General features: G+C 42.6%; 2 protein-coding genes across 4 annotated transcripts in view; one reads left to right on the forward strand and one right to left on the reverse strand.

The window, feature by feature from the left end:
• Positions 1-13,225: 13,225 nt before the first annotated feature.
• Positions 13,226-96,804, forward strand: LOC143275247 (trafficking protein particle complex subunit 14-like). The gene is made up of 10 exons (XM_076579221.1): positions 13,226-13,630; positions 25,836-26,067; positions 31,730-31,816; positions 38,825-38,939; positions 48,039-48,180; positions 61,564-61,634; positions 69,074-69,151; positions 71,961-72,061; positions 85,608-85,677; positions 96,671-96,804. Exons 1-10 carry the CDS (start codon positions 13,226-13,228, stop codon positions 96,681-96,683), a joined length of 1,314 nt encoding a protein of 437 aa, XP_076435336.1. The 3' UTR covers positions 96,684-96,804.
• A 39,454-nt stretch (positions 96,805-136,258) lies between these two features.
• LOC143275205 (run domain Beclin-1-interacting and cysteine-rich domain-containing protein-like) overlaps positions 136,259-144,179 on the reverse strand; it is a 152,198-nt gene continuing 144,277 nt past the window's right edge. For 2 of the 3 annotated variants that reach the window (XM_076579178.1, XM_076579179.1), the window contains exon 23: positions 136,259-139,343. In XM_076579178.1, coding sequence (XP_076435293.1) covers positions 139,235-139,343 — 109 coding nt within the window. In that variant the 3' untranslated portion in view covers positions 136,259-139,234. Of the gene's footprint in view, positions 139,344-141,071; positions 141,103-144,179 lie in introns of all 3 variants that reach the window. The other variant, XM_076579181.1, reaches the window with a different exon arrangement.

A 144,179-nucleotide genomic window follows, 5' to 3' on the forward strand; every position in this document is an offset into this window, starting at 1 on the left:
CTGACCCAGGCTGCCAAGTTCAAGAGGGTGCAAGGCCACCCCATGAAGTACAGACAGTCCCAGCCAACAAAAGGACGGCTGAAGAGAGGGAGCTTCGTACACCAGAACAGGATCCCAGAACGGCAACATCAAAATATCCTTGACCAGGCCCCCGAAGTGATACCCCGGTCTCTTGCCGTACCTGCCTGGAGCGAAGGAACCCCTCCCCTCATCCAGTGCAGCATCCCTGGTGTTGGCCCAAAGATTCCCAAAGCGGCCCTGAAAGAAAGTTTCTCACCCGTGAACACCTCCACACCCAGTTTCCCAAGAGTTCTGGACTCATGTCTACACCGACGGCTCTGCGGCAGAAGCCATTCGGAACGGAGGGGCAGGAGTCTATGTTCAGTATCCAGGAGGCAGAGAAGAAAAGATCTGCCTCGCTACCGGCCTGTACTCCACCAATTACAGAGCCGAAGCACTGAGAAGCCTTGAAAACAGCAGCAGCCCACATCGAGGTCAGCCCCTACGCCAGCCACAACGTTGTCTTCCTGGCCGACGCCCTGTCCATCTTGCAGGCCCTTTGGTCCAACAGACATCAAGAATTCAACGATCTGTCCTCCTCTCTCGCCTCCTTCTGCACAAGTCACACAGTCACCCTGCAGTGGATTCCCTCCCACTGCAACGGCAACCAGACTGCTGACTCCCTGGCAAAGGAAGGCACTACGAAAGAGCAGACGGACAGGTCTACCAGCTACTCTGAATCCAGGACCATCATTAAGGCCAAGCTGCAGAACAAGTGGAAGCAGCAGCATCCACGCCACAACAGAGCAGACCCGTACTACCTGCTGACTCGTCAACTGCAAGACCTGAAAGAAACAAAAGAATGGGAGGAAAACCCCCAAAACCTCAATCATCTATTCAACACAGCCATTTCACCCACTCTAGGAAGACGTTGTCGGGAATGGCCAGAGGGCAAAACTGATGCAGAAGTGAAGCTACTCGTAGAAGAAAACAGTAAAGAAGAGGACATCATCATATACACAGATGGCTCAGTCACCAAAGGCCAACCCGGTTGCGGATTCACTGCGAAACAAAATGGAAAAACAATTAGGGAAGAGAATGCTGCCTTCAAAGTCACAACCTCCAGCCTAACGATGGAAGTTGAAGCTGTGACACATGCCCTCCAGTGGCTATCATCTACCCATATGCCCGGAAACCAACATGCCATGATTCTAACGGACTCAATGAACCTCATACAGAAAATTCAGTGAAAATGGAATGGGAAGCCCAGAGTGGCATGAGGCAATGCGCAACTTTCAGATTAAAATACTTACATGGTCATACTGCCCGGGACATGCAGGTGTTAAGGGAAATGAGCGAGCTGACAGACTTGCTGGTTACGCAACACCAACGAGCGGCCTACATCTAGGAAAATCGGAAATCCTCAGAAAAGTCAAAGTATACCAAAAAGAACAGGTACAAGGCCATCACACCATCGATCGCCTCAAAGAAATAAAGGTAGAGAGAGGGAGCGGCTGTAAGTCTAGCATGAAAGGTAGAGCACGATGCTTTGCAAATCAAACGTATATCGGCATCATTTCCAAACCAACATTGCGCAATTTTCTTCAAAACGGAACAGAGTCTCTGTGGGCTTTTCCAAATACAGTAGAGTGAGCAACACACTAGACGCCACATTCTTGGCATCAGATATTTTTCCAACGCCTCTTGCGGCCAATCACTGACAGCCTCTGTGCGTGTGTGTATGTGTGTGAATGTGTGTGTCTGTGTGTTTGTGTGCGTGTGTGCGTGCGCGAGGGTGTAAGTGTATGCATGTGTCATGAGAGCTCTGTGCACGTACGTGCGTGCGTGCGTGCGTGCGTGCGTGCGTGTGTGTGTGTGTGTGTGTGTGTGTGTGTGTGTGTGCATGTACCTCTAGAGGGGGGGCTTGTCACGTTCTTCCGGGTGTGGTTCGTCCTCTTTTGGTCCCCACCGGCACCCAGCTCTCATTTATGGGTCCTAGAAGCTGCTAGCATGCGGCAGCGCCCAACCCCCGGGCAACGGCTTTGACAGGCTGGCTAAACTACGTGAGGGTAGCCGACGGGTCTCAAACCCTCGGTGAGTTAGGGCTTGTCTACCCAAGCATGTGAAGACTGGATCCGGCGGACTCTGCAGAAGAAACCTTCATAGTTCAACGGAGAGGAAGGCGGTTGCAGCAGAGCACTGTGGAGTGCTGAGGGCAGGATGAGGCACATAGGACATCCTGGTCATCCACTGCATCCGTTTCCATCTCCAGTCGTCTTGACCTCGTCTTGCCACTGGATACAGACGGTCTCGGACAAGAGAGTGAGGTCGACGGTGCGCAACTCCTCCTCACTATAAACAAAGTCATCGCGCAAGTCATCAGTCATCCCTGCGTCAGAACCTTCCAGGCGCGGATTGGCCTGACCAGTCATCTGCGCACCCACAGAGCCCAACCCACCCACCCCCCAGGATGACTAGATGGTCCTCGTCGATCCCGACAGACGAACCACACACACCATGCATGTCTACACTGTGGGAGCAACGGAATATTGGAACGTGCGGGTGTGCATATATATTTGTACATATGTGTGTGGTGGTGGGGATATGGGCGTATGTGTGTGTGCTTGTACAAGTAAGTGTGTGTGTGTGTGTGTGTGTGTGTGTGTGTGTGTGTGTGTGTGTGTGTGTGTGTGTGTGCTGTGGAAGCTGCGATACGTAGCCTAGAAATGAGTGTTTGGAGGAGGGGAGCTTCAGGGTAATGTGTGTGTGTGTGTGTGTGTGTGTGTGTGTGTGTGTGTGTGTGTGTGTGTGTTGGGGCTCATGTACGTTTATGTGTATTTAATTGTGCTTTCATATCTGTGAAACTGCATGTTTGTTGCATACATGTTATGTATGTGTGTGTGTGAATGTGTGTCTGCATGTTTTACATTTATTTGCCTATTTGTCATCATTGGTGCCCCCCCCCCCCCTTTTTTTTGGCGCATAGAGTTGACTTCATCAAGATTTTGCCCCTTATAAATATTATTATTAGTAGTAGTAGTATTTTTATGTATTTATCTATTATATTTATTTATTTATTTTATTTATTTTTTTATTTTATTTTACTTTATTTTTTATGTTTAAAAAATTTTTTTTCTCAAGGCCTGACTAAGCGCGTTGGGTTACGCTGCTGATCAGGCATCTGCTTGGCAGATGTGGTGTAGCGAATATGGATTTGACCGAACGCAGTGACGCCTCCTTGAGCTACTGATACTAATCGTCGAGAGCAGGTAGCCATTTTCAGGCTCAGGACAGGCCACAACCGCCTGGAACACCACCTATACACGAAACTCCGTATCGGCGACACAGAGCAGTGCCCCTGCAGAACAGGCAGCTAGATAACAGAACATTTGCTGCAGTCCTGCCCGCTCTACCAAGCGCTCCGAGAGAAAACATGGCCCGACACAATCCCAGCGGCCCGGAAGCTCTACGGAGGACTGGAGGACCTGCGACGTACTGCCGCCTTCGTCGAGGAGACGGGGGAATCCATATGATAAATGACGAACGAGACAACAACAGTTTAGGTATTTTTGGTTCCGTGTTACGTATGTCATAAGGTTTTAGGTAATCATTCATAAAATTATACAAAATTTTGCGCAGACTTTTTTTTATTTTATTGCATGGGCTAGGGATTGCATGACAGATTCATTAATAGCATAATTATAAATCCAGTAATTGAAACATCTATGTTGGGAAAGTTAGTTTGGGTAATTTGGATTCAATGTTACACATGTTACAACAAAGTTGTATATAATCATTATTAAAATATGTCATTAAAAAATTATCATCAATATAATAATAATAATTATTATTATTATTATGATTATTATTATTTACATCCCACGCTAAATTGACGTCTACTGCACCAGGGTTAATGAATCTCATTTGCAAATACCGGTTCATTTCCAACCAAAAATATGCATTTTATAGCGTTCTTTTCACATCCAAGACATGATGTTGGTCTATTTTGCATCACCTGCCTTCCATACTTTCCGAATTAATTCTTTGGACAGTGCTCCTCTTTTCACATCCAAGACATGATGTTGGTCTATTTTGCATCATCTGCCTTCCATACTTTCCGAATTAATTCTTTGGACAGTGCTCCAACAATGTTCATTCAAGTAAACCTGGTCAAGACATATCCAGATATTTATATTCTACACGTTGATAGGCAGAGCATGAAGTCTTTCCAAGTTGTGCATTGTGTAAAATGTCAATAAAATTGTACTTCAGAACTAAATGATCTTGTGCTGAAAATGGAAACTGGAAAACATTCAGAAAAGCACATTTGCGTCTTCTACCAATTTGGTATGAAATACATAAAATTGAAAATGTTTGTTTCCTTTTGACCCCAAAGAGCTCTTTTATCAGCTTTCTGTACAGTATCAATTGTCTGCCGCAGTGTCCTGCCCACAGATCGGCATCAGCGCGGCAGCAGTCAGTCGCCTGTACTGTACCGCGCTGACACTTTCCTCTGGCGACTCATTTTCCGCGCTTGAGTAACCGTCACATGCTCTTGCATTGCGACTCTTCGTAAGGCGCTCTCACACGGGCAGAAGCAATAAAACCACACGGATCTTGACATTAAAAATCAAAATCTAATTATGTTCCCGCCCCACTACAGTGGTAAACCTTATATCAGTGTGATCAGTATGATTTATTTTATTTTATCGTAAAAAGAACAGCTTTGTTGCTCACATTTGAACCTAACGCAAATCAGTTTTAATCTAAACACACACACACACACACACACACACACACACACACACACACACACACAGAGAGAGAGAGAGAGAGAGAGAGAGAGAGAGTTCAAATTTCACACAGAGAAAACTCAATACTGTACTACAATCAATAACCAGATTGTAAGACCATAGCAGACGACCCAAAAAACACAAAACTGAAAGTAATTTATTTTTGTAGCAATTTATACACGAAGAGAACCTTTGTTACATGCACCAGAACTGTCAAACTACGAAACTGTTTTATAAAAAGGATGAATAAGTTCAGAAGAAGCGAGCCTACCTTTTAAGAATATATATATATATATATATATATATATATATATATATATATATATATATATATATATATAAAATGGAAAGAGTCTTGTCATACATGGGTTTGGTGCAGAACTGTATCATTTTGGGGGAAGAAAGTGGTCCATTTTGTGCTTTAAATCAATCAATGATAGATGGAGAACTTTTGGCCCCTCAGAGAGAGGAAATTATAACTTGTATCCCCAAAACAGACAAATCGAAAGAATACATAACGAACTGGAGACCTTTCTCACTGTTTAATGTTTTATATTAAGTTTGATCAGCATACATAGCTAATCAGTAGAATTTTCTAAAGGGGTTCTTCCAAACTTACTGGGTGAAGATCAGACTGTTTGGGGGGGATAATATAAGACTAATTTACGACTAACTCACTTAGAATCACGACTTTTACCTGGACTCTTACTACGCTAGGACTTTGAAAAGGCTTCAAGTTTACCAGGTATTTATTGTTTAAAATTTTGAGAGCACATAGTTTTGATGATATTAGATATGTAGACAGATGCAAACCAAACATTTTATAAAAACATTAAATCGACTGTAATAGCCAACGGTCAAACTACCGATTGGTTTCTTTTAGAAAGGGGTTGTAGACAGGGTGATCCACCTTCTCCATAATTGTTTGTTATATAATAATAATAATAATAATAATAATAACTGGACATTTATCAGCGCTTTCTTCATTACACAAAGCACTTTACAATCCACACACACACATAATCAAATGGAAAAGGTACATATAATGTATGGCGAAACCGGCTGGTACCCATTGCATAATAAATGAATTGCTAAATACATAAAATATTGGCTCAAACTAACAAGACTGCCAACATCACTATTGTGTGGTGGTGTGTCCATCGAGATCGATGATGACCATCGTTGTCATCCAACTGGGGGATGGGGGGAGGGTGGTGGTGGGGTGGGGGGGAGGATGCTCATGAATCTATCTGTGAATGCGCAGATGGCTGAATAGTCCAATCTGCGCACGAAATGTTCGCTGACAGTTGGGGCAGACAAAGACAGGCATATCATTGTCAGGGAGCTTGTTTGCCCGTGACTTTCTGGCCTGCCTCTTCTGAACAGCTGCAGCAGTCCTGTTGGCCTCACACAACTTGGCGCCTTTGTGCACAGCAGCGCGCCATTTGTCCCGGTCCACTGCAGATTCCTCCCAGGAGTCAGGGTTGATATCAAACGCTTTAAGAGAGACTTTCAGAGTATCTCTGAAGCGCTTCTTCTGACCTCCGTGTGATCTCTTCCCTTGTTGCAGCTCGCCATAGAAGAGCCTTTTGGGCAGCCGATGGTCTGGCATGCGCGCCACGTGTCCAGCACAGCGAAGCTGGGACTGCATCAGGATGGTGAAGATGCTGGGAAGGGTGGCTTTTGCGAGCACCTCTGTGTCTGGGGTCCTGTCTTGCCACTTGATGTTCAGTAGCTTCCCGAGGCATGTTGTGTGGAAGTGGTTCAGCTTCTTGGCATGTCGTTGGTACACTGTCCAAGTTTCGCAGGCATACAGTAGTGTGGAGAGAACTACTGCTCTGTAGACCTTTAGCTTGGTCTCAAGACTAATGCCTCTTCTGTTCCAGACATTTGCACTCAGTCTGCCAAAAGTTGCGCTTGCTCTTGCAATCCTGACGTTCACTTCATCATCGATGGTCGCATTTCGTGACAGTGTGCTGCCAAGGTATGTGAACCGCTCTCTCTGACCGTTGACTGTGATGTTGGGCTCAACGTAGGGTTTCCCTGGGGCTGGCTGATGGAGAACTTCAGTTTTCCTCGTGCTGATGGTAAGGCCGAAGTTCCTGCTGGCAGTGGCAAACTTGTCGACGCTGAGTTGCATGTCAGCTTCAGATTCAGCGTTGAGGGCACAATCATCAGCAAACAAAAAGTCTCTGATGATGTCTGTCATAACCTTCGTTTTTGCTTGAAGCCTTCTGAGGTTAAACAACTTGCCATCAGTTCGGTACTTTAGGCCGATTCCAACATTGCCATCTCTGAAGGCATCAGTAAGCATTGCAGAGAACATGAGGCTGAACAGCGTTGGAGCCAGGACGCAGCCTTGCTTGACACCATTTGTGACAGCAAAAGGAGCAGATGTTTCGCCATTGTCCTGGACTCGAGCCTGCATGCCTTCATGGAATTGGCTGACCAAGGAAATAAATTTCCGAGGGCATCCGTACTTGGCCATGATCTTCCACAGGCCCTCTCTACTTACGGTGTCGAAGGCCTTAGTGAGGTCGACATAGGTGGAGAACAGATCAGCATTTTGCTCCTGACATTTCTCTTGCAGCTGCCTTGCAGCAAACACCATGTCGGTGGTTCCGCGCTCTTTCCGGAATCCACACTGGCTCTCAGGCAAATGACCTTGGTCAAGGTGTGCTGTGAGGCGGTTTAGTAGGATCCTGGCAAGTATCTTGCCTGCGATGGAGAGCAAGGAAATGCCCCGATGGTTATCACAGGCTTGCCGGTTCCCCTTTCGCTTATACAAGTGAATGATAGATGCATCTTTGAAATCCTGGGGGATCGTCTCTTCTTTCCACATGAGTGAGTACAGCTGATGGAGCTTCTCAGTCAGCACAGTGCCTCCATCCTTGTAGACCTCTGCTGGTATGGAGTCTGAGCCAGGTGCTTTGCCACTGGATAGCAGACGGATTGCTTTCTGGGTCTCAAGAAGTGTTGGCAGATCGTCCAGTGCTTCATTGATGGGGACTTGTGGGAGACGGTCTATGGCTTCATCATTTATGAAGGAAGGGCGATTTAAGACACTGCTGAAGTGCTCCGCCCAGCGTTCGAGAATTTTCTCCTTCTCGGTGATCAAGGTATTCCCATCTGCACTGAGGAGGGGGGACGATCCTGAGGATGTGGGGCCGTAGACTTCTTTTAAGGCACCATAGAACCTCTTCATATCGTGCCTGTCAGCATATCCCTGGATCTCATCAGCTTTGTCACTCAGCCACTTATTCTGTATCTGGCGTAACTTTTGCTGAACAGTCCTGCGGATGGCATCATACGCATCCTTTTTTGATGTGGACTTTGGGTTGCTCAGGTAGGCTTGATGCAGACGGCGTTTCTCATCCAGAAGCTGCTTGATTTCATCACAGTTTTCATCAAACCAGTCTTTGTGTTTTCTGGTCATGGGTCCCAGGGTCTCTGAAGCTGTACTATAGATCAGCTCACGCAGGGTCCTCCAGTCAGACTCCACATTCTGGTTGTCCAGAGAGGCGGATTCCAGACGATCTTCCAGCAGCTCCACAAAGGATTGTTTGATGGTGATGTTATTCAGCTTAGCGATGTTGAGCCGTTTTGGAGCCTTCTGGCCTTGGGGGCGTCTCTTGGGCTGGATTCGAATATTCAGCTTCGAGACTACAAGGCGATGGTCTGTCCAACACTCGGCGCCGCACATGGTCTTTGTTACACGTACATCTTGCCTATCCCTTTTCCTGACGATGACGTAATCGATGAGATGCCAATGCTTTGAGCGTGGGTGCATCCATGACGTCCTGTTACGGGTAGGGAGGCAGAAAACTGTGTTGGTTATCAGCAGTTCGTGCTCTGCACAAGTCTGAAGCAGAAGCAATCCATTTGGGTTGCAGTGGCCCACACCGTGCTTTCCAATCACTCCATCCCAGGAGATGTAGTCAGAGCCAACTCTAGCATTGAAGTCCCCAAGGATGATGAGCTTGTCTGCTTTAGGGATAGCAGCAATGACAGAGTGAAGGTCCTCGTAGAACTTCGCCTTCACTTCATCCGGGTTGGTCATGGTTGGGGCGTAGGCACTGACAATGGTGAGGTGCTTCTGGCCAGATGCCAGTGGGAGTTTCATGGTCATAAGCCTATCGTTGATTCCCTTTGGGATTCCAGCTAGCTTGCTGACAAGTGCTGTTTTTACTGCAAAACCAACGCCAGCCTCACGTCGCTCTTCGCTTCCTCGTCCACTCCAGAAGAAGGTGTAACCAGATCCCCGTTCACAGAGCTCGCCTTCGCCTGCAAGCCGAGTCTCACTCAAGGCTGCGATGTCAATGTTGTATCTGGCGAGTTCGGATGCAACTAGTGCCGTTCTCCTTTGGGGTCTGTCCGCGTTATCTCTGTCCAGGAGAGTCCTTATGTTCCAAGCACCAATGGTGAGAGGAACGATCCTTGTTTTTTTCTTTTCTTTCTTTTTGTTTCGACCGCTGATGTAGGGTCCCCGCCAGCCGCGGTATGCTGGCCAGGGTGATATGGAGCAGGCAATTTTTAGGGCACCTTTTCTAGCCCCTTCCTCATGCCAGGGAGGTGAGCAGTGCATTCCTAAAGAGGGCTGCTCAGACGCTCAGACGGCAGCCGAGCTCCATCGCTGCTCCTGTCGACGAAGAACGACCCTATGGCCTGAGCCGCCTGCGTGCAGGTCTGTGGCTGCGACTGCCAGTGTACCCACACCTGTCGTTTCGTCGCTCGCCTGTCGCCACAGGACTTGAGGGTGCCTTTTGGATGACTGATGACTTGCGCGATGAGTTTGTTTAAAGTGAAGAGGAGTTGCGCAACGTCGACCTCACTCTCTCGTCCGGGTCCACCAATTTCCAGTGGCAAGACTAAGTCGAGACGACTGGAGGATGAGCACGGATGCAGTGGATGACCAAGATATCCTTTTGGTGTCTCATCTTGCTCTCTGCACTCCACAGTGCGTTGCTGTAACCGCCTTCCTCTCCGTTGAACCGATAGGTTTCTTCCGCAGATTCTGCCGGATCCAGACTTCACATGCATGGGTAGACACACCCCGGGGGCCAACTGCGTGTGGCATGCACACAGCACAGTGGAGCTAGATGGCCGGCGGCGGCTCTCCTGAGCCGACGCCCTTTTATGGATCTCCATAAGGGTGTCTAGCCACCCGCCTCACCAGTCCCGGAAGGGAGCAGTGGGAGTGCCGGTTTAGTCGCCGGCAACCCGACCCTGAACAGGTTGTACTGGATTACAGGTTACCAGTAGCAGATCTAATGACCTGACCTGACCATTGTGTATGCTTATACGAGATGCTGCTACTGCAAGAAGAGAAGGGCAAACAGAACTGGGTATTCCACATCAAGAAAACACTAACGGAACATGGATTCGGTCTTGTTTGGATGTGTCTAGGAGTAGGGCACGAGAGCGGCTTTGTATCGGAATTTAAAGATAGACTTCTAACATGTTACAAACAAAACTGGCACTCAGAAATAGAAAACAATGATAGATATAAATGGTTCTATTCATTTAAATCAATATTTCAAACAGTGAAGCATATTAAGATCGTAACAAATAAATGGCATAACAACTGCTTTGCGAGGCTCAGATTACACTTGGACTGCATGCCAACAGAAAATGGTTCGATTCAGACGTAGCAACATCTCCTTGCCCAATGTGTGGCGAAAGCCCATGCAGAAGATGAAAATCATTTCATATTTTACTGCAAAAGATAACGATGAATTGTGAAAAATTCTTACCCTTTCAATACAGCTCCAGCACAGAGAAAAGATTTGTTCAGCATATTGATGGCAGAAAATGAAAATATGATGCTTTCATTTGCAAAATATGTATACAAGGCAGTAAATATACGGAAAACGTCCATCATCAGTTCAAATACTCATTAATCAATAAACAAAAAATTAGTATGGGTTCTATGAGGAAAAAAAGCATAGATAAAAAGGAAATGTTACATTTGGATGGTCAATCTCGACAATGTAATTAGGCATATATGATGTGTTCGTATTGATATGATGCGTTTTGAATGTTCAGGCATAAAAATTAAGTCATGATTTATATGTACTTTAATATGTGTTCGTATTGATATGATGTGTGTTGATGTTACATGCGTAACATTAATTATATGATTTATATGTACTTTGTTGACTCACTTGTGTAAACAAAGTGAGTCTATGTTTTAACCCGGTGTTCGGTTGTCTGTGTGCGCGCGCGCGCGCGCGCGCGTGTGTGTGTGTGTGTGTGTGTGTGTCTGTCTGTGTGTCCGTGGTAAACTTTAACATTGACATTTTCTCTGCAAATACTTTGTCAGGTGACACCAAATTAGGCATAAAATAGGAAAAATTCAGTTCTTTCCAGTTATCTTGTTTAAAACAATATTGCACCTGTGGGATGGGCACAAAAAAATTAAAAAAGAAGCCAAATTATATGCAAACTGCATTTAGTGTTATATTTATATATTTTTTTATTCTCTAAACGTGGCACTTTGATCTGATATTCTGACACAACAACAAGAGCAGTCATTATTATCATTTTTTGTTCAAACAGGAACTTCTTTTGCTAAGCATGGAAGTTTTATTTATTTTGCAAACGTTTTGGTGCAGATAGTAAAAAAGGGAAATTAATCTGTAATTAATGCTAGGGGACTTAATTTGCTTTAAACTGATCTTTCTCATCTTAAACATTACATTTTAAAATTATACTCAATACATAAAAGCTTGTGTGTTTTGCTCTCAGTGTACAGGGCTTTCACTATGTTCATTTGCCCAAGTGGTCTTTTTCGGAAAATACTAAAATCAATACGACGAGTGGACTTTACAGATCTGTTGGCTGAGCCCTTAAGGTCATGGGCAAAAATCAATTGCGTACACATATTTATACACATTCAAAGCGCGTGCTCATATTCTTCGCGAACGCGAACGACGCCATTATGTTTCAAGTTGTTGACCTGCCCGTTCAATCCTATATTCAATCGACAATACACGATAACATGTGATGGAAAGTTGGAGAAGGAGACCGTTAAATATTTATTCAGAGAAAGATTTGTGAACGTCTCATCACTTACTGGATTATGCCCCAAACTGCCATAAAAAATCCAGAATCAGTCGGAATTCACAGTTAAAAATTGTAAACCATGCGAGTTAATACCCTTGAATTGATCACGATGAAACAAAAAAATTTCCAGTCTTGACTTTTCTCAAAATGAAGTCCTTTTCACTTCTTACGACTGACGTTTAGAAGTACTTGTACTTGGCTCTACATGTTATTAGTTTAACAAAATACTAAATTTTCATATCAGCTTTAAAACTATAAAACTAGAATGAACATAAAAGAGAAATTGAATCGACCGTGTCGTACTACATTCCCGGCGGGTGTAACTAAACTTGTACATCTATCTAGATCTAGAGAAAACGGCTAAATGTTGCAGGTTGTGATTGTGGTGATCGCCACGTCTCCTTTACCGCGGACTTAAAAAGAATTTTCAATTGCCCTTAAAGATTTTTTGAATGCCCAAGATACACCAGAATAATATGATTTAAACATCGTTCTCACTGCGAATATCGCCCTTTAAAAAAGTATGTTCAAATATTAAATTTTCAGAGAAGCCACGATAGTGTAATGGGTAAAACAGTTTCTTCTCACCCGAACACGCGGGGGTTAGAATCTGGTTAGGACTTCTTTTTTCTTTTTTTTTCTTACCCGAAGCTTTATAATAACAAATACAGAACACATTTTAACGATTAAATTTAAAAAAAAAAAAGTGTATCACAAGTGAGTCTTGAAGGCCTTGCCTCTCGTTATTTTTTTGTTCGGATTAAGTGCATAATATTATCGCAAGTGAGTCTTGAAGGCCTTGCCTCTGCATGTTGTTTTATTATTATTATTGTTGTTATTATTAACATTATTGTTATTATTTTGATTGTCGTTATTATCATCATCATCATCATCATCATCATCATTATTATTATTATTATTATTATTATTATTATTTGCAGAGGTCATGTGTGTGTTCCTCTTTTTTCCGTTTTTCCCCAAAGCATATGTTGTAGTATAGCGTATATGGACGAGCCCACACTGTGACACACTTTGACACCTTTTTGAAACTGAAATTATTTCACAATAGCCCTACACCGCCGGGTAGGGTTTTTTCCCCCCAGTTACCAGACTTTCTCCAGCTGTCAGTTTGTAAAACTGACTCAACAGTCAATTCAAGTTTATTTTATTGATGTAACAGCTTTTGAAAAATACATATCTCGTCTGAGAGGCTAGTTCGTTATCAGTTTGATTGTCAGCGCAAAACAAACAAACAAAACCATGGGCAAATCTGGATAGGGGGTGCTCAAAATACTGTGTGACCGAAGTAACTTGAATGCTGGGGGCGATCGGTGGAGGGAGGGGAGAAAAAGAGAGAAGAAACGATGATGGCTGCCGACTCCAGCAGTGATCTGACAAATGTAGCCGTCCAGTTCCACAACTGTAACCTACAGCACGACAAGAGAAATCCCACGGACTGTAGTGTTTATCTCGGAGAAATTCTGAGATACGAAATTGTGATAACAAAACCCAAAGAAGCCGACTTCAAAGGCTGGAAGCGACGAGTAGCGCAGTTGTCTGCCCATGCTTGTGTCTCTCCGATCGAAAGCAAAAGTGGAGCCAACAACATCGGTGATAAACAGGTCGCTGTTGAAAACGAAGGGAGCCCTAAAGGCAAGGATCATGAGAAGAGTAGGCCGGAGACCGAATCTGTCGTTTGTGCAGTTATTGCGACATACATTGACACACTGGAAAAGAAACCACATGTGGAGTCAGGTTCATTCAAAGGCACGGTGAGTGTTTACATTCAACACTTGTCGCGTTGATTTCGATTGTCTGGAAATGTGCATTAATCATGCATCTGAGATTTTGTACACACCAGACACTCAGAGAATTTTGCAGTTATCAGCACATGTACATAAAAATATAAACGCAGCCATGCAGGCATTACACAGAATATTTTTTGGGTGAAACTAATCTATACACTGTCGTTAACCTCTTCAGTGCCAAGCAGTATTTTGACTTGTGCTTCATATTTGCCAGACGGTTTAGGGTTGCGGAGGGTAATCATTAACAAAAAATTCTAGCACATAAACTACTGCAATAAACTTATAAAGTAAGCATAACCCATACTTGTCTGAAAGGAAAATGAACAGGTTATCAAATTCTGATCATTTAGCACAATGATTGTGTATACACACACATGTATATATATATATATATATATATATATATATGTATATATATATATATATATCTACACACACACACACACACACACACACACACACCTCTCTCTCTCTCTCTCTTTCTCTCTCTCTCTCTCTCTCTCTCTCTCTATATATATATATATATACATCATTCAGGTGCAGCTCCTGCCTGTGCTATGCCCACTCACATCATGCTCACTTTCAGACAGTATCAAAGAGGTTAACAACCCATTTGGCCCACATTGCAAGGGGGGAATGGGGGTGGGGGTGGGGGGCGCTGGAGGGGTGACAGGGAGGGGCAGATAGCTGTTTGATCAGTGCGAGCGTGATTTTCTATTGTCTGGAGAAGGGCGGAACCAATAATGCACATTGCAAAAATGTCTTTGTGTTCTTACAGAGAAAAACATAACTCACACACACACAGACACACACACACACACACACGCACACACGATTCAAGATATAATTTCCTTTCACACCTTTTGAGGTATGGAGGATTAGAAACTAAAGAAAATTGCTAACATCAACAGTTTCAGTTTCAGTTTCAGTAGCTCAAGGAGGCATCACTGCTGTATGATTGGTGAGTGTGAGGTACAGACAAGAGAAACCAGCCAGACTGAATCATAACAGAGACCTGGATAGAGCGTTAGGCTGTGAGTTTTTATTCCTAAAAAACCTCTTTCTTCCTTCTCTCCGTTAGGAGTAGTGTCCCTTGAATTCGTCTGCTAGATAATACCACAACTCCCCCTTTTTTGAGTGGGTGGAAAGTTCTTTGATCAATGTAATAGAATTTGTTTTGATGTTAACAGTTTGTATTTCTTGTTAATAGTCCATCTACATCTCCCTTTTTTTCTTTTTTTTCTTTTTTTTTCACAAAATAACTTTCCCTTATGAATTCAACACAAAGGCTTTTGTCTCTTTTAAAAGACCTTATTTTTAACTGCTTTATAATAAGAAAAGACCATTGCTCAATTTTGTTTTCCATGCCTTTCTTAAAGGACTTTGAACACTAAATTCACTGCGCATAGGCAATAGTGAAAAAAGAAAAACATGTAAGATTACACTGCAGACAGACAGACATTAACATAGACCAGAAACAAATTCTGCACGCAGGCAGATATTACATAAACAAATAATCCTGCACACAAATGTTCTGCTTTTTCTGTTACTTAAACACAAACATATGAATGCATTTGCAAAGGAATTGCTCATTCCCTGTCAAATGTTTGATGTTTTCACAGACTGAGCCTTTCTGGCTTTTTAACAGCCCTGCCGCTCTTGGTGTGATGAACAACAGGTGATGTGATGGGTGCAGGCTGTTGTATCTTGGGTGGAAATTTCTTCACCGGAGTGGCTGTCTTTATTGATGTTGGACCATCCGTCATCTGCTGATGTGGCGGTGGTGGTTCTGGTGCCACTTCTGCTGGTGGTGGAGGTGAGTCCACTGGGATCAAGTGTTGCTGGTTGCGACGTACTTCTGCCTGGCTGGTGTTGACCACATATGATCTGTGTAGATCTTTGATGTACACTTTCTGCGAAGCTGTGAGTGGAGTTGCCTGTTTGGTGTTGTGACATTTGTCATAGTTCTGTTTTTGTTTCTCCTTCTGCAACGCTTCTCTCGCTTTCAGGTTTGGGATGTTTGGTGTTTTGGGGGTGAGGGAGGAAGGGAGTGTGGGGATGTTTGTCTGCAACTTTCTGCCCATCAGGAGCTCAGCTGGGGAGTACCCATTTTGGAGTGGAGATGCCCTGTACTGGAGTAGTGCAAGGTAGGGATCCTTGGCTTTTTTCAGCATGTTCTTGATGGTTTGTACAGCTCTTTCTGCTGCACCGTTGCTCTGGCTGTGTTTTGGAGAACTGGTTGTGTGGATGAAGCCATACTCTTCTGCAAACTGCTGGAATTCTTTCGACGCAAACTGCGGTCCGTTGTCGGATACTATGATGTCAGGTATCCCATGAACGGCGAGTATGCTTTTTAGCTTTCTGATGGTGTGGGCGCTGGTAAGCTTCTCGAGACGTCGGAATTCTGCCCAGCGTGAGAAATAGTCAGCCACTACCAGGTAGGTACTTCCTTTCAGCTCGAACAAATCCATCCCCAGTTTGGACCATTGGCGGTCCGGAAAAGATGATGGTAGAAGAGGTTCTCTTCTTTCCGGGCGGTGAATGGCGCATGTGCTGCATTTGTTGACCATCTCTTCTATCTGGCAAGATAGAGAAGGCCACCAAACTGATGACATAGCAAGTGTGCGCGTCTTGGTGATGCCTAAGTGTCCACGGTGGAGTTTTTCCAGTGTGTCAAGTCTCAGACTTCTGGGCATCGCGATGCGTGTGTCATAGAGCAGCAAGTCATCTACAACTGTGAAGTGCTGCTTGTTTTGCCAGTATGGTTTCAGTACTTGGTTTTCTGGCATGTAGTCTGGCCACCCACGTTCACAGTAAGTGCGAATCTGAGAAAGTTCTTCATCAGCTTTCTGTGCTGACGCTATTTCTTGCAGTCTTTTGGTGGATACAGGGTGTGACTTTGTACACTGATCTGTGAAATTTGTCACATGAGAAATCAAGCTGATGTCGTCTTTGTTGGGTTTCGCTGCTGGTGCACGGGAAAGTGCGTCTGCTGAAACTTGGTGCTTGCCTGACACGTGCGTAACTTTCACGTTGTACTGCATAAGCCTCATGCGGAAGCGTTGGGTGCGGGGTGGCATCTTGTGAAGTTCTTTTGAGTCTAGGAGGGGCACTAGAGGTTTGTGATCTGTCTCTAGTGTCACGTGAAGACCCAGTATGTAATCCTGTAATCTTTCGCTGGCCCATGTTGCTGCAAGCGCTTCCTTTTCAATGGTGGCATATCTCTGCTCGGTGTCTGAGAGAGATCTGGAGATGTAGCAAACGGGTCTACGGGTGCCGTCGTCCTGCTTCTGGAACATGACCGCGCCAATGCCTGAATTTGACGCGTCGGCTGCGATGACTGTCTTGCGCTGTGTAGAATAGTGCGCAAGAACTGGAGGTGAGGTCAGGAGTTTCTTGATCTGTATGAATGCCGCTTCTTGTGTTTGGCTCCAGCTCCACTGGGTATCTTTTCGTAGCAAGGCTCGAAGAGGTGCAGTGATGCTGCCAAGTTCAGGCGTGAATTTTGCGAGTTGGTTCAGCATTCCCATCAGCCTCTGAAGTTCAGTGACATTCTGTGGTTGTGGGAACTCACATATGGCTTTCACCTTCTCAGGGTCTGCGTGAATGCCATTGGCGTCAATGATGTGACCAAGGAAGCGAACCGATGACCTGGAGAACTCGCATTTCTCGTTCAGCGTCAGGCCAGCCTCTTGCAGTTGTTGAAGAACAGCTCTCAACCGGTGATCATGTGTCACCTGGTCGGTAGCGTGAACCAACACATCGTCCATGTGACAGATCACTCCTTCCAGTCCTGTGAGGATTTCTGACATTGTACGTTGGAATACCTCACTTGCAGAACTAATGCCCATGGGGAGCCTGTTGAAGGCAAAACGCCCTTCACTGGTGACGAATCGTAGTGAGTTTCTTGGATTCCTCCGAGAGCTCCACTTGCCAAAATCCACTGCAGGCATCAAGCTTGCTGAACACTCTTGATCCAGCAAGTTTGGCGAGGTTTTCGTCTACCGAGGCCATAGGGTGAACTTCTCTCTTCACCGCTTTGTTGAGGTTGGTGTAGTCGATGCAGATGCGGACGGAGCCATCTGGCTTTGGTACAACTACACCGGTGCACCAGTTGGTAGGTTCTGTGACAGGAGAGATGACCCCTTCTTGCAGCATGCGGTCAATTTCTTCTTTGACCTTTGATTTCAGAGCGTGTGGGACCTTGCGTGGTGCGTAGATGCAGGTAGGTCGAATGTCTGGATCGACTGTGATGGAGTATGGAGCCGTTTTCAAGTGACCTAGGCCCTTGAACAGTGCTGGAAACTCTTTTTGTGGATCAAGATGGTCGGGCGGTGTACTAACGTAGTACACGAGTGGGACCAACCCCAGTTTTTCGCATGCTGACCTGCCCAGTAGTGATGTAGTTTGCCCTTTGATGACGTACATCTCTTCTGTGATATGACTGTCTCTGTACTGAAGACTTGCTGTCATGGTACCTAAAACAGTCAGTTTCTTTCCCCCTGGCCCACGAAGAACTTTGTTTGTCTGTTTGAGCTGCTGTCGCGATGTCAGTCCCTCGGCCAGTACAGACACTGCTGCGCCTGTGTCTAGTTTGAATTTCTGCAAATGGCCATCTACTGAAATGTCTGCTGTCCAGGCCTCATCTTCAACACTGAAAATGTGTTCTAGAAAATTGTCATCAGAGTCTGAGTCTGCTGAGACTTCCTGTACTCTTGTGTGCTGACAACCACGGCAAACTGCTTTGTAGTGACCCTTCTTCCCACATTTTCTGCATTCAGCTGGACAGCTGTTTCTGTTATGTGGCTCTTTCCCACAGGCTGGTGTTCTCTTGACCCACTCCCGGGAGGGTCACTACCTTGTCGTGGTCGGGAGGCTTAGTGGCCAGCGATCGAGCGAGCTATGTCGGCGGGGGCATCAGTGCTTCTTGGGGTTTGCTGCTCTGGTCCCAGGTCTTAATTGACAGCCTACGTAGCCATCGTAGCTGTTCGGGCTGAATAAGTGGTGGTTTTTGTACCGATGCCCCTGATAGGGCTTCCCATGCCGAACAGGTCGTGAGTGAGGCCCAAACTAAACGTGACCCACTGTCCCTTTCGCTATTCTCTGTTCTTCTTTTTACCGCCACTTTTCTGTCCTCAGCTCCCCATCAAGCCTTCTTTTCCACATTCTTTTTTCTCTGCGGCCTTCTTCAGGCCCGCCGTGTTTGCCGTGCGGCGCGACCTGTGATGGAGGGGAATGAGATCCTGGGTATTGAGAGAGCACGGTGCTCTCAATACATCCCTTTGGCTCGGACCTCTCCTAAGACAGGCGGCACACATTGGCCTGTGCGTGTCAATCGGCTACCCCCTCGTGGGGCTGGGTCAAGACTGGCAGTTTGGAGGCTAACGAGGTTAAACCCCCGTAGTGCTCATTTCTCTGTCCCCGGGAGCTGGGCATGATCAGGGGGGAACACGTTGGAGCTAGACTGTTGGTCGTATATCCCTCCCGAAACCTGGAAGGGGTCAAGCTGGTGTTCCCTTGACCCTGGCCCCTAAGTTGGACCCCATGGTGGGTGGGTAAGGGAGCGATGAATTTACATTTTTTTCAACATGAATCCTAAACAAACACTCCCCCCTAAACTCGGAAAAAGGAGGAGACTGGGAACAGACGACTCAGACTCAGATTCGGAGGTTGTTCAGACCTCTGGATTTTGGCCGTCGTGGCTTGTGATGGAGGGCGCTGATGACGACAAGCCGTTGTCGGCTCTCAGCCCCTTCGCTATCCAGAAGGGCTTTCAGTGTCTGGCAGGATCGCTGAAGTCCATCAAGAGGCTGAGGAGCGAAGCATTTTTAGTGCAGACAGAGTCAAAAAGGCAGACACAGTTTCTTCTCAAGGCGACCACTTTTGTGGATAGGGCGGTGAAGGTTTCCCCTCACAAAGGTCTCAACTGCTCAAAGGGGGTTATCAGATGCCCGGAGTTGAAAGGTGTGTCTGAGGCTGAAATTAAGAGCGAGCTGTCCTCTCAGGGAGTGACCGACGTGTACAGGGTGACGGTGAGGAAGGGGTCGGACAGAGTCCCGACCAACACTTTCTTCCTCACCTTCTGCTGCCCGAATGTCCCCAAGGACATTCGAGTCGGATACCTGATGGTTAGTGTAAGCCTGTACGTGCCGTCCCCTCTAAGATGTTTCAAATGCCAGAAATTTGGACACGTGAGAGACCGATGCAAGGAGAAAGAGGCGTGTGGCACCTGTTCGAAGGCGGCGCACCAGGGCGATTGCATCAGTCCAGCCCGTTGCGCGAACTGCGGAGGTGGCCACCCGTCCTCATCGAAAGACTGCCCCGCCTGGAAAAAAGAAAAACAAATCCAGAAGGTCAAGACAGAAAAGAAGATATCCTTCTTTGAGGCAAGGAAACAGGTGGAGGCCGCGTCGCCTAAGGTGTCTTACGCCTCTGTCGTCAGACCCAAGACGGTGGACGTCGCGGTTCAGACGACGTCTACAGGGACGCAGACGGACGACTTACCCACCTCGTCAGAACCGTTGGCCTTGGGTGGAGACGCCGTGTCCACCCCTTCCCATCCTGTGCGGCAGTCCTCCGGGGCTGCTGGGTGGGAGAGAAAAGCCTCGGGCGGAGGCACGTTGTCCGCCTCCCGCCCCACCCCACCCCCCGGCACCCCTCGTCCCGCCTCTCGTCTGCCTGGCTCTCGGGCTGGCGGAAGTGAACCGAAACCCCCCGTACCTCCAAAACTCAAGGAGGGGAGGGTTGCGGCCTCGGCGGGATCGGGAAGGGCCGAGGTGATGGATATTCCGACGTGGTCGGAATCAGAAAAATTAATTTCTAAAAATAAGTACTCCATCCTGGCCGACCTTGAGCCACCGCAAGCAGAGGAGCAGGGGGTAGCGATGGAATAGGCTGCTGCTTTATTTTTTTTTAAACCTTTCTTATGGCAGTGATCCATTGGAACATCCGGGGGTTCTACGCCAATTTCCAGGAACTCCAGCTACTTTGTTGTGCTTTGAAACCTTCAGTGCTGGCGCTGCAGGAGACTCTGCAAAGAGATGGCAAGGTTTTATCTCTCTCTGGTTTTAACTCTGTTTTTAAACCTGCTCAACCGAAGCAAGAGGGATTGACGGGAGGTGTCGCTCTTTTTATTCGCAAGTACCTTTTATACAGTACAGTTCTTTTAAGCACCCCTTTACAGGCGGTGGCTGTCAGAGTCACACTTGAGAAAACCATCACTGTCTGCTCTCTCTGCCTTCCTCCTTCCGTCCGTGTTCTGAGGCAGGACCTCATGAACCTGGTTGACCAGCTCCCACATCCGTTTTTACTGTTGGGCGACTTCAGTGGACACTCCCCGCTCTGGGGAAGTGAGATGACATCAGCCCGAGGTCTTCTCTTGGAAAACCTTCTTTCCGACATGGACTTGTGCTGTCTCAACGACAAGTCTCCCACTTACCTTCATCTGCCCTCTGGAAAGCTCTCGTGTTTAGATCTGTCGGTCTGCGATCCATCGTTGGTCCTGGACTACGAGTGGAAAGTGCACGACGATCTGCACGGGAGTGACCACTTTCCTGTTGTCCTCCACCCCACAGATGGAGAAGGTGACTCCCTGCCTGACCGCCTGAACTATGACAAAGCAGACTGGAGTTTTTTTACCATGAAGATAAGAGCGGAGCTGCAGGAAGAAACAGTATTGAAAAGCAAGGACCCTGCTGACACTCTGACTCGGATCGTTTTAGATTGTGCCAAAGCAGCAGTCCCATCGTCAACCTCAAAGCCTCAGGTGCCAAGAACGCCCTGGTTCAACGCGGAATGTCGGGAGGCCCGCAAGTCTTGGAAGAGAGCGCAGCGACGCGTCTTTCGGAGACCGGAGACCGATAGCGTTCGAACCCATCAACAGCTGAGGGCGAAAGCCAGGTATGTTTTTAAAAAGAGCCAGAGGAAGTCATGGAGAGATTTTTGCTCTTCCTTAACCTCCAACACACCCAAGAAGAAAGTGTGGAGGGTTTTAAAAAGAATTAAGGGCAAAAACGTATGCCCAACCTTTCATCATCTTAAACTTTCAGACGCTCTGGTCACAGAGAAGAAAGCAGTTGCCAATTTGCTTGCCTCCACAATTGAACAGAACTCGAGATCAGCTAACAAATCTCCTCGGTTTCTTAAAACCAAAAACCTGTCAGAAAAAACACCATGTAACTTCTTTTCCGACAACACAGAGAATTACAACCTTCCTTTCACAATGAATGAACTTAAATCTGCCCTTCAGACCTGTACGGATTCCTGTCCAGGAATGGACGAGGTCCATTATAAACTCTTAAAGCATCTTCCCCAAACCTGTCTGGACACCCTGCTTAAAGTTTATAACCACATCTGGGTCACAGGCTTTTTCCACCCTCCTGGCGGAAAGCCCTCATAATCCTGCTGCCGAAACCGGGAAAAGACCCCTCGAACCCCTCCAACTACCACCCAATAGCACTGACCAGCTGTATCTGCAAACTGATGGAGAAGATGGTCAACGGTAGACTGATGTGGAAACTAGAGACCGACGGCCTTCTGGCGAAAGAACAGTGCGGTTTCCGCAAGCATCGCTCTACCGTTGACCATCTGGTTCGTCTGGAAACCACTGTAAGAAATGCCTTTGTAAACAAACAACATGTGGTGGCCATATTTTTTGACTTGGAGAAAGCTTACGATACCACATGGAAATTTGGGATTCTCTCGGACTTGCACAAGCTTGGCTTCCGAGGACACCTGCCTCAGTTCATCCACAATTTTCTACAAGACAGACAATTCCAGGTGAGAGTCGGCACCACCCTGTCCGACATTCACGAGCAGGAGCTGGGTGTCCCGCAAGGGAGCATTCTGTCGCCGGCTCTCTTCAGCATCAAAATAAATGACATCATTCAATCCGTTCAGAAGGGATTGGACAGCTCGCTGTTCGTGGACGATTTTGCCTTATGTGCAACTGGCAGCACTTATGCCAGCATCCAGCGACGGCTTCAGCTCTGCATCAACAAAATCCAGTGCTGGGCAGAGGAGAATGGCTTCACATTTTCGTCCTCCAAAATTGAATGCATCCATTTTCATAACTTTCGCCAGTTCTATCCGGACCCTGAAATCCGTCTGGGAAAATCCACCATCCTGGCGGTCAAGGAAGCCAAATTTTTAGGGGTCATCTTTGATCAGAAGCTGAACTTCCTCAGCCATATTAAACAGCTGAAAGTATCTTGCCAAAAAGCCCTGAACATCATCCGAGTTGTGGCACACACGAACTGGGGTGCTGATAAGAGAACTCTCTTGCACCTCTACAGAGCCCTGGTCCGGTCCAAACTGGATTATGGAAGTGTAGTATATGGCTCGGCCAGACCATCCTATCTGAAACTGTTGGACCCTGTACACCACCAAGGGCTCCGTCTCAGCTTAGGTGCTTTCCGCACCACACCTGTGCACAGCCTGTACGCAGAGGCGGGGGAACCGCCTCTCTCCAACCGCAGACTGAAGCTGACCCTAAACTATTATTTGAAATTGTTTTCTGAACCTACAAACCCTGCTTACGACGCTGTATTCAACAACCCTTTCGGTAAGAAATTTACAGACAACCCAAACTGCATACTTCCTCTCGGACTCCGCATTCAGCCGCACTTAGAAAATGCCCTGACAGCCCTCCGTGGACCTTTACAACACCTGAGGTCCGATTCGATCTGGCCTCATACCGTAAAGACTCCACCAGTTCTCTGGCCTACAGAACCTACTTTTCGGAACTCTGCCACAAATTCCCCACTTTTCAAAGCATCTTCACTGACGGTTCCAAGTCAGAGGACGGAGTCGCTGCATCTGCGTTCTGTCCTGCCTTACCTGACCGGCCCTCAACGGAACACATCCTGTCTGACAGCTCGGTGTACACTGCGGAACTGACCGCACTGGTTCTGGCGGTAAAAATGGTTCTCTCTTCGAAACAAAAGAGATTCATGATCTTTTCCGACTCCTTGTCAGCCCTGGAGGCGATCGCCTGCAGGAATGTCACTCATCCCAAACTGCTGGAATTTTATGAAGATTTTACTCTCGCAACGAAGAAAGGATATGAGGTTGTGTTGGCCTGGGTTCCCGGACATGTTGGCATTCGTGGTAACGAAAGGGCGGACCTGCTGGCCAGGAACGCTGTAAAGAAAGAATTATCCAGATACTTGGTACCATACACAGACATGAAGTGGAAGGTGAACACTTACGTTAAGGATCTTTGGCAAGAGGAGTGGAACACTCAGACAGACAACAAGCTCTTCCAGATCCGTCCAGACCTAAAAGAGACCCTCCCTTCGGGGGTGAAGAACAGAAAGGAGGAGTCTGTGCTGTGCAGACTGCGTAAGGGGCACACTTTTTTTAACTCATTCTTACTTGTTGAAGGGGGAAGAGGCCCCTCGATGCATTCCCTGTGATGAGCCTCTCACCGTGAAACACGTGCTCCTTGACTGTTGGGATCTGCATGATGTTAGACGCAGACATTACACGGCGGTTTCTTTGAAGACTTTGTGTCGTGATGTCCCTCCGTGGGCGCTGATGGACTTCTTATAAGAAGTGAACATTTTTAACCAGATTTGAAGGTTTTAAACTATGGAATTTTTTTTTTAACTTTGGAGTGGAAAGTTTGAAGTGGTGACTTGTTTTAATTGGTTGTTTTTTTATCCTTGTAGTAGTTATTGACGCGGCGATAGCCTTGAGATGGCCTTAGTGGTCGGCGAGGCTCTAAGCACCATAATTTCATTTCATTTCATTTCTTTCCCACAGTAGTAACACTGTTTCTCTGATTTGTCCTTTTTACCATCTCTTGGTCTTTTGTTTTTGAAATCAGTTTTCTTCTGTCTTTGATGTCTGACACTGTCTACTGATGCTGAGGTTTCACCGCGTAGAATGGGTTGGCTTTCTTTTCTTGCCTCCGCCTGCCTATCAATCTGTACAGCTTCAGTAAGTGTGAGTTTTGGCTTGGACTGTAGGTCGTTGATAGGGAATCATCCCTGACTCCTACCACGATTCTATCTCTTATTAATTCTTCCTTGAGTGTACCGAAGGAACATTCCTCAGCTAGCTTAAACAAATCTTGTATGAAAGAGTCAATTGTCTCAGAGTCCTTTTGTGTTCGCATATTGAACTTTGCCCTCTCGACAATGACGTTTTTTCTAGTGTCAAAATAGTCATTGAAAGCTTTGAGAATGGCGTCATATGTGAGTGTGTTGTCGTCCTCTGATATGGAAAGTGTTGCTAGAATGTCATCAGCAATATCGCCCGTTGTGTAGAGAAACACGCTCACCTGCTCCTTTTCAGGTTTAGACTTGAGACCTGAGCCAACACGAAACCGTTCGAAACGTTGTCGCCATGTCGGCCATGCTGCTGGTGACCCGTTGAAAGTCTTTGGCGTTGGTAGGTTGACGGGCCGTGATGCCATCGAACCTTGCGCTGCCGCCGCTTGGTTGTCTGCGTTCTCTGCCATCATGTCGTAGCCGCTGCCACCATGTATGATTGGCGAGTGTGAGGTACAGACAAGAGAAACCAGCCAGACTGAATCATAACAGAGACCTGGATAGAGCGTTAGGCCGTGAGTTTTTATTCCCGAAAAACCTCTTTCTTCCTTCTCTACGTTAGGAGTAGTGTCCCTTGAATTCGTCTGCTAGATAATACCACAACTGTGTTCGGGCAAATCCATATACGCTACACCACATCTGCCAAGCAGATGCCTGACCAGCAGCGTAGCCCAACGCGCTTAGTCAGGCCTTGAGAAAAAAAAAGGTGAATAAATAATAGATAAGCTTACATAAATAAATAAATAATAATTATAATATAAAAAAGGTAGTAGTAATAATAATTTTAAAAAAAAGATATATATATATATATATATAAATAAGACAACAGTGATGATAAATAAGCAAATAAATGTAAAACATGAAGACACACATTCACACATACACCCACACATGCATAACAGATATGCACCAAACATGCAGTTTCACAGATATGAAAGCACAGCAACAACAATCAACAAATGTTATTGCTGTTAAGCTGTCCAGCCCATAAAGCAGTGCATCATGACAAATAATACTATTAATAACAGGTGTGACGTGATGTCACACACACACGCACACTCATTATGATTCATGTATTAAAAAAAAAAAAATCTTTCACACTGTCATGTTTCAAGAGTGAAAAGCACTTCAAAGATGGCAACACCTGCATCATTCCCATGTTGACGTGCGTGTGGAACACCCCGGGCCAGTGCCAGCGTGCCCAGCTGACAGTGTCATTGTGGCTGTCTGCATCTCCGCAGAACATCAACCCTGACCTGGAGGCCAAACGAGATTTCCACCTGACCTCTGGCACGTCTCTGACCACCAGTGCCACAGCAAGCAGAAAGTGTGTGCAGCAGATGTCAGGTAGTGGTCACAGTTCTTGAGATTTTTAGAATTATATTGATGAAGGTATAATCTGGGACACATGCAATTGGACGAAACTACTAGTCCCCATCATGCACTAGTTTTATTCAGGACTGAACTACAACTTTCCATTGAAATGCATATCGCCTGTTTTCCAGTAAACACACAGGAAATCTTTCCTGTGTTAAAGGGTAGAAGAAGGGGGTAGGGTAGAAGACAGGTGCACATGCCACTCTCTCCTCGTACCAGCAGCAGGGTCTTTTAGTAAGATGAATTGAGGTGTTTATTTCCCTAACTTTAAGTTTAACACAGCACTTAGCAGCACATCCTAACTTAACAGTTAGCAGCACACCTGGAACACACACAATACCAAAACGCAGGTCAAAACAATACCAAAACATATGCTAGACATTATTGCCATTAATTAAAGACTGATATAAAAGGAACGTTGTCTGAACAAATTAAACAACACTGCTGATAACCTTTCTCCATTCCTTCACTCAATGCCTAGTTGTACACTCTCTTCTCAAAGACATCTATGCAAAGATGGAAAAGAAGCTCCATTTAGCTTTCCACCAACAATCAGTTACATAAGATAATGTGCACAAAATATATGACTGACAAATACAAACTCCCAGTGAGTCGACTCCTGTAAAACCACCATACAGTAATAGCTGTTTCCATTAAGACTGAACAAATCTCCACTTTGTCTCTACAAAGTATCCCACTGGAACAATTATTTACTGGAAATCATATAATTACCACATTAATTGTCTCTGGTAAATATTTAGCAACCTGTGTGTACCAACGTAGGACTGCCTCTCAGTGGTCTCAAATCTTATGAAACACATACGGCTATGTGTTATCCCACTGGCCTTTAGCACATGACTACAGCACATGGTAATCATAACTACCAACAAGTCAAACATGTTCCTCATGTTGCTGTATCACCCATGTGCACACACACACACACATGGAATATCCTCAACACACAGTTGACCAGTAGATTTGTTCACCTTGAAGAAAACCATCACCACCTAACATACAGAATAGGTAGATCAAACCTCAAAATAACTCCGAGTAGCTAACCAAAACACGCTGAATCTTGTGCAGAGACAAATCCAAGTGCTTTCACACCAGTCAGTCACACACATGCATAACTCTAGACTGAAAAAACTAAAAAACAACAACAAACGGGCATGGAAGGGAAGGGAGGCTGTCTTGGGAAGAGTGGGTTTTAAGGCCAGACTTGAAAGAGCTGAGTGCGGAGACCTGATGAAGCGAAGGGGGGAGGTCATTCCAAATGCAAGGTCCAGAGACAGAGAAAGAGCGTTGGCTGACAGTGGAGTGTTTGAATCTGGGTATGCATAGGCAGAATGGATCAGAAGCCGATCATAGAGAGCGAGATGGGGTGTAGATGTGAAGGCAGCCACAGAGATAGGAAGGGGCAGATTTGTAAATACATTTATAACAAAGAGTGCAGATCTTGTACTTTATTCTAGGTGAGGGAGGGAGCCAATGGAGATGTTGTAAAAGAGGAGTGATGTGCTCAGATCTTTTCTTTCTGAGGACAAGTCAGGCAGCAGAGTTTTGTATGCGCTGGAGGGACTGGAGGGATGAAGCAGGCAAACCAGACAATAGAGAGTTGCTGTAGTCGAGACAAGAGAGAATGAGAGAAACAACAAGTCTAAATGTTGCATCGGTGGACAGATATTTCCGAATGGAACTGATGCGCCATATTTGACAGTAGCAGGACTGACACTGAGGTCTGGCTGATCAATTTTTGCATGGACAGTGTGTTATCAAGTACAATGCTGAGGTTCCTGACTGAGCTGGAAAGAGGGATGGATACTGTCAAGTTTGATTGTGTCAATTGTGATGGAAATGAGTTTTTGTTTAGTTCCTATGATCATTGCCTCAGTTTTGTCTGCATTCAGTTGTAACTTATTTAGAGTCATCTGGTTTTGAATGTCCAGGAAGCGGTCAGATGTTTCTTGTAAGAGCGCGGACAAATTTTCAGGGGTATCACTTTTCTTAAGTTGAGCGTCATTGGCATAAGAATGATGACTGACATTGTGGCAGTTGATAATTTCAGCGAGAGGAGCGGTGCACAGTGTGAAAAGCATAGATCTCTGTGGGACTCCGTGTTCGATTTTAACGGGTTCATAATAATAATAATGAAATTTATATAGCGCTGAATCTTGTGCATAGATAAATACAAATCAGACTGGTAATTACCAATGATGACAGACTGGAATCAGTCGGCAAGATATGATTTGAACCACCTGAGAGCAGTGCTGTTGATTCCAAATGTATAATGAAGACGGGAAAGAGGGATTGAATGGTCTGACAAGTTGAGAAGAGTGAGAAGGGAAATTTTTCCTGAGTCGGTTACTAACAGTAAATTATTCAGGATGTTGACGATAGTGGTTTCGATGCTGTGGTCAGCACAATAGGCAAACTGAAAAGGGTGGAGGAGATTGTGTTGAAACAAAGATGGTTGTTGAGTTGTTTCAAGACAGCTTTTTCAAGAAGTTTGGACAGGAAAGGAAGGTTAAAAACTAGTCGATAGTTTTTCAAGATGTTTGAGTTGAGGTAGGGTTTCTTCAGAAGAGCCAGACAAATGCAGTTTTGAAAGTGGGTGGAAAAGTTCCAGTAAGAAGAGCTCAATTGACAGTATTGGTGATTGCAGGGAGAAGCTGTGAGACACACTGAAAAAAGACAGAAGCTGGTGTGGGATCAAGCTCACATGATTTAATTGTCATTTCTTTCAGGATTTCATGGACTTCTGTTTCACTCAAGGGATTGAAGGAATGGAGAGGTGTGTCATTGAACTGGGGATCAGAAATAGGTAGGAAAGGTGTTTGATCCAAGCTGGTACAAATATTTTGGACTTTATTGAAAAAGAAAAAGGAGAAGACATTGGGGAGTTCAGATAAAGTGTAGGCAAAAGGAAGAGGTGTCCTTTTTTGCAGTGCCAAGAATATCTGACATGATGGAATAAAGACATTTGGTGGATGTGGCATCAAGAACTTGGGAAGAAAAGAAGCTTGTCTTCGCTGATGAGATCATATATTTGACTTTGTTTATTTGTTTTCAGAAGATTTGTTTGTGGACTTTGAGTTTTGTTGATGCCCTTTGCCATTTCAATTGGCGACACCTGTGTTTTGCAATGTGAATATCTTGTGTGTGCCATGGGGTGGAAGGCCTATCAGGCTGCATGCGGGTAGTGGGGAGTGCATGTTCATCCAGCAGTTTAGAGAGGACAGTGTTGTAATGTGTTGAGATGTTGGTACGGGAAGAAAATTTGGAAAGGCGTTCAGCAGCTTGAGAAGAAAATGTGTTAATGTTGATAGATTTCAGATTGCGACAAGTAACAGAATGTTTGGTTCTTGTTGGTTTTGAAGTGTTAAGCGAGAAAATAACAGCAGAAGTTATAAGAAAGTTCGTCAGTTACAGTCACTGATGCTATGATGGCATCAGAGTCACGTGTGATGAGCCAGTCCAAGGTATTGCCAGATCTGTGTGTTGGTCCTTTGAGAAGCTGAGAGAGAGAATGATTGGACAGAGACTGATATGGGCATATGACATCAGAAAAAGTTTGGTTATCGAAATGAAAGTTGAAATCTCCAAGGATGATGAGTTTGCCAGAATGAAGGTTGTAGTAATCAAGTAGTGTTTGGAACTCTTCATGAAACAGAGAAGACGTTGGATTGTTCTTACAACCAGGAAGAGGACGATAGAGACAACAGAATATGATTGATTGACCGGGTACACTCAGAGTGACTTCGAGCATTTCAAAAGAAACATGTGGAAAGGCGTGGTTGTGTGAGGATGAAAGGGAAGATTCCAAGATGTCTCTGTATTTGTATTTGTATTTGTATTTCTTTTTATCACAACAGATTTCTCTGTGTGAAATTCGGGCTGCTCTCCACAGGGAGAACGCGTCGCTATACTACAGCGCCACCTGTTTTTTTGTATTTTTTCCTGCATGCATTTTTAAAAAAATTTGTTTTTCCTATCGAAGTGGATTTTTCTAAATAATTTTGCCAGGAACAACCCTTTTGTTGCCGTGGGTTCTTTTACGTGCGCTAAGTGTATGCTGCACACGGGACCTCGGTTTATCGTCTCATCCAAAAGGGGGAAGGAAAGGGGCAGGGGAATGTATGGGGAGAGAAATAAAACATTTGTGGCCTGACGTAGAAGATGAATGGTTTTGGTCCAGGAGATATCACTTTTAATCAGTATTTCACGATAACTTGCTCCCTCTGCACTCGCCAAGAGAAGGGGGGAAGGGAGAGAGGGTATGGGGAGGGGTGTAGATGGAGATAGATGCCATGGAAGAGGGAGGGAGGAGAGGGGGGAGGTAGGAAGGAGGGATCCATCAGTAAGCAGTGTGTGCTGGGAAAATCCCACGCTTCCGCCACAGGCGCCTAAGACACGATAACACCTGTAAAACTGCTATAAATACAACGATCATTCATTACCATTCCATGAAAATGAGTATTCTATGCAGCTTACTTTCCACACTATCATGTTGCTGTAAATCTCTTCTTTTGCATGACAGCAAACATTCACTTCATAAATTGAACAGAAACCACAAAACATTATCTATTTTATTTATTCCTGAGTTGATTAAAGGAGACTTCACAAATAAACAAGTCTCTTTCTGCATATTGGAAACTGCTCACCTGGGACAGAAACAGCTGGTTTACAACCAAGACATAACTCCTTCAGTCTCAGTCATAAATGAGTTGATGCATATAATCACAGGTATTTGGCTGTCTGACTCTGGCTACTGATTACTGTTTGAATGCTCTGCCATGTTGCAGTGTGATTTCCTCATGAATTCTGCTAAGAATAGTGTTTTAAATCTGTATATATGTAATATAGATTAGACGTAAATGTATGTGCATCCTAATGTAGGTAATCAACTATTTATTTTTGACATTTGATATAGATTAGATGTAACTGTATGTGCACCCTCATCAGTAATCTAGGTAATGAACTATTGTATCTTGGATATTTTTGGTCTTTTGGATTCAATTATAAACTGAGGTCCCATGTACAGCATGCTTTTAGTGCACTTAAAAGAAATGGCAAAACAAGAGTTGTCCCTGACAAAATTCTGCAGAAACATTCACTTTGAATATAAAACATACACTTGCAGACAGTAAAAAACAACATTGAAGGATGGCGCCGGATTATGGCACAGAGAAGAATCTACTGTGGCTGAACAACAATGCAATACAATAGAACAGAATACAATACAATGCTGTATGATATGATGCAGTACAATACAATAAGTACAATGCAATGCAGTACTGTATCAGTCTTTGCACTGAGAAAATCGTCCTGTTTTATTTTCACCCGTGTCCATGGGATGTTTTAGTCGTGTATCATTTTGTCAGGAACAAAATCAATCGCACACAAAAAAGATGTTATTTATTATTGTTACCATATTTGTATTACTATTTCTATTCTTTTGTTTTTCTAATTGATTATCATTCTTTTGATGATGGTGATGATGAGGTAATCAACTCTGACAAGCTGGTAATTAACATTGAGATGGGCACCAGATTGTGATGAAAGTGATAATGGTTGAGGTTGTTATATCATTTCCTTTTTATAAATTACGATTTCATTTTTCAATTAATTTCAGTAACCAAGACAGTGCATGTCCAAGACCCTCCTCATCTTAAAGTACGTTTTGTATCTTGTGGTCAGCAGCATCTGCTTTCAGTGCAAGGTAAGTGCACACAAGCCACCCAGTCTGAAGTAAATTTGGGATGATCTTTAGCTGTTCATTCTGAAGATTACTAGCTATCAGTCTACAAGCAGTCTACATCTTGGAAAATCTGAGATCCCAAGAAAAATAAAAGAGTACCTGAAAAAAACAGGTACAAGGCAATCACACCATTGATAGCCTCAAAGAAAGAAGAGAGAGAGAGTGGCCAAAAGTCTAACATAAAAGGAAGAGCACAATCCTTTGCTCATCAAACGAATATTGGCATCATTCCCAAACTAGCAATGCACAGATTCCTGCAAAATGGAACAGGGTCTCTCTTGGCAGTCCCAAATACATTAGACTGAGCAACACGTCAGATGTCATGCTCATTGCATCAGAGATCTTTTCCCACCCCTCTTGCAGCAAATCAGTTGCAGTATGTGTGTGAGGCATGTATGTGTCATCAGAGCTCTATGTGTGTGTGTTAGGTATTGAGGGAGCTGCAGAATATAGGAATGTGTGTGTGTGTGTGTGTGTGTGTGTGAGCTGCAATATGTAGGAATGTGCATGTGCATGCACGGTGTGTGTGTGTGTGTGTGTGTGTGTGTGTGTGTGTGTATTGTGAGAGCTGCAAAATATAGGTAAATGCAGGTGCAAGTGTGTGTGAATGTTTATCTCTGTGTGTTTGTGTGTTGTGTGTATGTGTTGTGGGAGCTGCACTATGTAAAAGTGTGTGTGTGTGTGTGATGTAAGAGATAGCGAATGTAGGTATATGTGTGTGTGTGTATGTGTGTGTGTGTGTGTGTGTAACTGTAAGAGTACATGTGTTGTACTTTTATGTGTAGTGTTGGGCCTGCATACATTTGTATGTGGCTTTTGTGTACTGCAAATTATTGCATATCTGTTGTGCCTCTGTGTGTGTGTGTTTGTGTGTGTGTGTTTGTGCGTGTGTGGGTGTGCACGATAGGGATTCACTGACCATGGCCCATTTTTTACTCACTTGTATAAGCAATGTAAGTTTGTGTAATAACCCAGTGTTTGGTTGTTTGTGTGAGTGTTTGTGTGTGTGTATGTGTATGTCTGTGTGTCCATGGTAAACTCTAACATTGCCATTTTCTCTGGGAAATACTTTGTCAGTTGATACCAAACTTGGCACAAACATAGCAAATGACCAGTTTTTTCCATACATTCTAATCATGATGATATTGCACCTCTGGGAAGGGCACAAAATATATTTAAATATTTTCACACAAAAATTACTGTTACATTTTTTTTTTTTTTTTTTTTCGCAAAACTTAGCATTTTTCTGCGACATACTGACACACTGAGCAGTAGCAGTTAATTACAATTCTTATTGTTGAAAATGGAACTTCTTTTGCTCAGTATGAAAGTTACATTAACACACACACCTCTCAATGTGCCTGTTAATGGGACATTATAGGCAGAAAACCAATTATTAGTAAGGGAGATAATTTTCTATTAACAGATCTCGCTCATCTAAAACAGTACAGAATTAAAACATGACTCTGGGCATACAGAGGCTTTTGTGTTTTGTGTAGATATGGATGGTCACTAGCTACCCACTCCGAAGTAGATATGGATGGTCACTAGCTACCCGTTCTGAAGTAGATATGGATGGTCACTAGCTACCTGTTCTGAAGTAGATATGGATGGTCACTAGCTACCTGTTCTGAAGTAGATATGGATGGTCACTAGCTACCCGTTTTGAAGTAGATATGGATGGTCACTAGCTACCTGTTCTGAAGTAGATATGGATGGTCACTAGCTACCCGTTCTGAAGTAGATATGGATGGTCACTAGCTACCTACTCTGAAGTAGATATGGATGGTCACTAGCTACCCACTCTGAAGTAGATATGGATGGTCACTAGCTACCCACTCTGAAGTAGATATGGATGGTCACTCGCTATTCGTTCTGAAGTAGATATGGATGGTCACTAGCTACCCACTCTGAAGTAGATATGGATGGCCACTAGCTACCCGTTCTGAAGTAGATATGGATGGTCACTTGCTATCCGATCTGAAGTAGATATGGATGGTCACTTGCTATCCGATCTGAAGTAGATATGGATGGTCACTAGCTACCCACTCTGAAGTAGATATGGATGGTCACTAGCTACCCACTCTGAAGTAGATATGGATGGTCACTAGCTACCCGTTCTGAAGTAGATATGGATGGTCACTTGCTATCCGATCTGAAGTAGATATGGATGGTCACTAGCTACCTACTCTGAAGTAGATATGGATGGTCACTTGCTACCCGCTCTGAAGTAGATATGGATGGTCACTTGCTACCCGCTCTGAAGTAGATATGGATGGTCACTAGCGCCCATTCTGAAGTAGATATGGATGGTCACTAGCTACCTGTTCTGAAGTAGATATGGATGGTCACTCACTATCTGTTCTGAAGTAGATATTGATGGTCACTTGCTGCCCACTCTGAAGTAGATATGGATGGTCACTAGCTACCCACTCTGAAGTAGATATGGATGGTCACTAGCTACCTACTCTGAAGTAGATATGGATGGTCACTAGCTACCCACTCTGAAGTAGATATGGATGGTCACTAGCTACCCACTCTGAAGTAGATATGGATGGTCACTAGCGCCCATTCTGAAGTAGATATGGATGGTCACTAGCGCCCATTCTGAAGTAGATATGGATGGTCAGTAGCTACCCACTCTGAAGTAGATATGGATGGTCACTAACTACCCACTCTGAAGTAGATATGGATGGTCACTAGCTACCTGTTCTGAAGTAGATATGGATGGTCACTTGCTACCCACTCTGAAGTAGATATGGATGGTCACTAGCTACCCACTCTGAAGTAGATATGGATGGTCACTAGTTACCCGTTCTGAAGTAGATATAGATGGTCACTAGCTACCCACTCTGAAGTAGACATTGATGGTCACTTGCTACCCGTTCTGAAGTAGATATGGATGGTCAGTAGCTACCTGTTCTGAAGTAGATTTGGATGGTCACTAGCTACCCACTCTGAAGTAGATATGGATGGTCACTAGCTACCCGTTCTGAAGTAGATATGGATGGTCACTAGCTACCCACTCTGAAGTAGATATGGATGGTCACTAGCTACCTGAAGTAGATATGGATGGTCACTAGCTACCCACTCTGACGTAGATATGGATGGTCACTAGCTACCCACTCTGAAGTAGATATGGATGGTCACTAGCTACCCGTTCTGAAGTAGATATGGATGGTCACTAGCTACCCACTCTGAAGTAGATATGGATGGTCACTAGCTACCCACTCTGAAGTAGATATGGATGGTCACTAGCTACCCGTTCTGAAGTAGATATGGATGGTCACTAGCTACCCACTCTGAAGTAGATATGGATGGTCACTAGCTACCCGTTCTGAAGTAGATATGGATGGTCACTAGCTACCCACTCTGAAGTAGATATGGATGGTCACTAGCTACCCACTCTGAAGTAGATATGGATGGTCACTAGCTACCCGTTCTGAAGTAGATGTGGATGGTCACTAGCTACCCACTCTGAAGTAGATATAGACGGTCACTAGCTACCCCCTCTGAAGTAGATATGGATGGTCACTTTCTGCCCACTCTGAAGTAGATATAGATGGTCACTAGCTACCCTTTCTGAAGTAGATATGGATGGTCACTAGCTACCCACTCTGAAGTAGATTTAGATGGCCACTAGCTACCTGTTCTGAAGTAGATATGGATGGTCACTCGCTATTCGTTCTGAAGTAGATATGGATGGTCACTCGCTATTCGTTCTGAAGTAGATATGGATGGTCACTAGCTACCCACTCTGAAGTAGATATGGATGGTCACTAGCTACCCGTTCTGAAGTAAATGGTGGTCACAAGTTATCTGTAAATTTTCCTTTGGAATCTTTTTTTGCCTTTGTGTTTTTTTGTGTTCTTCATTGTTAATACTGTGCTTTGGAGGCGATGAATTTAAAATTAGAATGGTTGGTACCTCCAGCATGGCCCAGCTCAGGAGTCTCAAAAGAGTTCAGTTGTGTGGTTAGCTACCCACTCTGAAGTAGACATGGATGGTCACTTGCTACCCGCTCTGAAGTAGACATGGATGGTCACTTGTACCCGTTCTGAAGTAGATATGGATGGTCACTAGCTACCCGTTTTGAAGTAGATATGGATGGTCACTAGCGCCCATTCTGAAGTAGATATGGATGGTCACTCACTACCTGTTCTGAAGTAGATATGGATGGTCACTAGCTACCCACTCTGAAGTAGATATGGATGATCACTTGCTACCCACTATGAAGTAGATATGGATGGTCACTAGCTACCTGTTCTGAAGTAGATATGGATGGTCACTAGCTACCCGTTCTGAAGTAGATATGGATGGTCACTAGCTACCCGTTCTGAAGTAGATATGGATGGTCACTAGCTACCTACTCTGAAGTAGATATGGGTGGTCACTAGCTACCCACGCTGAAGTAGACATGGATGGTCACTAGCTACCTGAAGTAGATATGGATGGTCACTAGCTACCTGTTCTGAAGTAGATATGGATGGTCACTAGCTACCCACGCTGAAGTAGACATGGATGGTCACTAGCTACCAGAAGTAGATATGGATGGTCACTAGCTACCCACTCTGAAGTAGACATGGATTGTCACTCTGAACCCACTCTGAAGTAGATATGGATGGTCACTAGCTACCCACTCTGAAGTAGATATGGATGGTCACTAGCTACCCACTCTGAAGTAGATATGGATGGTCACTAGCTACCTGTTCTGAAGTAGATATGGATGGTCACTAGCTACCCGTTCTGAAGTAGATATGGATGGTCACTAGCTACCCGTTCTGAAGTAGATATGGATGGTCACTAGCTACCCCCTCTGAAGTAGATGTGGATGGTCACTAGCTACCCACTCTGAAGTAGATATAGATGGTCACTAGCTACCCCCTCTGAAGTAGATATGGATGGTCACTAGCTACCTGTTCTGAAGTAGATATGGATGGTCACTCGCTATTCGTTCTGAAGTAGATATGGATGGTCACTCGCTATTCGTTCTGAAGTAGATATGGATGGTCACTAGCTACCCACTCTGAAGTAGATATGGATGGTCACTAGCTACCCGTTCTGAAGTAAATGGTGGTCACAAGTTATCTGTAAATTTTCCTTTGGAATCTTTTTTTGCCTTTGTGTTTTTGTGTGTTCTTCATTGTTAATACTGTGCTTTGGAGGCGATGAATTTAAAATTAGAATGGTTGGTACCTCCAGCATGGCCCAGCTCAGGAGTCTCAAAAGAGTTCAGTTGTGTGGTTAGCTACCCACTCTGAAGTAGACATGGATGGTCACTTGCTACCCGCTCTGAAGTAGACATGGATGGTCACTTGTACCCGTTCTGAAGTAGATATGGATGGTCACTAGCTACCCGTTTTGAAGTAGATATGGATGGTCACTAGCGCCCATTCTGAAGTAGATATGGATGGTCACTCACTACCTGTTCTGAAGTAGATATGGATGGTCACTAGCTACCCACTCTGAAGTAGATATGGATGGTCACTTGCTACCCACTATGAAGTAGATATGGATGGTCACTAGCTACCCGTTCTGAAGTAGATATGGATGGTCACTAGCTACCTACTCTGAAGTAGATATGGGTGGTCACTAGCTACCCACGCTGAAGTAGACATGGATGGTCACTAGCTACCTGAGGTAGATATGGATGGTCACTAGCTACCCACTCTGAAGTAGATATGGATGGTCACTAGCTACCCACGCTGAAGTAGACATGGATGGTCACTAGCTACCAGAAGTAGATATGGATGGTCACTAGCTACCCACTCTGAAGTAGACGTGGATGGTCACTCACTACCTGTTCTGAAGTAGATATGGATGGTCACTAGCTACCCACTCTGAAGTAGATATGGATGGTCACTAGCTACCCACTCTGAAGTAGATATGGATGGTCACTAGCTACCCACTCTGAAGTAGATATGGATGGTCACTAGCTACCCGTTCTGAAGTAGATATGGATGGTCACTAGCTACCCGTTCTGAAGTAGATATGGATGGTCACTAGCTGCCCGTTCTGAAGTAGATATGGATGGTCACTAGCTACCCACTCTGAAGTAGATATGGATGGTCACTAGCTACCCACTCTGAAGTAGATATGGATGGTCACTAGCTACCCACTCTGAAGTAGATATGGATGGTCACTAGCTACCTGTTCTGAAGTAGATATGGATGGTCACTAGCTACCCGTTCTGAAGTAGATATGGATGGTCACTAGCTACCCGTTCTGAAGTAGATATGGATGGTCACTAGCTACCCGTTCTGAAGTAGATATGGATGGTCACTAGCTACCCACTCTGAAGTAGATATGGATGGTCACTAGCTACCCACTCTGAAGTAGATATGGATGGTCACTAGCTACCTGTTCTGAAGTAGATATGGATGGTCACTCGCTATTCGTTCTGAAGTAGATATGGATGGTCACTCGCTATTTGTTCTGAAGTAGATATGGATGGTCACTAGCTACCCACTCTGAAGTAGATATGGATGGTCACTAGCTACCCGTTCTGAAGTAAATGGTGGTCACAAGTTATCTGTAAATTTTCCTTTGGAATCTTTTTTTGCCTTTGTGTTTTTTTATGTTCTTCATTGTTAATACTATGCTTTGGAGGTGATGAATTTAAAATTAGAATGGTTGGTACCTCCAGCATGGCCCAGCTCAGGAGTCTCAAAAGAGTTCAGTTGTGTGGTTATCTCATGTGCTGTGAAGAAGATGGCACATATCAGTTTATGAAGTTTGGTTTATCTAAAGGTTTGGGATGTTTGCCTGTGTGTGCATGTGCTTGCTTTCAGTGTGTGTGTTTGCGTTTGCGTGTGCTGTGCGTGTATGTGTGTGTGTATGTGCGTGTGTGCGCGCGCGCCTGTGTGTGTTTGTTTGTGCGTGTGTGTGTTTGTGTGTGTGTGTATTTACTTGCTCATGTGTATTTGTGTTGAATTCCCTCACAGTCAAACTGGATGTTGTTTTTCTTAGTGAAGAACGCCTCCTGCCAGACGATCACTGTCAAGAATCTGACGATTGTTCCCAGTTCCTCACCCTCTTGCGACCACCGCGAGTTCTTCAGGGACAGTCTGCCTTTTAGGGACAGGTTACAAGTTTTGTTTCTTTATATGATATATAAATGCCCAGTGGCCAGGTGACGTCCATGTAAGCAAGTTTTGTTCACTTTGTTAAAAGTGCATCAAGGGTTGGCCTCCCAGAATCTTTTGTGCTCTTTGGCTCCGAAGCTATGTTTTCTTGAAGTTTCAGGGTGTGAAGAATCACCAAATTAGGGTAATGTGCATTCATTAATCAGCGGATGATCCACTGTGCCAGTACTAATCCATTTGATAAAACTTGCATTGGATGTCTACATTCTAATGTCATTTTCTCATGCAGTGAGGGTTGAAGCCTTGATAACTTCGATCTGTCGCAAAATATATTTCTCTTAGGTCGACGTTAAATTCTGAGCTGAACAATTTCATTTGCTAATCATCACATGCATTAATCATCACATGCATTAATCAGTATCACATATTCTCTTCCACCTGGCATTCTTGACCACTATGGCTTCAGTTGCTCTGAATCAGTCTTGTGAGTCAACCTTCTTCTACATTGTCCTTGCCATCGAATGGCTGTTCGACACACACTCTCTTGTGAAGCCAGCTACAAATACTAGTGTGATATAAAATCTCTCTCTCTCTCTCCCTCTCTCTCTCTCTCTCTCTCTCCTGTTGTGAACCCAGAATTCTTGGAGTTACCAGTCCAGTTTATGGTGGTGGTGGTTACACACGATCACCGAGATACAGAGAGAGAGAGTGAGAGAGAGAGATGTGTATATGGACAATTGAAAGAATATTTAGAACATGATATATTTACATAGTAGAAGACGTCATGTAAGGTCAGAAAGATAACGTAAAAAATAACATTACATCACCTATTATGAGCGTAGTCTGTGATAAAGCTGCTGGGTAGCAGCGAAAATTCAGATTTGATTTGATTTTTTGTTTAACAAAATAGGTGTTGGTTTTTAACTTTGTTTTATTGATTATATATATATATATATATATATATTGGTGTCATACACTGTACCATGTCAAACTGATGCAAACTAGGCCTATTGGTTTGCTCTGCTTGGCCAAATTTCGCGCGGCTAACAGTGAAAAGACGCCCCTCTTTGCCTGGTCCGCTCTTAGCCAATCAAACGCCTCTAAAAGCTATAAGCGCTGAATCATTCCTTTGGCCAAGGCTCTCTACGCCATCTTGTCAGGTTTTCGCTCTGTCTTGTCTTACGCTTTTTTTGGCTATTAAGCGTGTTCATTTGGCCTTATTTTGTTGTATGCGGCTTGTCTGTATATTTTTCTTACATTCTGTGTACTCGTTTCGACTCGGCCCCCTCGATTCGTTTGTATTTTTCTACCTCTGAGTCGATCCTGTCTTTCCTTTCTCTGTTGGGGATCGAATTTTCACTGGGTGCCTACGCGCGGTACCATGCCTCATATGCCATCCTATGAAGGCAGGGATCATGATGCTGGGAGGGATACTCGGCAAGAGACTCTCCCAGGCCCGGAGCTCATGATTCCTCCCGATAGGGACCGCGGCGATGCGTCTGATCGCGGAGGGGATGCTCATTCCAGTAAAACGGTCATGAAAGGGACCGGGGGGAAAGGGATACGAGCGTCGCCTCCCGAGGTGTCCCAGCGCGAGGCAGGTGGAGGGGGGAGTAGCACGTCCTCTCTTGGTGGTGGGGACTCGCGGCTGGGTGCGAACTCCCAAGGGGAGGCCGCCCCCCGCCGTTACCCGGGTCCCCACACAGAGACGGCCCTCAGGGGCCCCAGTGCTGTTCCCCCTCCTCCCTTCTCGGTCGACCCCCCTCCCCCACCTCCTTCTGGGGGAGAAAAACATTTGGTTCCGGGGGGGGACCTCTACTTTGCCCACCCCGGGCCAAGCCACCCCAGTCTCCCCACGGAAGGGGATTCGGGGCGCATGGCAACCTGCTCTGCAGGTCTTCCCGCTATCCGGCTTGGCCAGGTTTTTCCCTTCAGCGAGGTCAAGGCGCCAGTGACCCTTGGGGTTGGGTCACAGGATGGCTGGTGCCCACGGGTGGTATCCCCCATTCTACCCGTACTGGGGCGCACCTGTGGTGCATGCTGGGTTGCCGGGAGGACCAGGGACCAACCCCTTGTCCGCTCCCCACCGGACCCAACCCAGCACAGATCACAGGGTGACTCACACAGCCCCGACAAGAGGGATTGACTTCTCGTCGGGCAGGTCGAGCTCCTCGACCAATATTACCACTACAGCCTCAAATTGGTCCTCTGTCAACACACAGGTGACCTCCACGGTCACAACGGCTTCCTTTTCAGGAACGACGGCAGCTGAGGGGCCCCGCTCAGCCCGTGGGAGCCTGCCGTTCCCACCTACCCAGCCCTCGGTCCTACAAGGAGATGAGTGGGTGTTTGTCCCCTCACAGCACTCGTGGGTCCTTCTGGCGTCCAGGGACGCCCTCTCTGAGAATGTGTGGCACCCACCATCCCAAGCATGGTTGGACCTATGGTCCACACGCTCCCCACCCGCTTCAGGTGTCAAGGACATAACAGCGGCGGCCAGGGTCCCTGCTCGGGATCGTCCCAGCTCATCCCGCTGGGCTGACCACAGCCCACAGGACGCCCCCGTGGGTACATCCACTAGGGATGGCACCCAGCAGGGGATGGACTGTGAACAAGAGTGGGAGCCCCTGTCTTCGGATGAGGACGAACAAGCGGATGAGCACTCTTCGCCCCCATCCCAGGGGGACAGATTGAGCCCACGCCTACCTAGGGACCAGCCTGAACCAAACTCGGACTTTGCCAAGCTCGAACTGACCCTCCCCAATAGGGTCACGCATGCCGAATCAGTCCCTCAGGCAACTTTGTCACCCTTAACCCTCCTTCGGCCATGTGACTCTAACTCCAGAACCACAAGGCGACTCAGAGTGCCAGAAATGGCTCAGGAATGGCTTAATAAGCCAGCCCGCACTGTCAGGGGTGCTGCTTCCATCCCTCCTCCAGGCAGGGAGTCCCTCTCTGCCCCGGGCGCTTTTTCCCAAGGCAAGTTCCTTAAAGATTCCTCCAAGGGAGGAGTGTGGTCCTGGTACACACAGGACCACCCTGCCTACAGGGAAGCAGAGCCCTCCGCGCAGGACAGGATGTTGGTCTCACAGCACACCACCTTCCCCACCTCAGCTACTCTTTCCTTTAAAACATTAGCAGAGTGGGACAAACTGGCCCGCCGCTGCCTCCTCGAGGTTTCCACGGCTTATACCTTCTTTGACGCGTTCCTCCACAGGGCCAATGAGCTGTGGGAACAGTGTCCGGTTAATCAGGACACGGAGTCTCCTTCCTCTGTCCCGCCTGGCCTCTTCTCAGACCCGAGGTTAAACACTTTTGGCAATCGGGTAGCGTCTGGTTTCATGGCAGCTGCAGACACAGCTACCAGCCTTCACTTCAATACTGTGCTAGCGTGGCGTGATGCCGTTCTCCGCCTCTCTAACATTCCAGTAGAGGAGAGGGCTGCCCTCCCAGCACAGCAGCACTCCCTCTTCGGCCAGTATGCGCCGCATTTTGTCAGCCACAGTGCAGAGACAAACAGGGAGGTGGCCTCATATTTAGCCCACTCCTCCCAGGGGCGCCAGGGTTCCATGCCATTGAAGAGACCCGCCACCAGGGCCCCTCCATATACCACGCCTCCTAAGTCAAAGCGGCGTGCGCAGAATCAGCGGCAGAGGAACAAACCACCTCATGTCCGTCCAAGCCGACCGGCCATGCCCAAGGCCAGAAGGCAGCACCCCCAATGACTGGGCCCCGATTCAGCACCGCCAGTCGTTCAGCCCCTCCAAGTAGGAAACTTGTCCCAGCATGCACATCAGTGGCGTGCTCTGGGACTCAACGACTGGATTGTATCGGTGCTAGAGTTGGGGTACATGCTGCCTTGGGCGGGGGACCGCCCCCCTCTAAGATCCACTCCTCCTCCTTATGTGCCCAGGTCGATGGAGCAGGAGAGGAGATTGGGCTACCTCCATCGATCTGAAAGATGCTTATTTTCATATCCTCATCCACCCGGCATCCCGTCGGTACCTGAGGTTCGTGTGGAGGGACAAGGTGTTCCAGTTCTCGGCCCTCCCATTTGGTCTGTCCCTTGCCCCTTTCCTGTTTACCAAGGTGGTGCGGGAATTGGTGTCCATCGTCCGGTCGGAATCCATTCGTCTCTGTGTGTACCTGGACGACTGGCTTATTCTGGCCCAGTCACAGGCCCTGTGCCAGAGTCATACAGCCAGACTTCTAGACCTTTGCTCCCAACTGGGCTTCATCACGAACCAGGAGAAATGCGATCTGTCCCCGAGTCAGTCCTTCGACTTCTTAGGGATGAGATTCGACACGCGGTCTATGATAGTCTCTCTGACGCCAGATCGGTGGGACCGTCTGGCAGGCCTCCTCAGCCACTTGCGCCGTTCCTCCCAAGCAACAGCGCGGACACTTTCTTCCCTCCTGGGCATGATGGAGTCCATGGCACCTCTCATTCCCCTGGGCAGGGTTCTCAAGCGCCCTCTTCAGAGGGCACTCGGGCTACGGTGGTCCCAGAGCACTCAGCCATGGGATACCCTGATATGTCTGGGCGAGTGGTTCCTCGAGGTGACATCAGAGTGGTTAACCACCCCTCTTCTGACACAGGGGGTGCCCATAGCCCCACCTACTCTTCAGGTGGCACTCTTCACAGACGCCTCCTCCCTGGGCTGGGGAGCCCACATGGACTCACTCCATGCAGCAGGGACTTGGTCCCCGGAGGAGCGCCTATGCCACATCAATGTTCTGGAACTGGAGACAGTTCGCAGGGCTCTCCTGCACTTCATGGGGGAGGCCACTGGCAAGACCATCCGCTTGTTCACGGACAATACGACGGTCGCATGTTACGTGAACAAAGGGGGGGAGCGCACTCGGCACACCTCTCTCTGCGGACCAAGGCTCTCCTCCGTTGGTGCCACAGCAAGGGCATTGCACTTTCAGCGAGACACATAGCAGGAAAAGACAACATCTTGGCAGATGCTCTCAGCAGGTCCAAGAGTGTCATACACACAGAGTGGACCCTGGACAAGGACACCCTGCAGGGGGTGTGGGAACAGTGGTTCCGGCCGATGGTGGACCTTTTTGCGACAAAGTTCAACAAGACTTCCCACTTGTGTCTCTCCGGTCGCCGACCCAGAAGCGTGGGCAGTGGATGCTCTCTCTCTAGACTGGAGCAGTCTGATTGCCTACGTGTTTCCTCCCTTTCCAATCCTGTCCAAGGTGATACGGAAAGCCAGGTTGGAACCCCCACAGCTGATCCTCATTGCGCCGAAATGGCCAGCCCAGCCCTGGTTTCCGGTCCTTCAGTCCCTGACACATGTTCCACCCCTGGAACTGGAAACCAAACCTCATCTGCTGAGGCAGCCTCATTCGGGCTTTCCTCACTCCAATCCTCAACTGCTCCACCTGCACGCGTGGCTGCTGTGCGGTCGGAACTGTCAGCATCACCATTGAAGTCTTCCACCCCTTGGTCAGCCTCTGTGTCGGCCGCGCTGACCCAGGGGGGTGCCTCCTCTGACCTCCTCTCCATAGTCTCCAAAGCCAGGAGGGAGGGAACAGAGACTTTGTATGACTTTGGCTGGAAGAAATGGCTGCGTTGGTGTGCAGCTCAGAACATTCCCCCTACTAACCCTACGAGCATGCAGCTGGCCAACTTTCTGGCTCACTGCTCATCGGTTCTCAACCTGTCTGCTAGTTCTGTGTGAGGGTACAGGTCTGCCATTTGTACCACTATCAAACAGCTAGGTAGTCCCGCTTTTGAAGCTGATTTCCTGCTCAGAGAGGTGGCTAGGGGCGCCTCTCTGAAGAAAGCTAGGAATCCCAGAAGAGTGCCCCTCTGGGACTTGTTCCTGGTGCTGGATTTCATTCGAAAACAGCCCTTTGAGCCATTGGGGACTATTCCTTTTGACCTGCTCACTCTCAAGACCACTTTCCTTCTGTTGCTGGCCACTGGCCGTCGTAGAAGTGAGATTCATGGTCTTAGTGGTATGCCACAAGATCTAGCATTCCACAGAGATGGTTCCATCACTCTTCGTTTCCTTCCAGAGTTCCTGGCTAAGAACCAAGACCCCGAGGTCCCTTCCCCCTCTCTGAGGGTCAGACCTTTGTCTGATATTCTTACCCAAGATGATGAGGATAGGCATCTCTGCCCCGTTCGGTGTCTCAAATACTATTGGGATAGGTCTCGCCATAGGCGTTCTTCTCAGAGGCGCCTTCTCATCTCCCTCAATGAGAATTACAAGAAAGACATCGCTGCAGGCACCATTTCCCGCTGGGTTTCCCAAGTCATTCGTACAGCCTACTCTCATGCACACAAGGATATCAGTTGTCTTAATCCCAGAACACACGAAGTGCGGGCCATAGCTACTTCGGCTGCTTTCCAGCACTCGGTGCCACTGCAGCATGTCTTGGAGGCAGCCTTCTGGCAGTCTGAGAATCCCTTCATCAACTTCTACCTCCGGGATTTCTGTATGACCAGGGCTGACGGTTCCAAGGGGATTTCCTTTGTCGCGGCTAACACTGCCGTCTCGGTTACAAGGACTCCCCATACGAACCAGTAGGCGTTGCCCTCCTCCATTTGCTTTAAATTCTGCATCAGTTTGACACAGTATATGACACCAAAAGGAGGAGTTTGTATTATACTCCATGTTTGGTGATACATATACTTACCATGTCAAACTCGAATGCCCGCCCGTCCATCCCCACGTCTCCGCCGTGGTTCTCATGGGGCATTTTCTTTGATGGCCACGGAATGATTCAGCGCTTATAGCTTTTAGAGGCGTTTGATTGGCTAAGAGCGGACCAGGCAAAGAGGGGCGTCTTTTCACTGTTAGCCGCGCGAAATTTGGCCAAGCAGAGCAAACCAATAGGCCTAGTTTGCATCAGTTTGACATGGTAAGTATATGTATCACCAAACATGGAGTATAATACAAACTCCTCCTATATATATATATCTATATCTGTATCTCTTTCTCTCTATGTACATATATATATATATATATATATATATATATATATATATTGCATTGCATTACTTTTTGTCACAACAGGTTTGTCTGTGTGAAATTCAGACTGCTCTCCCGAGGGAGAATGTGTCGCAACACTGAGAGCACCACCTTTTTTTGTTTTTTGGATGCAGTTTTATCTGTTTTCCTATCAAAGTGGATTTTTCTACAGAATTTTGCCAGAGACAACCCTTTTGTTGTTGTGGGTTCTTTTACATGTGCTAAGTGGATGCTGCACATGAGACTGTGGTTTATCATCTCATCTGAATAACTTGCATCCAGACCACCAATAATGTATAAAAATGAACTAAAAAAGGTTAATGAGATTAACTGAAAGTGAAAAAGTGAATAAACACCTACACATATTAAAGGAAAGAGACATGACTGACGAGAAAGTGGGCATATTGAAACAACACATAAACAGAAGTATATTATTTTATATATGCAACAGTCATGATGATTATGTAAACACCAACCAGCCAACAAAAAATTCAAAAGAAGAATAAACAGAATAAAATACAAAATAAACTAAATCAAATTAAGACTGAATAGAACAAAAAAGAGATAATACATATTGTGAAGATAAAGGAATAGAAATATGATACACAGAGTACTACACAAAACAAGGTGAGGTCAACATGCAAAATGCTAAAACTTGACCAGTAAAATGGAGATGATTCTTAGTGACAGTTACTGGCACAGACTCCAAAGGAGATTAATTTATTTCTTGTCTTTGTTATGATGACGGTGGTGGTGATGATGATGATGGTGGTGATAATGATGATGATGATGATGATGGTGGTGGTGGCGATTGTTAAAATGATGATAATGGTAATGATAATAATGATGGTGGTGGTGATGATGATGGTCGTTTGGATGAGAAGATAAACTGAGGTCCTGTGTGTAGCATGCACTTAATTCAACACAAATATAAAAAAACCCATGGCAACAAGAGAGTGGCCTGGCAACATTTTGTTGTGAAACCCACTTTGACATACACATACATGTGTGTGTGTGTGTGTGTGTGTGTGTGTGTGTGTGTGTGTGTGTGATATACACATACATGTGTGTGTGTGAGAGAGAGAGAGAGAGAGAGAGAGAGAGAAAGAGGGAGAGAGAGGGGGAGAGAGAGAGAGAAATCCTGACTGAATGACACAAGTGATGTCCAGAGGTTCTGGTGGGTACACATCTGCATAGGAAGTGGTAGAATCTGAGCATACTCGAATGAATCCCAAATTTCACATAGATCAGTCTTGTGACAGAAGAGCAATACAATACAATACAATACAATACAATACAATACAGGTAATGAATGATATTGTGCTATATAAGTATTCATATCAATCAATCAGTGGTGGTGGTGATGGTTATGATGATGATGTTGGTGATAATAATTAATGGGATTAACTGAAAGTGAAAAAGTGAATAAACACCTACACATATTAAAGGAAAGAGACATGATTGATGAGAAAGTGGGCATATTGAAACAACACATAATTCAACACAAATATAAAACAATACAGGTAAGGAATGATATTGTGCTATATAAGTATTCATATCAGTCAGTCAGTGGTGGTGGTGGTGATGGTTATGATGAGGATGTTGGTGATAATGATAATGATTGTGGTGGTGGTGGAGATGATTGTGTTGTTGAGAGTTATGATGATGATGGTTTTGATGATGATAGAGGTGGTAATAATGATGATAGTGGTGGTGTTGATGATTGTGTTGGTGATGGTTATGATGGTGGTCATAGTGATGATGATTGTTTTGGTTATGGTTATGATGGTGATGGTGGTGATACTAAGGGTGATGGAGGTTGGTGGTAGTGGTGATAATGATGATGATGCTGGTGGTGGTTGTTATGAGGATGATGGTGGTTGTTAGAATAATGATAGTGACGATAGTGCTGGCCATAATGATGGTAATGGTGATGATAATAATGATGGTAGTGACATTCATAATGACGATGGTGATGGTGATGATTATGAGATGATTGTGGTCATTGTGAATCCTGGTGATTCGATAAGAAGATCACTGTCAACAGCTATTAAGGCAATGTCAACAGCATCCTTTTTAGCAACATTTTCTATTCATCCACAGCAATCGGATTCGCTCAGAGAGCACCCAGCCCTTGGTGAGTCTGGCCCTGTCAGGGGGCAGTGTCTTTCCGGTCATCCTGTCTGGCTGTGAAGAAATGGCCCTCATCTACCGGCTGGACCTCTCCTCTATTTCCTCTGAAGTGGTCAGTGGAAGGGATGGATGGGGGTGTGGGTGTGGGGTATTAGTGAGTGTGATGGGGAAAGGGATCATGGATCAGTTAGTTACACTCAGTTTGAACTCTCAGTAGTTTTGGTGTTTTTCACCCCCATTCCCCCCCCCCCCAACCCCCCACCCCCTTTTTTAAATTTTTTTTAGCAGTGACTGTGCAGCAGTTTTAAAATGCTTCTAAAGTGTGCATTTATAGACCAAACTTCATGTATAATGTATCAATGTCACCAAAATAAAACAAAAATGTCACCAGAATAAAACAAACTTTCAAAATATGACATTTTTTTCTTATGCTTGTGGAACATGTTCATTTTGATGACCTTTGACCTATGTTGCTAAAAATATAAATTTTGAGCATTTTCAGTATTTTTCACATTCTCACTGAACAAAAAATCCAAGATATTGGGTTCAAGTTCACAGTTTTTTTTCTTTATTGAGAAAGCAATCATGTTTCTTTCACCTGAAACAAAATTCACAGTATACGTAAAAAAACAACAAAAAACATGTTCAGTGCTATGAATAAAAACATAACTATATTTCCTGATTGATTACTACAAATCACATAAGTCATGTACACCACAATATACTTCTTGCTTTGCAGAAAAACACACACAAGAGTTTACACAGTAAACACTAGTGTAGCATACCAAGGATATAAAAATATTGATTATTCACAAACTACAGTCAGTTTCTTTTTGTTAACAATATGTTTGTTGATATTGTTGCTAAAAATAGACTGACCACTCCCACCTTAACAACTGACCTGTTGTAACAGTGGAAACAGTTGCTTTGGTTCTTTGGATACACATGGGTTATGAAGAGAATGTAAAAAAGAAACCAATTTGTTTTTACAAATTTCTTTTTTTAATATATGGGTATATAAAGAATGTACAGAAAACATTCCGAGGAAGAAACTATGGAAGAAATGTATGCGACAGACAAACCTATACCTATTATCTTTAAAAGTCATCGCCCTTCCATTCTGGCTTTTCCCTGTCATAACAGTATTGGTAATAACAAACTGAATATACTTGTTTCAGAAGTCATCACTTACTGGTAGAAGAAAAACCAACAACAACAAAAACAGACCCCACCCCTGCCCTATCATCCTTGCATTTGAGTCCCACACATATGTATGCATGACCTTACCTTCATGAAAACTCAGATGGCAGCTCCTGCCATCCACAAAGCACAGGTGGTTTCCACAGGTAACACACATCACATTGTTTGTTTGTTTGTTTGTTGTTGTTTATTCTTTAACTCTGCATAACATTTTTTTACAGTTCTTCCACTCTTTAAAAAAAACAACTTTTTAATTACACATACTTAACTGTGACCCACTAGCGCAGACTCCGGCAGGGGTCTGACATTCCTGTCCTGTGCAAACTACTATCCACCTATGCGGAGAAAACGAAAGTAGCTATGGCCGATAACCCCCCAGAAGTAGGTAACCTCCCCTTTGCCACCCTGACTAGTGCCCTCTTTTTCCAGCAGCCATCATAACTCCTGTTCCTGTGCTCATCATACAGCTAAGTTTTTTAGTATTTTCTGTCTGTCTGTCGATTCTGTGGTGTTCTTGTTTTTTGTCAAATTATGTCTCCAACCAGGTCTCATAATTATATAGCATGATTGGGCGATCGCGCTAAAATTAAGGCGCGATTGCAATCGATTCGTTGACACTCTGGGCCCTCTACTCCTGGCCCTCTCAACAACACCAATCCACTGCCTCCTCCACTTCCTCTGCTCCCTCCGGTCGACTCCAGACCTCCACCACCTCATACACCTCCTCTGGTGACTTCTACAGGTTTGTTGCCCCACACTCAGGTCAGCGCTGCCTTTAGTGCCATTTTTATTGATCCACGAGCGCACTCGACACAATCCGCGTTTTTTCGGCCCTGCCAGTCGGCAGTGCACGAGTCGACCTCCTCTATCTCTTTACCCATACCCACAGTTTCACCAATGGAATGTGCCACAATCCCTTTGGGGAAACAACACAATATGCTTGCTTTGGATCCGCACGCTAGACTGGGCCTTATGTGCGATGCGTCCATGGTGGCGGCTGTGACATCGGATCACGCAACCCCCCACGCGGCATTCCTCGACCGTCTCGGATCCAGTGGTGACTGAGGCGCATAGGGATGCCCACCCCATATGTAGGGAGGAAGGTGGACCAGTAGGGGACACGCTTGCCCATACGCGTGCACCCTCCCCCTTGTCCGGAGTGCCCGATCCAAGGGAGGCAACCCCTGCTTGGGCACCCTTGCTGGTGACCACCGCAGTTATTTCCTTTGTACCAGCACTGCTCCTTGCCAACAGTGCGGGTGCGTGCACGGTCCCACCAAGCTATGCGGTGATGACCCCATCTGCCACACCGCCGGTTGCTGCTGTTTCCCATCCACTAATGGCGTCTGAGCAAGCTGTTCAACCAAACAACCAGCAACTCATTGCTAACTTGCTGCAGCAATTATTCCAGGTGCCACACCTTGCGCCTGCATTGCCCCTCGCCCACAGAACAGGTATGTGCACAGCCCACTGAACTTTGGCAGTGCTGGTTTCTTCTGCCCCATTGCCTAACTCTGCTGTTACCCAGACTAGTATCGGCACTTTCACGTCGGAGTGCCTCTTGATAACTCGATCCTGCCACAGCAGTGCTCGGGCTGATCTTGTCTATCCCTTTATCCATCAACGCACAACAGCTGAACGTCAGTCCTCTCGCAGGAGCTTTTCGCAAGGTTGGACCACCGTTCAGCTACAGTGGGATGCACATCCCACGGCAAGCCGACGGACTTGCCACCCCCTCGTCCATGACGCCCATAACACTGGATTACGGCGCCGTCACGCCACATGCCCCGACCGTCTCGCGTCCGATGGTGACCGATTCGGGTAGGGACGCCCAGGGCACTAAGGGACATTATATTTATTCCCCTTGTGGATGTATTCGCCTGTGTCGGTTACGGTGGCATCGAACCATGGACTCTCACACTCAGCATGACTCTCCTCCCTCTACAGTGAGGAAACGTCACACCAGGGGATATGTGCTCTAAAGACACCATCCTTTTCGCTGATGATCGGTGCCAAGGGAGGCAACTCTGCACGTCACTCCTGTCCCCCGTGCTGTCCACCAACAATGTTTTTTTGGTTTCTTATTGGGTCCTGCTGCCCATTCATGGACTTTACACAACTTTGCACAGCAACTGCACCTTTTTTGCTGTTTGTCAGGCTATTGGCCACTGAACTTTTGGGTTCTTCATCCCCCAACACTTGCACACAGTCCTCAGCAGGCAACCAACCCTATTACCATTCTTTTCTTGTTATGCACAATAACAGGAAATAAATCACAATATTTCCCTTTCTATTCTTTTTGATTTGTTATCAAAATCAACAACAACAACAACAAGAGAGGCAAGGCCTTCAAGACTCACTTGTGATACACTTAAAAAAAAAAAATTCTAGTCGTTAAAATGTGTTCTGTATTTGTTATTACAAAGCTTCGCGTTTAAAAAAAAAAAGAAAAAAAAAAAGTCCTAACCAGATTCGAACTCCACATGTTCGGGTGAGAAGAAACTGCCTTACCCATTACACTGTCGTGGCTCCTTAACTGATGTTCTAAAATTTAACATTTGAACATACTTTTTTAAAGGGCGATAAATCAATTGCGGTATTCGCAGTGAGAACGCTGTTTAAATCATATTATTCTGGTGTATCTTGGACATTCAAAAAATCTTTAAGGGCAATAAAAAATTCTTTTTAATGGCTATCGCCGCAATCACACTGCAACATTTAGCCATTTTCACTAGATCTAGATAGATGTACAAGTTTAGTTACACCCGCCGGGAATGTAGTACGACACGGTCAATTCAATTTCTCTTTTATGTTCATTCTAGTTTTTTCGTTTTAAAGTTGATATGAAAATTTAGTATTTTGTTAAACTAGTAACGTGTAGAGCCAAATACAAGTACTTCTAAACGTTGTAAGAAGTGAAAAGGACTTCATTTTGAGAAAAGTCAAGACTGGAAATTTTTTCGTTTCATCGTGATCAGTTCAAGGGTATTAACTCGCATGGTTTACAATTTTTAACTGTGAATTCCGACTGATTCTGTGGATATTTTTATGGCAGTTTGGGGCATAATCCAGTAAGTGATGAGGCGTTCACAAATCTTTCTCTGAATAGATATTTAACGATCTCCTTCTCCAACTTTCCATCACATGTTATCGTATATTATCCATTGAATATAGGATTGAACGGGCAGGTCAACAACTTGAAACAAAATGGCGTCGTTCGCGTTCGCGAAGAACATGAGCACGTGCTTTGAATGTGTATAAATATGTGTACGCAATTGATTTTTGCCCATGACCTTCAGGGCTCAGCCAACAGATCTGTAAAGTCCACTTGTCGTATTGATTTTGGTATTTTCCGAAAAAGACCACTTGGGCAAATGAACATAGTGAAAGCCCTGTACACTGAGAGTAAAACACACAAGCTTTTTATGTATTGAGTATAATTTCAGAATGTAATGTTTGAGATGAGAAAGATCAGTTTAAAGCAAATTAAGTCCCCTAGCATTAATTACAGAGTAATTTCCATTTTTTACTATCTGCACCAAAACGTTTGCAAAATAAATAAAACTTCCATGCTTAGCAAAAGAAGTTCCTGTTTGAACAAAAAATGATAACAATGACTGCTCTTTTTGTTGTGTCAGAATATCAGATCAAAGTGCCAAGTTTAAAGAATACAAAAAATATAAATATAACAGTAAATGCAGTTTGCATATAATTAGGCTTCATTTTAAAAAAATTTTTTGTGCCCATCCCAGAGGTGCAATATTGTTTTAAACAAGATGACTGGAAAGAACTGAATTTTTCCTATTTTTATGCCTAATTTGGTGTCAACTGACAAAGTATTTGCAGAGAAAATGTCAATGTTAAAGTTTACCACAGACACACACACACGCACACACACACACAGACAACCGAACACCGGGTTAAAACATAGACACACTTTGTTTACACAAGTGAGTCAGAAATCTCTCTCTCTCTCTCTCCCTCTCTCTCTCTCTCTCTCTCTATATATATATATATGATATCTTGCTACACTTATACACATTTCTATTTACACTTATAGATGTATACTTATCCCTCGGTATACACATGTGTGTGCGCTTACGGGATAGGTTCCTACGATTTTCATATCAACATGTACAATTTTATTTCTATCTCTATTCATTGACATCTATTCATTGAGATTCCCTACATAGCAATACAGACACACTTGCAGTTGCGTCATTCTGTTCACAATGCCCAGAACTCTCTGCGTCTACATACTGGCATATTATTCATATGCGTATGTACATCTGTTATATAGAGGTGCATACACAGATTCCTTTCCATTACTGATTATGCACACTTACCCATTTACTTGGGTATATCTGTGCACGCTACATGTATGCTTATGCAGCCGCTTATTTCTTATGACTCGATCTCTTGTCATGTCATTGGCATATTCCTGACATCACTTGAGTTGATGGAAGTTTATAATCCCTTTGCATATATATGTATTCATTTTCATAAATTCATCCTTACCTTGCTTTCGGAGGACAACTGCACTCACAGACAAAACTGCCTCATTCACGCCTGAATGTATGCTCCTTCACATATCAGTTGTGGCTGGTCCTTAGGGAGCCACACACACTCCCTTCCCACCCACGGGGCTAAGGATGCCCTCTCTTGGTGCAAGGAGGGATAAGGCAACCCAACTCATTTGCCTACAACAATCACCCACAGGGCTAGAGATGCCCTAACCTGGTACAAGGAGGGATTAGGCAGTCCAACTTAGAAGTGCCACTCCTGACACACATGCCCTTCATTCCTTCCAAGTTTGTAAGGCATCCCTTCTTCCCCCCCTTGCCTACAACAACCCTTGGTTTGCACCACTGTGGTTGTGACAACAGCTCCACACGGGCCCTACATCCTAGCCAGCCCTCCCATGAAGGGGTGTCTATCTTTGCCTTCCAAGTTTTAGCAGGCCCAAAAACTGTCTACTGGGCAGGAGACATTCTCCCTAAGTCCATTTCTTCCACTCCTCACTAGTACCAGAAGGCCTGGGTAATAATTGTTTCCTCTATACTCGGGAGAAAGGCATATTGACGAGGTTGGATGCGTCTCTCACAAAGCACAACGAACCGTTCACTAGCCACAGGGGCATACCTTTCTGCCAACTCATACCAGCATGGTAGATGCCACATTTAAGCACATTAGTTCACCCCATCACCTTGCTTGAACAGAGATCCAGCAATGACGTCTCAAACAATTGGCGTTTGAAAGCAATTTCTGCACTTGGTCTTCCCTGCCTGATCCTTTCAGCCTCAACACACAACCACTGCTGTGGTTACAGATGGGCATTCCTTCTCAGGCACTGTCTTTCCAATGAGACACTTCCAGGGGTTTCTAGCCTAGACAGGCTATCCCATCATGGAGCCCCAGCCTTCAGTCAAGGGCCTGTCAGAGGATGACTTTGTTGTCACTTTGGAAGCAAGCACCATGTCTTTCAGACACACTGTTGCACCACAAGACCCCGTCAACTCCTTCCGGCTTCCTTACATTTCAACATAACCTGCATGGTGGACACCTTCATCCCTCAAGCACATAGCAGCTGTTTCCTGATTTACCCATGCTATTTGGTGTCCTCTTAGGACCAATATATGATAATAAGTTGTGTACGACAATGACCATCAGAACAGCAGAGGAGGCAACTGCTCTCCCGACTATTTGGGCTGGAATTTGATTATACAGTTTATAGTAGAGAGTGTTTTGCCCACGTTGCATTCCCTCAATCAAGAGGGCCTTAGGACTCACCATTGGGATGGATCCCAAAGGCTAGTTAGCCTCCAAGGCTACAGCACTAGGTCCCAGTGCAATTTGACTTCTAGTGTGAGAGACATAGTCCTCCATGAAAGACTAAGCTGCAAACGATTTCCCTTTGCAATTAAGAAACCGCTGATAATACAGCTCTCACTTTGCTGTTGGCCATACTGTAAACGTATGCCAGATTAGTGATTTGATGTAAATGGCCAGTACAACACATCTACAGCCACTTTTTTCCCTGCCCCCACCCGGCTCCATCCCAGACTTAGTGCACACCACACAGCCAGAGGCCTGTCATGGATCCGGTCCCCTTTCTCACTAAAGAACCTTCAGCGAAAATTTTCCTCATGGAAACCCTCTTCCATTAGGAATTCCACCACAGAATGAGACTCGGTGACCTGCGGGCACATGAAGTGCACTCCCACAGCCTGATCCATCCCAGCCATTGACTGCCGACAACTTTTTGCAGGTTGCTCCAACACGCCACACTCAGGTAGAGAAGCCACCAAGCCTTCTGTATGTCCCTTCGTGATGGTACCTACCTGGGCAATTACACAGCCCTGTCCCAGAGACACCAGGGACCTCAAGTCTCTTGTTGCCAAATGTCTGCCATTCTATGCATAGGCAACATACCAGTGCTGTCATTTTTTGGCAGCGACAAAAAAGTGGCGGGGGAAGCGCCCATTGCCTGTCAGCTCACATGGAGGAGCTCTACAGATCTGGCTGTCATGCCTAGGGCAAGCCCAACATGGTGGGCTACCTCTGTCTCATGCCACAGTTTCCTTCAAACACATATATCACTCCCACTATCGGCCCACAACTGATGTGGAATCATCAGATCAAACCGCATGTGCACCTCCTTGCATTGATGCTCAACTGCACTCAAGTGAGACAACCCTATAGAGTACGTGTTTCCTTCCCTTCCTTTGATTCAAAGGGCTCTCAATAAAGTGTGGATTCAACACACTGACCTGATTTTCTTTGCGCTACATTTGTCAGCACAGCTGTGGTCCACAGACCTCCCCCACAATACAGCTGCGGACCTCAGTCTTCTTTGCCCGTGCCAATATCCGTAGGTGACACAGTACACTCTACCTTCATTGAATTCTACTTGAGGGACATCTATCGCTTTAGGGATGATGGCTCAAGAGGCGTTGCCTCTGCGGTGGTCACACAACAGGCCATCGCAGCACACAGACAGTAGAACAGACGAGCCCTCCACCTTGTCGTGCCATTCTGCACTAGTGGGTCACGGTTAAGTATGTGTAATTAAAAGGGAATTTTCTACCTAAAATTACGTTTAAGTAACATACTTACCGTGACCCACATTTAAGACCCTCCCATTCCTCCCCGCTTTCTGTTCTCCCTGCACACTGTGCTGGTTGCGGCAATTTGCCATAAAAAGAGGGCGCTAGTCAGGGGGGGCAGAGGGGAGGTTACCTACTTCCGGGAGGTTATCGGCCGTAGCTACTTTCGTTTTCTCCGCATAGGCGGATATTAGTTTGCACAGGACAGGAATGTCAGACCCCTGCCAGAGTCTGCACTAGTGGGTCACGGTAAGTAGGTTACTTAAACGTAATTTTAGGTAGAAAATTTCCTTTTAAACAGGAAAATGGAATGTTTAGTGAATACAATTTTATTAGATGCTTCTGGAACTTTTTCATATTCACCCAGACTTGCAAGCTGTCTAATCACTTCTTCAGTAAATTCTAACTGACCATATCTATAATGTCTCTTTAATTCTGGAATGTCTGGGTAATTTTTTTTTTCTAAAATCTTGAAATAAAATCATATCATTTACTCGTGCAATGTCAATGAAATGAAAAAAAAGGATAGTTTCAAACCATTTGTTTGTTTGTGTAATACATTGTATTTGTTGATTAACTGATCAATTATGTCCACTCCACCCATATTTTTTATTGTCTTTGACTAGTTGTGGCTGTCAGATATTGATTTCTCTAAACTTCCCCATAACTTTTGATCTATGATGAACAAAGCTGGATCTATTTGCTGAATGAGTTGCTGACAGAAATGAAGCAGTTTTGTTGTCTCCCCATTGCACAGAAAGTATGTTCACTGGCTGCAGATATTGGTTGATGTCAGCCGTTGTTTTGACACCCTCCATTTTATGGTGAAATTGATATTTTGACATACAAACATGCAGTTACACCATGCACATGCAGGTTATTAGTGTAAGATGCATGCTTTGACCTACCATCATATTTAGGATCATTCATCCATTTCTTCTTTCTCCTAAATGGATGTTCGACTAATTTTCAAATTCCTCTTTTTTCATATTTGTGACCCTCCATCACGAAATGAGTCGCTTTGTCCCTGACCAACTTCGCTGCTAGCGGCGATTTTAGGCGGGTGGGAGTCAGGTTGTCGATTTTCAGATTTTGACTTCATAGTAAACTTTAGGCTTTCTTTTATTTCATATTGAAGTATCTAGGCATAATTGTGTCTTCTTTTGCCTTAAAAGTGTGCTTAAAATACCTAACCTATCATTCTGATCGCCTATGATTTCGCAAAATTGATCAACTTTGACAAGCTTGTCCTCCCTAATCTCTTGGAATCGACCGGTCGAATCATACATCGTTTTAAAGGTCAAGTCCGTAGCTTTCAATCTATGTTCTTCTCATTGGCTAAGTTTTAAACTACCAGCCAATAGTCGCTTTCAAAATAAGGACACACTACGTAAACAATGTGTCACTGTAAAGGAAAATCCCCTCTGTTATTGGCCGAGAGAGACCACGTGACGAAACCAGCCATTCAGCACGCTAACTTTAATAAACATGGTCGCAGTGAACGGAAGCACGGATTTCAACAGACTTAGAAATTTCCTGACAAGATACACTTGCGTTGCAAACATTTTGCCATTAAATGAAGAAGACGACATTTGTAAGTTTCTAACCCAGTACTTCATTGATGGAACTGACCATTCCAACGAGGCTTTTGCCTGTAATTGCCGAAATCACATGCACCAGGTGCCATCAGTGGTGTGACTGACATGGAAACGAGTGAAACTGACTTGCTGCACTGAAGTGAGAGAACTGTGTTTCTCACAGCTCACACAAGGAAATGCAAGCAAAGTGACTGGGGGACTGGATATAGCTGAAGTGTCTGAAGGTAAGCATTCTTATTTTACCCACATTGACAAATATTGAAATGTAATGATGGTATAACCAATAATCTATTGCTGATAATTTGTATTTAGCAGTGATTGACTCAAGACTGATTTATTGTCTGTACATTGGTACAGAAATTCACAGTTTGACATGTGGAATAAAAATGATCAAAATAATAAAGTGAATCTGAGGAAATTAACAGAGTGTAAATTAAAAGAAAATCACACACACACACACACACACACACACACACACACACACACACACCAGTACAATGTGTGACACAATGTGTTTACATGTCACACACACACACACACATTAACAATGTGTGTTACACACACAATGTGTCACACACACAATATGTCACACACACACACACACACACACACACACACATTATGGTCCCTTCACATTTTATCCATTACATGCAACTGAGCATGGGTACAAGGGCATGACATTATGAACAGTTTTCAATTTCAAAGAATTTGCTTCAATGGATATTTTATGTATATGTTGTCAGGTTGGTTTGTGTGTGTGTGTGTGTGTGTGTGTGTGTGTGTGTGTGTTTCTCTGTGTGTTTCTCTGTGTGTTTCTGTATCTGTGTCTGTGTGTGTTGTTTTGAGGTGAATAAATGTAGTTGTGTCAACAGTAAATACTATCAGTATTACTAATAGTTCAACTTTTTTTTCAGTCCTGAAAGATATGATGGTACTTTATATGCCTGCGTGTACACCAATAAATAATTCACATTAACTACACTGTCAACTAAAGAATTATCTGCTGGTGAACTCCCATCTGTGAGTGAGTGATTTTGTGGTAACTGTTAATGTACTATGATTTAAAGTATAAATTTACCATGAAGTCTGCAAACTTATTTTCTTTTTACAAACTTTGTACAGATGTACATGTATGGAATTGTAAAGTTTTGCATAGACATTTACATAAATGATATCAGTGTGCAGGTGCTTGACATGACACTATGCATAAAGTAACTTAATGCATTGCAGCATGTCATGCACATGCACACTGATACTCATAGTGATACAGCATTAATAATCACTATTTCATACTTTTATTATCAGTAAACTGCTTTATCTGATTATATTATGAAATAAATAAATAAATATATAAGTGTATTCTTTTTTTTTCTGATAAATAGATGGAACTAGAAGTAAAGCATTTTGTAAAGTCCTGTGTAAAGAATGAAAGCAGTGATGTAGATGTACAAAACTGAAATTACTGTTTGATATTTAATCTATTATTATTAGCATTAATTATTGAATAAACATGAACTTGTACCTTTAGTGTGAGCAATTTTGTTGTATGGATCCTTTTTTTTTTTTTTTGTGCTTGTTGCATGGATTATGGTAATATCACAAGCACAATAAATCAGTGAGCACATTGAATCATAACAATTACACAATTCGGCATCATGATTTACCTTTTTTTCCCCTTTAATCTGGCATAAATTTTAGTACACATACTATACAATGCAAAAGTTTCATAGCAATTGGACCACAAACAACACCACAACAAAACTAATCTTAAAACTGGTAGGTTTCTAGTCATGTTGAGCTGATTAAAAAGTATGTATACTTTCCCCTCAGTCGCAATTCTTTCCAAAAAAAAAGAAAGAAAATTCTTATTTGAATAAAATCAAGTGCACTCAATATTTTTCTTTCAAACTTTGCGGAATTGTGGATATTGTCACTAAGTATGTGTGTGCCAAATTTCATGAACACATCTTGCTTAGAAGTATGTGGTTGCTAAGAACACGTTCCAAAACTTTTCGGCCTTGATTTCTCAGTTCGTTACATTCGCGACTTTAGAACTTCAAATCACAATAACTTTTCACAGAATCATCCGATTTACAAACTTTTTTTTTGCTGTAAAGCTCATTTATTACAGATTTATGATATACCAATAACTAAAAATCTGGTGTAAAGCGACTCATTCCGTGGTGGAGGGTAACATTTTTCTACTTCTGGTATATTTCTGGTCCTATTCCTCTTGTGTGTATTCAATCATTCCGTCACTCTCAGTAGCAGACATTCAAGCCACCATTGTGACATTTAGTCGGGTTCATTCACAAGTTGCTTTGTTCTGTTCCTTACCCTTTTCTAAGAAGAGAACAGGCACCTGATTCCAAAAATAGTGCCAGTACATCACTAGCTTGGTGAAATAGGAAAAATCAGATGACCCTGCATGCCTGCTCTTCCAAACAGTAGAACATGTCCTCAGCTCATGCAAAGCGGCGTTGAGCCAAGGACTGTACACATGGAGGCACAACCAAGTGCTAAAAGAAATTGCACACATAGTGAGCACTGTCCAAGGAGCACCCACACCACCAGAAGTTCCGGTAGAGTTCCTCTCTACAGATGGCAATAAAGTATGGCCAGGAACAGCTGTGACATCCAAAGCATGGAAACGTGGGCTGCTTGATGGTGCCGAAGATTGGGAATGCACAGTTGACCTACCGGAGGAAAGAAATACCCAGAAATCATCAGCAAGAGCGGCATGAGACCTGACATTGTACTCCATTCCAAGGCAACAAAACAAGCGATTCTGACTGAGCTCACTGTGCCGTACGAAAGCAGAATGGGGGAAGCCCACATCTACAAGACCGAGAAGCATGCTTGTCTAGCCCGCAGCTGAGAGAATCTGGCTTCCAAGTCGAAGTCCTCACCATAGAGAAAATTGTGCAAGAGGGTTTGTGAGTGCATCTGCCCACAGCCTCATGAAACAACTGTCAATTTCTGGCAAAGAGAGGACTCAAGGCAATGGCAGAAGCAGCAGAAAAGAGTTCCAGCTGGATCTGGTTGAGGAGGAACGAAAGTATACTTCATAAGGATTAAATTTCCTTACTCAAACTAGGCATATGATGCCTCTGGTTAAAATATGTGCCAGAAAAGGTGATTCAGTCCTGAAGTAGTGACCTCCCTGGAGGCGCGAGTTCCAACCTGCTGAAGGCCAGGGGAAAAAAAAAGGTGGCAATACAAGGGCATCCAGGAGTCATGACCTGGGTGCAGGCCGGCCCCCTTAGAGTTTAAGGAGTTAAGGGTCAAAGCACTTGACTGAGGGGGGCTTCTTCTCTGAAGACCTTGTACTGTCCAGTTCTCCCTAGAGTTTCTTATAACTAGCTTATATTGATTTCTGAGCCTCTCAGATTGATAACACATGGTCTGAGCATGTGATAGAAATGTGAGTCACATGCTCTTAGTTATTCTTGGTGTGAAATCTAGTGACACACGAAGCAGCTTATGGCTGCTCCCAGTTTGAATGCAAGATGTGCAGCACAGCAGTTTTAGTATTGGATGACTGAATCCGTTTCACATTCTGTGCTTCAGTTGTGGTTTCCTTTGTTTCAGGAGCTTGCTTTTCATTCCTATCTTCGATGGACCCATGCAGAGACTTGCAAAGAAATCAACACTGTTTTCAGGTACGCTTCTCTGATGTGTGTGTGTGTATGTGTGTGTGTGTGTGTGCGCGTGCGTGCGTGTGTGCGTGCATGACTCACATTTGAACTCTGAGACTGATTTGTTTGTCAGTGCTTGTGTGAATGTGTGTGTGTGTATGTCAGAGCATGTTTTTGTTTTTTTATTGTACACATGTGCCATGATAACATTTTGGAACAACCAGAGAAATAAAAATCCAATGTTTTATTCTTTTTATGCTCATTAAGTCTAATCTTTCCATGACTGGATGGGATGACAGTAAAACTGAACTACCAACAGAAATATCTAGTGATATATTCATTTGTGGAGAGTGATTTACCTTCAGGGAAAGAAAGAAAGAATACCTGATAATACATTAGAAATGTTATTCAGATATTCTTTGTGACAGTGCTTTTTCACTTTAATTTGTAAGATGATTATAAGTTCTGTTTGTTATGACTTGAAGTTCTGTTTGGTATGACTTTTTAAAAAAAAAAACATTTTAATGTTGTTGTTTTTTACCATAGAGGCCTTCTTTAAATCCGGATCTTATACATGGTTTGCTAGTCCCACCACGCCCATCCGTATCTTCATTTCAAGGAAGTGTGGGAAGTGCTCCCATGCGTTTTCACAATGTGTGAGAAAGTGTGGGAGGTCCCCCTTATATTTATTTAAAATGTTTCCTTTGTCATTGCACTTGGTTTCTTGTTTGGGGGGAGAAAAGGTGGGCTAACATCTCCTTCCTTTACCCATTCCATATTTTTGTGTCTCGTTTTCCATGTCCTCATTACATACAAACCCCAGCCCAATTTTCATTAGTTTAGAATATGTGTACCAGTATTGGCCATTTCCAATATAAAACAATTCAGACTGTAACAAAAATTATGTTTTCAAAATTCAGTGTTTGCCACCTTTGTTTTGCTAGTTAATCTGTCAACCTCACCACACATATTCAGTCATGTGTTAAATGTCATCAATGCAGACCCAAGCTGGCTACGAAGAACAGTGAAGCTCTCTCTTTTCCTCCCAGTACACCCAAGTTTTGTCTAGTGTTATCCCTCCCTTCCACCCCTGTACCCTCCCTTCTCCTCGCATTCCCCCACAATCAGAAATTCCTTATCAATGAAAGAACAAATAGGCAAGGAGAGTAAAGGATTAAACAGCAATAAAGAGAAGTAACTCATGTGTTTGTTTTGTATTGTCCATATATTCCATGTAGCATATTCAGGACTAAAATGTATACCAGTCTTTAATTAAAGCTAATTTGTGTTTGCACATTTCTTCTGTCATTGCTGCTGCGTGCACATGCCAAATGATTAGTGTAACTATAAGGACAAGCTCGGAACGTCCTTTTTGAGGAAGTGTCTGGGTTTGTTCCAGTGTACCTGTGTACTAACTGAATTGGTAGCACAAGCAGCATTTACTTGAATTTGTGAACCTTGTGAACAGAGAGAGTTACTTTTCTTCATTGTTTTATAATTCCTTATGCCTAACTTGATTTTTTGTTACATTGACTGTATATGTCTGTTAATTGTTTCTGAGGTCTAGTTGAATGTCTTCTGTCCAGGTATCAACCTCCTTGCCTTTCTTTGTCTCTCATGTTACTTGTGTGTGCTTTTTTAATTAAAAAAATGTATTTACACTGTTGAATTGATTTTGACTGCATTATTTTAATTTCATACCCTCTTAATGTGCCTGACAGTCTGTCTTCTGTCATGTGCCTGTCTGTCTGTCTTCTGTCATGTGCCTGTCTGTCTGTCTTCTGTCATGTGCCTGTCTGTCTTCTGCATGTGCCTGTCAGTCTGTCTTCTGCATGTGCCTGTCTGTCTGTCTTCTGTCATGTGCCTGGCTGTCTTGTCTTCTGTCATGTGCCTGTCTGTCTCTCTTCTGTCATGTGCCTGTCTGTCTCTCTTCTGTCATGTGCCTGTCTGTCTGTCTTCTGCATGTGCCTGTCTGTCTGTCTTCTGTCATGTGCCTTGCAGTCTGTCTTCTGTCATGTGCCTGTCTGTCTTCTGTCATGTGCCTGTCAGTCTGTCTTCTGCATGTGCCTGTCTGTCTTCTGTCATGTGCCTGGCTGTCTGTCTTCTGTCATGTGCCTTGCAGTCTCTCTTCTGTCATGTGCCTGTCTGTCTCTCTTCTGTCATGTGCCTGTCTGTCTCTCTTCTGTCATGTGCCTGTCTGTCTTCTGTCATGTGCCTTGCAGTCTGTCTTCTGTCATGTGCCTGTCTGTCTGTCTTCTGTCATGTGCCTGTCTGTCTGTCTTCTGTCATGTGCCTTGCAGTCTGTCTTCTGTCACGTGCCTGTCTGTCTCTCTTCTGTCATGTGCCTGTCTGTCTCTCTTCTGTCATGTGCCTGGCAGTCTGTCTTCTGTCATGTGCCTGTCTGTCTGTCTTCTGTCATGTGCCTTGCAGTCTGTCTTCTGTCACGTGCCTGTCTGTCTCTCTTCTGTCATGTGCCTGTCTGTCTCTCTTCTGTCATGTGCCTGGCAGTCTGTCTTCTGTCATGTGCCTGTCTGTCTCTCTTCTGTCATGTGTCTCTCTGTCTCTCTCTTGTCATGTGCCTGTCTGTCTTCTGTCATGTGCCTTGCAGTCTGTCTTCTGTCATGTGCCTGTCTGTCTTCTGTCATGTGCCTGTCTGTCTGTCTTCTGTCATGTGCCTTGCAGTCTGTCTTCTGTCATGTGCCTTGCAGTCTGTCTTCTGTCATGTGCCTGGCAGTCTCTCTTCTGTCATGTGCCTGGCAGTCTGTCTTCTGTCATGTGCCTGTCTGTCACTCTTCTGTCATGTGTCTCTCTGTCTCTCTCTTGTCATGTGCCTGTCTGTCTTCTGTCATGTGCCTTGCAGTCTGTCTTCTGTATTGTGCCTTGCAGTCTGTCTTCTGTCATGTGCCTGTCTGTCTTCTGTCATGTGCCTGTCTGTCTGTCTTCTGTCATGTGCCTGTCTGTCTGTCTTCTATCATGTGCCTGTCTGTCTGTCTTCTGTCATGTGCCTGGCTGTCTGTCTTCTGTCATGTGCCTTGCAGTCTGTCTTCTGTCATGTGCCTTGCAGTCTGTCTTCTGTCATGTGTCTGTCTTCTGTCATGTGTCTGTCTTCTATCATGTGCCTGTCTGTCTGTCTTCTGTCATGTGCCTGTCTGTCTCTCTTCTGCCATGTGCCTGTCTGTCTCTCTTCTGTCATGTGCCTGGCAGTCTGTCTTCTGTCATGTGTCTGTTTGTCTGTCTTCTGTCATGTGCCTGTCTGTCTCTCTTCTGTCATGTGTCTCTCTGTCTCTCTCTTGTCATGTGCCTGTCTGTCTTCTGTCATGTGCCTTTCAGTCTGTCTTCTGTCAATTGCCTGTCTGTCTTCTGTCATGTGCCTGTCTGTCTCTCTTCTGTCATGTGCCTTGCAGTCTGTCTTCTGTCATGTGCCTTGCAGTCTGTCTTCTGTCATGTGTCTGTCTGTCTTCTGTCATGTGTCTGTCTCTCTTCTGTCATGTGCCTTGCAGTCTGTCTTCTGTCATGTGTCTGTCTGTCTTCTATCATGTGCCTGGCTGTCTGTCTTCTGTCATGTGCCTGGCTGTCTGTCTTCTGTCATATGCCTGGCAGTCTGTCTTCTGTCATGTGTCTGTCTGTCTTCTGTCATGTGCCTGTCTGTCTGTCTTCTGTCATGTGCCTGGCTGTCTGTCTTCTGTCATATGCCTGGCAGTCTGTCTTCTGTCATGTGTCTGTCTCTCTTCTGTCATTTGTCTCTCTGTCTCTCTCTTGTCATGTGCCTGTCTGTCTTGTCTTCTGTCATGTGCCTGTCTGTCTTCTGTCTTCTGTCATGTGCCTGTCTGTCTGTCTTCTGTCATGTTACTGTCTGTCTTCTGTCATGTTACTGTCTGTCTGTCTTCTGTCATGTGGATGTCTGTCTGTCTTCTGTCATATGCCTTTCTGTTTTCTGACATGTGCCTGTCTTGTCTGTCTTCTGTCATGCACCTGTCTGTCTTCTTTCATGTGGCTGTCTGTCTTCTGTCTTCTGTCATGTGCCTGTCTGTCTGTCTTCTGTCACAGGCCTGTCTGTCTGTCTGTCTTCTGTCATGTGCCTGTCTGTCTGTCTTCTGTCATGTGTCTGTCTGTCTTCTGTCATGTGCCCGTCTGTCTTATGTCAAGTGCCTGTATGTCTATCTGTCTTCTGTCATGTGCCCGTCTGTCTTCTGTCATGTGCCCGTCTGTCTTCTGTCATGTGCCTGTCTGTCTGTCTTCTGTCATGTGCCTGTCTGTCTTCTGTCATGTGCCTGTCTGTCTGTCTTCTGTCATGTGCCTGTCTGTCTTCTGTTATGTGCCTGTCTGTCTGTCTTCTGTCATGTGCCTGTCTGTCTATCTGTCTTCTGTCATGTGCCCGTCTGTCTTCTGTCATGTGCCTGTCTGTCTTCTGTCATGTGCCTGTCTGTCTGTCTGTCTTCTGTCATGTGCCTGTCTGTCTATCTGTCTTCTGTCATGTGTCTTTCTGTCTTCTGTCATGTGCCTGTCTGTCTTCTGTCATGTGCCTGTCTGCCTATCTTCTGTCATGTGTCTGTCTGTTTTCTGTCATGTGCCTGTCTGTCTTCTGTCATGTGCCTGTCTGTCTGTCTACTGTCATGTGCCTGTCTGTCTTCTGTCATCTGTCTGTCTTCTGTCATGTGTCTGTATGTCTTCTGTCATATGCCTGTGAGTCTGTCATCTGTCACAGGCCTGTCTGTCTTCTGTCATGTGCCTGTCTGTCTCTCTTCTGTCATGTGCCTGGCAGTCTGTCTTCTGTCATGTGCCTGTCTGTCTCTCTTCTGTCATGTGTCTGTCTGTCTCTCTTCTCTGGCATGTGCCTGGCAGTCTGTCTTCTGTCATGTGCCTGGCAGTCTGTCTTCTGTCATGTGTCTGTCTGTCTTCTGTCATGTGCCTGTCTGTCTGTCTTCTGTCATGTGTCTGTCTGTCTGTCTTTTGTCATGTGTCTGTCTGTCTCCTGTCATGTGCCTGTCTGTCTGTCTTCTGTCATATGTCTGTCAGTCTGTCTTCTGTCATGTGCCTGTCTGTCTCTTCTGTCATGTGTCTGTCTGTCTTCTGTCATGTGCCTGCCTGTCTGTCTTCTGTCATGTGTCTGTCTTCTGTCATGTGCCTGTCTGTCTTCTGTCATGTGTCTGTCTGTCTTCTGTCATGTGCCTGCCTGTCTGTCTTCTGTCATGTGTCTGTCTTCTGTCATGTGCCTGTCTGTCTTCTGTCATGTGCCTGTCTATCTGTCTTCTGTCATATGTCTGGCAGTCTGGCTGGCTGTCCCAATCAAACAGGATAAGACAGTATGTCTGTCTCCCCAGCAACATTATTGTTATGTTCTGATGTGTGCGTTTGTTTCTTTTTCTTTTTTCTTTTCATTACCAACATGCATGTCTTCTTCATAATTTAGTATTGAATAGCATAGGGTTAGAAGTGGATAAAAAAAATCAAAAAAAATCACACAAGTGCTTTGAAACTGGAAGGAACTTTGATAGGAAGTAATAAAGAAAAGTTGGAAGATTTGAATAGATTTTTTATTTTTTTAACAAGTGTCGTTACAAGGGAGGCACTGCGGCAGAATCCAGCATTGGACTTTTGATCCAGTGTTCACCATTTATCAGAATTTGAGGCCTGGTTTCAATGTTAAAGTGATTTTATCACATGATAACAGTCCTTTGTTAACCAATGACATCCAATGCATTCACAGATGAAAATCAAAAAACACAATCCATCAAACAGCACGCACACACACACACACACACACACACACACATGCACATGCTCTAACATATTAAGTATTAATTTAACCAAGGCAAGGCAGAATTATATAAACATTTCTGGCATAGAATTCCATTTGGCAAACAGAGTTTGGTCTATCCATTTTGCTGAGTACAGAAATGTATGCAGAAAAGGTATGTTTTCATGTTTGACTTAACCCTTACCCTGGTGCAATTCCAAACAGATATTTAATAGCCACTGGTGAATTAATAGAGAAAAAAAAATAGAGAAAAAATGGTCATATTTTGAAACCATGTATTATTACCTTTTTGTGTATGCATATTTGAATAATACATGTTGAATGAAAGTTGTACAGAAATAAACAAAGAACAACAAAAACATAATGTTAGAGTGTCAGTAGCAAACTGTAATTTACATAGCTGGAGAAAATGAGTGATGACAGGTATTTTTTCAGAATGAATCTGTAGTTGATGATTAAGTACTCCACAGTCAACAACAAAAACATTCGGTCATCACATACTTATACAGATCTCAGACTGTACTAAGAATCATCCTTGGTAGCTGTAGGTATGAGTAATCCAGGTAAGAATCCAGGTGAAAATAGGTAGAAACAGACAGAAAGGAGGACCTCATCATCAGAAATGGGGACCTGTAACACAGGCAGATTTCTCTCATCCCCCAAATCTTATGTCCATCAGACTGTACTGTACTGTATTGAAGAAATTTGCAGATGATAAACAGCCATGCCATATTAATGATATTTTATGCTTGATTTGTGCACATCAATGAACACATGAGAACCATGGCATTTATAGCAGCCTCTAAGACAAAGTGGTTGGCATTGCAGACTAATGACTGGGATGATGTTGGTTTGGTCCCCAATAAAGTTGTGTTTTTCGACCCATGGCTTGCTCCTATGCAGAACAGAGTATATTATTGACTCAATGGAAAGACTGGGACCATACGGTCAAGGACCATACATTTCACTGATCTGTCTTTGGGAATGTGTCACATTGTCCCAAACCTATAATGGACTATGGCAGCATCATTATCATCCTCATTCTCATTCATCATGAGTATAGAACAAAATTGTTCCAAGATTTTGGTCTTTATGCCCTGCTCTCAGGTGACCTCAGTTTTGATTCTCAACAGTTTTGATTCTCCACTTCTACGTTAGTGGTGAGTTCTGTCATGTTCTTCAGTGTTGACAGGCTCGTGGTGGGGCTGTCATACAAGGGACATGGTGGTAGAGGAGATGGTCAGTCTGCAATGAAATAATCATTGTTGTCAGTAGGGGGCTTGATAGGTGTTGACCTGCATATCTTGAATCAGAAAAGACTTTTGAACAGGACCGACATGACATTGCAGCAGTGCTTTGGCACCTTGTGTGTGACCTCCTGGCGACATAATGTTGATAGTTCCCAGTGGACTGTCAGCACTGCTGCAGATGGATGTGAGTGTGGCAGTGTGTGGGGAGACTTGGAATGAGTGACCATTGAAATGCTGCAGATGGATGTGAGTGTGGCAGTGTGTGGGGAGACTTGGAATGAGTGGCCATTGAAATGGTGTAGATGGATGTGAGTGTGGCAGTGTGTGGGGAGACTTGGAATGAGTGGCCATTGAAATGGTGTAGATGATGGGGCAGCAAACTTGTTGAAAACTGCGGCTTGTTTTGATAGGCCTCACTGTGCAACAGATTCTTAAGGATGGCTGTGTGGAAACAGGTTGCCGAAGCTGAGAGTGCGCTATCCAGCGTTCACCGTCACTGTCAAATGTGAGGGACCTGTTGAAACTGGAAAGACGTAAGATATGTTGACAGTGCATCTGTGTGTGTAGTCTTGCATCTTTATACTGTGTGTGTGTGTTTGTGTGTGTGTGTGTGTGTGTTGTAGTCCTCAATTTTATATGTTTCTACTTTGAGTGGGGTTTAGGGGATGTTGTTGTAGTGTTGTAGTTTTTTTGTTTCCACTTTGTGTGTGTGTGCACATAAGCATGGAGATAAGCATAAACGTGTATATGTGTGTGTGTGTGTGTGTGTGTGTGTGTGTGCGCGCGCGCGCGTGTGTGAATCATAAGAATCAGAATCATCAGAATCCTATTCATTTGTCATGAAAACCATGAATGAAAGGTTTATAGACACAACAATAAAGGGGGAAAAAAACAAATAAAAACAAACAACAAAATGTAAGATGTTCTTATCAAAACGTGATGTGTTCTTTGAAACATTTATATGTGAATTTTGCTAGTCAGGGTTGTACGGGGTCATAATTACACCATTGACTCACTTTATCAGTATCGTCAAAATTTGTGAATTCAGACTTTAAATCTGTTAAGAAAACTTCTCGTAAGTGTACATATCTAATGCATATGTCTAGAAAATGATACTCATCTTCTAATACACCACAGGTTTTGCATTTTCTTGCATGTTTTTCTGTACCTGTGTATCTGCCTCTTTCTATTTGGAGATCATGTGCACTTATGTGAAGTCTGCACATGGTGGTTCTATGCTCAGTTTTTCTTGAGAAGATCAGATATGGTTCAAGTCCGTATTCTTTAGAAGCATTATTGTAGAATGTTAACTTTTTTATTTTCGTTTTTCTGCTTTCTCCAGAAATTTATATACTGACACTCAAGTTTCTTTAACCCTTTCATCGCCAGAGGTGGAGACCTAGCTCACTGTACAAACCAGCTGAGCAGCGGTACACTTCAGTCTAAACCAGCTGTGCAGGAGAGGGAAAACTGTGTCACCACCAACCCACTTTAACCTGCCACAACTTCACTTTTACTCACTGAATCTTCTTCATTCATAGCTCATTTTAAAGGGCAAAGAATGCAAATTATGATAAACATGATTATTTGTATTTTGAAATCAGTTGATGAAAATGAAAAAGTTTGTACTTTTGAGTAGTTTTCACATATTCTTAGTTGTTTTAAACATAAAATACACTATTTCAAGTGAAAAATGAAAACACAGACTGGGAAATACAACTGGAAACATAGACACAACACATAGCTGAGATGAGAAGAATACACACACACACACACACACACACACACACACACACACACACACACACACACACACACACAATCACCAGCAATTCCATTAGGGAAAACACCACCACCACACACTCATTCTCTACCGGTCTGGCAAATTCTTCTCCACTGTCACTGTCAGCAATCGGCACTCGAGCGAGTGAATTATCTTCTAAATTCATTTGCAATGTCTCTGTAGTGTTCTAAACACCCTTTTGTTTGTTTTGTGAAGTGCTGTCCTTGCTTTGACTGGAAAAATCTGCTAAATAAATTCGGAAATATTTGACGTGCGTCAACTTGCAACTCAAACGTAGAATAGACGTTCAGGAAATTCGTGGTGAACATTTCAAACTTGTGTGGTTTCACAAAAAGAAGAACGAGCAAGGTTGGTAACTCTAGTGTACAGGTTGCTGATCGGCGCCTGAAGCGTTCAACTTGGGAGTCGCCACTCGGCGCCTGAACCGTCGAAAGAGTTAAGAGTGCAAGCTTTAATCTGTCGACATTCAGTGTACCCTGATTCAACAATATGTGATCAAATCCAAGTGAGGTAATAACAGATTTAATAAAATGAAGCCACTTGTTATTTTTAGAGTTATGCTTTTCAATCATATTATCATAACAATGTTTTATATACAAATTCTCATATGACTCTGTTATATGCATCCAAAATGAAATAATAATGTGTGTGTGTTAGAGTATGTCTTTGTGTGTTTGTGAATTCATCCTTAGATTAATTCCTGATCAATATCAACCACCAAAGAGAAACAAAGGGAATACAAAACCATTGTCCATTGGAAGGATTGGGGAGTTGGCTGATTTTGACTGACACATTGCACTTGCAGGTGTTCAAAATTCCAAGTTTTTGAAAGTGAAATTTCTTTCCATGATTTACAATACATGACAACTCTTAACTGAATTACACCTCCTGGATTATTGTTAAAGATACAATAATGACAAAATTCAAAGTCTGGTGACAGAAAAAAAAGACAGCTCTTTTTTTATTTGGCTTTATTTGTCATACAGCAGTGAACAATTTTTGCTTGGTTATATGTTGGACAGGTTTTATGTGGGGTACAACATTGATGAGTTGTATGTTGGGCAGGTTTTATGTGGGGTACAATATTGATGAGTTGTATGTTGGGCAGGTTTTATGTGGGGTACAATATTGATGAGTTGTATGTTGGGCAGGTTTTATGTGGGGTACAATATTGATGAGTTGTATGTTGGGCAGGTTTTATGTGGGGTACAACATTGATGAGTTGTATGTTGGGCAGGTTTTATGTGGGGTACAGCATTGATGAGTTGTATGTTGGGCAGGTTTTATGTGGGGTACAATATTGATGAGTTGTATGTTGGGCAGGTTTTATGTGGGGTACAATATTGATGAGTTGTATGTTGGGCAGGTTTTATGTGGGGTACAATATTGATGAGTTGTATGTTGGGCAGGTTTTATGTGGGGTACAACATTGATGAGTTGTATGTTGGGCAGGTTTTATGTGGGGTACAACATTGATGAGTTGTATGTTGGGCAGGTTTTATGTGGAGTACAGCATTGATGAGTTGTATGTTGGGCAGGTTTTACCTGACGTACAACATTGCCAACAACCTGCAGGACTTCCTCAGTGTGCGTCTCTACTGGAACCTGGACAGTCAGCTGTCCCTTCTGAGGAACAAAGGTAAATGGAGCAAACATGTCAACATAGGAACAAAGGTAAATGGAGCAAACATGTCAACATAGGAACAAAGGTAAATGGAGCAAACATGTCAACATAGGGACAAAGGTAAACTATCAGGGAACTGTAAGTGATGTTCACACTAGTTTTCTTTCATTATGCATGTACAACGGCATGAAAAAAGCCTTCGGCCCGTGCGTAAACAAGATCGCACCACTGAAGTCAGCTTCCGGCACCATTGTAACAGACCAGAGCAAGCAGGTAGAGAGATGGGTGGAAAACTACCAGGAGCTCTATTCAAGAGAGAACATTGTCGCAGACACAGCAGTGGAGAGCACCGCCAACCTCCCTGTCATGGAAGAACTTGACATCCCGCCCTTTGAAGTGGAACTCAGCAAGGCCATCGACTCTCTTGCCTGTGGCAAAACTCCAGGAAAGATGGCATCTCGCTTGAAGTCATCAAAACTGGAAAAAAGACCACGCTACTCCACCACCTGCACCAGCTGCTACTGCAGTGCTGGGAAGAAGGGACTGTGCCCCAGGAGATGCGTGACGCCATCATCATCACTCTGTACAAGAACAAGGGTGATCACAGCAACTACCGCGGAACCTCCCTCCTCAGTATTGTTGGGAAAGCCTTTGCCCGGGTAGTCCTGAGCAGACTGCAGCCACTTGCTGAACATGTATATCCTGAGGCACAGTGCAGATTCAGAGCTGGAAGGTCAATAATCAACATGGTCTTCTTCTCCTTGGAACAGCTGCAGGAGAAATGCCGGGAACAGAGACGGCCACTATACGTCGCATTCATCAATCTGAATAAGGCCTTCAACCTGGCCAGCAGGAAAAGCCTCTGCTACAGAAGACTGGATGTCCCCCCAAGCTCCTGAGGATGATCACATCTTTTCATGAAGAAATGCAGGGCATCGTTCAGCATGATGGATCTTCCTCTGACCCATTCCTAATCAAGAGCGGGGTGAAGCAAAACTGTGTGCTGGCCCCAACACTCTATGGCGTCTTCTTCTCACTGCTGCTGTCCTGTGCCTTCAGCCAGTCAGAGGACGGAGTGTATCTCCACACTGTGATGGCAGTTTCTTCAGCCTGGCCTGCCTTCATGCTAAAACCAATATATATATTTGTGTGTGTGTGTGTGTGTGAACTGACTTTTTTGTGGGATGGAGGTTTTGAGGCAAGTCAGAATATTTTTTTTCAAATTCAGTGAGAAAAAATGCTCTTAAATCCTTATTCATAAATAAGATGTTTTATTTGTTTATTTAAGGACATATCGATTTAAGGATATGTCTAGAGTGCATAGCATAAGAACACTTCACTTGTTTAAAAAAAAAGAAGAAGATACAGTGTATGTTTAAAAACCGAAATAAAAATAAAACACAAATGTACATTCGCACAATTCCATATGTAAATATCCACTGTGCTTGGGTGCACACGCACGCACGCGCACACATGCACACACACAGTTTGAACACACACACATGCAAATATTATATCGACAACTTAAAAAATTTTTTTACAGACCTATATTTTATTATCATCAGAATCTGAAAACATGACCATTTGTATCATGACGCGTTTCAGACGAAGGGGACACTTCCCATGAGCGACAGAAGCTGGAGTCTGTAAAGCAAGCCATTATTTGTCATGACCCTGATATTTTTATAGGGTATCGTGGTCACTTTTTTTTTTCTTTTTCTTTTTTACTGTCCAGTGTTTGCCTTCACTGCTGTTGTCATCCTCGTTTTCCTGCCTTTTGGTGTTGTTGATAAGTGTACTGGGAGTTTATGGTCTTATTTTTGGTTCATTCTTTGTTTCTTTGATCTTTTTATTATTTACTCAAATGATTAATTTGTGGTTTAGGCGTATAGGTTTCTTTGCGGTGTGCTGATGTTAATTTTTTTTTGTGTGTTTTATTTTCATTTTCTTCTTCATGTTTCCTTACCCCATCCTCTCTTTGTCCAAGGTAGTGATCACAATGTATTGATTCAAAAAGAAATCTCAGATTGAAGACTTTCTCAGAACCAATTTTTAAAAAGATCTTATCACTTTCATGAAGCATACTATTTATGTGTGGAGTTTGGGTTTTTTCCTTCTATTAAGAATTTCTTTTGTGTTATAAGGGACATTGTGGGTATGGCAAGACAATGTTTGTCATTATTTTTAATCATTTATTCATTGGTAATTGAAATGTTCTATAAGCTGAAGATGCTTAATCGTATCTGTGTATGTGTGTGTGTTGCGTGCGTGTTTGCGTGAGAGAGAGAGAGAGAGAGAGAGAGATGAAATGAAATGAAATATTTTAATGTTCTTTGGCCATGGGCACATGAACATGGAGGGGAAATCTCACTCATGAGCGCGCGCGCACGCACACACACACACACTAAATAAACAAGCAAATAGATAAGTAAATAAACAAATAAATATATAAAACCTTCATAACATAGCACCTTTTGCGACTTAGCATGTAAATTAAATTGACATTAAATTCTATTCATTATCTTTTAGCATACGTTTCTTCTTTATAAACATATTTAATAACTATACTCTTCACTACACAACTGCATTCAAAATAGGTCTGTTACTTTCTGCAAACTTCTGCCTCTGTTTCATACTGTGAAAAACAAACTTGGAAACTAATAATGACAGATCTCTGCATTTTCCATCTAATAATCTTTCTGATCGCAGATTGATTCCATTGACAAAAAATCTGTTTCTTAATTCTGAGTATAATGGGCAAACATATAAAAAATGGTTTTCATCCTCTACACAGTCTTTACAATATGGACAGTACAACTGTGTGATATCATTACCATATCTGTTCATATTGCTGTTAATGGGTAATACTCCACATTTAATCTGGGATAAAGCCACACAAAAGCAAAAAATGCATATTTCCTGTAAATATACACAAATATGCAGGTTGTCCTTAATTAACCTATGCAAACTATACCTTACTCTGTCTCTTACCGCACCAGACCATTCTTGAAAAAAACATACCTGTTAAACGTTGCTTAAATTTACTAAAATAACTTATTATTTGTAACACCCTGATTTAACCATACCTCATAAAATCCAGCTTTGGAAAGCATTTCTCACACTCCGGTTGCCCAACATCTTTTACCCTCCCTGTCCATTGACAACATCATTAAGTATGCTTGCTCGGGTAATCTACTCTCATCCATTTCCAACAGTCTAAACCAGTACTTAATACACCTAACGTGAGAACTAACAAACAAAGGATGCCTACCAAGTTCTCCATAAACCATCTTATTAGGGGTTTTTAGTGGCAGACCGAGGTATTTTTTACAAGCTAATAAATGTACTTTTTCTATATTATCTAAACTCTGATAACCCCAAATTTCTGATGAATATAGTAACACAGATTGTACTTTAGCCTAAAAAATTCTAAAATAAATTTCTGGTGACATTTCTTTACATTTTTTAAAGGCTTGACAAAGCCAAACAAGAGCCTTCTTTCCCTTTGCAGCCAAATGATTTGTGCGCAGTCTAAGACTCAACAGTTGTGAAAGAGAAGCCTAAATAACAATATCTATTGACAGCTTCTAAATCCTTTCCCTCGAAAAACCATTTTTCCCTTCGGCCTAAGAATCCACCCTTTCTAAATACCATTATCTTGGTCTTATCTATATTAACCTTTAGTTTTAATTCATCACAACAACTCTTAAGAGAATCTATTTGTGCCTGTAAACCTCCTGGTGAGGTTGATAAACAAAGAGAACAATGTTGGGCTCATAACACATCCTTGTCTTACACCTGTAGGGCATTCAAAGAAATCTGAAAATTCACCATTGACTCGTACACAAGAAACTAAAGACTGATACATTCTTTTCACAGCACCAAAAAATTTTCATGTAATGCCTTCATTATAAAGTACTTCCAGTAATTTCCCATGATTAACAGAGTCGAATGCTTTTCTGAAGTCAGTGAAGGCAACGTGAAGTTTTTGCCCTTTCTTATTTAAGTATTTCTGAACAATAGCATACGAATTGAATATTTGGTCCACGGTTGAATAATTTCTTTGGAAGCCTGCCTGGTTTTCAACAATTTTATTGCTGTCTTCCAACCATAAGCTCAGTTGTTTGTTTAAAAAGGATGTATAACACTTACATGAAGCATTGATCAGGGATATTCCTCTATAATTGTCCGGCTGATCAGCATCACCTTTTTTGAAAATCGGAGTTACAATTGCCTTGGACCATTCTTGGGGATATGTCCCTGTATTAAATATTTTATTGAAGAGCACTGTGAGAAACTTTACTACTTTTTCACCACCTGCTTTCAACATTTCCTGGACAATACCATCCATGCTGCTTGCCTTCCCATTATTTAGTTTGCCTATTGCAACCCGAACTTCCTCTTCTGAAATTTCTTTATTCAAACAGTGATCACTGACATCACCTAACTCGTTGTCCATATAAGTTTTGTTTTCTAAATTATCCGCCACGTTAAAAACTCTCTGAAAGTGTCTGAACCAGTCCTCCAAACCAATGTTGTCACTTACACTCTTTTTTGTGTTTGCACTGTTTAACTTCTTTATTTCCTTCCAAAATTTTGCCGAGTTGTGTACATTAGTTGCTAAGGAATCGGCTGTATTTCTTCAAAATTCCCGTTTTTTCTGTCTGAGTAATTTTTTATATTCTTTCTTTCTTTTAACATATTCAAGCCTATCACTTTGAAGCCTGTTTTTTCTAAAAGTTCTTAATATCCTTTTACATTTCAGTTTTGCATCTTTGCATTCCTGATCAAACCATGCACAGTTTTTTCTATGAGATGACACATAACATTTTTTACCATGCATTGTGCAGCCGACTTCAGACAGTCATTGAAAGTTACCAAGGCATGGTCAACATCTTGTTCTAATTGATGAATGGCTGCTTCCAGTCTGAAAGTATTGTCTTCAACATTTAATTTTGTTATAAATTCTGCTTCTTTTGCCTTATCCCATAAAACTTTATCTACAACAGTTCTCTTATGATCGTGAGATGTTTTCAGGATAGTTTCATCTTTACCATAGCTTAAAACAACTGACAACATAACCGGTAAATGATCTGAATCTACCATATCAGCTGCTGTTAAGGATTTCCATGAAAGTTTGAAAAGAAGATCACAAGATACAATAAAATAATCAACCACACTAGACCCAGAATCCGAAATAAATTTGCAACTATCATCAAAGCTATATTTACTAAGCCCATTTAAAATACAGCAATCAAATATGTCACAAAAATCAAGAAGTTTTTCACCAAACTGATTGATTTCTACATCCTGCAATAGTCTATTGAAAGATTGCATTTGTTCTTCTGTATTGTCTACATCTTCACATAAACTGAAATCAAAATTTTTGTTAGCTGTATGAGAATTCAAATCACCAAATATCAAAACATAAAATTCATCATAACACTCATGTAGATCGAGTATGTACTTTTCTAAAACCTCAATTCCAATGGTGTCTTGTTCAAAATTTCAAAAAGGAGAATCATGAGGTGGCATGTATGAAGCAATCATGAAAACATCTTTATCAACACTTAGCAGTCTTTTGATACCTTTAAAAACCAGAAAACCAACGAATTCGCTATCAGATCATTTTGATTCAAAACCATTAACATTATAATTGAGAAAGCTGAAAGGTAAATAGTTTTTTTCATTATTTTGAGTACTTTGTGCCTGGCCTATTTCCTATTTCTCAGCAGTGTCTGCTGCTACTTCACCTCGGGATGAAGAAGAAGAATCGTGCGGCATACTACTGTCTCTGCTGTGTGCACTGTCTGACTGTACACCCTTGAGTGCGTCTATAATGTTTGGCTGATCCTTGGAGCGTTGGTAGTTTGTCCATGAGCGTAAAGCACAGCCTTCATCTTGACTTTCTCTGCATTTGCTACTTGTTGATACAGTCCTGGTTCTGGAGTGTGACTTGTGGGTACCAACGTTAGTAGCAAGGTATGTGAAGTTATCCTCTTCTACAACAGAGGCTGCCTGCTGAGGAAGAGATAGTTCCCCCAGTACTGACCCTTGCTGCTTCAAAGGTTGAAGTTCACCAGGACGCTCCGTCACAAGCTGCTCTTGACGCTCTTCCGTTGGTCGCTCCTGGCCCGGCTGTTTTTTTTCTTGCTGAAACAGCTGTTCAAAGTGCTGCTGTTCCCTTTCCAGCTCCTGTTGAAGTTGTAGCTGACCCCAGTGCTGCTGCCGATTTTCTTCGATATGATTCTGTGGCTGCTCTTCTTGCTGTTGCTGCTTCTTTGACCGCATCTGGTCTTGTTGATGCTGGTACTGCTTTTCTCGCAGCTTTTCAATCTCTTCCTGTTGCTGTCTTTGCTGCTGGTGCTGCTGACCTTCCTGTTGACATCTTCTTGGGTGTAGTGTTTCCTCGTTTTGTTGTTGCTGTTGCTGTTCCCCATTTTGCTGTTTTGCTGTTGCCTTGACACCCTAATTGGTGCGTGCTGTTCTGAGTGAGGAGACTGTTGTTTTTTCTTTTCCGGTCGGTCCAGTCATTGATGGAGTCCTTGACTTACTGTCTGCTGCGGTCCTGTTTGCTGTGGATTTGGTGATCGGCGAGGTGTGGGCAAGGCACTGAACTCTTGTGATGTTCTCAGAGGGCTACTTGATACAGGGGAAAACCCTAGTCTGTATGATGAGGGGTCTTCACGACACGCCATGTTTTGCCGGTTCAGTAGGGGGAGCCATTGAACACAGTCCAACAGCAGAAAATATCCCCTCATCATTTGTTGTTGATTGAATGGCCCACGTAGAAAATGTTCCCCTTGTTGGAGTTCGGGGTGAACAACTGGGAATCGTTCCATCTCTTGTTGGTGCTGAGGGGGGACATGTAGATATCCTTCCATCTCTTGCTGTTGATGACGTGCGGGAACATCTCTCCTGTAGTTGGTATAGCCTTCATCGTTTCTTGATCACTGTATAATGTTTTCATTAACGTTTGTTGTGGTTTTGTAAGGAAAACCATCTGCATACAATTTACCATTTCTGAAATAAGGCACTCTACCCTCATTCTTCAGCTGCTGGTACTGTTCTCTTTGGTTTACAGTGAGATCTGTTGCCATTCAGATATCTTCCCCTCTTAACCAATCTCTGAGTTTCCTGTCCTTGAGAATGTACAGCTTATCTTTCATCTGTTGAAAACAAATGATCAGACCTCGCTGTTGATTTCAACCTCCTAGTTTCCCGATACGGTAGGTGTACTCAGTGTCCTTAGTAGACCACCACTTGTCGGGTGAGAAATAGTTGAGTACTGCCACAATTTCATGAGTGTCACTTTCCCCTTCCCAATCTGTTGATTTGTGTATACCAAAAAATTTCAAATTTCTTTCTCTTGAAGAAATATCCCATTTCTCTAATCTGTCTTCAGTTTTGCTCAACCTGTCATGTAAGGAAACACTGTCTTGTTGAAGTCCACTTATATCACACCTGTTGTCTTTGATGTCCGTTTTAGCATTTCGAAGATCGTTTTCAAACTTGTGAAGGTTTTTTTTGGAGGTTGACAAAGTTATCATGAATCTGCTGGCTGAGATTTGCGCATTCAAAGTGGAGGCTTTGCAAAATCTGGGAACACACTGACTGAAGCTGTGGCTGAATGACCGGCGAAAATTCAGCCAGTGGATATTCAGCGCTCGTCATATTGCATTGAGTGAGAGCTCAGCTCGACACAACCTCTCCCTTCAACAGCCTGGAGTAGACTGAGAAAGAGAGAGAGAGAGAAGGTTTTTGATGGACTTAAAGCTATTCTTGTTTTGTTTGTTTGGTCTTTGTTTTGTTCTGTCTTTTTGTTTGTGTTTTGCACAAATCAGTGGTTTTGTGGATTATTTTTAAGTTGATATATTTGTTTTCCTTTTTCTTTGTTGTATAATTACTCTGGATAAGTTAGCAGAGCATTGTTCTTGAAAAAGTGTTATAATGTTACCTGCTTGTTTGTTTGTATTTGTTTTTGTGTGTGTTTTTTTAAATATAATTATTTTGTTTATCTCTTGTAGATGTGTACTTTATTTTCAGCTTTGGATAAGTTACCAGAATGGAAGATGAAAACATTGTTGATATCTTATGGCTTTTGAAATGATAACATGAACATACAGTGGTCCTGCAGAAAGTATGTCAGAGTTCATTTCTTTATTTAGTTACAGGAGGTCATATAGAAATGTCTTGTATTTAAAACTAATTTCTGCTATTGTTTTTTCAAAAGACTTATATTGGTGGTTATGGCTTTTCATGCATGAAATATTCACCCTTTTCCATCAGTTAGATATTAATTGCCTTCTAAGATGGCATTCATTGTTTATTATCTTCCAACCAGATCTTCTTCTTATGTGTTTTCTTTTTGTGTGTGTGAAAAGCATCAATTCAGCCAGAGGTTGACAGTTTGTTGCCTTATTTTTTTTCCATCTGTTCACTGTTCTTTCAGTCTGATGTTTGTAGCCATCTTTAGTGTAGATAGTGGTGGTGATCCTAATTTAATGTTCTTTGTCTGACATGTGCAAAAAAGGACAGGACTTTACTCACCTCAAGGACGGTGAACACACAACACAAGACAGGACTTTACTCACCTCAAGGACGGTGAACACACAACACAAGACAGGACTTTACTCACCTCAAGGACGGTGAACACACAACACAAGACAGGACTTACTCACCTCAAGGACGGTGAACACACAACACAAGACAGGACTTTACTCACCTCAAGGACGGTGAACAAATGCAGGTACCACACAACACAAGACAGGACTTACTCACCTCAAGGACAGTGAACACACAAGACAGGACTTTACTCACCTCAGGGACAGTGAACAAATGCAGGTACCACACAACATGAGACAGGACTTTACTCACCTCAAGGACAGTGAACACACAAGACAGGACTTACTCACCTCAAGGACAGTGAACAAATGCAGGTACCACACAACACAAGACAGGACTTACTCACCTCAAGGACAGTGAACACACAAGACAGGACTTACTCACCTCAAGGACAGTGAACACACAAGACAGGACTTACTCACCTCAAGGACAGTGAACACACAAGACAGGACTTACTCACCTCAAGGACAGTGAACAAATGCAGGTACCACACAACATGAGACAGGACTTTACTCACCTCAAGGACAGTGAACACACAACATGAGACAGGACTTTACTCACCTCAAGGACAGTGAACACACAAGACAGGACTTACTCACCTCAAGGACAGTGAACAAATGCAGGTACCACACAACATGAGACAGGACTTTACTCACCTCAAGGACAGTGAACACACAACACGAGACAGGACTTTACTCACCTCAAGGACAGTGAACACACAAGACAGGACTTACTCACCTCAAGGACAGTGAACAAATGCAGGTACCACACAACATGAGACAGGACTTTACTCACCTCAAGGACAGTGAACACACAACATGAGACAGGACTTTACTCACCTCAAGGACAGTGAACACACAACACGAGACAGGACTTTACTCACCTCAAGGACAGTGAACACACAACACGAGACAGGACTTTACTCACCTCAAGGACGGTGAACAAACACAGTTAGAACACAAGACAGGAAACGGTTATGTTTTAAACCTTTGGTCATCTGCAGGCTGTGATGTGATAAGAAACTCTAGGGAGAGCTGGACAGTACAAGATTTTCAAAGAAGAAGCCCCCCTCAGTCAAGTGTTTTGGCCCTTAACTCCTTACACTCTAAGGGGGCCGGGCCGCACCCAGGTCATGACTTCTGGATGCTCTTGTATTGCCGCCTTTTTTTTTTTGTCCTGGTCCTCAGCAGGTTTGAACCCGCGCCTCCAGGGTGGTCGCCACTTCAGGACTGAGTCACTTTTTCTGGCGGACGTTTTAGCCACTGTGCTATCGTATGCATAGTTTGAGTAGGGAAATTTAATCGTAACGAAGTTTACTTTCATTCCTCCTTGACCAGATCCAGCTGGAACTCTTTTCTGTTGCTTCTGCTATTGCCTGGAGAGCCCATGTCCTCTCTCTGCCAGAAATCGACAGCTGTTTCATGAGCTGTTTCACCACGTGTGCAATTTCTTTTAGCACTTGGTTGTGCCTCCATGTGTACCATTCTTGGCTCAACGCCGCTTTGCATGAGCTGAGGACATGTTCCACTGTTTGTTTGCCATGGCAGAGTGGGCACGCAGGGTCATCTGCTTTCCCCTATTTCACCAAGTTTGTATTTGAGGTAAGGAGGTCGTACACAGATCTTTGGATGAAGCTGATCCTCAGAGGGACCATGTTCTGAGACTCCTTTGGAGTGCATTTTCCCATGTTGTCCACTGCCCCTGCTGGCCTTGCTGGACTGCCTTCTGGACTCTTTCATCATCCTAGTCCTTCTTGATCTCCTGTATGATCACGTCTCTTTTTGCTTTCCCCCTTGCCTGGGACCACCATTCCATCTTAGTCGATCCCAGGCCCTGTCTGTTGGTTTGGGTATGTTTTATTATTTCCTTCGTCTTAAGACTTTCTTTCGCTGCACTGACTGCCTCCCTGACTTTCCATTTCCTGCCAGTCTTCAGCATGGGTTGGTTGGATCTCACATGGACATACTTCTTCATCATTTCCCTGATGTTTGTTGGTACATGGCACATCTCGAGAGCCAATTGGATCATCTCTTGAAGAACTGACCCGTATATGTTTGCCAGATCCAGCCATACCATGTCTAGGTTCTTTTTCTCTGTCTTTGCTGCTTGGGCTGCTCAAACAGTTTCCTGGTGAACTAAAAGGGGTCTTGGAAGAAGCAGTCTTGTGTCTTTTTCTTTTTGCTCCTTTTTCTCCTTGTTGACTCTACTGGGCTTTGTTTTCAGGTCTTTCCCAAGTTTCTGTAGGCCCTGCTTATCAAATTCTGAAGCAGTCTTCATCCTTTTCTTGAGCTTTCTTTTTGCATTTCGGATGTTGTCTATTTCTCGTTGTCACCTGGATTTTTGAGGAGGTGTTCTTGTCTTTGGTTCTTTCACTCCATAGGTTTACCAACAGGTTGTGTACACAGTATCTCTGTAGGTAGCTAACTTGTGTTCCAAGGTGCTCTTTCCTATCAGCGTATCAAGTGTTCGGACTATTTTCTGGTCCAGATTACTTCTAGGAGCTGTGTTGTGCATGATATTCTCTGTCTAAAACCATGTTGACAGTCTGCATGCAGATTATTTGCTGTCACATGTGACACTATAGCATCCCTAATAAAAGTCTTTGATGTGGTACAGAGTCAAATGCTTTTCTGAAGTCTAAATAAATGATGTCTATAGGTTTACACATATCTATCATTTTTGTAAGGTCTTCGATTACTTTTAGGAGCTGTGTTGTGCATGATATTCCCTGTCTAAAACCATGTTGACAGTCTGCATACAGATTATTCGTTGTCATATGTGACACTATAGTATCCCAGATAAAAGACTCTAAGATTTTACATACAAGTCAAGCTCACTGGTCTCTAGTTTCCTGGTTCATGTTTTGACCCTTTTTTTAATATATATAGCTGTTACTTCAGCCATCTTCCAATCTTTAGGAAGGCAAGCAGATTCAAGTGATTTATTATAAATAATACTCAAGGGAAGGGCTAGCTCTCTACTAAATTCCTTTAGAATTCTTGAGGGTACTTTGTCTGGTCCTTATGCTTTGTAGGGGTCTAAGGCATGCAACTTCTTTTTGACTGCCAATGGAGTGACTCTGAAATCACAAATATTAACATTTCCTGACCTGGATCTTTCTCCAAGGTCAGGTAGATATGTCAAGGTCTGTTTTGTAAACACACTTGCTGATAATTTATTTAGAGTTTCTGCTTTTTCTAGATCGTTTTCCGCTAAGCTACCATCTTCTTTTTCAGTACCCCAATTCCTGAACTAAGTTTCATTTTTTCTTGCACATATTTCCAAAATATTTTGGGACTTTGCTTACATTTTTTGGCTAAATTTCTTTCATAATCTTTTTTTAAAAATTTTTTAATTTATTTTTTTATAGCTTTTTTAATGATATTGCAGCATTTATTCCTTTCTCTAATGTAGCATAGATAGGAGTGACCTGACTTAGTTCTTAAGAGACGCTTATACAATTTATATTTCTTTCTGATGATTTTCATTATTTTATTGTTCATCCATGAGGGTTTGATTTTTTCTCCTGTCTATTTGAAACTGTTCGTATATATTTATTCATAGTTTTGTGTAGATATATGTATATATATATTTGCATATCTGTTGTGCATGTGTGTATATGGTTGTCTGTGTGTGTGTGCTTATTACATTTATTTGGTGTCATAACTGTTATTCATATTATTATTCATTTCGTTTTTTTATTCTGTATTTCAAATTTTCATTTCATTATCTTATTTTTTGGTGTGTGTGTTTTTTTTAATCTTAAATTCTTTTTATTTCTGTTTTTATTATTTATTATAATTCATTTATTAATTAATCTAATGGTTTATCTGTTTATGTATCTGATTTTACTTCTTTATTTTCCCCCAAGGCCTGACTAAGTGTGTTGGGTTACGCTGCTGATCAGGCATCTGCTTAGCAGATGTGCTGTAGTGTATTTGGATTTGTCTGAATGCAGCAACGTCTCCTTGAGTAACGGAACTTGAGTAGCTCAACTGAACTGAACTATATATGTACATATATATATATATATATATATATATATATATATATATATATATATATATATATATATATATGTAGTGATTTCTTTTGGCTAGAACATCAGTGTTTGGTAAATTTTAATGTCAAAGGTGAAGGTCACACATCAATATCTCTTTTTGCCAGATTATCCATTTTGCAGGGTTTTTTGTTTTTGTTTTTTGTTGTTGTTTTCAAAATTTGTATATAAATCCTTTGTTGGGTTAAGTGCACATCACTAGTGAGTCTTGAAGGCATCGCCTCTCTGTTTTGGAAGTTATTACACTCTCACCTTCATTTAGCTTCATTGACCTTCATCCAGCTAGATGTTTCAATTTGACTGAATTGTTTGCAGTCTGTTCACTCTCAAAATGTTGTGTTTGTATTCTAAATCAAACCGTTGCCTTGTCTCTCAGTATGAAAATTCTGCTGAATGACATTTGTGAAATGCATGATTGATAGGCACAGACACTTGACAGCTGGCCCCATAGAGAATCTGTTGCAAGAAGATCTGCCAGACACAGTGTTACAGTTCCTGAATGAAGTAAATATTTTTAACTTGATTAAAATCTTACTTGAAGTGAATAAGACATGGTTCAAGTGGTCTTTTAAACATCACTTTAACATTAATTGGTTGTTCCCTGACTGGCTTTAATTTCTGATAAGCTTTCAGCAGTCCTGAAATGGCACCTTGTGGTTTGCTGGGCTGTAAGCAATTTAATTTGGAACACACTTTGGATAGGATGACATTTTACATTTGTCTGGAAGGAACACAATTTGGATAGGATAACATTTTAAATTTGTCTGGAAGGAACACACCTTGGATAGGATAACATTTTACAATTGTCTTGAATGAGTTCAATTTTGATGCACTTTTCAAATTTTGTTGGGCATCAGCTGTATTGTCTTCTTGCAGATCCTGTCCCCGAGGATGCAGTCTTCCAGTCAGTGTGGGATTTCAGATCCTGCAGCCAGGACTCTATGAGGTCAGTGTGGGATTTCAGATCCTGCAGCCAGGACTCTATGAGGTCAGTGTGGGATTTCAGATCCTGCAGCCAGGACTCTATGAGGTCAGTGTGGGATTTCAGATCCTGCAGCCAGGACTCTATGAGTTCAGTGTGGGATTTCAGATCCTGCAGCCAGGACTCTATGAGGTCAGTGTGGGATTTCAGATCCTGCAGCCAGGACCTTATGAGGTCAGTGTGGGATTTCAGATCCTGCAGCCAGGACTCTATGAGTTCAGTGTGGGATTTCAGATCCTGCAGCCAGGACTCTATGAGTTCAGTGTGGGATTTCAGATCCTGCAGCCAGGACCTTATGAGGTCAGTGTGGGATTTCAGATCCTGCAGCCAGGACTCTATGAGGTCAGTGTGGGATTTCAGATCCTGCAGCCAGGACTCTATGAGGTCAGTGTGGGATTTCAGATCCTGCAGCCAGGACCTTATGAGGTCCAGGGATGTGAGAGCTGTGCAGAAACGTGTAAATGCGTTTTTCCATGAGAGATGCGTCTGTCAGTTGGGCATGACTACCGCAGAAGAAACCTCAGAGGCAGGGAAGTATAGGCTACCTAAATTAACGAAAAATATGTTTAAAGTGGAAATCACTGCAATATAAATTTTTTTTGCTGTATATTACTCTACATAGTTTGTAGAATCTGAAAATCAACCCTAGGACGCACAGGTCTCTGTCCTAGAAGCTGAAAATTAGGTAACATTACGCAATACCTTGTACAAATGACCTACTTTACAAATTATTGCGGGAACATGCAGAAGTTGCACCTCATTGGAAAGGTCTTGAAAAATTACGTTCAAATCTGTCATCAAACCATATTCATAAGATAAATTACAACAGTAAAAGGCTTATTTGTGTGTTTGTCACCAGTCAACATAAGATCCGCTTGCACGAGTATTCCTTGGTCAGCTCCTCCAAAGATATCACAGGAGTTTGCTGCAATATATTTTTCTTTTGCTGAATATTACTCTACATGATTTATAGAATATGAAAATCAACCCTAGGACGCACAGGTCACTGTCCTACTGTCTAAAAATTGGGTCACATTACGCGATACCTTGTACAAATGACATACTTTACAAATTCTTACGGGAACAGCTCCTTCAAAGATATCACAGGAGAGTTTGCTGTAATATATTTTCTTTTGTTGAATATTACTCTACATGGTTTGTAGAATCTGAAAATCAACCCTAGGACCCACTGGTCACTGTCCTGCTAGCTGAAAATTAGGTCACATTACGCGATACCTTGTACAAATGACCTACTTTACAAATTCTAGCAGGAACATGAAGAACTTGCACCTCATTGAAAAAGTCTTGAAAAATTACTTTCAAATCTGTCATCAAATCATATTCATAACGTAAGTCACAACAATAAAAGGCTTATTTGTTTGTCAGTCACCAGTAAGCATAAGATAGTTTACCCTGGTATTCTTCGGTCACTTCCTCCAAAGATAATCACAGGAGAATTAGCATAATTAACACTGTGGCAGTTACCACATGTAATAGAGCAGGCCAGTCCATGTTTCTTGCAGCTCCACCACCTTGAATCATAGTCTGACTGGCAGCTGTATCCAATTACTAAAAGAAGTGTGTCTGGAGCAGGTGGCGGGTCAGCCATGAAAGGCTGAAGATGGTCGTCATTTTCACCCCATCCCTTGTCCTCTGGATTCAGGTTGCAGTCACAGTGCACCCATTGCGGTACTTGAAGATATGACCAGTTATTGTGATACTTGCTGGCGTCACTAGTTGGTGGCAGAGAGTGGACCTGTACAAAGCTGGGTGATTGGACCCACTTTCCGTTGTACAAGATGACAATCTCGCCTGCAGAAACCAACCCTTCCACTGTTCGGAATACACTTCAGCAGCTTCCTGAAAGATGTTTTCTGCCTTCAGCTCCCTTTGTGTGGGTATGCTTTTTCCCATCCCAAACAACCTCGAGGTTGTGCATAATTATCATGCGATGGCATGCACAAACAGTAATGCCTGGCACATATCCTCTCCAAGTGCCTGCTGTAGCCTCTGGATGACCCACACTCGTGGCTTTTAACCTGATCTGAAGATTTGGGCTGACATGGTATCAGAACAAAATCAGCAGGTCGGTGTCTTCACCAATGACCACAACAGGATGATCAGCTGTATGTCTGATGGCAGTTTCAACATTTTCAACGATCAGGGCGTCTGCATCAATTTGGCTGTGAAGTGTTGGGAGTCCATTTGCCACAAACATATCACAAAGCACAGTTATAAGTCTCAGCTTGTTCACAAGGTTTGCCAGAAATACTCCATCAGAAATACTCACATTTTTTGATGATAAAACGATGTTGGTATTGAAGTTGACTGTGGTTCAAACAACATGCCCTGACCGACAAAGATGGGCCATGTCTTTTGTGGACGGATCAGTTCCATAGCCACAAGAAACAATGACGGAGGGCTAAATTCATGTTCCCTGGAATAGACTTCATTTTTTGTGATCCTGGATACACTTAATTGGTGGCAAAAATCACTTCTGTTAAGTTTTGCTGCTGTTTTGATTCCGAAAATTTTTGCCTCTGAATCTTATGTCTGCGGGGTGTCAAACTACAGGTTAAGGATCTTCCAAGAAGCTGTTCTGAGGGTTACTACATTGGTATTTTTGCCTCATCTTAATATCAAAATATCTGCCTCAACGTGTTCAGAAAGTTTGTTCTTTTATACGTGCTTTGTAGTGTATGCATAAACTCTATCCCCACAAAACTCCTGCGTTTTGGATACAAGATCAGACAACGTGGCTTGTTCATATAATTATTTACCTCCAAATGTTGACATATTTTGAAGATAGTGTGCAGCCTGGTCTCTTAAGGATCCTCAAAGGACGGGGACGGTTTGGGTTTTTTGCGTTGGTAAATCAAGCAGGAATGTCCCTGTGTTTTGAAGCTGGCACTGTGGGCATCATGGTACACAGCATCCCATGCAAAAAGGTCCTCCATACTTGCTTACCAAATTATGTCAGATACTGTTTTTGCCCTGTTGTCATCTCGATCTTTGGAGACACCTAGAATAGCTAACTGAAATCCTTCTTATGGTTTGGCTTTTACTAGGAAGGCTTTATGTATTTTTCTCCAGTCATGGACGTTAGCAAGGATACCACAAAACAGTGGATCATTGGATCATAGGCAGGCTGAAACTCGTCTGGATGGCCATCTGTACAGGCGTTTTGTTTCGTCTCTGGATATGTCATAATTGTTTTAGCATTTGTAAAGACAAGCCACACACACACACACACACACACACACACACACACACACACACACACACACACACACACATTCATACATGCATCCATTAGATAGAATAATAATCACAGTTTTAAAAGTTTGCAAGGAAAAATAATCAGCTTTTATCAGATTTCATTATCCAAGCTGATAAAGAAAATAAACCCAGAACTCCAACAATGAACGTTATAAGTGAAACATGGTTAAAGCATTCTTTCTAACTTTAACAATTTCATCATAATTACCTTATCGAGATATCAAAATATGATTACATAAAATTCATGCGTTACATGGCGAGCTGTGTCATGTTTCGTTTGTATAAAAGAATGAAAACATTCAAGAAAGCACGTTACTCTTACCAGTTTTCTTCTTCGGGGAGATTTTTAATTTCTTGGTCGACCATAGTTTTTCAGGGTCGCTTTCCAGCAAGTGTACGCTTGTCGGTATATCGCGGCAAGCGCAGTGCCAAGACAAGAACTACGCTTTTCAGGGTTGCGGACGTCACCGTTCACATGCCGTGTCAACACCTCATTATCTCGACTGTGGCTGGCGCGCTTGCCGTGAGTTGTATGGCGCACCAGAGCGGTCAGTATTTTAGCAAATCACAGCTTTCGAAAACTTAATTTGTTAATTATGACCACATACCAAATTTTTATGCGTCCTAGGGTATTTTTCTTGTTATAGGTGACTTTATTCTAACTTTTGAGAAGAAAAAAAATTATATTGCAGCGATTTCCATTGAAAAATTAGTTTCGGTAGACTAATAGGAGGAAAGATGACCCCACTCTGCTTCTGTTCCGAACAGCTAATGTTACACACGCACACCAGGTGCTGACCACTGAGGCAGGTGCCATCCTGCCAGAGATCAACATAGGGGAGTAATGGGTGGGGGGCAATGAAAGATGCAGTGCCATCTAATAGCTCGTATAGCTTGTAGCACACACACCACTGGTGGCAGTGCCAAGAGCGGTGAATATATCTGAGAGGAAAGGTTAACAAAGGAGGAAACGGGGGTGAAGGTGACGAAAGGGGGAAGGAAAGGGGCAGGGGAATGTATGGGGAGAGAAATAAAGCATTTGTGGCCTGACGTAGAAGATGAATGGTCCCAGGAGATATCACCTTTAATTATTATTTCATGATAACTTGCTCCCTCTGCACTTGGCCAAGGGAAGGGGGGAAGGGACAGAGGGTATGGGGAGGGGTGTTGGCAGAGATAGATGCCATGGAAGGGGGAGGGAGGTAGGAAGGAGGGGTCCATCAGAAAGCAGTGTGTGCTGGGAAAATCCCACGCTTTACCACAGGCACCTGACACACTATGATACTTAGATCCGGCTGAAAGTCAGTTACTGTGTCATTTGATGAAATCAAGCATGCTTTAAAAACACACACACACACACACACACTCACATGCACACGCGCACACACACACACAGACACACACACACAAACCAAGATTCATCTCTGTCTTTGGGAGCATACCAAAGTACCCATGCCCCAATCTGGTGATATCATGTTTTTCACACTAAACTTATTTTTGACAGAGAAAACATACACACACACACAGACACACACACACACACACACACACACACATACACACATTGGTACACACGCATATGTAGATACCTCCACCTGACCCCATACAGACACAGATATACACACACATGCGTGCGCACGTATACACACACACAAACACACACACATACACATGCATGCACGCACACACACGCACACACACACACACACACACACACACATGTGCAACTCCAGCCCTGTGTAGCTCATGGGCTGGGGCCATTCGTCAGTGCAACATGAACCCACAACATTTGAGTCACTGCTGAGAGGCGCAGTAGCTGAGTGGTTAAAGTGTTGGACTTTCAGTATGAGGGTCCTTGGTTCAAATCTCAGCAGAGATTTTTCCGATCTTTCAGGTCAACATATGTGCAGACGTGCTTGTGCCTGAACCCCCTTCATGTGTATATGCAAGCAGAAGGTCAAATATGCATGTTAAAGATCCATTTCAGTGTTCAGTGGGTTATGGAAACAAGAACATACCCAGCATGCACACCCCTGAAAATGGAGTATGGCTGCCCACATGGCAGGGTAAAAATGGTCTTACACGTAAAATCCCACTCGTGTACATACAAGTAAAAGTGGGAGTTACAGCCCACGAACAAAAAAGAAAACTGCTTTTTGTGTGTGTGTGTGCTGAAATGATTTCAGCCTATGGTGTGGTAATACGCGACGGTTGCAGTTATTATTTGGATCTGGGATCTATAGCCAAATTACTGAAGTTGTGTGATGTCACTCCTTGGTTTTGTGTGTCTGTATCTGTGTGTGTGTGTGCGCGTGCGCGTGCGTGTGCACATATGCGCATGTGAGTGGTCCTGATTTGAAGGAATCGAAGGCAGCCAATGATATCAAAATAATTATGAAATCTGTTTAGATCATTGGCCCCCATTCATCTCCATCTGTCTCTGTCTCATTCTTTCTCTCTCACTGTCCTCTCACACTGGCACCACATGCACGTGCACTTGCACATACATATGCACATGTATGTTGATATCACCTTCTCACACGCATACATATTAGTTTTCTACTCCCATCTCTCCCTCCCACACACCTGTCCCTATATGCTGTGTCTTCTCAGATGGTCCTCAGAAGAAATTATATGGGCATCACCAACAAAGTACCCAGATCCATTCTGTAGAACTATGCATTACTAAAAAAATCACCACAAACAGGAGTACCACAATTGTCCTCTCTTCTTTCATGGGCATCCATCACCCCTCAAGCTCTCTCTCTCTCTCTCTATCTCGGTCTCTCTGTCTCTGTCTCTCTCCCTCCCTCCCCCCCCCCCCTCTCTCTCTCTTATCTTTCATCACCATAGTCTGTATCGTACTCACCACGTCTCCACTGCTTCTCCTGCCTCACATACTTTGACATGGCCAGAAGAGAAATGCCAGAAGGGATGGAGCTGGAGGTAATAGGGTAGGGGTGAGGGGGTCTAAGTCCAGTTTTGTTGAAGGGTCAGACACACATCAAAGGGTCTGTTCTCTACCTACTTTAATCATCAGCCAAAAAGGCACAACTTTGTTCCCCTGCAAATATCATCCCTGCATCTTATCAGCAGCATGCTCCCTGCTGTGTCTGAAAACATGATTCTAATTGCCACTTGTGCCATCTCTCACAGTAAACTCAATATTTAACAAAATACTTGATCACTCACATTTCCTTAATAGTCAGATTCACTGTCACAGTTCCATGTGAAACGACATTAATAGTGCACCACAGACAGACAAACACTGTCTTCATCTTTAACACTTTTGCTATCGGCCATTGTTTTGACCCTAGTCATGTGATCAAAACAAGATACATGTGTTTTCACTGAGGAAATGCAAGAAATCATAATAGGGCTCAAACACACTTACACTATTTATAAATCTTAATCTTAAAGCATGTCTGATTCATGAAAAAAAAGGACATGGCTAAAAGAAAGAGGCTTAACATACAAACATTCAGAAGTGTCAGCTTCTTCATCCATGGGCTGCAACTCCCACATTCAATCGCATGTACACGAGTGGGCTTTTATTTGTATGACGATTTTTACCCCCGCCATATAGGCAGCCATACTCTGTTTTTGGAGGTGTGCATGCTGGGTATGTTTTTGTTTCCATAACCCACTGAATGCTGACGTGGATTACGGGATCTTTAATGTGAGTATTTGATCTTCTGCTTGTGTATACACATGAAGGGGGTTCTGACACAAGCAGGTCTGCGCATATATGTTGACCTGGGAGATGGGAAAAATCTCCACCCTTTACCCACTAGGCGCCGTTACCAAGATTCAAACCCGGGACCCTCAGATTGAAAGTCCAACGCTTTAACCACTCAGCTATTGTGCCCGTTGTGTCAGGTTCAAAGTTAAGAACAACCTTGACCTTTAAGTGTATGTACCACACGAAGGCCTTCTCCAAAAAAAAGTTGGAGAAAAAAGAAGAAGAAAAAACAACTTATCCATGAAATATCAGCATTCCATATCAGAAGGAAAGAAGCTGGAATTGTAAAATGTTTTTCAAAGGATTGTTCCTTGACATACAAAATGAAGCTTGTGAACTTTTCCCCCCTTACTCAAGTTACTGTCTGTTGTGAAGCAGATGACACCATACGAGACAGGCATTGTTTTTTTGGCCATTCATTTTTATGCTGATCTGTCTGTCTAAAGTCTGCGTAAGACTTTATCATGATGATTTTGCTGTTCTGTGCTTTCATGATAACGTTCCCATTAACATTCACAATAAATGGAAGTGATGGCCTAGAGGAAATAGTCAGTTATGAAATAGTCAGTCAGTAACACTCCATGTGGAGTGATGGCCTAGAGGTAACATGTTTGCCTTGGAAGCGAGAGAATCTGAGCACGTTGGTTCGAATCACGGCTCAGCTGCCGATATTTTCTCCCCCTCCACTAGACCTTGAGTGGTGGTCTGGACGCTAGTCATTCGGATGAGACAATAAACCAAGGTCCCGTGTGCCGCATGCACTTAGTGCACATATAAGAACCCATGGCAACAAAAGGGTTGTTCCTGGCAAAATTCTGTAGAAAAATTCACTTGGATAAGAAAAATAAATAAAACTGCACGCAGGAAAAAATACAAAAAAAATGGGTGGTGCTGTAGTGTAGTGACGTGCTCTCCCTGGGGAGAGCAGCCCGAATTTCACACAGAGAAATCTGTTGTGATAAAAAGAAATACAAATACAAATAAATGAACACAGTCACACTGAGGAGTATAAAAGCATGCTTCAGTTTTAGCACTCTTCATCATAATTGATGTTCACCATTGTACTGAATTAAAACCAAATTACATATAGCGCTGAAATTAAAAGTTACTTTGATCATGTTTCACATGCAGGGCAGGATTAAAGAGCAACATCTGAGTTGGGGATAAATTGGGGATAAACTTATGTGAGAATAGAAAAATCAAAAGACTGAACTTAAAGCCAGCAAGAAAAATACAGTTCTTTTCTTTATGAGGTCTGTTATTTACTTTCTTGCTATATTTTTTCTCTCTGGCTTTATGGTTTTTTAAGATGATTGAAAAAGAATCTGCAATAGAGTTGTTGACTGCTGAGAATTCTGGATAAGATTCTGCAGGAGATTAGTTTTATTTTATTGTGTTTGATGAGTCATTGTAATGCAATGTTTGACAGTCATCAATTTTCAAAACAAAACAAAACAAACAAAAAAAGTTACATGAGTTAAATTCAGGTGAAAAGATCAGCAAAACATAAAACATTTACAGCCTTAAGAAGATAAAGATGATGATGGTATCAGGGCACAGTCTGGTCTGTCATAAGATAAAGATGATAATGGTACCAGGGCAAAGTCTGGTCTGTCATAAGATAAAGATGATGATTGTATCAGGGCACAGTCTGGTCTGTAAGAAGATAAAGATGATGATGGTATCAGGGCACAGTCTGGTCTGTAAGAAGATAAAAATGATAATGGTATCAGGGCACAGGCTGGTCTGTCATAAGATAAAGATGATGATGGTATCAGGGCACAGTCTGGTCTGTAAGAAGATAAAGATGATGATGGTATCAGGGCACAGTCTGGTCTGTCATAAGATAAAGATGATGATGGTATCAGGGCACAGTCTGGTCTGTCATAAGATAAAGACGATGATGGTATCAGGGCACAGTCTGGTCTGTCATAAGATAAAGATGATGGTGGTATCAGGGCACAGTCTGGTCTGTAAGGAGATAAAGATGATGATGGTATCAGGGCACAGTCTGGTCTGTAAGAAGATAAAGATGATGATGGTATCAGGGCACAGTCTGGTCTGTAAGAAGATAAAGATGATAATGGTATCAGGGCACAGTCTGGTCTGTAAGAAGATAAAGATGATGGATGATGGTTGTATCAGGGCACAGTCTGGTCTGTCATAAGATAAAGATGATGATGGTATCAGGGCACAGTCTGGTCTGTCATAAGATAAAGATGATGATGGTATCAGGGCACAGTCTGGTCTGTCATAAGATAAAGATGATGATGGTATCAGGGCACAGTCTGGTCTGTAAGAAAATAGAGATGATAATGGTATCAGGGCACAGTCTGGTCTGTAAGAAGATAAAGATGATGATGGTATCAGGGCACAGTCTGGTCTGTCATAAGATAAAGATGATGATGGTATCAGGGCACAGTCTGGTCTGTCATAAGATAAAGATGATTATGGTATCAGGGCACAGGCTGGTCTGTCATAAGATAAAGATGATGATGGTATCAGGGCACAGTCTGGTCTGTCATAAGATAAAGATGATGATGGTATCAGAGCACAGTCTGGTCTGTAAGAAGATAAAGATGATGGTGGTATCAGGGCACAGTCTGGTCTGTCATAAGATAAAGATGATGATGGTATCAGGGCACAGTCCGGTCTGTAAGAAGATAAAGATGATGATGGTATCAGGGCACAGTCTGGTCTGTCATAAGATAAGGATGATGATGGTATCAGGGCACAGTCTGGTCTGTCATAAGATAAGGATGATGATGGTATCAGGGCACAGTCTGGTCTGTCATAAGATAAAGATGATGATGGTATCAGGGCACAGTCTGGTCTGTAAGAAGATAAAGATGATGGTGGTACCAGGGCACAGTCTGGTCTGTAAGAAGATAAAGATGATGATGGTATCAGGGCACAGTCTGGTCTGTAAGGAGATAAAGATGATAATAGTATCAGGGCACAGTCTGGTCTGTAAGGAGATAAAGATGATGGTGGTATCAGGGCACAGTCTGGTCTGTAAGAAGATAAAGATGATGATGGTATCAGGGCACAGTCTGGTCTGTAAGAAGATAAAGATGATGGATGATGATGGTATCAGGGCACAGGCTGGTCTGTAAGAAGATAAAGATGATGATGGTATCAGGGCACAGTCTGGTCTGTAAGAAGATAAAAATGATGATGGTATCAGGGCACAGTCTGGTCTGTCATAAGATAAGGATGATGATGGTATCAGGGCACAGTCTGGTCTGTAAGGAGATAAAGATGATGATGGTATCAGGGCACAGTCTGGTCTATAAGAAGATAAAGATGATAATGGTATCAGGGCACAGTCTGGTCTGTAAGAAGATAAAGATGATGATGGTATTAGGGCACCGTCTGGTCTGTCATAAGATAAAGATGATAATGGTATCAGGGCACAGGCTGGTCTGTAAGAAGATAAAGATGATGATGGTATCAGGGCACAGTCTGGTCTGTAAGAAGATAAAGACAATGATAGTATCAGGGCACAGTCTGGTCTGTCATAAGATAAAGATGATGATGGTATCAGGGCACAGTCTGGTCTGTAAGAAGATAAAGATGATAATGGTATCAGGGCACAGTCTGGTCTGTCATAAGAATTATGATTACTGTTGGTTTTACCATCATCGTTATTGTTATCATTTATATTTTTTATTATTTTGTTTCCATTTTGTTCAGTTAATTTATTGATTTGTCTCATGTAACATGGACATAGTGTTTATCAGCTGAACAGAGAGATGTTGGCTGAATATTTTCCCATTACTGTCAACACATCTAGGTAGACATGCATAATGATGAGTTATTATCACTACTGATGTATGCTACTGTTTCCACTGATTTAAGATTGTTATCAGTTCAGCTGCTTTTATATAAATATTCACACTTATTACCATGCCCCATGTATTAACTTTTGATCAGTTTGGGGAGCTGATGAAACTAAACCTGCGCTGGGCACTACCCGACTCCCAGAGCACACTGAAGCAGGATTCTGTAGGAACCCCTGTGTCCAGCGACACCATCTCAACACTGTCTGCCGATGATCAGCTCCTGGCATCCACCGAGCTTTGGAGAGACCGTAGCGGCAGCACCTGTTCTTTGCAGACACCAACATCTCATTCAGCTGAGGAACGTCGGAAGACCTTTGCCACCAAGTCCTATTCCTTTGGTGATTTGGGTCCCACTCTTTCGGCAGATTCTGATGATGCATGCAGAATGCGGTAATTTTTTTTTTTTTTTTTTCTGCTTGTTGTTCTCAGGTAATTGTGTGAGCTGTTGTTGTGTTTGCTTTCAAATCATTAGAGTGTACATTGTTTTGACTTATTTTACATTCAGGATTTGGGGTTAAGTACGTACCATTGTTATTTTGAATTTGTTAGAAAGCAACACATACAGAAGCAGATTTATTTTCCACCATCATAAAACGTGGCTTGTTAAATTTGAAATCACTTTACAATCAATTTGGAAAATGAGTGAAGCAAAGAGAGAGAGAGAGAAACACTGAACAAGATACAAGTACTATTTCTGGGTTTATTTCACTGTTCCTCATATTTGCATGTTTGCTTGCTGATGGGCAGTACAAGCAGTAATGTTTGAATTATGTACCTTTGTCTTATCAAGTACGAGAGCACTTATTGTATGCAGTATTTACACCTGGTTTAATGGTGTCTGAATATCACAAAAATTGATACACATGTTTGAAACCCTTGAGTTTAATTTGTACATACAATAAAACAAAGGGAAGACAGGGTTGGGTTGGAAGGGGCGTGGGGGTGGCCAAGGTAGATACAATCAGTGCAGTTCCAAGTTTTCTTGTTATTAGTGAATGCAGCCATCTTTTCCTTAAATCTCTGAATGAATTATTTTAGAAAATCTCCAGTAGACCACAAGAGACCATGCATGAGATTTGGTTATTATTTTTGTTGGTCTTTCATTCCATCATGATGTGTTTCTCTCTCTCTCTCTCTCTCTCTCTCTCTGAACTCTCTCTTGATTGATTCAAAATGAATCAAGATTACCCAAAAAAGCTTTTAATATGTTGTGTGATTTGGATGTAAGGGGCAAGATTAATTGGGTAACAAAAGTGAGAGTTAAACTATGAAATAGGTATGGGATTTGTTTGGCTTAACCAAGGGGTGGGGGATATCTCAGGATTTATTTGTAGTCTCCGCACCAGACTAATTGATTGTAGATGGCAAGAATGGAATGCTCATGTGCAAGAAAGTGATAGATTTCATGTGTATTATCAGATCAGCTCTTTACATTGTGTCCCAGTGTATTTATCCATGAATTTGGCAAAACCTTTTTAAATATGTCATGACAAGATTTAGGTTTGGGCTTTCAGATATTGCAATTCATCATTTTCGATACACACAGCATAGTGATCATGATCTTACTTGTCCATTGTTCACAAATGCAGAAGAAAACGAATTACATTTCTTGTTTTGTTGTCCAAAGTTATGTGAACTAAAGTATAATTTCATACCCCAGAAATATTACTCTCAGCCGTCTATGTTTAAACTAGTTTTGCTTATGACATCACATCGTGAAGAAGAAGTCAGACAGTTTGCAACTTATCTATACAAAGCATTCAAAATCCGGTCATTTAGTTGTTCCTGATTATAAATCTAGGTATTGTTTTGTTTTATTGTATCATATACTGTATGTCATAATGTTTTCGAAATAAGTTTACACACCACCCCTTCATAAAGGGCTAAGGCCTTTTTTTTTTAATAAACCATCCGAATCCGAAACCGAATCTGAACTCTCTCTCAGATCTTCTGGTGCACAAGTAATGTGGGTTATTCTGTTCTGTCTGTTGAACTGTTTTCATCTGTCCACATTGCATCTCTTGTTTTTGAGAATATGATTAATTCAGTTTGTTTGCCAGTGGTCATGAAAGGGGAAGTTAATTCAAATAATTCAAAAGATATTGTTGGCAAAATGAAACAAAGTCAAATCATAGTAAAATGTGCTGGAGATTTGTATGGCAAAAGGAACTTGAACATGAATTTATCAAGTCATTGGAGAGTGGGGATATACAATGTAGAACCCAGATTGCCACAAATAACTTGACTGGGAATGCAGATGGTGCTTTTGGAATATTTGTGCAGTGTTTTTCTTCTTTTGCGTTCATGGGCTGCACCTCCTACATTCACTCGTATGTACACGAGTGGGCTTTTATGTGTATGACCGTTTTTACCCCGCCATGTAGGCAGCCATACTCCATTTTCGGGGATGTGCATACTGGGTATGTTCTTGTTTCCATAACCCACTGAACACTGACATGGATTACAGGATCTTTAACATGTGTATTTGATATTCTGCTTATGTATACACACTAAGGGGGTTCAGGTAATAGCTGGTCTGCACATATGTTGACCTGGGAGATCAGAAAAATCTCCACCCTTTACCCACCAGGCGCCGTTAACGAGATTCGAACCAGGGACCCTCAGATTGAAAGTCCAACGCTTTAACCATTCGGCTGTTGCGCTTGTTGTGCAGTGTTCAAAAGATTCCAGTAAGTGTATGTTCAGTTTCAGTTTCTTAGTGACAGAGAGAAAAAGTTGGAATGGTTTGATGATGAATGAGTCAAAGTTAGAATGGACACCAGGAGAAAACTAAATCACATTAGAGCCACTGGGGAAAAGAAGATTGGATAATACATGTCAAATCAAGAAAGCAAAAGAAACATTTTTTAAAGATTAAAAGACAGCCCTTTAGATGACAAAAAAGCTGAAACTCTAGGAAGAGAAATTGAGAATTCATCAGTATGGATTATGGAAATAAAGAATGGATTATAAATAACATTATTACAGAAGACTGCTTCAATCATGTCAAAGAAGTCTTTCCAAATGATAATGAACTATGCAACAAGGATAATGATAATGATCCAAATCAAATGTATTAGAAAAAACAGACCATGACTTTAAAAAAGGCTTGTTAAAAAAGGTGGTTGTAATGTACAGTTGTTTCTGACAGATTTCTTTGATTTAAATATCTAACAAAGGAATTCAATTATCATTCCAGTATATAAAAAGTTGATCCTTATAACGCTGATGATTATAGAGGAGTACCATATCAAAATGATACACAACAAAAAACAATATCAAATACAAGATCACACCTGATTAAAAAACGGTCACTTAATTTATGCCTGATGTTCATGTGTTGTTTTATACTTTTCATCTAGTCTGATTATGCATATGTGTGTAATTCAGTATCTTCATTGATATTTGTATAGTGCCAATCCTCAGTCAGAAACAAAACTCAAAGGGCTTTATAGAGTCATTTGCACAAAAGGCTGCTTCCCTGGGTGGAGCCAACTGTTAGCTGTAGGTGCATGCCCATCATTCATTTCCTGTGTCATTCATGTATATTTTAAGTGAAATTCTCTTCCACAACTTTGTTGTTTCAAAAATATTTAAAACCTATATCTTAGACTCACTTGTGTAAACAATGTGAGTCTGTGTAATAATCTGGTGTTCGGTTCTCTGTGTGTGTGTCTGTGAATCCATGGAAAACTTTAACACTGTCATTTACTCTGGAAAACTTTAACACTGTCATTTTCTCTGGAAATACTTAGTCATTTGATACCAAATTTCGCATAAAAATAGCTGATGATCAGTTCTTTCTACTCATTCTAATTATAATGACGTTGCACTTCTGGGATGGGCATAAAAAACATTTAAATATTTTCACAAAAAATTACTGTTACATTTTTATTTTTTATTCACAAAACTAAGCAGTTTTATGTGAAATACTCACACGCTGATAAGTAGCTGTTGTTTTTTTGTTTTTTGTTTTGGTTTTTTTGGCTGAAATTTGAACTCTTGCACAGTATGGAAGTTATATTGACACACACATCTCACAAATCACCTTCAAATGGGAGGTCAGTCTTATTGATAGCTTTCTGGGGAAAAAATTCCAATAAAACATCTCACTCATTTAAAACATTACATTTTGAAATACGGCTCTGGGCATAGAAAGGCTTTTCTGTTTTTGACTCAGTCTGAAGGTCTTACATTATCTACGTTCACCCAAGCAGTCTTTTTCAGAAAATACAAGATCATACACAATTCCATAGATACTGTGGGCACATGTGATTGTTCGTGGAACCTTATTGTTTTCACTTGTTTGCAGATAAAAGAAATGAAATATAAGCCATATACAGAACACACATAATGATGCTAACTACACTGTTGAGCGCGAGTGAAGATCAGTAGGTCAGTTATAAAATGTCTGCTGCAGCATTAAAGATATAGAGGTCATTGTAGCCAGCTGACTGCTCGGCTACATGTACATTGCACAAAGTACTTATGCTTTTTCTACTTTATGTGCTTGCATCTATTTGATAATTTTAAATATTTTTTTTAATATATCTAAAGGTGAAAGAGTTAATAACAGTTTGATCTTTTTTCTGTTTCTACCTGCCACTCTGTCTCTATCTTTTTTTTCTTCTTTTTTCTCTCATTCTCACTCTTTCTCTCTGTCTCTTCTTTGTGTCAGTGTGGTTGTGTGTGTTTTCTTTTCCTTTTCTTTTTTCTTTCAATTATTAGAAAAATGCTCACATGGGTCAAATGACTTATGGAGAATCGTTGTCTGTTTTTTAGAAGTGAAATACATTGGATTTCAATGAATGACAAGACACAACAGTAAAATGGGAAGTAAGATTGCGTGATCAACTGTTGATACAACCATTTGAGCAATACTGGATTTTTCTTTCCTTTTTGCCCTTATTTATTCATATGTGGTTTTACTGTCTGTTGTTTCAGATTCAAGAGCATCAAACGATCTACAGCGGTGTTGCCCCCCAAACCTCCACCTCCACGAAATCTTAGCCAGCCAGAGAAAGATCTGACCAACCGAAACAACTTCCTAAAAAAATCCTTCAAGATCTACATCCCATCTGACTGTTGAACAGAAACAATATTTTGGGGGAGAAAAAACTTAGACATTACTGGCTGTTGAAAGATCACAGAATGAAACAATCATTTTTTTGAGAGAATCATTTGAGGCATAATTCATCATCAGTTGTTGAGAGACCTCAAAGAAATTTGTAAAAACCAACCAGACAACAACAGAAAAGGAAGAAGGTTTTCCTGCACTTTAAAAGAACTGTCCTGGATAAAAAAAAATCAAATAAAAGAGAGACTAGAAGACAACACAAAACAAACACACATACAAAACTGTGTGTAATCTTGCACCAAAAAATCCCACAAAAACAGTCATCAGTAACTTGTCAGTTGGTTAAAACAATGTTTGACATGAGTTCAGTATTTTATATTATCTATATACCATATCAAAGAGCCGAGTGGTTTTGCTCTGTGGGCCTTGTTTGTGGTTGACGCAGTTTTAAGACACCCCCAAGCCTGAACATACTTCGCAGCCAATCAGTGAGATATGTTGCCTTCAGTTGTTACTCATTCTGTGGCCAGCGGTTTGTGAGCATGGAATGGGGCGTCAGACCGGTTTGTGAGCATGGAATGGGGCGTCAGGCTGGTTTGTGAGCATGGAATGGGGCGTCAGACCGGTTTGTGAGCATGGAATGGGGCGTCAGACCGGTTTGTGAGCATGGAATGGGGCGTCAGGCTGGTTTGTGAGCATGGAATGGGGTGTCAGACTGGTTTGTGAGCATGGAATGGGGCGTCAGACCGGTTTGTGAGCATGGAATGGGGCGTCAGACCGGTTTGTGAGCATGGAATGGGGCGTCAGACCGGTTTGTGAGCATGAAATGGGGCGTCAGGCTGGTTTGTGAGCATGGAATGGGGCGTCAGACTGGTTTGTGAGCATGGAATGGGGCGTCAGACTGGTTTGTGAGCATGGAATGGGGCATCAGGCTGGTTTGTGAGCATGGAATGGGGCGTCAGGCTGGTTTGTGAGCATGGAATGGGGCGTCAGGCTGGTTTGTGAGCATGGAATGGGGCGTCAGGCTGGTTTGTGAGCATGGAATGGGGCGTCAGACTGGTTTGTGAGCATGGAATGGGGCGTCAGGCTGGTTTGTGAGCATGGAATGGGGCGTCAGACTGGTTTGTGAGCATGGAATGGGGCGTCAGGCTGGTTTGTGAGCATGGAATGGGGCGTCAGGCTGGTTTGTGAGCATGGAATGGGTGTCAGACTGGTTTGTGAGCATGGAATGGGGCGTCAGACTGGTTTGTGAGCATGGAATGGGGTGTCAGGCTGGTTTGTGAGCATGGAATGGGGCGTCAGGCTGGTTGCATGGAATGGGGCGTCAGGCTGGTTTGTGAGCATGGAATGGGGTGTCAGGCTGGTTTGTGAGCATGGAATGGGGCGTCAGGCTGGTTGCATGGAATGGGGCGTCAGGCTGGTTTGTGAGCATGGAATGGGGTGTCAGGCTGGTTGCATGGAATGGGGCGTCAGGCTGGTTTGTGAGCATGACTCTCCTGTATTCAGTACTGTTCATCCTGGCCCAGTACCACTCAGCACAGAGTAGTGCACTGTTGTACAGGACAGCTTTTTACAATGTATACAGTGTAGTTACAACACAGAATGGTACACTGCAGTATAGTACAGCTTGCGACAGTGTGTACAAAGAAGTTACAGCACAGAATAGCACAATACAGTACATTACAGCTTGCTACAGTGTATACAGTATAGTTACAGCACAGAATAGCATATTACAATATAGTACAGTACAGCTTGTTTGTATACATTGTAGTTACAGCACAGAATAGCACACTACAGTACATAACAGCTTGCTACAGTGTATACAGTATAGTGACAGCACAGGATAGCACATGACAGTATGTGCAACTTGTTACAGTGTATACATTGTAGTTGCTACAGTACAATAGCATAATACAGTACATTACAACCTGTTACAATGTAATCGGTGTAGTTACAGCTGAGTAGCACACTACAGTACATTACAGCTGCTTTGTATGTTGTACAGCATAGCACACTACAGTACAGTGCAATTGCTACAGTGTATACAATGTAGCTACAACACAGAATCGCACAGTACAGTACAGTACAGTACAGTACAGTACAGTTTGTTACAATATTTTCAATGTTCTAACAGCACACTTCAATACAGTACAGCGTGCTACCATGTATACAGTGTAGTCACAGCATATAATAGCACAGTACAGTATTGTACAGTTTGTTGCAGTGTGTATAATGTATTGTCTTACTCTTTTTGTCACAACAGATTTCTCTGTGTGCAATTTGGGTTTTTCTCCTCGGGGAGAGCACGTTGCTACACTGAGAGTGCCACCGGTTTTTTTGTTGTTGTTGCTGCCCCATCATCTGCACCGTTTCAGAGGCATTACTCCCACACTGCTCATTCCGAGTCCCCCATATACAGCTGCACCTGGGTTCGCCTGACTCAGTCCCAGTACCGGCAGTCCACAGGGAGCCATTGATGTTAGGTCGCCAGGAGGCCACACACCAGAGGAGACCATACACTGCTGCTGAGTCACTTCGGTGGTGTTTGGAAATGCCTGTTCTGATTTAACGTACTTAGGACACTGCCTACTAAGCCCTCTACTGATGACAATAATGGCTTAGTCGCGGAGCCAGACTGCATGTCTCCCCCAAAGTGGAGACCGCCACCACATCCTTCCAACAGCAATCCCCCATGAATCTGCTGACACTGACAAGACTCTTCCCAAACGTTGAAGTGGAGGGGTATTGAAACTGAGGTCACCATGAGAGCAGGGCGTGAAAGGCCTCATGATTCTAGACTTTTCTTTATATTGAGGATGATGGAAGAGGAGCAGGATGATGATGACGATGATGCTATGGAGGTCCATTTAGGTTGACATGACAAGGCTGTACTTTACACTTCCTGTCATAATATTCTGGCGTCAACCAGGCCTTACAGATAGACACTTGCAGTGTTGGTCAGGAAATTAGAGCAACACACCTTAAGACACATCTGTTAAGTGGATGATACTCAACTGTGTGGTCCCAGTCTTCCCATTTAAGCCCATAGCACACTCAGCTCTGTCTGGGTTGGAGCCGGCCACAGGCCGAAAAACCCACCTCTGCTGGGATTCGAACCCACGTCCTCCCAGCTGTCAGTCCACAACGCTGGCTGGTTCTGCCTGCAATTTTATTTGTTTTCCCATTGAAGTGGGGTTTTGTACATAATTTTTCCAGGGACAACTCTTTTGTTACTGTGGGTTCTTTTACGTGCGCTAGATGCATGCTGGATATGGGACTTCGGTTTATCATCTCATCCAAATGACTAGTGTCCAGACCATCACTCAAGGTCTAGTGGAGGGGGGAGAAAATACTGGCGACTGTGGGATTCGAACCAGTGCGCTCAGATTATCTTGGTTCCTAGGCGGACACGTTACCACTAGGTCAACACTAGTTACAGCGCAGAAAAGAACACTACAGTACAGCTTACGACAGTGTGTACAATGTAGTCACAACACTAGTTACAGCGCAGAAAAGAACACTACAGCTTACGACAGTGTGTACAATGTAGTCACAACACTAGTTACAGCGCAGAAAAGAACACTACAGTACAGCTTACGACAGTGTGTACAATGTAGTCACAACACTAGTTACAGCGCAGAAAAGAACACTACAGTACAGCTTACAACAGTGTGTACAATGTAGTCACAACACTAGTTACAGCGCAGAAAAGAACACTACAGTACAGCTTACGACAGTGTATACAATGTAGTCACAACACAGAATAGCACGATACAGTACAGTACAACTTGCTACAGTATATACATTGTGCTACAGCACAGAATAGCACAATACAGTACAGTACAGCCTCTTATAGTGTGATGATCGTCTTTTGGATTCAAAGATGACCATGGCTTCAAAAATCAGATGGAAGAAAGGTGGCTGTGGGTCCGGAGGTGACTGATGAGGCCAATCCAGGCCGTGAAGGCTCGCCCACAAGTGAGTGGGTGCTGTAGTGGCAGTGGATGCTGCTTGGGCCTTGCTTACAGCACACTTTTGTTGCACCTCATTGATGCGCCTGGCTTCATCTGCACAGGCTCCTCTGGAGATCTTGCTGCACCAAGCTGGACGGTCCAGAGTAAGTGTCTCCCACGTGTTGATGTCGATGCCCAGGTCTTTGAAGGATGCTTTGAGGCAGCCTTTATAGCGTTTCTTCTGTCCTCCAACTGAGCGCTTGCCCTGACACAGTTCTTCGTACAGCAGCTCCTTAGGCAGTCGACCGTCTGGCATTCTGACCATATGTCCAGCCAACCTGGCTTGGGCTTTCTGCAGGAGTGTGTAGACACTGCAGAGGCCAGCTGGTTCCAGGACTTCCGTGTCAAGGACTTTGTCTTGCTACCAGATGTGGAGGAGTCTGCAGAGACAGCTCAGGTGGAAGCGATTAAGCTTTTGGCGTGTCTGCTGTAGGCAGTCCAGGTCTGGTTGGCGTAAAGGAGGGTGGTAAGGAAAACTGCACAGTGACGTTCAGCTTGGTGGTAGCGCTGAGTCCTCTTCGCTCCCAGACATTCTCATGGAGTCTCCCAAAGGTGGAGCTGGCTTTAGCGATCCGGTTGTTGACCTCAGTGTCTATGTTAAAGCGAGAGAGTGTGATGCCCAGGTAGGTGATGTTGTCAACTGCCTAGAGGTTCTACCCCTTCACTGTGATGTGCGGTTCCTGCTCCTGGTGTGACTTTCCTGGGGCAGGCTGGTACATAACTTCGATCTTTTTGGTGCTGATGATGAGACTGAAGTTGTTGCAGGCTTGTGAGAAGCAGTCCATTTCACACTGAATCTTCTGCTTTGTGCTGGTGTTGAGTGCACAGTCATCAGCAAACAAGAAGTCTCGGATGACAGTCTCTCACCTTTTAACAGACTATAGGTGCCTGAGGTTGAACAATTCCCCGTCATCCTGCACCTGATGTGGATTCCTTCTGACCTGGATTCCGTCTTTGCAGTCATTGAAGGCATCTGTTAGCATGGCAGAGAATGCCATACTGAACAGTTGGGGCGAGAACGCAGCCTTGTTTGACACCATTTGTCACTGGAAAGGCCTGGGACTCGTCTCCATCATCCTGAACTTTCACTATCATGCCATCACAATTGTGATGAACTTGCTGGGGCAGCCAAACTTCTCCATGATCTTCCACAAGCCTTCTCTGCTGACAATATTGAAAGCCTTGGTCAGATCGTCAAAGGTCATGAAAAGGTCGCAGTGTTGCTCCTGGCAGTTTTCCTGGAGTTTGTGTGCAGCTGCACTGGCTTTCTGGGAGGAGACGTTGCTCAAGGTGCTGGAGAAGGCGGTTGAGCAGGACACGGGCCATAATCTTCCAAGCAGTAGACAAGAGGGAGATGTTGCAGTGGTTGTCGCAAGACTGGTGGTTGCCTTTCCTCTTGTAGATGTGTACTATAGTGGCATCTTTCAGCTGTTGCAGGATCTGTCCCTCATTCCAAATGGACTGAAAGAGTTCAGTCAGCTTTTGCATCATGGCAGGGTCTTCTGCTTTGTAAACCTCAGCAGGGATTGCATTGGATCCTGGTGCTTTGCCACAGGAGAGTTGCTTCACTGCCTTCTTGACTTCATCTTCTGTGGGGAGGGTCAGGGTCAAGGTCCTCGTTGATCTCTACCTGGAGCAGGCGAGCAGTGTTGTTAAAGTGCTCAGCCCACCGCTGAAAAATCTGCTTCTTCTCTGTCAGCAGTTGCATCACATCTGCGTTTAGGAGGGGTGAGAAGCCAGAGGACTGGTGTCCGTATACAACCTTAAGCACATCGTAAAAGTGCTTTGTGTGGTGGCTGTCTGTGTAGACCTGGATTTCATCTGCCTTCTTGCTGAACCAGCTGTCCTGCATTTCGCGAAATTTCTTCTGCACCTTTCTTTTTTGCGTTAGCAAGGGCATCTTCCTTGGCTTGTGACGTGGGGTCGTTCTGATGCGCTCTTAATAGCTGATTTTTCTCTGTTATCAATGCCTCTATTTCTTCATCATTCTTATCAAACCAGTCTTGGTCTCTTCGGGTTGCTGGTCCAAGATGTTCAAGGGCAGTAGTGTAGACAGCGTCTCTGAAGGCCACCCACTGTTCCTCAACACTGGTCCCGTCTTCCTGTGGTGTGTCTGGCAGTCTGCCTTCAAGGTTGTCAGTGATTTCTTCTGCAACCTTGCTGCTTTTCAGTTTGGAGACATTCAGCTTCTTCATTGCAGTCTTCTGACCTTGGAGTCTTCTTATGGGCAGAATGTGAAGCCTGAACTTGAACACAACGAGGCGGTGGTTGGTCCAGCAGTCGGCACCACACATGGTTCTTGTCACTCTGACGTCCAGCCTGTCCCCCTTCCTGGTGATGACGTTGTCTATAAGATACCAGTGCCTCGAGCGATGGTGCATCCATGACGTCTTCTTATGGATGGGTAGGTGGAACAGGGTGTTGGTGATGACAAGGCCATGTGTGGCACACATCTTGAGGGGAAGGCGGTTGCTGTTACACTTGCCAGTGCTGTGTCTTCCAATGATCCCTTCCCAGGTTTGGTAGTCTGTCCCTACTCTGGCATTGCAGTCCCCGAGAACAATGAGCTTCTCTGATTGTGGGACTGCTGAAATGAGAGTGTTGAGTTCTTCATAGAACTTGTCTTTAATGTCATCTAGGTTGGTCATGGTGGAGCGTAGGCACTAATCAGCGTTGCACTCTTCTTTGAAATTGGGAGCTGAAGTGTCATCAGACGGTCGTTGATACCCTCAGGAAGCTTGGTGAGTCTACAGGCCAGGTGAGATTTGATGGCAAATCCCACGCCTGCTTCTCATCGTTCAGCACTGCTGCGACCACTCCAGAAGGACATGTAACCACAACCACGTTCTGTAAGCTGGCCCTTGTCTGCTTGGCACATTTCGATAAGAGCTGCTATGTCCACATTGTAGTGAGCTAGCTCTTTGGCAGCCAGTGCAGTTCTTCTTTCTGGTCTGTCTACCTTGATGTTATCCAGCAGAGTTCTCACGTTCCATGCGCCAAAGTATACAGTGTATACTCTATGGAATAGTACAATACAGTACAGTACGGTTTGCTATAGTGTGTACAGTGTAGTAGCACAGCATGGCATTGCATGGTTTGTTACTGAATGGCATTGTACAAGCAAGGCAGGTGATAATAGCAGAAAATATGTCATGGCAGAGTGCATCACAGATGTGCACTGGCATCGTTATTGTTGTTAAAATCACATAATAATAGTTTACACCATGTGAAATTGCTCCTATTTGTTGACTGGCTTGATAAAATATATGTGAAAATTTTGTTGTTATTGTTATTGTCTATATTCCTAAACTATGCTGACCTGTTCGAAGGATACAGGAAATTGATATTTTTCAACATTTTCTTAACAGTACTGATGTGTCAGAATATTGGAAATTCCTTATTTTTGTTGTCCATATTTCCAAACTGTGATGATCTAAATACTCTTTCATTTGTTGACTGAATTTCAAACTGCTTGTGAACTTTTGTGGTTCTTCTTCTCCTATTTGTTGATCACCACATCCAAGAGCCTAGCTGTTTCCGGTGTTTGAATTATTGCATCTTGTGTGGACCAGACGTTTGGTGTATAGGTTGTATTTCATCCAGTATTGCTTACATTTCTTAACTGATTGTGGACCTGTGTGAAGTTCAATTTTTTAGTTTTGGGTATTTTGGATGGAACTGGTGCCAATCAGTTAATTGTGAAACTCTCTTCCCCTTTGTCCTCTTTTCTTTTGTATGATGTCTTCCTCATTGTGTTTCCTGGTCCATCCATCCATTCTGCCCTTTGTATGATGTCTTCCTCATTGTGTTTCCTGGTCCATCCATCCATTCATTCTGTCCTTTGTATCATGTCTTCCTCATTGTGTTTCCTGGTCCATCCATCCATTCTGCCCTTTGTATCATGTCTTCCTCATTGTGTTTCCTGGTCCATCCATCCATTCTGCCCTTTGTATCATGTCTTCCTCATTGTGTTTCCTGGTCCATCCATCCATTCTGCCCTTTGTATCATATCTTCCTCATTGTGTTTCCTGGTCCATCCATCCATTCTGCCCTTTGTATCATGTCTTCCTCATTGTGTTTCCTGGTCCATCCATCCATTCATTCTGCCCTTTGTATCATGTCTTCCTCATTGTGTTTCCTGGTCCGTCCATCCATTCTGCCCTTTGTATCATGTCTTCCTCATTGTGTTTCCTGGTCCATCCATCCAATCTGCCCTTTGTATCATGTCTTCCTCATTGTGTTTCCTGGTCCATCCATCCATTCTGCCCTTTGTATCATGTCTTCCTCATTGTGTTTCCTGGTCCATCCATCCATTCTGCCCTTTGTATGATGTCTTCCTCATTGTGTTTCCTGGTCCATCCATCCAATCTGCCCTTTGTATGATGTCTTCCTCATTGTGTTTCCTGGTCCATCCATCCATTCTGCCCTTTGTATCATGTCTTCCTCATTGTATTTCCTGGTCCATCCATCCATTCATTCTGCCCTTTGTATCATGTCTTCCTCATTGTGTTTCCTGGTCCATCCATCCATTCATTCTGCCCTTTGTATCATGTCTTCCTCATTGTGTTTCCTGGTCCATCCATCCATTCATTCTGTCCTTTGTATCATGTCTTCCTCATTGTGTTTCCTGGTCCATCCATCCATTCTACCCTTTGTATGATGTCTTCCTCATTGTGTTTCCTGGTCCATCCATCCATTCTACCCTTTGTATGATGTCTTCCTCATTGTGTTTCCTGGTCCATCCATCCATTCTGCCCTTTGTATCATGTCTTCCTCATTGTGTTTCCTGGTCCATCCATCCATTCATTCTGTCCTTTGTATCATGTCTTCCTCATTGTGTTTCCTGGTCCATCCATCCATTCTGCCCTTTGTATCATGTCTTCCTCATTGTGTTTCCTGGTCCGTCCATCCATTCTGCCCTTTGTATCATGTCTTCCTCATTGTGTTTCCTGGTCCATCCATCCATTCTGCCCTTTGTATCATGTCTTCCTCATTGTGTTTCCTGGTCCATCCATCCATTCTGCCCTTTGTATCATGTCTTCCTCATTGTGTTTCCTGGTCCATCCATCCAATCTGCCCTTTGTATGATGTCTTCCTCATTGTGTTTCCTGGTCCATCCATCCATTCTGCCCTTTGTATCATGTCTTCCTCATTGTGTTTCCTGGTCCATCCATCCATTCTGCCCTTTGTATCATGTCTTCCTCATTGTGTTTCCTGGTCCATCCATCCATTCATTCTGCCCTTTGTATCATGTCTTCCTCATTGTGTTTCCTGGTCCATCCATCCATTCATTCTGCCCTTTGTATCATGTCTTCCTCATTGTGTTTCCTGGTCCATCCATCCATTCATTCTGTCCTTTGTATCATGTCTTCCTCATTGTGTTTCCTGGTCCATCCATCCATTCTACCCTTTGTATGATGTCTTTCTCATTGTGTTTCCTGGTCCATCCATCCATTCTGCCCTTTGTATCATGTCTTCCTCATTGTGTTTCCTGGTCCATCCATCCATTCATTCTGTCCTTTGTATCATGTCTTCCTCATTGTGTTTCCTGGTCCATCCATCCATTCTACCCTTTGTATGATGTCTTCCTCATTGTGTTTCCTGGTCCATCCATCCATTCTGCCCTTTGTATCATGTCTTACTCATTGTGTTTCCTGGTCCATCCATCCATTCTGCCCTTTGTATCATGTCTTACTCATTGTGTTTCCTGGTCCATCCATCCATTCTGCCCTTTGTATCATGTCTTCCTCATTGTGTTTCCTGGTCCATCCATCCATCCATTCTGCCCTTTGTATGATGTCTTACTCATTGTGTTTCCTGGTCCATCCATTCATTCTGCCCTTTGTATGATGTCTTACTCATTGTGTTTCCTGGTCCATCCATCCATTCATTCTGCCCTTTGTATCATGTCTTCCTCATTGTGTTTCCTGGTCCATCCATTCATTCTGCCCTTTGTATCATGTCTTACTCATTGTGTTTCCTGGTCCATCCATCCATTCTGCCCTTTGTATCATGTCTTACTCATTGTGTTTCCTGGTCCATCCATTCATTCTGCCCTTTGTATGATGTCTTACTCATTGTGTTTCCTGGTCAATCCATCCATTCATTCTGCCCTTTGTATCATGTCTTACTCATTGTGTTTCCTGGTCCATCCATCCATTCTGCCCTTTGTATGATGTCTTACTCATTGTGTTTCCTGGTCCATCCATTCATTCTACCCTTTGTATGATGTCTTACTCATTGTGTTTCCTGGTCCATCCATCCATTCTGCCCTTTGTATGATGTCTTACTCATTGTGTTTCCTGGTCCATCCATTCATTCTGCCCTTTGTATGATGTCTTACTCATTGTGTTTCCTGGTCCATCCATCCATTCATTCTGCCCTTTGTATCATGTCTTCCTCATTGTGTTTCCTGGTCCATCCATCCATTCTGCCCTTTGTATCATGTCTTCCTCATTGTGTTTCCTGGTCCATCCATTCATTCTGCCCTTTGTATCATGTCTTCCTCATTGTGTTTCCTGGTCCATCCATCCATCCATTCTGCCCTTTGTATCATGTCTTCCTCATTGTGTTTCCTGGTCCATCCATCCATTCTGCCCTTTGTATCATGTCTTCCTCATTGTGTTTCCTGGTCCATCCATTCATTCTGCCCTTTGTATCATGTCTTCCTCATTGTGTTTCCTGGTCCATCCATTCATTCTGCCCTTTGTATCATGTCTTCCTCATTGTGTTTCCTGGTCCATCCATCCATTCTGCCCTTTGTATCATGTCTTCCTCATTGTGTTTCCTGGTCCATCCATTCATTCTGCCCTTTGTATCATGTCTTCCTCATTGTGTTTCCTGGTCCATCCATCCATTCTGCCCTTTGTATCATGTCTTCCTCATTGTGTTTCCTGGTCCATCCATTCATTCTGCCTTTTGCCCCAGTACTCAGCAGGCATGGGATTCCCAGTTTATCAAAATGGTGTTTTGACATTTCATCAAAGAAGAAACAACAAGGAAAAGGGCACAGCTCTTGAAGCTTCTTAGTGACTGCTGACAAAAAAAGAGTGCAGTTTGAGCGTTTTTTAACACTTTTTTACTTTTTCTCGGTTTTGTTTGAGATTCAGGTAGAAAGTTGTGTTCACTATTTGTATAGAATCAAACAAACTGTTTCAAGATGTATATGTCATGCTCAGTAGCGGTAATTTGCTCATTACCAGTAACACACAAGTGGCTTGCACATTACTGGTAATGATTAAGCGATCAGCATTGCACATTATTGGTAGTCATCACATAGTGTGCAAGAGATAATTAAAGTAGTCAGCTTAGGCTTTCAGTCTCCTCATTCTTTTGGCATGGAGAGTTTGAATCGGCAAGAGATCTTAGTTCACTGTCTTACACATAATATGATCCTTCACCACAAAGAGAAAAGAAAAGAAGTGAAGTGTGCTGACTACATTTCTACTACAGTTGCCAGGAGTGAATGCTGGGCTAAAAATGTATAGACTACCAAATGTTTGGATTATGATTTATGACTGTATGTGTACGAGGGATGTTCATTAAAGACTTCCCCTGACCCACATCCCATGGACTGAGAGGAATGAAACTTAGCACAGTTATTTATCTTTCTCTACATAGGTACCACCAAGGGTGATACACTTCTCCAATTGCTTTAGGCAGCTGTGAAGACCTTGCCTGTAGCCACAACTTGAACTTGGAAATATGCATGTCATTGTCTGGGAAGTGCTTGCCCTTCAAAAATGACATGGTTGGAAAGAGGTGGAAGTCAGATGGTGTGAGTTTGGGAGATGAAGGGGGGTAGGGAAGGATTTCATAGCTGCAGCATCGTGATTCCATCTGGGCAACATGTGAGTTGTGAACTGGGGCATTGTCTTGCAGGAGGCAGACACCTTTGGTCAGCATGCCACACCTCTCGGTTTTGATGGGCCTCCTGCAATTTTTGCAGCAATGAAGTGTAGTATGTCCCAATTATTGTGGTATCCTTTGCCAGGAAATCTATCATCACTACTCCACACTGGTCCCAAAAGACCGTGAGCATGACCTTACCCGCCAAGGGTTTACACATACCTTCTTCGGAGGTAGTGAGTCAAAATGCTTTCATTGCATCGTCTGGGCTTTCGTCCCTGGTTCATAGTGATGGACCCATGTTTCGTCCTGCGTAATTAGTCTGTTGAAGAAGTTCTCCTGGTTTTCTTGGCACATGGTGTGAGCAACCAGGGAATCCATCATACAGACAGCTTCAGTGTGTGCAAATGGTCATGGATGATTTTGATCTTGACATCTTGGGCTAGTTGTTGAACAGTATCAGTATCAGTAGCTCAGAGAGGCGTCACTGCGTTCGGACAAATCCATATATGCTACACCATATTTGCCAAGCAGATGCCTGACAAGCAGCGTAACCCAATGCGCTTAGTCAGGCCTTGAGAAAAAAATGATAATAATAACAATAACTGAAAATAAATAATGTATGTATCGTGCACACACGTGCGCACAGGAATGCGCATGCACACGCACGCACACACTCATCATCTAATCACACACCCACTCACACACACACGCATGCTGAGTGCATATAATGCACATACATAGATGTGCGCACACACACACTCACACACACAATGATTCTTACTAATCAGTGATATGTTCCTCAGTTTGGAGTTTGTTCAATGGATGTGATTTTTTGGTAAAGAGGAGACCAATCCAGTTGTTGATTCGTGAATGGATTGATGCATTAATTGACATTGTGTTTGTTTTTGTTGTTGTTTTTTCCCCAATGGCTGTGTGAATACTTTCTTTGAAAACTTAAAAAATTTAGATATGCCAGTTGAATCAAGATTTGTTTGTTGTTGGGTTTTTTTGTACCTTCAAAAATATTGAAGGTGCATCATACTGAGATATGTGTAAAGGTGTGTGAAACAAACACATGGGTGCCTGCGCGTGTGTGTGCACACACGTGCACACACATACATTCTCACATGCATGCACGCACACACACATCCACACGTACGGATGTACTCTTCTCTTCAAGTATGATTTTTTTTCCCACTCCCCTCCACTGGTTCTCATACAGTTATTTAGTTTCTTTCAAAGCAAAGTAAGTGTGCACCCAAGGCTTGCTTGTGGTTGTCAAGCAGGTTTTTTCTTTTTAATCTATTTTGGTTTTTAGAATTCATTCATTGTTAGTTTTTGTGTGTCTGTGAATGATTTTGCTTATTTTTATTATTATTATTATTTTTTTTTTTTTATTCATCTCTTGTGTAACTTTCCAATTCATATTTGAAAATGTGGAACTGTCTGTTTTTGTGTGCTGTTTTCTTTTTTTTTCTTTTTCTTGTCAGCCTGTTTCTTAATTTTTGCAGTGGGTTAGACACTGGAGAGTACAGTATATGTTTGAATTATAAGAATAACTATAGTGGTTATAGCTTTTTCAGATTTCAACTTAACCAACATGTTAATGGAGCTCAAAAAAAGGGGAAAAAAAAGCATTAAATGGATAGCAGTATAACTATTGTGTCTGCTAACTGTCAGGGTATGAATAATGTTGGTAAAAGGAGAGATGTTTTTCATTATCTCAGAAGTAAAAAGCACTCTATTTACTTTCTCCAAGACACACACTTTGAACAAAGATCCTAGAAGTTTATATCTGCAGAATGGGGATATAAATGTTTTTTTGCATCTAACAATTCTAATTCAAGAGGTGTGGCAGTCCTACTAAATAACAAATTAAAAATGTACACAGAGATGAAGGGGGTAACTTCATCATTGTCACACTTGAGATTAATAGCAAAAATTTTGTACTGTGCAATATTTATGGTCCAAATAGAGATAGTCCAGAGTTATATCAAAAGATTACTAAGCACCTAGTAGATTTGAAAGAATCTTATGTAATTGTGGCAGGAGATTTTAATCTCGTGCTAGATCCTTCAAGAGATTATGACAGTTATAAGCATGTTAATAATCCCAAAGCCAGAGAAGCAGTGGAAGAAATGATTAATGACCTTGACCTCACTGACATTTGGAGGGATTTAAATCTAGACTGTAGGTGTTTTACAAAGTAGATTAGATTTTTTTCTTATCTCTGATTATGTTTTATCATTAGTAGAAGACTCTGCCATCCTGAGTGGACATAGATCAGATCATACTATGATCCTCTTGAACTTAAAATTTGGCCCAGAACCAGCAATACGTTTTGGAAAATGAATACATCTTTATTAAAAGATAAACAATATGTTGATGAAACTAATCAATTAATTGATAGTGTAATAGAAGAATGTGCTGTGTATCCGAATGATAGAAAATCAGTTCCAGATGACCCAAGGAGTGAGATCCAGTTTTTGATATCAGATGATGTATTTTTAGATTTACTGTTAATGAAAATCAGGTCAAAAACAATAGCCTATGCATCAATGAAAAAAAAAAAAAGAAAGCAAATCAGGAAGAACAGGAACTTGATGCAGATATATACATTTTAGAGAAGAAAGAAATTAAAACACAGGAAGATTTTGAAAATCTTAACACTAAAAGAGAAGCTCTTAGAATCCTTCGTGAGAAAAGAATGGAAGGAGTACTCCTTTGTTCAAAGGCAAGACGGATAGCCGAAGGAGAGCAGATATCAAAATACTTTTGTAATTTAGAGAAAAGACACTTTATTAGTAAATGTATGACCAAACTTATTGATAAAGATGATTCGGTTATTACTGAACCAAGGGATATATCAAATCATGTTAAAGGATTTTATTAACAACTTTACAGGGAAAGGGATGTAGATCACCTTATAAGCAACATGCCAAAATTAAACACTGAAGAAGCCAACAAATTAGAAGGGGAAATAAATTTAGAAGCATGTGAGGATTTAAGAAAAATGAAAAATTCAAAAAGCCCAGGAACAGATGGATTCTCTGCAGAATTTTTCAGTGTTTTGGGGCAGGATAGGACCCTTTGTTGTCAGAGCTCTAAATACAGCATATTCAAAAGGTGAACTCACTCCAACACAAAAAGAAGGCATTATAATTTGTATTCCAAAAGGAGACAAAGCAAGGGAAGACATAAGAAATTGGAGACCAATATCCCTCTTAAATACAGTTTATAAGATAGGATCAACTTGCATAGCTAACCGAATACAGACTGTATTACCTACTCTGATTAATTATGATCAAACTGGTTTTGTTCCTGGGAGGTATATAGGAGACAATATTAGATTGAGTTATGATTTGATAGAGTACCTAAATTGTAAGAATCTACCCGGCGCGGCCTGCTGTTGAATATAGATTTTGAAAAGGCTTTCGACTCGTTAGATTGGAACTTTATGTTTAAGGTATTGAAGGCTTTTGGTTTTGGGGAAAGCATAAACAATTGGATTAGAACCTTTTACGCTAATATTAAGTCAACTGTAATTACTAATGGACATGCATCCACATGGTTCTCTGTCAAAAGAGGATGTAGACAAGGTGACCCAATCTCTTCTTATCTTTTTATTCTGTTTGTAGAAATTCTTGCAATAATGATTAGAGAAAATGAAGATATTAAAGGCATTGTAATAAATAATATTGAACATAAAATATCCCAATATGCAGATGATACAGAGTTTACTTTAGAAGACGATTAAAAATCATTTGAAATGTGTATATCAGTAATAAGGAAGTTTGGAGCAAAATCTGGATTGCACATGAATGCTGGAAAAACAAGTGTAGTGTTGTTAGGATGCAAAAAGAGGTCAGAGACAAGATACATGCAACACCCAGGCATGAAATGGAATCCCCCTAGATTCAAAGTGCTTGGCATTTGGCTTACTAACGAAAACATTGCGAAAACATGAATTACAATGAAAAATTAACAGAAATAAAATTACTGTTTAAGATATGGACAAGACGACAAATAACACCACTTGGCAGAGTTGCAGTTCTTAAATCACTTATTCTGTCAAAATTATTTCATTTATGGTTACTGCTTCCTAATCCCCCTGGTGTTTTTATAGATGATTTGCAAAAAAAGGTGCTATATATTTGTATGGAACAATAAACAGGATAGAATAAGTAGAAAAATGGTAACAAAAAATATAAGTAACGGTGGTTTAAATTTTCATGAATTGAAAACATTTATGGTAGGTATCCTTCAGTCTCGGAAGACTATGGAGTTGCGCTCTAGGTGTTTATTCTGGTACAGCGTCGGGTGTGGCTGGCCAGTCCAACGCGGGAATGACAGTCCCTGTGGCAGAGGGTACAGATGAAGTCTGACGCTGGTCTGTCTGCCTGGGCTGCAGCCTTTCTTCTCATTCTCTCTTCCTCGTGTGCTGAGCGAGTGTCTCTTCGAATTTGGAAAGACCTTTCTGCACAGTCTGTCTCCAGGCTGACCGTTCGAGGGCTGTTGCTTCCCAGTTGTTCTGGTCGATGTTCAAGGCTTTTAGGTCCCTCTCACACACGTCTTTGAAACACAGCTGTGGTCTGCCTGTGGGATGTTTTCTGTGCACAAGTTCTCCGTAGAGGAGGTCTTTAGGGATCCGTCCATCGTCCATGCGCACGACATGGCCGAGCCAGCGCATACGTCTCTGTTTCAGCAGCGTGTACATGCTGGTGCATCCAGCTCTTTCCAGGACAGTGTTGTTTGGGATCTTGTCCTGCCAGGTGATGTTCAGAATGCGTTGGAGGCTACGCATGTGAAAAGCATTGAGCTTTCGCTCTTGTCGGGCATGCAAAGTCAGTCCAGGACTCGCTGCCTTACAGGAGGGTGCTCACAATACAGGCTCTATAGTCTTGATCTTTGTGTGCTCAGTCAGCTTGCTGTTGTTCCATGCTTTCTTTGTCAATCTGGTCATGGTGGTAGCTGCCTTGCCGATGTGCCTGTTGAGCTCTGCGTCAAGTGAGAGGGTGTCTGAGATAGTTGAGTCCAGATAAACGAAGTCGTGGACAACACCGAGTTCATGGTCATTGATGCTAATAGCTGGGGGAGACTCAAAATCTTGTCCCATAACCTGTGTTTTCTTCAAGCTAATGGTAAGCCCGAAGTCTTGGCAGGCATCACTGAAGCAAGTCATGAGCTGCTGCAGGTCCTCGGCTGAGTGGGCAGTTACTGCTGCGTCATCTGCAAAGAGGAAGTCATGCAGGCACCTCAGCTGGACTTTAGTCTGGAGAGGTTGAAGAGCTTTCCATTTGTCCTGGTTTGGAGGTAGATACCTTCAGCTGCAGGACCAAATGCGTGTTTCAGCATCACAGCAAAGAAGATTCCAAACAGGGTGGGAGCCAGGACGCAACCCTGTTTCACTCCACTCCATATGTTGAAGGCAGCTGATGTTGAGCCGTCAAAGACGATGGTGCCATTCATGTCTTCGTGGAAGGATCTGATGATGCTGAGAAGTTTGGGTGGACATCCGATCTTGGGAAGGATCTTGAAGAGGCCATCCCTACTGACCAGATCGAAAGCCTTTGTGAGGTCTATGAAGGCAACGAAGAGTGGCTGCCTTTGCTCCCTACATTTCTGGAAAACATTCATAAAAGCAGATTTGCATCTTCTACCACTTCAGTATAAAATACATAAAATTGAAAATGTGTGTTTCCTTTTGACCCCAAAGAGCTCTGTTCCTAGCTTACTGTTCAGAATCAGTTGTCTGCTGCAGTGACCTACTCACAGGTCAGCATCAGCGCGGCAGCAGTCAGTCACATGTACTGTACCACGCTGAATGCTTTCCTCTGGCGACCCCTTATACCACGCTTGTGTAACCTTCGCCTGTGCTTGCCTTGCGACTCTTTATAAGGCGCTCTCACACAGGCAGAAGTAATAAAAATATTTGATTCTGGACATCAAAAATCAAAATCTACTTATGTTCCCGCCCCCCTATAGTGGTCAACTTTATATCAGTGTGATCTGTATGATTGATTCTGCTTCATCATAAAAAGAACGGTTTTGTTGTAGACATTTTGATCTAACGCAAATTTTAATCTAAATTCCCTGGCCTATTACGCCAACATCAAAATTGTTCCGATGAGTTCGTTTTCGACTACATAGCATGAGTGGACCAATCAGCTTAATTGTTTGCCTGAACAGGAGAGAACGTGGCTAAATCAAGTTGCGTCTGGGTCAAACAGCGTCTGTGCCCAGTGGATTAAGTTGTGGAGTGCAAGAAGGAACAAGCGGCTTGAAACAGATAAGTCAGTTATGGATTCCAGTTGTGAGAAACAAGACGAACAAAGACCAGGGAAGTGACACAGTTGCCACAGATGTGTCAGCAGCAAAGAAGCAGCGGCAGAAACAGAAGTTTCACCAAACGTACACTGAAAAATATCTGTGTATTGTGCCCTCCAGTTTGGGGAGTCTGAGTGTTCCGAACCAAATTCAGAATGTTCCTACCAAAGTTCCTGATTGTTCCTACAAACATTTGACAGTGGTTAGCATCTGTGATTATCCATGTGCAATTTCAGCCTCCTGCAATAACCAAGTAAATAAGGGGAATCTTTAATTAACATCCCTCTTAGGTAAATTGTGGCAACACATTTAGTTATCAGTTTTCATTTATTTTCTTGGTTTTCTTCTTCGTTTGTGGGCTGCAACTCCCACGTCCACTCGTATGTACACGAGTGGACTTTTACGTGTATGACCGTTTTTACCCTGCCATGTAGGCAGCCATACTCCGTTTTCGGGGGTATTTTCTGGGTCCATTTCAGCAGATTTTACTAACAGTCTATCAGTATGTATTTAGAAAGTATGTTTAATTTGTTGATCTCACATTTTGTGGTTCACTCATTGCTAATCAGTGTGTTCAATAAACTTCTAAGTATCAGAATGTGATATTCCATGTGCTAGATTTTTTTGTAAATTATTACACTCCATAACCAAAAACTGCTTCAGCAACAGTAAAATGCAGACATGATTGTCTGCCTTTGGTTGAAACATTCTGAGAAGAGCTTGCTTGAATGCCATTGTGAACCAGTGAACCAGTGCTCATCTACATACAACACATGGGACCACCAACCAATTGTGACACAGTTCCCAAAACCTGGCGAAAGTCACAGCCAGCTATTCTTAGCTAAGCCCAAAAACATGTCAGTAGGGTTAAAATAATGAAAATTGAGATATTTTTTAAAATACAAATTTCGCACCTTTTAAGTTATATTTAAGTATATAAGTATTTTAGCATAAAACTGCCTGAAACTGCAGTAGTCTGATATTAGTTTCAGTTGGATGTGTTGTTGGTAGCCTACTGCTGCACACATTCATCACTTTAGTTGCAATGATCAGTGCATTTGAGTCCAGGCTTTTCTGAAATTATGTTAGCCAATGATGTGGCAGTATGCTTAATGATTGCAGTTAGTTAACATTATTTTTTTCTGAGATCTAAACCGGAATTTCAAAAGATTCATCAGCATTATGAAAGATATTTTTTGTTCAAACACAAATTCGACCTTTGTCACTTATTTGAACATTTACTGTTGCTGTTGACTGTTCAACTCATGGCATTACATCACTCCTCCACTTGCTATTTTTGACTTTGAGTACAGAAAGAAAATATGAATTTTTCTGTGCTTTTTTTTTTCCATATAGAAATTTGTAGTTTAATTAATTAATTCTGAATCTGTTGACACCACATACATGTTCAAGGTATTTCTTGTTCTAAAGTTACAAACAGGCAAATGTATGTTTTCTTCATGAGCTGATTTCTCCATTTATTCTTTTCAGGCACACCAATGTTGACAAAAATTATAGGAAAAAAACTATGACAGATAGATCAATTCTGTTTTTTGTTTGGTAATCTGTGATTTTTAAACCCTCAGAAAGTTTATTATTATAAATGTCAAGAATCATAAATTCCGACTTATGCCAGGTATTAGAGTGCCACATCACTAATTTTCTATTCAACTTTGGACTTCCTGACAATGCTATAGGTAGCCTGTGGCCATCAGGTCATGCAAGTGCCATGTCTGACATTTCCAATTACCGAAAATGCTACTGCAGTCTTCCATCTGAAACTGTTCCTTACTACCAGAATGCTGTAGCATTTGTTTGCCCGGAGAGAGTTACATATCACATGTCTGTTCAGTGGGTTATGGAAACATGAGCACATCCAGCTTGCACCCACCCCCCTCCCCCACCCACCACCAAAATATAGTATGGCTGTCTATATGATAGGATAAAAATGGTCATACATGTAAAATCCCACTCATAGATATGAATGACCATGAGAGGTGCAGCCCACAAACATAGGAATGGAAAATAGAGAGATGGGTCTTGAAAATACATTTAAGAACTGACAAACATTTTGGGGTTGGTATCTTCGAATATTCTTGCTCTCTTCTTCTTGTGAATGAATGTTAATGGTATGTCAGCATTCAAGTGCTCCCTTGTACAATGATAATTCCACTTAGATAGAAGCAGTTGATTGTGTGATAAATAAGTGAAAACCATTCTGACTGTTGCTACCACATAATTATTTCCTGTCTTGGTTTGAGGCTATTGATGAAGAAGGTGAGGCTGAAATCCATTTATGTGCCATTAGTTCTTGCTTCTTGTTGAAGATCCTGTCCACTTTGCACAAGGTTATAACCATCAGGGGATGTTCAGTCTGACAGTTAAAATCGTTTTGTTCATCCCCCAAATGAAGCATGTCTGTCTCAGTTAAAATCATTTTGTTAATCCTCAAATGAAGCATGGCTTTCTCCAAGGCAATCTGAAATGCTCGTTCATGTAAAACTTCTAAAAACCCACTTACAGCCACGAACAGACATGGAACTTGCCACCCATGAATGCAGAATGAATATTGTTTCACATCAAAACCAGTCATTGTAAAATCTCTTGTTGATGTTACCTTTACCTTTGTTGGGGTAGTTTCCAAATCTCGTTCATCTGATTTTAAAGTTTGTCTTTTGATAACATTTTGATGATTGTGGTGATTTTGTTTCAAACCTTTAGGATTTTTTTTAACAATGCTCCATCCTGTCTTTACCCAAAGCAGATCTTTTGAAATATTCTTCTAAGATAGTGTGTTCCAAATCAGTCTAAATTGTCTGTGTTTTCCTAATGCTGGACACTCTTTCCATTATTAAAATGTTTGTTGAACGTTTACACATGTCTAGGTTTTTCTTACTCTGTGTGAATGGTTCCGGTATATTCTGTCTCACTCACCTCCTCACAATCACTGTGTGTGTGTGTGTGTGAGTGTGTGTGTGTGTCTGTGTGTGTGTGTGTTCTAGCATTGATGGACAATTTCTTTGTTTTAGTTCATGTTCAACATGTAGTATAACACCTGTCTTTATTTCCAGCTTAGAGAATACTGCACTTCATTAATATACTACTGCATATCACAGAATATCACGTACCACAATATACTGCACTGCCATACTGTAGTGTTTGATGTATCACACAGATACAGGAAATTGTCACATTCATTGCTATTTATGTGCACAACAACAACACTTGGGTTTTCTGAAATAATACAAAATGGGACTTGTAAATGTAAACAACTGAGTGAGTGGGGGTTTAATTCATTTTGAATTCTGATATAAGGATGGAAGAATTTAAGCACTAAAAGAACATTCTTGGATCAATCCTGTCGGCGACGCCAGTTGTGTAACCGTGAACCGGAGTGGTATATAAAAGGGAATTTAAATTAAAGGATGATGGAATTAAAGGGATAGAAAGTGAAAGGATAGAAAGTTCCTCACACAGATCAGGGGAATATAGAAGCTAGTCATAAAAGGTTTTCTAATGTTTTATTAGAATGTAGGGCAGCTGACACTGTAGTGTGTGTGACACACTCGATGTGAAGTCGAGAGCAGCACCTGGGAAACTGTCATCCACTTCACAGCATGTGCTTAAGTTGAACTGTAGCAGTCATCGTAGCCAACTGAGCACTCGTCTACATAAATAACCTTAATTCTTTATGTAGGTCTCGCAACAAAAGCATGGAAAATAGCGCTTTCAAATATATCAAAAAAACCAAATTGAAATGGCTATTTATAACCCTTTTGTTTTCCAAACAATACCAATATTCCTTTTACCTATCTGTCAGATGGGATGAACGCCTTTTGACAAAAACATTTGTTAATCTGATTTCAACAGCTATACCAGTTTTAGAAAGGAGAAATTAAAAAAAATATTTCCTAAAAGGTATTTTCTGGCAGACAAAGAGAACTGTTTTGTGGAGAGGGAGTGGTTGTTTTGGAAACAGGGAGGTTTTTAAGGCCAGACTGGAAAGAGCTGAGCACAGGGAATTGACAAAGCGAAAGAGAGAATGAATGAATGAATAATAATAATGATAATATTAATGGACATTAGTAGAGCGCTTTCCTCCCTTAAAGAGAGCTCAAAGCACTTTACAATAAACATTAAACACACACACATGCTCGCGTGCACGCGCTCAATAAATCACAAAAGAAATTAGAAGAAAAATAATGATTTAGCACACAATAATATAAAACAGATTCAGAGACTATGCACATTACATTACATAATCACACACACACACACACACACACACACAACAAAAGAGAGGGAGTTTGCATGGCTTATAAAAAGTATGGAAGGTCTATGGATAGGTTTTTTCAAAAAGATGTGTTTTCACTAATTACAGGCCAAGACCCTTCATGTAGTGACAACATAAACTGTCATACAAAAATAAAAAAAAGTTCTGTGAAGGCAATTTCATTGATACAATGATCACATTTATTGGAATCTGTCAATTTTTTTTTCATTTTCTGAATGATTTACTGGTTAAGCGAGAATTGCCTGGAAGTTGAAGTTTAATCAGAGTTCTACCCTTTGAGAGGGTGCCCCGAAAGAATTATAGTTTGAGTGTGCATGCTGGCTATCTGGGCTTATCAGTCATATCCTGGCTTTCAGAGTCGGAAAGAATTTGAAGGTGGGTCCGTCTGTATTTGTTAAGACGAAAGGTGGGACCAAATTCTTTTGGGGTGTCTTCTCTTAGGGTAGAACTCGGATTAAACTTCAACTTCCATGTAAGTCTCATTTAACCAGTAAATTCCACCCCATGAATCGTGGTATGAGACTTGAACCGCTGAAAGGCAGGATAACTGTCACGGACGATCAAGTGGTTGCAGTATTTTGTTATATATTTTTTGTTTGTTCAGATGGGGGTTTGAATCTGTATCGTCCCCTTTTCGGCAGGCGAAGTTGGCGGGTGCAGTGTACCGCTGGGATTTATTTTTGAGGCGGGTGTGTTACTGTTGTTTGTGCTCAGTCTTTTTAATCATGCATGTTTCTCTTTGTAGCTGGTCGTAGGGTCAGAGGCGTGCCATGGTTGTGTAACAATGTTTTGTGACAACTTATGTGTTACGTTTTTCTTAAAGTGTTGGTGTATGACGTATTTTGTAGAATGACGTAGGTGTCAAACGGATATCGGGGAGTGTCCTTGGAGAAGGTCGTGAAGAGATCGGCGTTTGGCTGCTGCAATTGTTTGGTTGTTTATTTTTTGTTCTGTTTTTTTTTCCCTCTGTAGACGACCAAGTGTCCGCCACATGGGAATATCAGCATTCGATGTATCTTCGTTTCTGTGTTAGGCATCTTTAGTTGTTGTTTTTTTCCACACAACTCGCTGTGCGTAGGCCAGTGGTTCTTCTTCTTCTTCTTCCTTTGTACAACCAACATCATTCTATTGATGGTTCTGTTGTAGTTTGGGAGGTTGCTGAGGATTGCGCTGTTGTGAGGATTGAAAAAGAAAAAAGAAAAAAAAAATCTCTAAGTTGCACTTTTTTTTCTTTTTTTTTCGTCTGGTCGAAGTTTTCCTGGACGCTGTTCGAACCAAAAGGCTCCGTCCAGTGTTCGTCTTCGTGGCGTTGGATCTTCCGATGGTCTCCAGCTCATTTTTTGACCACCCGCCTCATGGTACCAGCGACGAGTCCGCCAACATTGCTACTGACGCTCGGTTCGGAGGACTAAGCTTACTTCTTCAGCCTGCCAGCATCTTCAAGGATTTCACCTTTTCATGTGTGACAGTGTATTTCCATGTTCTAAAGGGAAAGACAATTCAGTGCTTCAGTTTTTTTTGTTTTTTGTTTTTTTTGCTCCTGAGGACTCCTGGTCAGATTTCACTCTTGACATTTGTGCTTCAGTAACCAATATATATATATATATATATATATATATATATATATATATATATATATATTTTATTTGTGTGCATGTGATAATAACTGAAACTTGGTCAACTTCATATTCGCATACACTTACATACTCGCACATATACATGGTACGTGTGGAGAGTAAAGTGTTGGACTGAAATGATGCTTACCTGTGTTTAGTTTATAATTATTATATATTTATTTATTTATTTATGTACGCTTATAGTTGACTTCATCAAGTTTTTGCGCCTTATACATATTATTAGTAGTGGTAGTAGTTATTTTTTATGTATTTATCTATTATTTATTCACCCCCCCTTTTTTTTTCTCAAGGCCTGACTAAGCGCGTTGGGTTACGCCGCTGGTCAGGCATCTGCTTGGCAGATGTGGTGTAGCGTATATGGATTTGTCCGAACGCAGTGACGCCTCCTTGAGCTACTGAAACTAAAACTTACCTGTGTTTAATGTTGGGGTTGAGATGATGAGGATGAGGCCCCCCCCCCACACACACACACACACCTGGCGAGTGAAGTGTTTCTTTAGTAATTGGTCGTGTGGCCATACCCATCAGTATCCTTTAGATACTTTGTTGAAGGAAATAAGAGTACTTCTGTTTTGTTCCTTCTAAAAAATTTTAATTTAAAAATTAAAAAAAAAAAAATCATACCATAACATACATTAAAAATTTAAATGCGTTGTAAAAATCTATTTCTGTGTGGGCTTGTTAGTGTTGTGGCGTCTGTAGTGGGGCATTGGGGGGGAGGGTGCACGTCCGCTTCAGCACACGTTTGACAATAACATCACTTCCGTTTTTCAATTTGTGATATGTTCTCGACATTGCCATTGCGTATATGTATATGTGGCTGAGTGATCACTATATTGTGTACTTTTGACCTCTTTCTAGGGGCCGGAGGCCTGGAGATTAAAGTTTTGTTCTTGTTCTTGTTCTATAAGCTGGATAATGTCACTTCCGTTTTTCAATTTGTGATATGTTCTCGACACTGCGTATATGTATAAGCTGGATAACGTCACTTCTGTTTTTCAATTTGTGATATGTTCTCGACATTGTGTATATGTATAAGCTGGATAACGTCACCGAAATGTCTTAGTTTGTAGTGTTGTGTGTCAGACCATCAGTTGAAGTTGAAAGGAAATTCAAGTTTTGTACAGTTTCAGTTTCAGTAGCTCAAGGAGGCGTCACTGCATTCGGACAAATCCATGTACGCTACACCACAACATGCCAAGCAGATGCCTGACCAGCAGCGTAACCCAACGCGCTTAGTCAGGCCTTGAGGAAAAAAAAAGGTGAATAAATAATAGATAAGCTTACACAAATAAATAAATAATTAAATAAATAAATAATAACTATAATGTAAAAAAAAAAAGAAAAAAAAGAGATAACAATGATGATAAATAAGCAAATAGATGTAAAACATGAAGACACACATTCACATATACACTCACACATGCGTAACAGATATGCACCAAACATGCAGTTTCACAGATATGAAAGCACAGTCAAATACATATAAACGTACATGAGCTCCAACACACACACACACACCACACACATTACCCTGCACCTCCTCTACCCCCCTCCTCCACACACTCATTTCTTGTCTACGTATCACAGCTTCCACGGCACACACACACACACACAGATGAACACTTACTTGTACAAGCACACACACATATGCCCATATCTCCACACACATATATACAAAGATATATATATATATATAAACGTTCCAATATCCTGTTGCTCCCACAGTGTAGGCATGCATACACTCACATACCTCATCCTCTACCCCACCTCCCCCCGCACCCCCTCACACACACACACACACACACACGCACGTGCACAGAACTCTACTGACACTTGTGTACACTTACACTCTCGCGCATGCACAAACACACTCAAAAATACAGACCCACACATGCACACAAACACACACATACACACACGCACAGAGGCTGCCACTGATTGGAAAAGATCTCTGATGCCAAGAACGTGGCGTCTAGTGTGTTGCACAGTCTGTTGTATTTGGAAAAGCCCACAGAGACTCTGTTCCGTTTTGAAGAAATTTGCGCAATGTTGGTTTGGAAATGATGCCGATATTTGTTTGATTTGCAAAGCATTGTGCTCTACCTTTCATGTTAGACTTACGGCCACTACCTCTCTCTGCTTTTATTTCTTTGAGGCTATCGATGGTGTGATGGCCTTGTACCTGTTCTTTTTGATATTCTTTGACTTTTCTGAGGATTTCCGATTTTCCTAGATGTAGGCCGCTCGTTGGTGTTGAGTTACCAGTAAGTCTGTCAGCTCGATCATTTCCCTTAACACCTGCATGTCCCGGGCAGTATGACCATGTGAGTTTTTTAATCTGAAAGTTGCGCATTGCCTTATGCCACTCTGGGCTTCCCATTCCATTTTCAATTTTCTGTATGAGGTTCATTGAGTCTGTTAGAATCATGGCATGTTGGTTTCCGGGCGTATGGATGGACGATAGCCACTGGAGGGCATGTGTCACAGCTTCAACTTCCATCGTTAGGCTGGAGGTTGTGACTTTGTAGGCAGCATTCTCTTCCCTAACTGTTTTTCCATTTTGTTTCGCAGTGAATCCCCAACCGGATTGGTCTTTGGTGACTGAGCCATCTGTGTATATGATGATGTCCTCTTCTTTATTGTTTTCTTCTATGAGTAGCTTCACTTCTGCATCAGTTTTGCCCTCTGGCCATTCCCGACAATGTCTTCCTAGAGTGGGTGAAATGGCTGTGTTGAATAGATGGTTGAGGTTTTCGGGGTTTTTCTCCCATTCTTTTGTTTCTTTCAGGTCTTGTAGTCGGCATACTAGCTGGATTGTGTCTTCTGCTTGCCCCATCCATGATCTTCCTCGTCCTAGGCAGCTGCCTTTTGGTTCTTTGACTGCGTCATGCAGTGGGTTTTGAGGGTTTTCTAATGCTTTGAAGTAGGTCTTGACCTGTTCTAACTTGTTTCTGGCCTGCACTGAAGGAAGGTCAAGCAGGTATCGCATGGTTTCTGTGGGCGTGTCTTTTGTTGTTCCAAGGATCAGCCTCATAGCTTCATTTTGAACTCTTTCTAATTTTAGGAGGTTGCTTTGAGACGGTGATGTTAGCCCAAGTCTGTAGTCGATCACACTGAGGACGAGTGGTTGGTATAGCAGGAAGAGGTGGCGTTGTTCAGTACCTTTGGTTGCCATTGTTTTTAAGACTGAAAGGCCCTTTTTGCATTTGAGAACAGTATTTTCCGTATGTTTTCTGAAGGTCAGTATCCTGTCGAAGTGTATTCCTAGGTAGCGTAGGCATTCAGTTTTCTCAATCTGAATCCCATCGAGTGACACAGGAGGTGGTGATTTGCTCGCGGTTCTGTTGTTGAGGGTGCACAGCAACGTTTGGGCTTTCGCTGGATTGATGGAAGATCCTGTGTCTTTGCACCATTGAGCAATATTGTTTAGTTGTTTCTGGACGGCTTTAGTTCTTTCCTGAGCATCTTTCGAAGTTTTGAAGACCAGGCCATCATCTGCAAGAGTAAGCACCCGAGCTATTCCATTGTTGTTTAAGTCTGCAAGGCCCTTCGTGTAGACATTGTAGAGGACAGGAGAAAGCGGAGACCCTTGCGGCAGTCCCATGGATAGTTTAGAAGGTGCAGACATCCAATCTCCGAGGCGTAGGACGACGGTTCTTTCCTGAAGCGCTGCTGCTATCCATCTTGTCAGTGTCAAACTTACTCCATACCTTAGTAGCAGCTCCATGAGGTGCGCAAACTGGACCTTATTGTAGGCATCTTCAAGATCGATTGCTACTACTAGTGTTTCTTCTTTTCTTTGAAATCCTTCATACACCTCATATGCAAAAGCAGCTGCGTTTTCCCATGTGGACTTGCCTGTTCTGTAACCACCTTGATCTGAAGGGAGAATGTGCCTGTGTTCAAGATCTCTTGCAAGTTTCCTGGCTATCATGCGTTCCATGAGCTTTCTGGCAATGTTTTGCATGGTTAGGATCCGGTAGCCGCTTACCTGATGATGGTCCTTTCCTGGTTTTGGTATGGGTTTTAAGAAACTGTGTGTCCAGTCCTCCGGCACATGTCCATTGTGGAAACTGTTTTGATATAGATTGAAAAGGTTGCTTCTGTCTTCTTCCGATAGTTCCTTGATGTCCGAGTAGCGAACTTTGTCTGGGCCAGGAGCTGATTCTTTCTTGCATTTAGCTATTGCTTCGTTTAGATCATCTATTGTCAAGTCATCATCAGGTCCAGTCTGCATAAGGGTTTGGTTTAACTCAACATATTTCTTTTTCTCATCTAAGTTTCTTTGATCGCTCTGTTGTATGAAACGTTTGAGCAGGGCGGATCCTTTTTCTTCGTTTGTCTTAAGCTTGGTTCCGTCAGTGTCTACCATGTCTGGGGTTGTTGTTGTGCACGTTTTCCCTTCCATGCGACGATAAAATTGCCAGAACTCTGTCAATGTTGAGTCATAACTGAGTGCCTCGCAAAACTGTTTCCACTTGTCATTTTTGGCCTCTTGAGCAATGATTTCAAACTGTTTAGTTTTTTCTTTCATTTTTGTTTCAATATCTTTGTCCGGAGATGGTTTTGTTCTTTCTTTTTGCCAAAGTTTGACAGCCGCATGTTTTTCTATCCAGGCTCTCTCTGTGTCGGTATTCCACCATGGAGGCTGAATAGTTTGCATCCTGTTCGGTGCCGTTCTTTTGTTTCTTCTACAGTGGCATCGAAGTATGGAACATGTGTAGTTTTCAGATAAGCAGATATGACTGCTGCTGCAAAAAAAAAAAAAAGAAAAAAAAAAGAAAGAAAAAAGAAAGGGACTCTCAAAAAGGATGAAAATGTCAGGCAAAATTAATTGATTGACAAAGATGTGGCAATGGCTGTGGCCATAAACTTTTCCACAACAGACCTAAGTGAGTGTCAGGAAAAAATGTCGCACAAGAACCACATCTTGGGAAGGCCTAGAGAAGGAGGGCTAAGGACACGGACATACTCAGTGATTATTCATGATGCAAGCCGACATTGTTCATAATTAAACAGGCACAAGCAAGATGTCTGCTGGTGTAGAGCTGTAACAGCAAAGACCCGCGGAGCTGGACAGTTTACTGACATATTTGTTTGTAACCATGGTCATCACTGTGGTAGGGCCGCTTTGCCCCGTACATGCAGTATGGAAGGGAATTCATGCTCCTCCCTCATCCAGTCGTCTACACTCACAACAATGAACTGTGGAAAGTGAATCAGTAATCACCCCCACCTCAAAAGGGGATGAGGTACATAAGGAATAAATTACATACATGTGTAAGTTTATACATGTTGGGAAATTTTTCCACTGAGTGGGAAAAGCTATATGCATGCCTATGAAATGAAAATTTGTATCATATGACTAAATGATATATAGCGTAGACTAGATGCATAACAGTGCTGACTTAACAGATGTAATATTGTGTGGCACCCATACCTCAAGAGACAGTCTATAGCTATAGAAAGGGTACAAAGAAGAGCAACTAAGTCATTAAAAGAATGCAAATCTATGAACTATCAACAGAGACTTATATACTTAAATCTGCATTCATCAAAGGGTAGAAGGCTAAGAGGGGATTTAATAGAAACATACAAAATGTTAAATTGCTATAAATGAAGTCAATGTGAATAATATTTTTAGAATGTCAGATTATGAGAGTACAAGAAATTCAGTGATGAAAATTTGTAAAGAGCACTGTAATATTAACCTGAGGAAAAAGTCATTAGCTAATAGAATTGCACAAATATGGAATGCACTACCTATCGAAACTGAACTAGCACAAAATACTAATGTGTTAAAAAATCTCCTTGACATGAACATCAATTTAAAAGAAAAATGTATTGACTTTGACGAGTGATTTACAGTGCTTGTAAAACAAAAACATATATATATTCCACAAATAAGAGGAGACCAATATTGAAGGGGACATAAAAAAGGCTGTAAGGCCTAGGCAGTCAAATGCCAGTTCCAACACTACTACTACTACTACTAGATGTGAAAAATATTGTCATTTTCTTTTTGGAAAGAAATGGAATGAATCGCACAATGAGTGTTCTTTAGATCTTGGAACTAAATAATTTGTACAGTATTTTGTGCATAAAATGTTATGCTTTGATCAAACATGAGTGCCTGAATCACTGGAATAGGGTGGTTTTTGAAAATCACACTGGCACTTCAAAGAAGGGGATCAATTATCACATGTAGGCGACTTCTGAATAGCACCCGTAACTCTCTACTGCAGTGTGCCATCTGGGTCACTGTTAACCACTTTGATGTTGTCTGAAAGTGAGCATGAGATGAGTGGGCATGGCACAGGCAGGTATGGCATGTGAAAGATGTGTGTGTGTGTGTATCTTGAAACAAGAGAGGCAAGGCCTTCAAGACTCACTTGTGATGCACTTAACCTTTCCCGTACGTTGTGGGTGTGAAATCACCCAGACAAGTGTTTTTGCTCTGTAACTCAAGTAATATTGAAGCCACTTCCACATAATTTCATGACTTTGTCCATAATATAGTTTACTACATATCCACTGAACATTATTTTCTTTTATACATAAACAAAGAAGTTATTAATCAATTAATGTCCCAGTACGTCGTGGGTGTGACGACACCCATACTCCCAAAGAATAAACCTTGCACGCCGTACGCCGTGGGTGTGGAGCCACCCATGCAAAGCTTGCGCGCCACGCGTTGTCGACGTGACGTCACTTGGGCTCGCTACAGAGAGAGATCAGAGTGACCTTGTCTTTTGTTGATCGTATCCCGGTTCAAGTCTGCGGTAAGTTTTACTCTAAAGTTGTAACTAATCTCAGAAAACAATATTTATTGCACTAGATATCTTCAACAATATTGAATGAACTGTTTTTCTTGTAGAGAATGATCGGGAGCAACTGATTGATAGCTTTTTATCTAGTTGGAATTAAAGTGCCTTTCTAAGAACTGGATATTTTTGTAAGTCTGAAATCAATTGATCTAAAATCTAGTTGATATTCTTGAATTTTATTCTTATCCTAATCTGTTCAAAGTAGAGAAAACCCGACTATGGCTAAAAAAAGAAAGATAGTTGATATAGAAATTTTATTCTTATCCTAATCTGTTCAAAGTAGAGAAAACCCGACTATGGCTAAAAAAAGAAAGAAAAAAAAAATGCCAGCCAGCCAGCCAAAAAAACAAAACCAACAACAAAAACAACACACACACACACACAAAACAAAAACAAAAAAACCGTTTTTTGTAAGTAACAACACTCTCTTCTCACGGGCAAAACTTATTCACAATGCGCCTGGTCAAGCACTGGAGTAAATAGCCTACACGCACAAGTGGAAACTGTGCATGCAAGTCTGCTGAAGAAAAGTCAAATTTGCTTTACGGACAGGTGTGGGTTACTGTGCACCCACGACGTACGGCAAGGTCTTATTTCTTCAGTGAAACCATGGGTGCCTACATACCCACGACGTACAGCGAAGGGTTAGTTCGTACACAGAAACCATGGGTGCCTGCACACCCACGACGTACAGCGAAGGGTTAGTTCGTACACAGAAACCATGGGTGCCTGCACACCCACGATCTAATATCACTTCAAGTGGAAAGACGTTAAACTGAAGACAACAACAACACCCACGATGTACAGCGAAGGGTTAGTTCGTACACAGAAACCATGGGTGCCTGCACACCCACGACGTACAGCGAAGGGTTAGTTCGTACACAGAAACCATGGGTGCCTGCACACCCACGACGTACAGCGAGGGGTCATTCCTTCTTAGAAACCATGGGTTTCTGCACACCCATGAAGTACGGCGCGCAAAATTTTAGGCGACGTATGGGAAAGGTTAAGAAAAAATTAAACAAGTTTAATTGTTAAAATGTGTTCTGTTTTTTTTATTTTTTAATAAAGCTTAGGGTTAAAAAAAAAAAAAGGAGAAAAAGAAAAAAGGTCTGTGCACAGATTCAAACTCGGCATATTCGGGAGGGAAGAAATTATTTTACTGCACTATTGCGGATCCATGAATGATGTTCAAAAATTAACATTTAAGCATATTTTTTAAGGGTGATAAATCGATTGTGGTATTTGAAGTGATAACGCTGTTTAAATCATATTATTTTGGAGTATCTTGGGCATTTAAAAATTCTTTAAGGGCAATTAAGAATCCTTCAAAGTGCGTGGCAAAAGGAGACGTGGCTATCGCCGCAATCACACTGCAACATTCAGCTGTTTTTCTCTTGATCTAGATAGATGTACAAGTTTAGTTACACCCACTGGGGAAAGTAAGACACGGTCGATTCAATTTCTCTTTTATGTTCATTCTAGTTAAATGAGTATCCACTTTAAAAGGTTCATATGCAGTAAACATGTCAATGATGTAGTCTGTGTCACTGTATGTGTTCTGTCCAGAATTTGTATTTCTTTCCATTTAACTGTGAACAAGAAAATTGAGGTAATGCCGTCTACTCACTAAGTATCCCCAATGCAACTACAACTGGGATGCAGTATTATGGTGTTTTTGGATACCTGGAAATGGCCTCAACAAAATAAACTTAATAATACAGGAAATTAATTCTTATTGGTATGACTGAAGATTTTTTCCCTACTATCATTTAAGCCAAATTTGGTATTGATGGACAAAGTATTTCCAGAGAAGAAGGCAATGTTAAAGTTTACCATGGACACACAGACATACATACATACACACACACACACACACACACAGACCAAACACCGGGTAATAACATAGACTCACTTTGTTTACACAAGTGAGTCAAAAACTAAACTAAAAGAAACAGTTTGCTGACCACATTTCTACTGCAGTTACCAAGAAACTGTGTGTGAATGATGTGCTAAAAATGCGTAGAATTCCTGAAATTTGGATTACAGTTCATGACTCTTATGTGTACATAAGGTACAGCAACATATTTAGTTTTTAGTTTTCATGTACTTGCCAGGTACATTTCAGCTGCTTTTACTAACAATCTGTTACATATTCAGAAAGTATGTGAACTATATTTTTTTCACAATTGTGGTTCATTCATTGCTAAACAGTGTCTTGAGTAAGCTTTGAACTATCAGAAATTGTTAGTCTGCTCATTTTCCTTTCAGAAAAGTATGGTTTGTGTACAATTTCTTGCAGTAGTGTGCTAAATTTTTTTGTTAATTATTACCCTTCGCCACCAAAAACTGCCTGGCAAATAGGAAGCACATGCTAAATTAATGCCTGGCACATATGGGATTAATAGTTTTGTATAGGTTTTAAATACACCATTCATTTCTCTGAACAACCCAGTTGGAAGAAAGCTTTTAAAGGTAAAGGTATTTTGTGTTTAAAACATTTGTTGCTGGTTTCAGGTTTGTACAGATTGTTCATCTAATATCCTTGTTAGTTTCTTAGCATTGTGATACCACTCCTTGTGAGACTGTTGTTTTGTACAACATATTGTGAAAAATAAAATGGTTTAAATTGTGAAAATGTTCCAGGTCTCACTTTACGACATACTTGAAACATAGCTTGCACAAATCACATCTTGTTACACAATAAAAGAAATGCAACATGTCATACTGATCAATGATTTTTAATAGATCACCAAAACCATGACATATGTGCTTGATGATAACTGATAGTTTTAACAAAGTCATCTCAGTCTGTAGCAGTTATAACAGAATCGTCAATGAAAGTGCGGAACAACTGAATACACAATTACAGATGTGACCAGTATGTCTGATATCATAATCTATTTAAAGCATGATTTGCTCAGGTAAACCTACACACTGGGTTCATTAAGACTGAAGGCAATATATATATATATATATATATATATATATGTGTGTGTGTGTGTGTGTATATGTGTGTGTGTGTGTGTGTGTGTGTGTTTAACCGGCTGTGAAGCTTTTGTTTCTGTACTCCAGCCAAAATGTGCTAAATCATAACACAAGTTTTAAAGATAACAAATGATCAATAGACTGCTGTTGTTTCTATCTGTCTGTCTGTCTATCTATCTACACACACAAACACACACACACACATATATATATATATATAAATCTGTTATACTGTGACAATTTTTTAGCTGTGTACCTATGTCCCCACACATCAGGAGCTGGTCTGAAATTTCCCACAGAGCTCAAACTACCAGTAAGATATAAATCTCAGATCCCCAGATTCCAAAGTGACGGTGCCAGTCAGCCAGCCATCAGTTGGTTAAGCGCTGATGCCAGAAAGATTACACTCGGTAAGCGCCTTGCCGAACATGAATAGATTCCCCACACTCCCACCCCTCCCTCACAACACGCTGAAAGACAATGGGCATGCTCCTGATTTTGATCACATTACACTCACCATATCCTGGTTTTCAGCCAGATTGAATCATACCTGTTGGACTCTCATTTGACTGTTCACTCTCCTGTCCAGACTGTTCATGCTGAGACTATTTCTTGTTGTGGAGAAGGGAAGGAGGTGGAAGGAAGGGGCGGGGCATCAGATAGGGGTTGGGGTAGGGGGGACAGAGGAGGGGATCAGGACAGGGAAGAGGAATCTGTGTATGATGGAGGTTTTCCAACATCACCCTGGGCTAATTCTTCTGATGCACAAGATGTCCAAATCGACCAACAGTATTTGAATCATTGAGCTGTCACAGGAAAAATTTTTTTTAAAGTATTATGCACACAATATATTCATACATACATAACTACCTTAATTAAGCACCACTAATTAAACACAAGTGTTGAAATCAAACAAACAATTTAATTACTTTGAAATACAGTGCTGCATAATTCATTTTCATGAGCAGTGTGGACATGGTGGTGGTAATGCGTGAGCATGAGAATTCATTTAACAGTCAAGAGATCAAATCCCAAAGTGTGCAGGTGACAGATATTGCTGCAAATAGTGGCCAAACATGCTGCTAGGACAGCTAGGCCTGCTTTGTAAACTGCACAAACTGCACACTTTGGGTGGTTGTAAACCTGAGAAGAAGCAAGCAATCCTTCTGCTGTGTGATATTTGAAGCAGCAGGTATCTTTAGAAAAAAATTTAATAAGAATTAAAATTAAAAGGAAAAAAAAGAGAAAATAGTGATCAGAATTAATCCTCCATTAATGCTACAGAACAGGAGCAGTGAAAAAAAATCTGTTATTTGACTCCTTGAGTTTTATCTAAAGTTAAATATTTCAAAATAAACATTTTTTTAAGACAATGCAACAGTGAAATAGGAAAAAGAAACACACCTATGGTCATTTTCTTGAGAAATCCATGGATGTTTGGATCATTAGGAAGACAACATGTTCTTAAGTGCTGCTCTGAATTTCTACTTTGTCACCAACAATCACTGCAAAAAAAACACAAAACAAACACACACACACTTAATAACACTTTCCTGATGAAATGAATTAACGAACGACAGGAATAAAGTTTTCAGGCTAAATTCTAAAACACACACATCATCAAGCATGTACTATGTAGGAAGCAATCTTTAAGAGTTGCATTATATTTAAGTGTTCAACCTGAGCAAGCAAGATTTCTTACAACCATGATGTACATAGCAATGATCACTGAAACCAGACAATTTGCAAACTGCAGACTGGCTGATCCAGCCATTCAGACAAAGTGAATTGCTACACATACACTAAGTAATTTTGTGTCAATCTCAGCCCACTTAACTTACAGTACAGGAGCTGCATCATCAATAATGAAATTCAGAGTTTGTAAAAAAACAACCAAACCCTTAATCAACCCTTAACCCAATCCAAACCTTGTCATAAATGTCATTCCGGTATCTGGAACTGCTGATAAATTAACAGACATATATAGCGGGTAGCAAGCCTGATGAGCACAACATAGTGCGATACAACCGCTGCATGCTGTGCAAACCAACCTTACTTTCTGAGATACATTAGGACCAACAAGGGCACAAATCACTAAATGAGAGCTTTTTAAAACCACCACCCACCCCAAATGCAAATACATTTATTAAAGGTTAAAAGATTAACCAAGACTGTTTCTGGTGTGTTCTCCATATGGGAAAAAAAGACATCTGAGCTTGGATTTATAATTTAATCTATAATTGCACAACATGCTTCATCCAGTGAGCCCAACAGGTCATGATGCAGTGTCCAGTTTTTAAACTTGGGATTGAATACTGAGGGTTATTTTCGTCCCCTGTGGATTGTTTATCCCCTGTTACTGGCTCCCATAGGCCATGTCTGAAAATGTCCAAATGTAGGTTTTAAGACAATGTTTGTTTTATCTATATTCCTGGTTTTAACTTTCCATATTTTGTTCATGCTGGTTACTGAGAGCCATTTTCTTTTTAGTAAAAAGGTCCCTGCTGAGCAACTGGAAAATTTCTCTTTACTTGAGTAGTGATTTCTCTCTAGTTCACAGTCAAGAGCGGGTAGCAGGCCTGAAGAGCACAACAGAGTGCGAAACAGCTGTCACTTGCTGTGCAAACCAACCTTCCTTTTGGAGGTGCATTAGAACCAACCTGGGCATAAACAAGAGCTTTCTAAAACCACCACCCCACCCCAAATGTAAATAAAGGTTTAACGGTTAAAAGATTAAGCAAAACTGTTTTTGGTGTGTTCTCCATTACTTTATGGAAAAACAAAGACATCTGGGCTTGGATTTATCATTTTATCTATAATCGCAAAACATGCATCATCCAGTGAGCCCAACAGGTCATGGTGCAGTGTCCTGTTTTTAAACCTGGGATTGACTACCAAGAGTTTATATATATATATATATAGAGAGAGAGAGAGAGCCAGATATATATATATATATATATATATATATATATAGGGCCAGCAAACTTCAGCTAAACTTCATTCATTCTTTTACACACACACACACACACACACACAGCTACCAGTGCACACGGCCTCACCTGGGTTTAATCTACAAAAAACATCTTTCAATTTTGTAAAATTCCACCATTCTTCTTGTATTCAAAACTCAACCATTCTTCTTGTACCCAAAGTTTGAAGTGTACATCCAACATGAAAGTAAAGAATCAATGTATTCTCATAGTCATCATACACATGCCCTCATATATGAATGCCTACATGTACTCACAAATGCATAGTGTCACACATACAAAGCGACGACAAAAAGAAAAAAGCTCCACCTTCAAATGCTCGCCACAAATTCTCCACAAACTATCACAAGCTTTTCCCGGTACCACAAACACCTCTTATCACAGCTGCAGAAACAAGAAATCAAACCAGAACAGAACAAGCTACCATGGAATCCACCAGTAAATGTAAGTGTGCCACAAGTCACTTTGTTAAATGTCAACCTGTTCTTTACAACAGAATACTGGCTGACATACCCAAAAAAAACAACAAACAAAAAAATCACTAGGCTTGTTCTGATGGTCCCCAAAACAGCATTAACAGATTCAGTGTGATATTAGATAACTGTTTCTGGCTGCTGCTGATACACATGGTGGGAGCAACACAGATCATCAGGATTCAGAGAAGACAGGGCACAGGTCAGGGGTAACGCCACCCCCTCCTCCCTCCCAAACTGTGCTATGTACCTCCCCCGGTGACAACTGGGCCTGTCGTCTACGCCTGAAATGACACCTCACTGTTAACACACACACATCTTACTGTTCACACACACACACACACCTCACTGTTAACACACACATTACACTGTGTTCACACACACACACACACAATGCACTGTGTTAACACACACACCACTGCACATGTTACACTGCATTAGCACACACATACACACCGCACTGTGTTAACAAACACACACACACACACACACACACTGCACTGGGTTCACACACACACACACACCGCACTGTGTCAACACACACACACACACACACACACACACACACACACACACACACAGCTCTCTGGCTGGGGAGTTTCCAACTGGTGATCATAAAACACATCACATGTTTATTCAGTTTGTTTTGTACAGAAAGATAAATTCAATAAATTCAGTTTAACTAAACATTAACAGATTCAACTGAACCATTAATATTGAAGGTTCAGATGGGCTGATACACATATTGAACCAAGCCATTAAATATATTCAACTAAAACAGATCCAACTGAACCATTAACAATATTCCACTAAACAGGTTCAACAAACCATTAATGTATTCAACTGAACCATTATTAATATTCAGTTAAAAAGATTCAACTAAACCATTAATCTATGAAAATAAACATTCAACTGAACCACTGATATATTCAACAGAACCACACCTTTCTGTGCTTAACAGTCAGCTGACATTTAAGAAAAGTAATTCCCCAGTCTAATATGACGACGATATGGATACTTATATTGCGACTATCCTCAGTCGGAGGCCAAGCTCTAAGTGCTTTACAAACATAGTCATTTGAATAACAGGCTGCCTACTTGGTTAGAACTGATTGACAGCTACCACTGGGTGCTCATCATTTGTTTTCTGTGTTATTCAATCAGGTTTCAGTCACGTACACATATACACTCTTACAGACTTGTAACATTTTATGTGTATGACGTTTTCTTTATTTACCCAACCTTGTAGGCAACCATACTCCATCTTCAGGAGTGTGCATGTTGGGTATGTTCTTGTTTCCATAATTCACTGAACACTGGCATGGATTACAGGATCTTTAACATGCATATCTGATCTTCTGTGTGTATATACAATGAATTGCTAACTTGACTATATAGAAGGCTATAGAAAAAAGGTTTCCCTAACACACAAAAAGGTGTCTGAAACTTTTAACAGCAGAGTGGTCACAGACAGCAGACTTCCACTGCAATGCTGGCTGTGCAATTGATTATGCAGTGTCAGTCACTGGTCAATGATGCATACAAATTTTAAATGGCCTATTGATGTGGCAGCTAGTTGGCCACTTATTGGTTTTTCAGATCGTTAGTCATGACTAAATGGCTTTTCCAGATTTTTTTTTTTTAATTCTGAGTCTAATTTCCCTGCAAAATAATTGCAACAACAATTCCAAACTAAAAAATATCACTGTTGCTGTTATTCCTCTGAGTTTCTACATCAAGCATTATAAAGAAGCACTGGGCCCTCCCTACAAATACTGTAAAAATTCTACAAGAAAATACTAACTTTGAAACCACCACCACAATGCCATGACCAAGGAGAAACCAGGCATCAACAACAGTCACCATATAGTCCAGAAGAAAACAAAACAAAACAAAAAAGAAACGAGCCAGCATGCTAATATTTCAATGTAACCATGTACAGACAGCAGAAAATTAAACAATTCCAATCAAAGACCCTCCATGTAAAAAGGGTCACAGAAACAGGACGATACCTGGTAGGCACAGCCAGAAGACACAGTATGGCTGCCAAAACAGTACATCACATGATTCACACATGTTAAAGCACACTAGATGAAACTAGTTTATGTAGAAACCTCTACCAGTGAACATAAGACATATCTACAATGTCCTACAATATGAAGGGGAAAACACAGATGCACTAAAAAAAAAACACGTAACAGATGGAGAGCTGGTATTTGATATTTGATTTGAGGGTTCTGGGTTTGAATCCTGGTAACAACATCTAGTGGGTTAGATTTGAAGAAAAGTTTGTTTTTCCAATCCCCTAGCTTCTAGTGTCTTTTAACTGCCTTCATGCAGGAAATTAAATACTGTAACAATCCCAAAATCCATGCGAGCATATGATAGGTCATAGAAACATGCATACAAACCCCTGCCTAAATCAGTGAATGGCAGGATAAAACAGTCACAGGTAAAATCCCAGAATAATTCAGTGTGGAAACAGCAGCACAGAGAGGTCATTGTGATAAGTATTGCACACAGAGATCAATGAAGGGACTGCAGAGTGCAGAAGTCAATGGGGGAACTGTTGCACACTGAGGTCAGTGGGGGAATTGTATAACACAGAGGTCAACATGGGAATTGTATCATACAGAGGTCAACATGGGATTTATAACACACAGAGGTCAATGTGGGAATTGTACCACACAGAGGTCAACGTGGGAATTGTATCACACAGGGGTCAATGTGGGATCTATAACACAGAGGTCAATGTGGGAATTATATCACACAGAGGTCAATGTGGGAACTGTAGCACACAGAGGTCAATGTGGGAATTGTATCACACAGAGGTCAATGTCGGAACTGTAGCACACAGAGGTCAATGTGGAATCTATAGCACACAAGTCAATGTGGGAACTATAGCTCAGAGGTCAATGTGGGATCTATAGCACACAGAGGTTAATGTGGGATCTATAGCACACACACAGAGGTCAATGTGGGATCAATAGCAAACACACTGGTCAACGTAGGAACTATGGCACACCGGGGTCAATGTGGAACTGTAACACACACACAGGCCAATGTGGAACTGTAACACACAGTTGTAAATGTGGGAACTGTAACACACAAGTGGTCAACGTGAGAACTATAGCACACACAAGTCAATGTGGGAACTATAACACACACACACACAGTGGTCAATGTGGGAACTATAGCACACACACACAGTGGTCAATGTGGGAACTGCAGCTCACACAGTGGTCAATGTGGGAACTATAACACACACACACACAGTGGTCAATGTGGGAACTATAGCACACACACACAGTGGTCAATGTGGGAACTGCAGCTCACACAGTGGTCAATGTGGGAACTGTAGCACACACACACAGTGGTCAAAGTGGGAACTGTAGCGTGCACACAAACACAGTGGTCAATGTGGGAACTGTAGCACACACACACACACAGTGGTCAATGTAGGAACTGTAGCACACACACACACACACACAGTGGTCAATGTAGGAACTGTAGTACACACACAGTGGTCAATGTGGGAACTATAGCACACACAGACAGTGGTCAATGTGGGAACTATAGCACACACAGACAGTGGTCAATGTGGGAACTGTAGCACACACACGGAGGTCAATATGGGAACTGTAGCACACACAGTGTTCAATGTGGGAACTATAGAACACGCACAGTGGTCAATGTGGGAACTGTAGCAAATGCACAGTGGTCAATGTGGGAACTAAAGCACGCGCACAGTGGTCAATGTGGGAACTAAAGCACACACACACAGTGGTCAATGTGGGAACTGTACACAGTTGTCAATGTGGGAACTGTAGCACACGCACAGTAGTCAATGTGGGAACTGTAGCACACGCACACAGTGGTCAATGTGGGAACTGTACACAGTGGTCAATGTGGGAACTGTAGCACACGCACAGTAGTCAATGTGGGAACTGTAGCACACACACACAGTGGTCAATGTGGGAACTGTAGCACACACACAGTGGTCAATGTGGGAACTGTAGCACACGCACAGTAGTCAATGTGGGAACTGTAGCACACACACACAGTGGTCAATGTGGGAACTGTAGCACACACACAGTGGTCAATGCGGGAACTATAGCACACACACAGTGGTCAATGTGGGAACTGTAGCACACACACAGTGGTCAATGTAGGAACTATACCACACCCACAGTAGTCAATGTGGGAACTGTAGCACACACACAGTAGTCAATGTGGGAACTGTAGCACACACACACACAGTGGTCAATGTGGGAACTGTAGCCCACACACAGTGGTCAATGTGGGAACTGTAGCCCACGCACACAGTGGTCAATTTGGGAACTGCAGCACACACACACAGTGGTCAATGTGGAAACTGTAGCACACACACAGTGGTCAATGTGGGAACTGTAGCACACGCACAGTGGTCAATGTGGGAACTGTAGTACACACACAGTGGTCAATGTGGGAACTGTAGCAAACACACAGTGGTCAATGTGGGAACTGTAGCACACACACACACAGTGGTCAATGTAGGAACTGTAGCACACACACACACACAGTGGTCAACGTGGGAACTGTAGTACACACACAGTGGTCAATGTGGGAACTATAGCACACACACACACACAGTGGTCAATGTGGGAACTATAGCACACACAGACAGTAGTCAATGTGGGAACTGTAGCACACACACAGAGGTCAATATGGGAACTGTAGCACACACACAGTGGTCAATGTGGGAACTATACCACACCCAGAGTAGTCAATGTGGGAACTGTAGCACACACACAGTGGTCAATGTGGGAACTGTACACAGTGGTCAATGTGGGAACTGTAGCACACGCACAGTAGTCAATGTGGGAACTGTAGCACACACACAGTAGTCAATGTGGGAACTGTAGCACACACACAGTGGTCAATGTGGGAACTGTAGCACATGCACAGTGGTCAATGTGGGAACTGTAGCAAATACACAGTGGTCAATGTGGGAACTAAAGCACGCGCACAGTGGTCAATGTGGGAACTGTAGCACACACACGCAGTGGTCAATGTGGGAACTGTATCACGCACACAGTGGTCAATGTGGGAACTGTAGCACACACACACACAGTGGTCAA

The sequence above is a fragment of the Babylonia areolata genome, chromosome 30 (genome assembly GCF_041734735.1).
Source record: "Babylonia areolata isolate BAREFJ2019XMU chromosome 30, ASM4173473v1, whole genome shotgun sequence".
Taxonomy (NCBI): domain Eukaryota; kingdom Metazoa; phylum Mollusca; class Gastropoda; order Neogastropoda; family Buccinidae; genus Babylonia; species Babylonia areolata.

Coding starts and splice junctions, on each gene's coding strand:
- LOC143275247 (XM_076579221.1), top strand. CDS start 13,226: ATGGCTGCCGACTCCAGCAGTGATCTGACAAATGTAGCCGTCCAGTTC. Junction 31,817..38,824: donor GCATCTGCTTTCAGTGCAAG/GTAAGTGCACAC, acceptor TGTTTTTCTTAG/TGAAGAACGCCTCCTGCCAG. Junction 72,062..85,607: donor GTCCCTTCTGAGGAACAAAG/GTAAATGGAGCA, acceptor GTCTTCTTGCAG/ATCCTGTCCCCGAGGATGCA.